Source organism: Anastrepha ludens, chromosome 3, assembly GCF_028408465.1.
Source record: "Anastrepha ludens isolate Willacy chromosome 3, idAnaLude1.1, whole genome shotgun sequence".
Taxonomy (NCBI): Eukaryota; Metazoa; Arthropoda; class Insecta; order Diptera; family Tephritidae; genus Anastrepha; species Anastrepha ludens.
In genome coordinates, this window is record NC_071499.1 from 123,682,519 (window position 1) to 123,826,697 (window position 144,179).

General features: G+C 36.7%; 1 protein-coding gene across 4 annotated transcripts; it reads left to right on the plus strand.

Annotated features, from left to right (window-relative positions):
* The first annotated feature begins 19,032 nt into the window (after positions 1–19,032).
* LOC128858997 (optomotor-blind protein-like) lies at positions 19,033–82,236 on the plus strand. 4 transcript variants are annotated; one of them, XM_054095642.1, is made up of 3 exons: positions 19,033–19,474; positions 27,209–27,616; positions 79,953–82,236. In XM_054095642.1, the coding sequence occupies exon 3, from the start codon at positions 80,887–80,889 to the stop codon at positions 82,051–82,053; it is 1,167 nt and encodes a 388-aa protein (XP_053951617.1). In that variant the 5' UTR covers positions 19,033–19,474; positions 27,209–27,616; positions 79,953–80,886; the 3' UTR covers positions 82,054–82,236. The 4 variants fall into 4 exon arrangements, with proteins under 4 accessions (XP_053951617.1, XP_053951618.1, XP_053951616.1 ...); XM_054095643.1 differs by lacking the exon at positions 19,033–19,474 and having other exon boundaries at positions 27,156–27,616; XM_054095641.1 differs by lacking the exons at positions 19,033–19,474; positions 27,209–27,616 and adding an exon at positions 79,475–79,731.
* The last annotated feature ends 61,943 nt before the right edge of the window (positions 82,237–144,179 follow it).

The window sequence follows — 144,179 nt, forward strand, 5'->3', positions numbered from 1 at the left end:
GAAATTGAAGATATCTTTCATGAATTTGATAAATGTTTCGTCATTTTTCACGTTTGTGTAAATGTAACTTGACCTATTCCATTGCAATTCCATTTACCTCCTCCTCTATATCCATACAAAATATCTATCAAACAAATAAAATTATTGTAAAATTTTGTTTTGAAAATTGCAACCATTCCATCAATATTTTCTTATGACGTTGTCACGTTAAACTATCGTCAGTAAACCGACTTTACAGACAACCTCTTTTTTTCATTTTGTACTTGCTTTCGCTATTTCAGAAGCCATCAAATTTTGAATAAACCAAAAATGTAAAATAATATGTAAAAATATAATATATGAAATTTTTGTTTTTAATATGAGAAATTTTAAAAAGTTGGAGAACAAAAATAAAGTTTTTTGTTTTTCTAATAATCAGTTTAACTTTTTCGTTTCTGATGTCCTGAAGAGCCAAAATCCTGTTGACAAGCCACCTATCCTTTTTTTAAGGGGACAGATACCTGTGAAATTTAAAAAAAAAAACCTTTTTTTCATAAAATGTTAATATAATCCTTTAAGAATGTGTCACAAAATTTTTAGAACGTAAATTAACGACTCTATTCTTTGCGTTCGAGCGCTAGGAGAGGTATAGTTATGTATTCACACTTTAGACGCGTTTTTCTCAAAACTATATTTTTCGAATTGGCGTACACGATAACTTGAAAAGTTATTAATCGATCTCCCAGAAATTTTGCACACATCTTTTTTATGATATTACTTTCTATGTGAATTTACAAGTTTTCGAAAATTTTTCGAAAAAATAGTTTTTTCGAAGCAAAAATAGTAGGAAAATTCGCCCCAAAATTCATTTTTTTTAAGCATTTTATTCCGGGATTTTTTTTTTATTATAGTTTAATTCATACAGAAATTATGACATTAGTAAACAAAAAATTTATGGTTTTTTGTATTCAGGTCACTGACGCCGATGCTACAATGCCCGCCGATCGAGAAGCCCCTCTGCGACCTTCCTGAAAGAATTGAGTGTACATCCGCCATTTTAAATGATTAAAAAAAAAAATTATATTATTTTAATGTATAAATAAGCTGTATGCCAATTTTGAAAAAAATATATTGACTCCTTCATCTTAAATAATTTTAATGAAAATCAGGACAAATATGGTCGTTTACAGATATCTGTCCCCTTGAGACGCTTACTTTGGTGCCACACTACTACAGGGCCCGCCATCTATCGTTACGGATTTGAACTAGGTATTATTTGAAGAATGGTAACACTTAGCTGTCATCTGATTTAACAGAAAATTAGTTTTATTCTTCCGCTGAACGAAAATGGTTGTGTATACGCTCAAAGAACGCTGGGAAATATTGCGACATTACTTTGAAAATCATGGTAATGTTGCAGAATGTGTACGAAAATTACGTACGGCAATGGGAAGAAGAAAAGCACCGAATGAAGCTGATATCGTTTGGCCGCCTCGGAGCTGCGATTTGACGCCGTTGGATTATTATCTTTGGGGTGCCGTCAAAGACCAGTGTTATGCCAACAAACCAGCAGCAATTGATGCACTGAAGACCAACATACCGATGTCATAGCTGAAATACAGCCGCATACAATCGAAAATGTGTTGAAAAATTGGACCGATCGTATGGGATGGTGCATGGCTAGCCGAGGCAGCCATATGAATGAAGTTGTGTTCCATCATTAACCGGAAGGAAGTACTTCAAAATAAAAAAAACAGTTTGGAAAAATATTGAGTAGTTTCCTTTGTATAGCATTTTTAATTCCGTAAAGTTATATGGCGGACCCTTTACAAAAGATATTGTTTTTTTATACTATTTGATGTCAATAATAACATACTATAAAATCAAAACGATCGCATTTTATTTTCTTTAAATAAAACAATATTTTCTTTAAAATAATAAAATATCTATAAAAAATGAGGATTTAACCCGACTACTACCTTAAATTTGTGCTGTATTTCGCTACTTTGAAATAATCCAAAATGTTCATAAACCAAAATTTTATACAAAACTAGCGAAAACCCGCCCGTTCCGCTGGTCGTCTTTAAAAAAATCTAGATTAATTAATTAAATTAAGCCGAAAAATACTGTGTGTTTTTTATAAAAATTCTCGCGCAATGAAAGAAGTTTTAAATAGTAGTAGCAATTAAAAAACGTTTGATGTGATTTACTTTATTACTTTTTTATTGTAATGCTCTTTGGTATACAATATTCTTCGTTTTTCCATGCGTTGTTGAATAAATGAACAATACCGATGACTTACCAACTCTTGAGCATGAAACATAAAGTTGGCCATGAGAAAAACATAGGTATTCTAAATCAATACCACAAATTGAGAAAGTTTGGCCTTGTGACTTATTAATAGTAATCGCGAATGCAAGGCGAACAGGAAATTGTAGACGTTTGAATTCAAACGACATATCCGATGGTATCATTGGTATTCGCGGTATTAAAACGTCTTCACCAGAGTATTTTCCATTCAAAATTGTTGCTTCAATGACGTTATTCATCAATCTCTTAACTGTTAATCGAGTGCCATTACATAGTCGTGGTTGATTTATGTTTCTCAACATAATAATCGGTGCTCCTATTTTCAAGTTTAGCATGTGTGGCGGTAATCCAGGTAAATCAAGGGAATTCAAAAATTCAGTGGGAGAATTTACAAAATCATCTTGATTTGTAACAGTGTCAACGGATCCATATGTTTGTTCTGAATTTGGTATGTTAGCCAAAATAGCCGCATTCATTTCATTCACATCTTTATTTTTGCCAGCCAAGATGGCTCGTTCACAAAGCCAATCATGATTTTTGTAATTTTGAAGCAAATTTGGGAAAATACTATGAATTAACTGTTCTTTCGTTTGACTTATTTGACAAAAGTTTGGTTGTAAAGTTATTAAGCCATTTAAATTATCGACAGGAACTTTGCCATTTCCAATATCCAATAATTGCTGTGAAAATTCAGCAGCTGATGGATCATTTTGCATTAGAACACGTACATTTGTAGTTAGTTTGAGTGTTTGAACATGTCTCCACAAATATTAAATGATTTCAAACATGCAGCCAATTCATCTGCTACAGTTGCTCGAGGAATAAGAGGCAGTGTTTGTCTAAAATCACCTGCCAGCAGCACTAAGGCACGACCAAACAATTCATTTTTACTACGTAAATCTCGTAATGTCCTATCAGGCGCTTCCAGTGACTTTTTATGTGCCATCGTGCACTCATCCCATACAATTACGTGTGCGAAAAAGCGGAGAAGGAGAAGAGAGCTGTTCTATTCCCCCCCGCCCCGCTTGTGTTCAGGTGCAAATTACTTTTTTGCGTGAAGTCTGATATAAAATAAGTTCTATTTACTCTTCTTAAATTTATATAAACTTTTCCAGGCGAAGTAAAAAAACTGGCATATATTTGCTTCAACCGTATATTTGTGAGTACACAGGTAGTATGTAAATATATGAATGATATAGGTAATATCTCATATTAGCATAACCTTTCTGCAAAAAATTAAGGAAACGATCACCAATCACGCCGGAAATGATACAATGAATTTTTCACTATAACTTACTTCAGATTAACGTTTATATAATAAGCGTATATGTAACATTTTAAAATTTTTTTAGAATTTTTTTTTTTCATTTTTAATAATAAGTGGTCTTCCTTTTTCTCTTCCTCTTCCTGTAGCTATTCCTTTTCCTCTTCCATCTCCAGCTCCATCTCCTTTCTTTATCCCGGAAACGGGCAGTAAAAATTACTTCACTTAAAAGCTTTCATCAACAGCTTCCATCTGATACCCATATTGTACAAACACATCCAAGGGTACCTTGGTCCACCTTTTCGGCTATATCTCGAGACCCTGGTCACTCAGAGATCTAAAAAATACTCTGTATTAAAGCACTCATCAGTAGCTTTGATTTGATACCCACAATGTAAAAACACATCCTTACCGGGTTACCCGGGACCTCATTTTGGCCTTCGGCAGCGCCACCAGGTGGCGAGTGGAATCAATAAGCATATTATACTAACCTTCACCGTGGAAAAATATATATATATACCAAATTTCATAATAATCGGCCCAGACACACACGACCAAAATGTATTAAATTCTCATGATGATATGTGCGGTACAAAAAATACGTGTGGCAAATAGCAAAAACACACTCACTTAACCGACGCACCGCACACACACGCGCTATCGGATTTCAACCAAACTTCACAGAAACCTTTGCCAAAGCAACACCAACAATGTGTGAAACTTTCATTGTTTTCCTTACACGCGTTGCTGAGATTACCCCGGACAAATGCACACTTTTTTCGGCTTAATTTTTGTATATATAGATAAAATTTATAAATATATAAAAAGTATTTTATAATTTTAAAACTTTTTTTCTAAGTTAGAAGAAAAATCTAAACTAAAAGTAAAACTTTAACTTTAATTTTATGCTTCCCCTCACCATTTTGGGATAAACCTAATATGTGATAACCCAGTTTTAATATTTCAATCATATTTATTCCTTTTGTATTAAGAAAAATATTCAAAACGAATTGAAAGCCCAAACCATATTTAGTCATATCTTTTCTTTCTTCCTTCTTTCAAGCCGTTTATTTCGCTTTCTCAGCCAAAAAGAATTTTTTATTTCAGACTGCATATAAAAGCAAAATTTTAATTGCTTTTCTTAATAAAAAGAAATATACTGACAATAAATTGAAATATCAATTGTCAATTCTATTTCACTAAATTGGCTTGCAAGTAATGCAAAAGTTGGTTTTTACTATTGGAAAATTTCAAAATTTTTCCTTATAAATTCTAGTTTATGTATTTTCAAAATTGTTTAAAAGAAAGTAAACGATATTAGTTTGGGGAAATATATTTCCATTATTTTCTCGGTAGATGGCTGTAGTGATCGATGTCTTGTAAAGTGTCGATCAAACAATTTAAAATTTATGCTCGTTGTCAAGGTGACATTTCACACTAAACAAATTAGTTTCCTGTTTTTTGTTTGTTCCATTCAGTAATAACTTACTTGTAGAGTTGTAAAATGATATAAAGCTCTTGTGTGTGAAATTTGGTACTAGTTTTGGACTAGTCATAAGGGAAGGCAGAATGTGATTGGAGAACTTCACATTGCAGCTGATGATTTTCTATTGAAAAGAGAATATACGAGCACTGGTTATTGTTCTACATTCACTAGAAGCGCCTTAGTTTAGCGCCAGCGCATTTTCCTACAGGGTACTTAGGTGCATCTGTGTAAATTGTATATATGCTGTGATTGTATTTTTGTATTAATGTGACAGAAATTATGTTCCACTTTTAATTTACTTTGCAAAACTTACGATTTTTTTGCGAATTTTCATTTAAATAAATTTTTTACCAATGGAATGTTGCAATGAAGAATGTTTGAAAGCGTTTTTTATGTGGCATAGTGAATTAAAATTCGAAGAGAAATTGGCACAAAACAAGAGCAGCGTAAAAAACTGAAATTCATAAATGCAGGAACTGATGTGGTTCGTCATCGCCAACGACAGTTTGATGTATGCCGTTGAATACTCAACGGGGCGATTTGAGAAAATTTTCTTAAGAGTTAACAGTTTTCAACTAAGCGAAACACAGATTTTCAAGATAGTGGAAAATAGCAAAAGTAAAAGACGGGGCTATATTAGGGCACAGTTTCTCTGAAAAAGCTCCTCATAAAAAACCATCTGCTGGTCGAAAGTGGCATCAAACGGCAGGTACATCCACCAATTGTGAAAATAAAAACAATCAAGATGAACAAGAGGACAATGATTGATATACCTGCGGATACCTCGAGAAATGTTGAATCTGACACTGTATTAAAAAATTTGTTTTATGCTTAAGAAGGCTGCTTTAAAATTTTTGCGCAAATTGGTTCGCTAAGTCAGAAAATCTACTGAATCTGTATTTAATGTAGTTTTCGAGGTATCAAATTAACAGTTAACGGCTTCTGATAGCATTTTAACAAATTCAATAAATGGACTTTGTATCAATTTCATCAATGAATAAAAACAATTTATAAGTAAAGGGTCTTGCAAAAGACGCGCCTGTTTTACTATAAACCATATAAAAATTTAGATTATTTCAGGTTTAACTATTTTTATTCAAAATACGGCTCTACGGTTCATTTAAATGTCCAACATCTCAGCAAGGGCTCGCATAGAGTTCATCAATCTCAATCAGAAGTTGTGTTTCAGCACTGGAAACATTGTTGGCTTATTCACATGCAGTGGCGTAGCTAGGGTATGGCAAGCAGGGCGCGTGTCATGGGCGCCACTCTAGGGGGGCGCAAAGTGATACCTCAACTTTGTATATTGAATGTATATTCAATCGCTATTTTGAACTTCAGTTTAAAATAAAGATACAAGAAGTCAGGATAGTCGACTCTGTAATCTGTATACTCGCCAGCGAGAAAAACTGTAACGTATACTGTCCGCGCCCCTCTACGATGTTTTAAGTCAAAGCCGACTTAGCTGATGACTGCCGGTGACTCGAAAAACTTTGAACAGCGTGGAGAAGCTCGAGCGCGACGGAGAAATATGTGCGATCGAGAGAAAACAGCGAGGTGAGAGGCGAAGGACCGGCCCCCTTCTGGATATTTTACGTCTTTGCATGCAACTAACTTGCTACGTCACGGCACTTCTGGTGTAAACATAACCTTCGCTCAGTGTTTTTCATCCTCTTTTTCTCAATACAGTGAAATATTGTTTAATATTTTGATTCTTTGTCACATAAAAATAAAGATTGTGTAAGGAGCCCCCATTTCGGTAAGTATTAATTTTTATCGAAGAATATATTTTTATTTGTTATGTGATATCCATGACCACTAATTTTGGAAATTCATTATCGAAATTGCATTGCTATACATATCAGATCGATCATTGAAATTTTAATGGACCGCGTTCCAAAGGGGCTGCAAGATCCCACGATAAATTTTCACGATGCTGCTGAAGATTTGAAGGCTCTTCAAAATTATTTCGAAAATGAAAGAGAGGCCATCGTTGATAGTACACTCGAGGAAGAGATAATTTTATGTCAAAAATGGGATGTTGCAAGACGCCGAAGAAAAATAAAAAATGTGGATGCTAAGATTTCGATTGATGCAGGTTTGAGTGCCATCGAAGAAATGAAAAGGGTCTTGGAAGAAACAGTTGATCGACTATTTCAAGAAATAAACGGAAGATTCGTACGGTTGAATGAAATCGATGAAAAATTTGAATTCCTTTTCGATGTCAAAGGTGTTATTTATCAAGAAAAAGAATACGATCTCAAAAAAATTGCAACGTGTTTGGTAAATTTTACATTATATTGATGGAAATGAACTTGACTGCAGGATGTTGCTCACGAGCCGAAAAAACATCATTTCAAGTTCAGAAACATTCCCCGAATTCATTGTTCAGTTCGGAGATGAAAGCGTGTTCCCGAATCTTCACGTCGCAATTCAAATTCTACTGACAATACCAGTTTCCATTGCAAGGTGCGAGAGATCTTTCAGCAAGTTAAAACTTATACCGTCTTATTTAAGAGCTACAATGAGTGAAGAAAGATTATGCGATTTGGCGTTATTAAGTGTAGAAAGGGATGAAACTGAACAGTTTTTCGATGCATGGGCGCTACGTCCTCCAAGTACGCCTCTGTTCACATAATCTTTACTTTACAAAAAACCACTCAAAAAGTAGTTTGGTGGAGTTGACCACCTAAAGTTTATGTCACCATTATATGAAATTCATCGACCAGGCTACTGAGATACGCAATAATGCAATGATTTCCTGTGTGGTGTGACTTGTGGCTCCAACCTGTTGAAAATAAAACATGGTCTAAGTCTATTTCTTCAAGCGCAGGGGACAAAAAGTATTCAATCAGTTGTTTATAGCGAAGTTCATTGATATTAACAACTCTTTCATTTTCATCATCGAAGAAAAACGGGTCAATTATTCCATCAGCTCAAAAATCACATCAAACAGTGTTTACCGAAACTAATCGAGGATTTTCTGCTCCTCAGTTGCGGCAATTTCGTTTGTTTTGTTTGTCATATTCACGTACGTTCTGTGACTTCAATTCTTGTGTTTATTTCTAAATAGGCAAATGCAAAGCCTTAAGTAAAATCCGTCAAACAGTTGCCGTCGATTCATGAATGCATTGTTTCATTATTGCGAACGTCAAGCTATCGATGTTGATGGTTGTTCAGCAACACTTTGCGCTGCATCAGCAATATTTTCAGCAGAACGCCCACTTTTTGGTCTGCCAGTCCTTTTTCTATACTCGACAGAATCAGCATCTGGAAATTTTTTCATCATTTGAATTGGCATATTTTTCGAACGATTATTTTCACCAAAAAAAAAAAATAAGAAAAATTTTAAAATTTTGGGGATTAAAATGGGATTTTAAAATATTGTCACCAATTCATAGATGCAGTAGATGGCATAAACCATAATTGAAAGAGATCGACTAATAAATGTAAAAGATTTTAAACCTCAAATAAATAAATAAATTTAAAATATGTAGAAATTAAGGCACTCCGGTTTTTTTTTAATTATAAAGTGTCACTATCATCGTAAGATCGTTTTTCTTGTGATATGCCCCAAAAAATCTATCAAATTTCAAACTTAGTATCTCGAAACAAAAGAAAATATTACTTATTTTTAACCCAGCTTTCCAAGCGTTCCAAAGTCTATTAAAAAGTACACTTCCACTTAGTGCGCAAAATTACTGTAAACTATTTTTACTATTGAGCCTGAACCAGCTGGCTGTCGACAGGAAAATAGTGATGAAAATATTTTGTAAAAAAGTTGCTGAACAAACTCCAGAAGCGGATAATAGAGCCAAAGTATGTGAACTTGAAAAGTGAAAATCAAATAATGACGAGAATTCATTCACAAAATGTAGAGCAGTTGGACGGCAGCACGGAGCTGCTTGGAGAAGCTGAAAAACAGAGTTCAAAGGGAGGAAATGCGAGTACGCGTCACAACATTTTTAAAGTAAATAAGAAAACGGCAGAAAGGAGTGAAGAGGAAAAGTGCATGAAGGAAGATGAAATTTAGGGGGTGAAATAAATGGAAGAACGAAAATAAGAAGAAAAAATACGAGGTGAGAATTGATGAAAATGAGAAATAAATATACAAATTTATGCAGTAAAATAACAACGCATAAAAGGATATAAGAAAACCCAAGTAAAATAAGCAAAAGAAAGCATGCAATACATACATACATGTGCACATGCAAATGCCCAACGTAAGTCTATCCACCGTAGATGGCAGCCATTTAAGAGCTAAACCAGCTGCCAACTTCAATAGAGGGGAAAAAAGGAGCAAAGCAGTGCGTAAGAGGAGTCTGAAGTAATTCGTGAATAATAAAAATAATAAGTGCGTAGTAATATTTCTATTTATGTGCATATGTAAATAAGAGCATGCATAACAATTAAATAAATAAATAAAAAAGCAATAAAAGTAATTTTGCATCTAGAAAATTTCAACTAAATAAATTCAGCTGCTCAATTGCGCTACTCACAAGGCGATGATGATCCTTATTACAGCACACCAACATTGCACTGTTAATGAGAATGCTTGCATATGTTACATACATCTGCATGTACATTAGTAATATGCTTACATAGTATGTAGATAGTGGTATGTGCATGAGTATATATAAACGCACACTGCCCTGCGCTGTGTTCTGCAACGAAAACCAGTTTTGTGCAACATGCAAGCGTGTTGGCAGCCATTGTGTCACATCCACACGCACAAGCAGATTTCAAAGGCAGAGTGCAGGCAGAAAAGAAGCAAAGCAGAAAAAACAACAGCAATCATTGAGCTGCAGAACAAATTTTGCGCTCTATGCAGTATACAGTAAATGGCAGGAGAAATAGCAGAGAGCTATTCAACAGTGGGGAATTCAACAGTGGCGCAGAGCAGAGCAGCAAGAAGTTGGAGTTATCAGAGAACCTTTATGTAATGGAAATGAAATTTCTCTGCAAATATCGAAACTAGAAATTTTATAACCACGACTTTTTGAGTTTTTCTCGCTTCTGATCTGTTTAATTTTGATTTTTAAATTTTGGGTTTTATATTCGTTTGTGTTTTCAATTACATATGTGTGTGTTTAAACTTTTCTATTCTTCAACGCATAGATTTTCAAAGCCCCTAGTTTTAAGGCAATTTAGTAATTAAAATTTTCTGGATAAGTTAGTAGAAACTCAAATTTTTTAGTGGGCTTTTATAAATAACTGAATTCAAATCTTGAATTTCTACTCATTTTAAGCCTACTTTTTGATGTATGCGATTAAATTTTCGAACATTCAATTATGGTACTTGAATTTTTGTACCATAATAATTTGAAAATTTTAAACTTTTTACTCAGAGTCCTTAGATAAAATTCGGGTGCACAGTTTTATAGCCCATTGAATTTTAGTATAAGAAAGTGCAAGCCTCTGGTGGCTCTAAGATCTCGTTGATTTTCGAAACAAAACCCTCCAAAATCAATGCGAAACTTGCGCTTTATTATATGAAAATTCAAACGATTGCAAAACTGAATGCTCAACAATTTGCCAGGAATTATAACTAAAAAGTATACAATTTTTATAATAACTTGCAGAATTTTTATACATTTTGTACAAAGTTTGAAACTTTTTATTATATAGTTTTTGTTGTAGTACAGCTCAAATTTTTATAAAAAAAAATAATAGACATGTGACGTACGCTTTCTTTTGACGCTTACTGTATGTAAGTAGACATTTGTTTAAAAGCTTAACCACATTTTTCAAGTTTCTGTAGCTCTAGAACACTGAACACTGGAACACATAGAACACTGGAACTGTTAATATAATTTACGAATCAATTTCAAAATTTTCTGATTTTGTAGTTTATTAGTTTTTAGTTTCTGCGGCCTAAGTTATTTGCATTATACAAAAAGCATGAATTTGTGTAATTCTAAAAACTAATTTTTACATTTTAAAATTTTTGAAATTTTTCTTCTTCACATTTTCAATTCTAAATTTAAGCACAAGGTCTGAAATTTCTTAGATTCGAAAGCTTTAATTTTTCAAACGTGCTTTTAATTCCTACTTAAGTATATTTTTTTTAATTTTTCGACTAATATTTTTAAATTTTTGTGATTTTTAGTGTAAAAAGATTTTAGAATAAAAAGAATACATTTTTAGTTCCTGAGGCCAAATTTATTTTCAGAATAAAAAATTTAGAATTACATAACTTAAAATTCATTTTCATAATTTCAAATTTTTTAAATTTTTCTTCTTCACATTTTCAATACTAAATTAAGGCACAAGAGCTTAGATTTAGTTTCGAAATCTTTAATTTTGCAAATATCCACCAAAGTATTTTTTTTTCACAAATATTTTTAAATTTTATAATTTTCCTGATTTTTAGTGTAAAAAGTTTTTAAAATAAAAATCAATAAATTTTTCGATTCTGAGGCCCAAATTATTTTCAGAATAACAAATCTATAATTTATGTAATTCTTAAAATCAATTTTCTCATTTTAAAGTTTTTAAAATATTTCTTTCTTCACATTCTCAATTCTAAATGTAAACATAAGGGATGAAATTTCTTAGTTTCGAAAGCTTTAATTTTTCAAACGTCCTTTTAATTCCTACTTAAGTATTTTCTTTTTAATTTTTCGATTTTTAATTTTTCTTGCTGAGCATGAACGTTTTAGTACTAGGTTCTACTATAAACTGATTTTCTACAAAGTTGAAACGAATTTATAATTCTAAGACTTATGCAAGGTGGCGCAAAATTAATCATCCCATAGGGAAATTTATAATCTTCGCACGTCAATCATATTTTACACTCCTGAACTCGACAGCTGCAGTCCAATAGTGGACAAGCAATGAAGCGCGAAAAGGTCAAAATAAATATTTCAATTACTCGAAATCATTTTTTTTTATTGAGCAAAAAAGTTATTTAAAAATAATATTGGATGATTAATTTTGTGCAAACTTGTAAATATTTGACCGACGTGATAGCCATTAAATTTTAAAGTATTGTCATACCTCAAATTCTTAGTTCATTTTTTGCATCCTTCAAATTGTCAGTTTATTTTGTTTATTTGTTAACCTTAAAAATTCTGCTTTTTTCAAATAGGAAATATTTTTAATTTTAAAAAATTTTGAATAAAATATAAACATGTTTATAATTTTAAATCATTTTTCAAATTTAAAACATTTTATTCTTTATTTCATTCCCACCTTGCAAATATCCGATTGATATTTCAGCAATTAAAAATAAAACTTTTAATTTTTAAAGCTTTATTAATTTTTTATTTCAGGATTTTTAGTTTTCAAATATTTAATTCTTTATTTCATTAACTTATTCGAGGATTTGAAGTTTTGAAATCTCTGACTCTGCACATGCAACGTGTTAAATATATTTGTTTTTTTTTTTTGGATAATTTTGAGTATTTTTTTGGATAATTTCCGAATACTTCCAAAAATAGATTATTTTTTGAGCTTAAAACCAAAAACCAAATTATTTCATAGAAAATTTAACTTATTTCAACGAATGCATTTGAAAACAATATTTTTGGAATTACTTGTTATGTATATGTATATATACATATATAATTGGCGCGTACACCCTTTTTGAGTGTTTGTCCGAGCTCCTCCTCCTATTTGTGGTATGCGTCTTGATATTGTTCCATAAATGGATTACTTGTTAATTCTATTTAAATTTATTTTTATAAAAAAAAAAATATTGAAAAATTTAATTAAATAAAATTTATTTAATCTCTATTTTGAAGTTTAAATACCATTTTATTTCTCTCAAAATTTATAGTTCTTTTAATCTCTCCCTTTTTTTTGCATTTTAAATTTAAAAATTTTCTAATTCAATTCATTAATAACATTTCTCGCGTTAACGAAGATCAACATTTCAACAGCTAATTTGTTGCAGCAACATGCCGCGACAGCTCGAATTGAAATGTTGCCTGCATCTATGTTTCTCTCTCTGCTCATTATGAAGTAGTGAAATACCCCAACAGGCTGTTGAAATCACTCGCGCTCTCTCTTCTTCTCTCACACAGATATAACTCTCTTATGCAAACGCTACCAATGTTTTCCAAAACTGTTAAAATACTCGTACAAAAAAGTATTTGCAGCTATTTATTCCTTTCATATCTACAACGTGTATCTGCAACATGCCACACATAAATATGTATGCATGCATGGACGTTGTTGTTGCACAGCCATCGCGTTGCCTGCCACAATGGTACACTGATTTCTGCCACTGATAGCGCAACAACAGCGCACAAACTAGCAGCCACTAACTTTGACGCCGCGCGCCACATTTCGCTGCACGAATTGAAGACGCGCACATTGCCGTAAGCTAAGAGGTTACTTGCAACAATCCGTTCTTGTGCTTTATCTGTATGCGCATGCATACCTATATGCCACTTGGTGCTTGTTTTCTAAAGAATTTGCATTTCAAATTTGTTTAGGAATTGTGTAGATTCGGAAGAGGGAAACTTTTTAGTTCTTTTTCCATAAACAAACAGAAATCCGTTTAGGAAGCCTGTGGTATGGTTAGATCTATTCTGGGTGCCATTATAAAAGGTTTCTAAAGAGGTCGGTCAGCGCAGACGTTCCAAAAAATGGTGCCTCAAAAATAGTTCGAAACACTTACATTTCGGTCACGGCTACCCGCTTCCCATTCCTTACTCCTAAAGAGTTCGGTGTTCATCCCACCTGGTACTTTTGGGCGTATTTTTTTCAGATTAGATACCAGCTTAAAAATCAAATTGTGGAAGTTTAGTTTATTTCTTGTAAACTTTCTCCTATTTTGGATCTCTAGGTCACTCCTCCCAAAGTTTGAGAAGGATTAGATACCAGCTTAAAGATTGTTGAAGTTTAATTTATTTCTTGCAAACCCCTTGCCTTATGAATCGAGCGACGATTAAGTGCGCCACCTTATTTTTCTAGTGCGTAAAAAGAATCTCGTATTTGATACGAGGTTTACATTTTTAACCAGAAAAATCATATGTCTGATACGAGGTTCTCATTTTAGGCACGGAAGTAGGATCACGTCTCCCACACGTTGTTTTAAGGCAAAGGGTTAAAGATGCGTGTCCCGAAAAGTCGAAGGATATCTGTTCCGGAGGCCCATTCATTCACCAGAGCTTTCATTTACTTAAGAACAGGTGGTCGAATAGGAAGTCAAATAGTCTCCGTTCCGGAAGATCAACAATTACTTTATACTTAAATGAGTTTCTTTTTTCCCTTAATTCTACTTTTATGAGCTTCGAAGTCGCATGATCTCTGCTTTTATCGATAATCATTGGTTTCGTCTTATAGATTTTGTTTCGTTTCTTAGATCTTTTCTCAGAGGAAAAGATATTTGAAGCCAAATATGCAACTCATAATTATTACTTCCTTAACAGAAAAGTCTAAAAGCTCTTTTGATCAAATAGGGTAGGAATAGGTCGATAGTGGTATCTCTACTTCAGATCTTAGATTCAATTCATGACATTTCTTATCTTCTCAAACTGCAGGAGTTTTTATGTGGCGCCCGTTTAATAAACAGCGTGCAGCTCTCATTGCTGACAGTGGCTTGCTTTAACTCTTGGGCTTCTCTTCTACCGAAGACGGAACGTTCCCAAAGTTCTCTAAGTCCAACAAATACACGCAGAAGCTGATTCTTCGAAGGAGCGAAGGATCTTCTTAAGAGGAACTTAATTGAGGATAAGAAAAAATTGCCTAAAGTTTCTTAAAATTCGCCTAAACCTACTCACACAGTTTTCCACCTGGGTTACCATTCAAAGTTCTATTTCATTCAATATTCTACACCGGCCTGCGGGTAACATTAGAAATCCGCATCGCGCGAATGACAGCGGCAACCAACGGCGAGGACTGCTACTGCAGCTGCTGCGCTCGCAACGGTGGCTATGGTGGTGGCGTTGTCGATGTCGATGGCGATGGCGTTTGGCGGCGACAAACGTTGCGGCTGGCTGACAGCCAGCAGACGGTGTCAAAGTGCTTGTCCGCGGAAGCGGCGTCGGTGAACTATGTACAACTACCAATGACTTCTCATTGTTTTTGCTGGTGTAGTTGGTTGTCGCTCTTTGCCACTGCATCGTTAAATCTCTAAGCTTTTTTGTTTTTTACTTGGCGTTGAGGCGATACGAAAGCATATGACAACAACAATAAAAAGTTATGTGCTGTGAAGCAAATTTTTGATTTGTTTTGTTGGCGCGTGTGAAGAAGCCTTGGCGGAGTTTTGACGCTTGCTTTGTTTTTGCGTTTTCGTTTTTTTTTTTTGCTATGACTTTCTGGCATTAGTTTTATGTAGGTGGTGGTTTGTGAAAGAATATTTCTAAGTGATATTTCAAAAGACTAAACAAATTTTTTTTCACCTGTTAAAGGATAGTCAAATTTTTAAAATTAGAAGTGAGTCAAAGGTGATTAATACTTATTATTTTAGTATCGAGTTTTGGAATTGAGTTTTTTATTACATACCAGGTGGCACAAAATTAATCATCTAATAGCTTTTTACTAAATAAAAAAGAAAAGGATTTTGAGTGACGGAAATTTTTATTTTGTACTTTACGCACTCCATTGCTTGCTTGTTTGTATACTGCAGCTGTACGACGCCTTTTGCAAAAATTATAAGTCATTAGAAATGCATTTTTCTCTAATATGTGGGTCTTAAATTAACTTATACGAAATATGCACTGAAATTTAAGAAATTTATAAAGCCTTAAAATGGTTAAAGATAAACAGAATATCATCAACAGATATCTGCATTCTATCAGACAGCTAAGCTGCCGTACGGGCCCTGGATGCATTCCAAAAAACATCAAGGAGTGTCTTTCGTTGTCGCCAATCTCTTAATGAGATGGTCAAGCAATATCGTATAATCTTATGCCGGGTTCCAGGCCACAGAGATATAAATACCAGGGAACTGTAGGGCTGACCAACTCGCAAGAGAAGATACCTGTATGCCAAACATAAGTAATTTTATGGAGGTACCTCTCGCAACTTGTAAGCTTCTTGTTAAGGACGCAGTAATCAGTTCTGCAAATCAAAGATGGATTAGCGTTAATACTTGTGAAATTGCTAAGCAAACATGGTCAAGGCTAAATTTACGTCTATCCAAGAGTATTATAAAATTTAGTAGACTTCAAATTAGGACTTAGTAAGGCCCCTCACAAGACATTGACTTATAGGAAATCATGCAAGGAGATTAGGCGTTTACACGCATGATTTCTGTCGTAGCTGCAGAAATGAGGAGGAATTGGAAAAAATTCAACACGTTTTTTGCACATACCCGGCTCTAGCCAGAAACAGGAACCGCTATTCAAGATCCTACTTCTTAATGAATATAGATAATCTATACACTTTAGGTACCAACAACCTTTTACGCTTTGTGAAAAGCTAAGGATGGTTCAATATGGAAAGGGAAATGTGGGGGCTGGGCTCACAATGGACCTATTTCGTGGTCTAAGTGGCATCGTTGTTTCTATGTGCGATGTGGCTGTCAAACCTAACCTAACCTAAGCCTCGAGTATCTGGTGTCTAAATTATACGTAAATAAATGTCGAAATTAAATTTCTAGGCAATTTACATTTGTTAAAAAAATAATAATTTCAAAATTTTAATTATAGACTCTTTATTATGCAATTTTTTTAAGGAAAACAGCTTTTTCTCATTAGGAAATTTGTCGAATCGAAAGTTGAAATAATTAAAATTTTTCATATTTTTAATAAGTATTTAAATAAAAAATAAAAATTTTATTTCTTGCCTGAGTCTGTTAAATACAAATATTGTTTTCAAACCTATTAGAAAGTGTGTGATCTATCGGGTGTGAGGTATCGGGTTTCAAATTAAAATAAAACAGCGAAAATTCAAATTGATTGGGCAATCTTTACTATCTTCGTGTAGAACCATTCATTACATTTATTTTTTAAAAATAGTCACTTTGAAATGTTGGCCGCAACTGCGACGTAATTCGGTTATCTGTAAACTCAAATTTTCAATGACTCGCTGGAGGCTGGAGGTCTTCGGTCGGTATCTCGTGAACAATTTTAGTAATGTTGGCTTCAATGCCTCAATGGAAGCTGATTTATCCCCAAAGCATTTAGACTTTACATACACACCACAAATAAAAGCTCAAAGGTGTTATATCATACGATCTTGGTGGCCAATCCACTGGTCCAGGACGAAAGGTAAATTGCTCACCGAAACGACGACACAGTAAATCCATTGTTTCACGAGGTGTATGGCAAGTAACGCCGTTCAGTTGGATCCAAATTATGTGAAGATCACGAACTTCAATTTCCAACTTCAAAAAGTTGTTTATCGCCATTCACTGTTACATTGGCGCCAGCATCGTCTTTGAAGAAATATGTGCCGATGATTCCTTGATTCCGCCAGCCCATAGGCCGCTCCAAATGTTTGTTTTCAATGGCTGCTCTTGAAGGGGCTTTTGTTGCTCTTTAGCCCAAATACGGCAATTTTGCTTAGCGACTACATTAAGCCCAAAGTGGGCCTCTTTGCTGTTCACCATAACTTAGCCTGAGCGCGCGATGAACACTTTTCATAGGGCGTCGATTTTCGTAATACAATTGTCCGATTTGTAAGCGTTGTTGAGGCGTAAGTCTTTCTATGATGAAATGTTAATGAATACTGTAAAAAAATTAGGTATTTAGTTTGACAGTAGTCACGCGTGATCTATCAAAAAAACCCTTTCGGAGAAAGTAGCTCCAATCTGTTTAACTTTCATTGGTCTGATTTAAAAATTTTTTTAATTGGAAATTTTTTGAGTTATTATTTTTGCCTATTAAAATATTACTAATATTAATTTCAAAATTTGAATTTCCTTTTTTAATTTTTAAATTTTAAATTTTCATAACTCAATACTTGTTTTCTTTATATTTTAAATCCCAAAATTTTGCAATTTCTATTTGCCTTCACTTTCCGTGTTTTAATCTGATACTTCGTTTATTTCGCCGCCATTTTTCACTTCGCAAAAAATAATCTACCATTTTTTTCTGCTGGGCAACTCTGGCGCAGGGGTCACTACTACTGACCTCAACAACAATAGCCCTAACAACAGCAAAACAGCAGCGCCCAAAGTACACACACATTGACACTTTTTTCTGTTGTTCGCCAGTTTGCTTGGTCGCTTATGTAGTTGGTTGGCTGTTTGACTGCTTGATGCAGCAGAGATTCACCATAAGACTAGCGCAATATACCAACAACAACCTCAAAACAACCACACCAATGATAAAACCGACAACAATGCAAGTTGGAAAAGATCACCATAAAACAACGGCAACAACAATAGCAGCGGTAGCAGCATCGAGAAGGACGGCGACAGCGCAACAACGCCAACGACACTTTGGAGCGCACCTCTCCACTTGGCACAAAAACGCGACGAAGACGTTGACGAAGGTGGCGGCACCAAACGCCAACAAAACTGGCAACAGCAGCCAGCGCCACCGCCACCGTCGCTTTGTCGTGCAACAAGCTGTCTGTCACCGCCAAGCATAACCACAGCCAGTGAAGAAAATCTGCAGCCCACGAAGGCAGCAAAGCCCACACCACTACCAAAACAACCTTCCGACCGTCCAAATGTTGTGTTGAATCGTCCGATTAATACACCGACCGCGCAATCACGCCAACTTGACAACTGTGCGTCGTAGCCGCTTGCCGTGTATCGTCCGCCGTCGCTTGCCTTGTCACAACGTGCTGCAGCAAGCAGTGCGTGCAACGTGTTCCGTCCGCGCTCATCGTTACTCATTCGCTCGTTCGTTCGTCGACTCGTCTAGTTCGCCATTCGCCACATTCATTCAACTCGCTATTTGCGCCGCCAGCCAGCCGCTGCTCCGACGTGTGTTGTCGCTCATCAACCTCGTCGCCCGCGTTGCTACTGCGCTTCGGCTGTTTAGAGCGGTGTTGTATGCCTGCCTGGCGTTTTTGCGCGTTTGCCATTTTTGTGTCTTCTTCTTGGTCGTGTTCATCGCACACATCCAAGTTGCAAGTTGTCGTGCCGCCGACGTTTTTGGGTTTTTTGTTTGCATCGCCGTCTTTTGAAGACCTGAAAATTCGAAATATTTTCGCTTTCGTTGCGACGCGTCGGCTGAACGTCGCGAACGGTGTGTAGTGTATTTTAGCCGTCGCCAATTGGGAACTCCAACAAGGAGATTTTGAAAATTGCGAAAATTGCTAGAATTGTTTGAACGCAAATATGGAAAATTTCGTGTGAAATTAGTGCGAATTTGTAATGAGATTTTGTTTTTTCGAATGTTGTACACGCGTATGTATGCATAAATGCGAAAATGTGAAATTCGAAGTGAATTGAAAATTCCGTGAATTGATTTGCTTTGGATGCTTTGAATTCCGAGTGAATTTGCACTTACATTAAAGAGGTGGAAAAATGTTTGACAACAACGAGATTTTTAGTTTCTATTTTTGAATGGAATAATGTGTTTCGAGTAGGTAAATATTTATGTATGTATGTATGTATGTAAGTGAAAATTTTTAAAGTAATAAGACGCAAAGAACTAAAAATAATTGCAATAGTTAGTGATGAGAAAATGCAAAGCAAAAACTCAAATAACTAAATAAATACAGAAATGAACTTCTTGTCAGTTGGAAAACATTTTTTACATAGAAATATATAAAATATTTAAAACTCAAATAACTGTTCTTCAATTTGTGATAAGAAAACATGCATAGATAGATAATTTTGTAAACAAAATTTTTTTTTAATTTAGGGTTCCGAAATTAATGCAAATGAAACATAAAAAATAAATAAGAATAGCACATTAAAACTAATAAAAAAATAAATAAATAATTATATATGAAAAATAAAAACTAGAAGATAAAAATTTAAATAAAACTAAATAAATAAAAAATTAAATATGAAAACTAAATAAAAACAACACAATAAAAACTAAAAACCACACATAGCAAAAAAAAAAACATTAAAATTTTAAATAATATTTTCGAAAAAACATAATTGCAGCTACATACATATGCACATAGTTATAAATAAAACATTTTTGAATGGTATAAAAAATTATGTGCTTACGTTTAAAAAGTAGTAGTACTAAAAGGAAACTTTCACTTTAGCATCATAGGACTATTTAAAAAAAGTTTTGGTTTGACCCTGCAAACTAATAATTATTTATATATTTTGCTACCGAAATTTTAAATTTTAGCGTAATTTTTAGTGTAGTCAATTATTTAAAAAAAAAATTAAAAAATATTTGAACTACATTTTTAGTGGAATAAAACATTTAAGAAATAGTAAAAATAATTATTTGAATTCAATTCTTATTGGAATGAAGTATTTAAAATATTATTAGAAGAAAGTGCGGTACTTCGCATTACGTCAGTGTAGTACAAAATAGCTTTAAAATATGAAGCACTTTTTTATATAAAACTAAGCCTAAGAGATGTTAGCTGGCACCAAATTATGGCGCCACGCTAGACGAATTAAAATCAAAAGAAGTTTAGCAAACTCATAACCCTCCCTAAAGATAAACTGAGAATGCTCACTGCTATTCTCACAGGTCACTACAGATTGTGTAGTCATTCGCACAGGATTGGATATGGTCCACTGCCTCTTGTCGTTTCTGCGAGAAATCCCAGAGGACTTCCATGCAACTTCTCCTTAAATGGAGCACTGTACCGTGAATAAGATTGAGACATCTCGGACAATTGCAGCTAGAAAAAAGGCAAATACGCTCAGCTCAACCCAGCTATATCTTAAGTTAAAAAGAGAACTGGGGTTGGATGAGGTGCTATGATGAGTAAAGAGGGCACAAAATACCATGAGTTCGAACTGCAAACCTCAATTTTTTGTTTGTTTTTATTATACTTAGCGCGTACACCTTTTTATGGGCGTTTGGCCGAGCTTCTCCTCCTATTTCTGGCGTGCGTCTTGATGTTGTTCCACAAATGGAGGGTCCTACAGTTTCAAGCCGACTCCGAACGGCTGATATTTTTATCAGAAATACATTCGGAGGTTTGCCATTGCCTGCCGAAGGGCGACCGCTATTAGAAAAATGTTTTTCTTAGTTTTGGTGTTTCACCGAGATTCGAACCTAGGTTCTCTCTCTGAATTCCGGATGGTAATCACGCACCAACCCATTCGGCTACGGCGGCCGCCGAGAGAGATAGTTGGTTCGAATCTCGGTGAAACCAAAATTAATAAAAACATTTTTCTAATAGTGGTCGCCCCTCGGCAGGCAATGGCAAGCCTCCGAGTGTATTTCTGCCATGAAAAAGCTCCCTATAAAAATATCTGCCGTTCGGAGTCGGCTTGACACTGTAGGTCCCTCCATTTGTGGAACAACATCAAGACGCACACCACAAATTGGAGGAGGAGCTCAGCGAAAGACCCAAAAAGGGTGCACGCGCCAATTAATTAATTAATAGGGTACCTAAATAGCCTATATTTCGTTTTCGATTATCAAAACAAAAGTAAATCGAATTTTTCTTCTTCAATAAAGAAAATAAAATAAAATGCTAAAAAATTGTTGCTCTTTTTATTAATTTTCACTTTCCATCATTCCATTATTCCTGGAGACTTCGATTAAATTTTTTTCGTATTTTTGATAAAAGCAATACTAAATTAAAATTATTGAAAAATTATTTATAAACAAGTTTAAGCTTTTTTGCTCACTTAAATTATAACCTAAAAAAATGGCCTCCTTTAATGTTGCTAAAAATTCTTTAAATATATTATTGAAAACTAAATATTAACTTTTTAGTATATTTTTGAAAATATTATAACTTTTTTTGGTTCATTTTCAATTATCAAAATAGAAATAAATATAATACAAAAAAATAGGAAAATCGCATATTTTGTTTTCTATGACGCTAAGAATTTACTTAAATATATATTTTTCGAATTAATATAATTGAATTATTTTTGAACATTTTTAATCAATTTCGGTTACTAAAATATTAAAAAAACAAAAAATCATTTAAAAAAAAAACATATTTTTTTCGTATTTACATATTTATTTTCATAAATTTTTGACAATAACAAAAAAAATTCCCCTTTGAAAGTTTTATATAAATATTTAGAATATTTACAAAAATTGCATATTTTTTGCTCAGTTAAATTATAACTTTTTTACGTAAACGTTAAAGTAAACATTGCGAATCAGAATTTATGTATTCAAATTAAAATTTTAAGTTTTTTGCTGACTTAATCAATTTGAAGAATAAAAAAATGCCACAAATAATAAAAGGAACTCCAAAGCATTTTGTTCTTATAATTTTAAGACTATTTTTTAAAATTAAAAACAAACTTTGTTTTAAATATTTTCTTTTTTAAATTCATGTTTTTAATTAAATAAAATTTTCTTTGATTTTTTTTTTTTTTTTTTTGTTTTTTAACATAAGGAAAATTAGGTTAGAGCGACCGTCGTGGCCGAATGCGGGTTTGTGTGTGACTACCATTCGATAGAGCCTTCATTCGAAACCCATAGTGGGCATATGAAACCACAAATAAAAGATACGACTTCCTCTAATAACACTCACCCCTCAACAGGCAATATATATCTGGCCTGTATATCTCCATTTTCCATAAAAAAGCTTCTCATAAAAACTATTTGCCGTTCGGAGGCGGCATAAAACTGTAGGCCCCTCTCTTTGCGAAAAAACATCAAAACGCATCAAAAATAAGAAGAGGAGCCCGGCAAAGCATCCAACAAAGGATGTGCGGCCACGTACATATGTTAAAGTATATACATATATAAAATTAATTTAGTTGTATCAAAAAAAGTTATTTTATGTAGTGACTCAGTCAATTAGAAACACTAAAAATAAAAGCTTACATACTTAATAAATGTATGACAAAAAAATGGTTATATGTAGGTATGTAGAGTATAAATGCTTTGAAAATAATTGTGGGAAAATTATATAAAATTTACGTAAACTAATTTTTAAATTTTTGAAATTTTGAAATTTATTTAAAACTTGAGAAAATTTTCGATATTTCATTAGGAATTAGAGAAATTTTTAGAAGTTTGAAAATTTTTTTAAGGTTTGAAATTTGTTTAGAGATTTGAGAAAATTTTTTGAAGTTTTAAATTTTTTTAGAAACTTGAGAAAATTTTGGAACCTTGGAAATTTTTTTGAAGTTTGAAATTTTTTTTAAGGAATTTGAGGAATTATATAAAATTTAGGTAAACTTTTTTTAAATTAGAAATTTCTTTTGAAATTGAATGTTTTTTTAGAAATTTGAGAAAGATTTTGAAGTTTAGTTTTAAGTTTGAAACTTTTTTTAAATTTGAGAAATAATATAAAATTTAGGTAAACTTTTTTTAAATTCAAAAATTATTTTAGAAATTTGAAAAATTATAAAAAATTTAGATAAACTGTTTCTAAATTTAAAATGTTTTTAGAAATTTGACAAATTATATTAAATTTTGATAAACTTTTTTTGAATTAAATTTTTTTTAGAAATTTGAGAAATTATATAAAATTTAGGTAAACTGTTTTTTAATTTTGAAATTTTTATAGAGATTTGAAAATTTTTTAGAAGTTTGAATTTTTTTTTAGTAGTGTAAGAAGTTTTATGTTTTTTCGTGCTTGGCGACTTCAACGCCAGGGTGGGCAAGGAGGGAATTTTTGGTCCCCCAGTCGGAAAATTCAGCCTGCACAACGAAACATCCGGTAACGGACAGAGGCTGATCGACTTCGCCGGGGCCCGAAACATGGTAGTCTGCAGCACCAGATTCCAGCATAAAAAGATACACCAAGCTGTCTGGCTGTCTCCTGATCGGAAAACGCGAAACCAGATCGATCATGTTGTGATAGATGGAAGACACGCGTCTAGTGTATTAGATGTACGCACGATCCGAGGACCCAACATCGACTCGGATCATTACCTTGTTGCAGCCAAGCTGCGCACACGCCTCTGTGCAGCAAAAAACGTACATCTACCTGCGCAAAGAATGTTCGACATCGAAAAGCTGCAATCACAACAGACAGCCAGAAGATTCGCCACTCGACTCTCACTCCTGCTCTCGGAGAGCACTGCCCAACAAACCGGCATGCGCGAGCAATGGAGCAACATTTCTCGTTCCCTACGTACCGCCGCCGAAGAAGAAATCGGATTCCGGCGAGCCCGAAAAAACAATTGGTACGACGAGGAATGTCATGCTGCCGCAGAAAGAAAGGATGCCGCCTATAGAGCCACGCTGCGATCGGGCGCAACGCGAGCCATGTGGGATCGCTACAGAGAGCTGAAAAAGGAAGAGAGACGTATTATCCGACAGAAGAAACGAGAGGCCGAAATACGTGAGTGCGAGGAGCTTGAGATGCTGGCCAATAGGAACAACGCCCGAAAATTTTACCAGAAAGTTCGGCGGCTTACAGAAGGTTTTAAGACCGGGGCGTTGTCCTGTAAGAACAAAGACGGTGATCTGGTGACTGACGTACAGAGCAATCTTAAATTATGGAGGGAACACTTCTCGAACCTGTTAAACGGTGACAGCTGCGCATGTCATAGAGAATGTGAAGATCCCGATACCCTAATCGTTGACGACGGAATTGTCGTTCCGTTACCCGACCATGACGAGGTGAGAATAGCAATATCACGGCTAAAGAACAACAAAGCCGCGGGCGCCGACGGACTGCCGGCTGAGCTATTCAAACATGGCGGCGAGGAGCTGGGAAGGTGCATGCATCAGCTCCTATGCAAAATATGGTCGGATGAAAGCATGCCTGCCGATTGGAATTTAAGTGTGCTCTGCCCAATCCATAAGAAGGGCGATCCTGCAATTTGTGCCAATTACCGCGGGATTAGTCTTCTAAATATCGCCTATAAGGTTCTAGCGAGCGTATTGTGTGAAAGGCTGAAGCCCACCGTCAACCAACTGATTGGACCTTATCAGTGTGGCTTCAGACCTGGAAAGTCTACCATAGACCAAATATTCACAATACGCCAAATCTTGGAAAAGACCCATGAAAGGAGAATCGACACACACCATCTTTTCGTCGACTTCAAAGCTGCATTCGACAGTACGGAAAGGAGTTACCTGTATGCCGCGATGTCTGAATTTGGTATCCCCGCAAAACTAATACGGCTATGTAAGATGACGTTGCTCAACACCAGCAGCGCCGTCAGAATTGGGAAGGACCTCTCCGAGCCGTTTGATACCAAACGAGGTTTCAGATAGGGTGACTCGCTGTCGTGTGACTTCTTTAACCTGATGTTGGAGAGCATCGTACGAGCCGCAGAACTTAATCGCTCAGGCACAATTTTTTATAAGAGCGTACAATTGCTGGCGTACGCCGATGATATTGACATCATCGGCCTTAACAACCGCGCTGTTAGTTCTGCCTTCTCCAAACTGGATAAAGAGGCAAAGCGAATGGGTTTGGTGGTGAACGAGGACAAAACGAAGTACCTCCTGTCTTCAAACAAACAGTCGGCGCACTCGCGTATCGGCACCCACGTCACTGTTGACAGTTATAATTTTGAGGTTGTAAAAGACTTCGTGTATTTAGGAACCAGCATTAACACCGATAACAATGTCAGCCTTGAAATCCAACGTAGAATCTCTCTTGCCAACAAGTGCTACTTTGGACTAAGTAGGCAATTGAGCAGTAAAGTCCTCTCTCGTCGAACAAAACTAACACTCTACAAGACTCTCATCATGCCCGTCCTAACGTATGGCGCAGAAGCTTGGACGATGACAACATCCGATGAAGCGACGCTTGGAGTGTTCGAGAGAAAGATTCTGCGTAAGATTTTTGGACCTTTGCACGTTGGCAACGGCGAATATCGTAGACGATGGAACGATGAGCTGTATGAGCTTTACGACGACATAGACATAGCGCAGCGAATAAAGATCCAGCGGCTTCGTTGGCTGGGTCATGTCGTCCGAATGGATACAAACGCTCCGGCTTTGAAAGTATTCGATGCGGTACCAGCTGGTGGTAGCAGAGGAAGAGGGCGGCCTCCTCTGCGTTGGAAAGATCAGGTGGAGAGGGACTTGGCTTCACTTGGAGTGTCCAATTGGCGCCGGTTAGCACGAGAAAGAAACGACTGGCGCGCTTTGTTAATCTCGGCCAAAATCGCGTAAGCGGTTATCGCGCCAATTAAGAAGAAGAAGAAGTTTTATGAAACTTGAAAAAAGTTTTGAAGTTTTAAATGTTTTTAGAAATTCATGAAATTTGTAAATTTTGGTTTGATATTTAAAATTTTTTGAATTTAATGAAGTTTGAAAATTTTTTGAAATTTAAAATTTTTTGAATTTGATGAAATTTTTTGATATTTGAAACTTTTTGAAGTTTGATTTTTTTTAGAAATTTGATAAACTATTTTGAACTAATTTTTAAAGTATTTTTAGAAAAAAATATACATATATTTTTTAAATAAACCTGTAAACATTAAATGCATGCAAACTACTAATTCTATCAAATTATAAAAAAAAAAATGGTATTTACAACCTTCCATGTCTAAATTAGTTATCGAATTATTTTCAGGCAGGGCTGCTTGATAACGTTAGTTTTAATAAAAAAATTAAATTTTGTTTTAGCTGAAATAATTGATAATATAAATATTTAGTGTGCACTGATGTCAAAAAATAAAAAAAAAATGGAATTTTAATATCAATGAAACAAAATTCTTAAAGCTAATATTTTTTGATAATTATTGAAGCAAAATTATTTATATGGTTTGGTTTTGTATAATTGATAAAATTAAATCATTTATTTATTATTTTATTATTTTGGAACCATAGAAAATTATATATATAATGAGAGTTTCATAAATGTTAAAAAACAGCATTGATTCAAATTTTTTAAATAATTAAAAATATATATTGCAAAGAATAGAATTATAAAATAATACATAAATAAATAATGTAAATGTGTTTTTTTGAGAAAAAAGAATTCATCCACTTTCATGAGACGAAAAACAAACTTTTCTTGTGAGAAAATATAAACAAATAAAAATATGAAAAACATTAATCCGACTTATCACGGAATTCCACTGCTACTTTTTTTACATTCTTATAAACCATTTTAAAGACTGATCACTTCGCTTGCGCATAATTTTAAAACAGAATTTAGAGTTTCCCACAAAAATGCAAAACCATTGTGGAAAGACTGCAATTAATTTTAGGTTTTATGGAAGCGAATTATATACAAATTTAAATTTCCAAGTATTTATCACAAGAATAATTTCCACTTACAAGCTACCGAGAACAAAGAATCTGAAAATCCAAAATCTAAGAAAATTAACTTTAAATATTCCAAACTAATACAAAGGATTGCAAATGTGCAAGTAAAAATGTAAGTGCGAAAATAAACAGATATCACTTATTGTTACGCCTGCAGCAAGAAAAAATAAATAAATCACAGCTGAATAACGGGGCAAAGTGCTAACAAACAGATTAATTGTATTAATTAATGCTAAAAAACATAAAATCAACGTAAATGTCTAAAAAATGCAGAATAATCAAGTGCTTTAAAACATTTAGTGCACGCAAAAACAACAACATATGAAGTGACAAAAAAATAGAAAGAAAAATAAAAATAAATACAAAGCTAAACTTTTATAAAATGCCAATGCCAGTACCGATTTCATATTATCTAACAAAAAGGTTGGTTTGTCAATTCTGTCTTTAGTACAAGCAAATACTTGTTTTTAATAATTTTATATTGAAAAATGTTGTACTCTCACGGCTTAGCAACGCTGCGAATTGACGTTTTGAATTACAAACAAAATAAGATGTTTTTTTAAAAACTACGTCTTCGAAATGGCTTACTTTCATGCGCTCTATTTATGAATCTCTTGCAGAGGAATTCTTCAAAAAATTTTATTTGCTTATCTATATTTGACGCCAAATGCTCCAAATAGGATTTAAAGGATCGCATATACATATGTGTATACGAGTACATTTCGCGAAACGAGAAGAAGGGGCGTGAAATTAAGTAGGAGAAAATTTTTCCTCTTCGCTGTATTCCTCTATGGGCCTGAGGAGCGATGTCGTATAGTTCATAGGTACATATTGAAAGTCTAAATAGGGAGAAACAGCGACTTAACTTTTTCATTGTTAGTAAATTTTTTCCACAGAGCTGTTTTTTTTTCTGGAAATAATTAATAATATTTATAAAATCTGAAAATAATCTGAAGTGGACACTACTCGAAGCTTTGTTGCTTCGGAAGTGGTGCGCACCTTCTCCTTACTGATTTTTCGTTGATCTTAGGAACGCCAAGATACTCATGAAACTCAGGGATGATAGATTACCAGGTTGGCTATCCAAAGCAAATTTGCCTGTCATATCATAGGGTACTCGGTAGCAAGGATGATACATTACCAGGTTTGGCCTTCAGCTATGGTGCGAAACGCAATTAAGCGAGTAACACATTACTGGGGACTCGGCAGCAGAATTCTACCCACTCAAGGATGATAGATTACCAGCCAAGTTTGGCCTTCAGCTATGGTGAAAAACGAGGTTGAGCGACTAACTTCAGCTGCCACATCACTGGGGACTCGACAGCCGAACTCTGGCCGCTCATTTCCCACGTATTCACACACTCGTCCAATCAGTCGTTGCTTACACGACACGAAGTAATGGTTGCGTTGATTTTTTTCGTATATCACCAACACAATCTCAGTTTTTTCGTAAACAAAGCAACGTCACATCCCCTGTTACGTCATTCTTCTGACTGCCTGATTCCCTCATATTCGCTGAAAGCCGATTAACCGTCTGATGTTGGCCAAACATGCCGAATCCTTTTTATAGTGAATGAACAGTACTTTTTTTGTTTTTGGTATTTTCATTATTTTTTATATTTTCATTATTTGTTATATTTTCATTATTTTCTTTATTTTTTTATTATTTTTGATATTTTCTCTTGATATCTAAATCTATCAGAAAAATTAATTGCTATAACAAATTAAATTAAAGTGACCAATTCTATTTTTTGCCACATTCACTTCTTCTTCTTCTTCTTAGCGTCACAGTCCTTGGTGAACCATTGCTTCCTTCACAGCTTCTTGCTCTCGTTCTCGATTTACAGCCACTTCCCTCCAACATAGCTCGCACTAAGATCAGCTTCCACATCTTCTAGCCACCTTTTCCTCGGGCGTCCCTTTTTTCTTTCTCCAATTGGGCGAAGATCTAGTGCGTTTCTCGTTGATCACCCTCTTGGCATTCTAGCCACATGTCCCAGCCATCTCAGTCGTTGCGACTTAATAAATCTTATTATAGTTTCTTTCTTAACTATGTCTTCCAGTTCGGCATTGTGCCTAATGCGTTAAGTGGCATCTAGCAGTCGAAGCGAACCACATTCACTTATTCAGTTGAAAATCTGAAAAATACTTAATAATTTTTTATCATTCCTCCGGTATCAACGCAATGAGGCGGAATATACTTTTGGAACGACATTCAAAAAAGGTTAGTTTTATTGGTTTTTTCGTCTTTTTTTTGGCAATAACAACAAATCAGACTTCGCAATCCCCTACCTTATCTTCAAGTAAGATTTTACAGTACGTTTTCCATCGAGAGCCTAATCGAGGAATGAAAACGTCAGTAGTAGATTCGACATTGAACTGTGTAAACTGTGGAAGCCGGCCTCTATTCGGAGTCGCTCATTATATCCGAATCAATTCCACTTCTTGACTATGTCAGTGCGTTTTCTAGGCAAATTTATTAGCAATCAGGGAAGCCGGCAAATCACTAAAACACTACAAAAGAAATCGCTGCAAGTGTAGTCTTTCAAACAGTCAAGCAGCTATCAAGACCTTAAATTTCAATTCCATTTCATCCAAACTAGTTTTACACTGCAGAAAGGAACTAGAATTGCTTGGCCGTTGGCTTCAAATTTCTCTGATTTGGGCTCCCGGTCATAGATATAAAGAGGGTAATGAGACAGCAGATGAGCTAGGAAGAAAAGTTTCTGCACTAGACATAACAGAGGCGGTGACAGTTCCTACGCTATTCAACACAATAAAAACATCCATTGCTTCACACTACTATGTTTTAGCCGAAAAAATGTGGAAGCAGGTGGATACAGGTGGAAGTAGTTAACTACATGCACTACAACAAGAAATACACAACCATCGTACAACATCCAGAGGACGATTCACCTTTTAGGATGTTCTCGCCCAAGCAGCTCACTTATGTATCACTGCAACCCTTACAGATCACTGGAAGGTAGGTGATCATGCGGCCAGACTTAAGCTTCCTGCAATCCCATCTGTAGAAGCTGTCAGGAAACGGGGGTGAAAGAGAGACGTTTCCACCATTTATGCGAATGTGCAGGTCTAGCGAGAGCAAGACTTCGCTCTCTCGGTGAGCCTTTCTTATAGCAAATTAATGAAATCTCAGACCTAGAGTTAAAAAGTTTGGTGGTCACTTAAGAGTTTGAAGTTTGATCTCACGAAATGGATCTAACTCAAGAAAACAAAAAAAAAAAAAAACAAGAACAAGACATCGCATGAGAACAGTGGCAGCAAAAAGGCGCCAGTCGCTTATTAGGAGTATTTCAATAGAAACTCTCAAGCACAAGAACAACAACAACTGCTAAAAGATCTAGAATCGATAGCTTCACGAATTCCATCTTTGTGGCTTTGAATCGACCCTGGGCTGTTGGCGTAGACCTTCTCTTTCACGTGGCCTCAAAGAAAAAAGTCACAAGGTGTTAAATCACAAAATCTCGGTGGCTAATTGTGATCACCTTTTCGAGAGATAACACGATTCGGAAACTTTTCCCGTAAAAGATCAATGGTTTCGTTGCTTGTGTGCCACGTAGAGCCAAATAAACGTTGTCCAGATCAATACCATTCAATTCCGGCCATAAAAAATAGTTAATCATCTCTATTCTATTCAAAATAGCACCTGCTATTGGAGAACCCTTTATTTATAAAAATTTATAAAAATACAGCGCACAATTTTTTCTCACAAATAACAACTCGTCCCATTGCAATTTCCATAGAAATAAAATTGCACCGAAAAATTATATTGAAAAATGCCTTTGCATTCATTCAGCTATAAAGAATTTCGTTACTAAAGTGAAAAAAATAAATAAATAACAACAATAATCATGTGCCAATAGTTACAACTACTAATAATGTATCGGCAATTGATAATAATAGTACAATAGCAATAACAACAACAACACGAAAAGGAAAAACACCTGGCGCATGCTACAAAAGCCTGCAGTCAACGGTCAGCAAACAGCAAATCAACAACTTATCACTTGATTTATTTGATTTGACATGAAGGTATGTGCGTGCGTGCGTGCGCGCATTTATGCGGCGGTATGCGTGTATGTGTGTGTGTGTGACGTTATCAGGCAACCGACATCATCATTAGTCGCTGCCAGCCAACGACATAGCAGCTATTTCCAGCTGCTAACCAACTAGCCAACAAAAGGTGTAATAATAAAAATGGTTGTTGTTGCTGTAGCAGCTGCAATTGCAGCAACAAATTAAATCACATGCAATCACCACAACCCGGCAAACAATATTTTACTGCAAACACTGATTGTATTATTGTTGACTGAATGCTAAATGTTATTGTTATTGCAACTTTTCGCCTTTTTGCTGTAGTTGTTGTTGTTGCTGTTGCTGTATCGCACTTGTAGTGTTAAAAATGATGCCTACTACCGACCGTTGACTGACCACCAGCAGCAAACAATAATCGGCAACTGGCAATTTTCTAGCAACTGGCAAACATTGTTAGTTTTGTTGTTGTTATTATTGTAGTATATAAGCAGTTTGTTAGTGCTACTTTCCTTGCATGTAGGCATGCATTAGTTTTTGTGTCAATTTGCCGTAAATAATTTATCTAACATGTCAATTGGAAATTATTGATGCTGCCGCCAGAGTGAGTATTGGTGTTGTTGGTGTTGTTGTTCGGCAGCTGTGTGCACATACTGCCCACTTTCTGCACCCGCATTCTGCATTTGTTTTTGTTTGCATGCGATTGTTAGTTTAACAATTTTTCTGGCAACAATAATTATTTTTGTTGTTGTTGTTGTTGCTGCTGCCATCAATACTGTTAAAACTCCTCTCATTGCTGTTGCAACATTTCGCACACACACACATGTCCTTGTTAACCTTTTATTAGCCAGCTTCGTTGCATTTCGTCTTGCACTACGTCGGCGAATTTTCGTGCACAGTAGTGTTGTTGTTGCTGCATATTGTTGAATGTTGTAGTATTTTTGCTATTTTTTAAAATAGTGATTTACTTGCCCTGAAAATCGAGATATGGCGCAAGTTCAGTGCAATAGTGTAGCATATCCACAGGCGCTATCCACAAATTAGTAATGATAACTTTGTTATTGTTGCGAGTACGCGCGTGAAATTGAGAAGTGCATGCGACTTCGAATAGTGTTGAGACTTACTGGTGCTGCAGTGGCGAAAATTTTCAAAAAAAAATTTTTTTTTTATAAAATTATGTTCTGCTTTCTTACCCAGTTAGGCGTAGGACTCGATTATTTAGTAGAATTCAGACTTGAAATTTTCAAATCACGATTTTTAAATTAAAAATCAAGAGATATTCAGCCTACTTGCAAGGGTTATTATTATTATATTACTATTATGACATTCTTGTAATTTAAAGTTTAATATTATAAATTAGAACTTAGTCTATTCACAAATTCGATTTATATAAAATTTCCAATCTTCTTTGTTTTTGCTAGCTAACTTAATTGCTTTTAATGAATTTAAATTTTTTTTTTTGCTAGCTATCTTAAATGACTCATTGATTTATTAGTTTCGTCACGTTGTCTTCGCCCGTCCTCTTCTTTTTCGCTTGACTGTGGATTCCGTTCCAGCACTGCGTGTGGCGTTTTCTTAATGTATGACCTAGCCACCATACTTTCTCTTTCCGATTTCTGTCTTCACCGGCATTTCCGAAGTGGTAGGTGTGCGTAGTGGTAAGTGCGTAGCTTCCTGATGTTCGCCTTTCTGGTTGACCAGATCTCGCATCAGTACGCAAACTCGTTTTAACGCAGGCATTAAAAACCTGAATTTTTGTGGGCAAGAGTATTGAGTTTTATCGCCACAGTTTACCCCGTTATGCAAATATATTTTTGGCCTTTCTGAGACAAAGTTCAATATCAATTACAGTTCCTCATTCAAAGCCGGCATTGCTTCCTAGATATTCAAAGTTCTGTGTCTCTTCTAGAACATTGCCCTCTATGCACAGGCTGGTTTCATTGCTTGCATTTACCTAATTACTTTTGCATTCGCTCTATTAATGTTTAAGCTGACTTATCGTGATTCTGCATGCACTGAGTTTGTCGGAGGCGGTCTGCGTATCTGAATGCTTCTCAGCTAGAAGTGCAACATCGTCAGCGCATACTCAAGACGCCCCAACTTTTGATTGAGCTTCCAATTTATGCCGATTGAGGTCTCATCTAACACTGTGAGTATTGCATCTAGAACGATGATAAAGAGCAAAGGGGGAAAGCAAAGAAGAGCAGTTCCTTGGACTCAAAGCTATAGCTTAGCGCACCGCCATGCAATACATTGCATTTTATTCCGTCTTAACTTCTTTAAGGATGCTGAGTGTCCCCCATGTGCATACCCTCCCAGCCGTTATATATACAGGGTGAACGATATGAAGTGTTACCTATTCAAAACACCATAACTTTTTTGTGTGAAATTAGTTTTTATTGATTTCAAAGACAAACTTGTTCAAAAATGATTACAATTTTAACATATATTCACTTTAGCTCGATATGACAACCTTTTGCCTTGATTATAGCCTTCAAACGGTTAAAAAATGAGTTGCATGCTGCACGAATCTGATCTTGAAGTATTTTGGCCGATTCTCGTATAATCGCTTTTTTCAGCGCATCCATACTGGCATATTTTTTAGTCCTCACCTTGCTCTCCAAAATGGACCAGATGGAGTAGTCCATCGGACTTGCGTCTGGCGAATTCGAAAGCCATTGTGTGGACGAAATGAAGTGTTGATTATTACTAAGAAGCTAGCACGTTCGTGCAAGCGCAACAACTCCTTTGCTCTTTCGCACCGAATGCTGTCTTGAGATATTTTCAGTTCTTTGGCCATTTTTCTTCCACTTCGACGTGGATTTCGTTCAAGTGGAGCCTTCACTTTCCGAACCATTTCTGGCGTTGTTGCGTTTTATTTTTTGGTCCACCTCCATAGCGTTTTGCAATGCTACCAGTATCATTGTAACGTTTTATAGTGCGATACACAAACATTTTATTCACTTTGAGGTGACTGAGCTCACGAACAATGGCTGGTTGTGATTTTCCAGCCAAATATAATGCAATCACACTATTACGTTTGAATTCCATCACAGACAAAAAAATTCAAAGAAACTGAGACGCAAATGCGTTTGATGGCTTATAAACACTATATTGAACTGTCATTAGAACAATTTTGACGTTGATGTCATGAGCTTTTTTACAGATACAAGTAGTGTGAAGTTGGTAACACTTCATATCGTTCACCCTATACATAATATATATATTAGGCCGGGTCGATTTGTGGGGAGGCAAAAAATTGCCCTTTGCTCTGTGAAAATCACATTCTAGGGATCAAAATAAGAAACTTTGCCGAAGGAACCATACCTCTAAAACGAATTCTGATGTCCCCCAATTTGGGACGATTTTCACAGAGCAATGAGCGACCCGCCCTAATATATGTATATATAATTGGCGCGTACACTCGTTTTGGGAGTTTGCCCGAACTCCTCCTCCTTTTTGTGCTGTGCGTCTTGATATTCTTCCATAAATGAAGGGACCTACAGTTTCATGCCGACTCCGATCGGCAGATAGGTCCTCAAATCGCTGGCCGGCAGCACTTGGGGCAAAGACAAAGAACTGTTGCTTTCGACATTTAAGGCAATTGGCCGGCCGGTTCTAAACTATGCTGCGCCTGTCTGGTCGCCTGGAACTAGTGATTCGCAGTGGACAAAGCTTCAGACATGTCAAAATACCGCCATTCGGACAGCGACCGGGTGCCTCCTGATGTCACCCATCCAACATCTACACAACGAGGCACAAATGCTCCCAGTTGCGGAGCACAACAAATTGCTCAGCAATCAGTTCCTGCTGGTGTGTTACCGCAGGTTTCACCCCTGCAGACACCTGCTTGAGCCTGAGCCGCCTCCCAGGCACGTCAGGAGATACCTTCTTGACTTCGCTGACGAACTCCAGGACAAAACTGACCGAAACCTACTGGACCGGACAGTATTAAGACAGCCAATAAACGACATTCACCGGGAGACCGTTACCACCTTCATGAACTCCCGTCCTGTGAATGCCGTAATCGGAGTCCAACCACCACCTATCGCAGATGAAGAGCTCCAGCTTCCCCGTGAGACTCGTGTAACATTGGCACAATTACGTTCTGGATATTGTAGCAGGTTGAACTCCTATTTATCCAGAATTGACCCCGACATACCAAACACATGTCCGGCATGTGAAGGTACCCCGCACGACACTAGCCACCTCTTCACATGCCCCCTCAAACCGACTCATCTAACCCCCTTCTCCCTCTGGACCCAACCTGTCGAAACAGCATGTTTCCTGGGCCTACCCTTAGATGAGCTAGACGAAGACGACCGATGATATACTTACACTGACAGGGCTAACTATGCTGTTAAAACAACAACAACAACAGCTACGGCGGCCGCCAAGCCGTTACAAGCATTAAAATTGGTATAACCTCACCAATTTTTCGGCTGTAGTCATTTTGTATTATTGTTTGTAGGATGTGGTACTATGTATAAGACTTAGATTTGAATATTGTTTCGAAAGCAACATTTTTCGAAAAAATTTAATTTTGTAAATTTTTTTTTAGAATTGATTGTTTCAAATTTTACAGATTTTGGCGATAAAGTAAATATTTTTTAAATTTCGTAGCATCACATAGCAATCATTTAATCATACAAAAGGACAAACATAAAAAAGTTCCAAATTTACCAACTAAAAAATTGAAAAAAATTGTCTTAGCTTTCCACCTGCAGAATCGCCCGATAATCGTGGCCGACTTTAATGCTAAACGCACAGAATCTCTGCTAAGCCGAGATAAGCATAGTCAATAATAGGAAATAAGCATAGCCCATAGATTTCAGTCGTAACATGGTAGGCACGCCCCAAGGATGGGTGTGCAAACACATGACGTCTGTAGAAGAGAGAGTCTCGCACCTTCTGCGCCATTGTGCTGCTCTATCCAGGCATAGGTTTACTATTCTAGGTAGACAATTTTTTAATGAATTGGAAGATCTCAGTTCTGCAGAAATCAGGAATATTCCAACGATTTTTGAACAGCAAACACTAGTTTTAGCACGCAACAATTGTAAGCTCTTATGAAATATTGTGCCTGAACGATCAAGGTCTGCATCTCGTACAATGCCCTCCAACATCAGGTTAAAGAAGTCACACGACAGCGAGTCGTCCTGTCTGAAACCCCGCTTGGTATCAAACGGCTCGGAGAGGTCCTTCCCAATTCTGACGACGCTCCTGGTGTTGAGCAACGTCATCTTGCAAAACCGTATTAGTTTTATGGAGATACCAAATTCAGACCTCGTGGCATACAGATAACTCCTTTTCGTACTATCGAATACAGCTTTGAAGATGGTGTGTGCCGATTCTCTTTTTATGGGTCTTTTCCAAGATTTGGCGTATTGTCAATATTTGGTCCATGGTAGATTTTCCAGGTCAAAAGCCACACTGATAAGGTCTAATCAGTTGGTTGATGGTGGAACTCAGCCTTTCACACAATACGCTCGCTAGAACTCTATAGGCGATATTTAGAAGACTAATCCCGCGGTAATTGGCACTGATTGCAGGATCACCCTTCTTATGCATTGGGCAGAGCACACTTACATTTCAATCGGCAGGCATGCGTTGGTCTTATATAGAAAACAAAAAATTTAAATTCGCAAAATTTCCAAATCGCAAATTCACAAAATTCAAAGACTGCATTTGAAGTCTACCTATAGACGTTAAATGCCTTAAGGCCACTTAGCCATGAAATTTGTGAAGGACATCCATTTTTTTTTACTTGTAAATATTACAAAAAAATAAAAAATTAACAATTTTCAATTAAAATTAGCTCGATTTACTCTTTCGCTTCTACATAAACTTGAAATTGAGCAAATTAATGCATTAAGTGAATTTGAATTTCACGCAATTATATGGCACAAAGATTTCGCTGCTTCCAGACAAACAAAATCACATTGGTATGTGTGTAGACATATGAACGTAAGCAATTGTGCATGTATTTGTTGGCATTTCAACTTATTAAATTCGCTGCTGTAATTGATGCCATTGATTTTCGTGAGCGCCAATTCAGCGAAATGGGATTAAAACACCTACCCGAAAGGCGAAAAGCTATGCCGACACTACAGCAACACAAAAGAAGCAACAACAAAAACAATACCACTGACATATAATGCAATACGACAGCTAGCAGCTAAGAATTTAACAGAAAAAATTTTATAGCTACGTAAAAAAGCGTAAAGTAAGGAAACAAAAAGGAGGGAGGATAAAATTAAAAGTCAGCGCGCCACAAAAGGAAGCGTCTTCGAAAATCGCATCAACCACTTTGGTCTTTGGTAAAAGCACGCTGCTACCTCTCACCTTTTTCCACCCTGGAACCCGCAATAGCGGCGTAATAATAGTTGTAGCAACCCTGCTGCTGTGATGCTCCTTGGAGCGCCTTTCTTTCGCAACTGACATCCGTGAGCTTTTTCTTCCCCTACGTCTACCTACTTGTCTGGGTGTGTGTGTAGTCAGCTTCAGCAGCTGCAACAAACTTACGCTCATTGAATGTTAGCAATAAAAAGAAGAATGCTTCAATAAGGAAATAGGAAAGCAACAACAACAACAACAAAAACAAAAACTAGTAGTATTTGAGTACAATGTTGATCGAATGCGTTACGCAAAAGTAGCGCACATAAAATTGGAAAAAAATTCACCCTCACGCTCAGCCAGCTCTTTTTTGTATACTGATTGCTTATGATTTTCTCTTTAGAATCGGATTTTGGGTGCCAAAAAACTTTCGACTCATGATGGCTCTAAAAAATTTAGCTATGTAACTTCATATGATGTGCCTGTCTTTTGCAAACAACTAACCTGGTTTCATGAGTTCATGAGTTGAGTTTTATCAGGCACTTTAAATAAACTTCCGTCATCCGATTTAGGAGGGCCGGAAAAGCTGAGCCCAAAACTGCAGTAACTGTGCTGCACCGGGCAACAGCAGGCTGTGGCAGCGCAAGTCAGTTGTTGTAGAAGCTTAAACATTTGCCATACTTGTATGGAGAATGCTGGTGGAGGGACAGCCCTGCGGCGGATATAAATCCGTGCCGTTCCGATAGCGTGGCACCGACTGTCATGGGAACGGCATAATGGTTATGCTGCTACAACAACAGCATTTCCAACCAGTTCAATGGGATATAAATAATCACTTTTACTCTTCATTCATAACACATGGCCTGAAAAGTCCCCGGCCTAACAAAGGAAACACGTTTCTTGGTTTGTTCAAAATTAGCTTTATTCATCAACGTAATTTCTCTCAAGAACAATGCAATTCATCCAGCGCCGCTCTAACATTTCAATACCAGTTTTGTAGCACGATTTATGTTTTCAGTGATCACCTTTAAATTCGAGCGAAATTTCTTACCGGCGAGCATTTCTCTAGGTCCGCGAACAGCCAGTAGTCACGGGTAGCCAAATCTGGCGAATACAGGGGATGTGCAAGCAATTCGGAGTTCAATTCATGCAGTCTTGCCATTCTTTTGATTGACTTGTGACTGACTTGCTTTCGGTCAGCAGCCTCTACGACTGTGTGTTTCTGAGTCCCCATAACACTTTTCAAGTCGTTGCTTCGCTTGAACGGCAGTTTTTCCCATCGAGAAGCACTGTAAAATTAAAATACGAAATTCTTTTTGATCCATTGTTTTGAAAATACCGAAAGTAGCGTCACTCTTTGCACAATAACTCACGCACTAATAAATAGAACATCCTGAAATTGTAGCAACTGAATTTCTAAGGTTAGTACTAACTGGAAAAGAGGTGAATGCAATAAAAAATAGAGCCATCTATGTGCTCGGTCCGGACCTTTTCAGACCATATGTTGGCTCTTACGGCTCACGCAGAATCTTCGGGGAGCTATTGGTAACCTTTTAGCATATCTTCTCATTGGTAGTTATTGCTCTGTTAGATCCCCATTGGTTGTGGATATGCTCATACTTCTCTGAGAGTACTTACTTAGTGATCGTTTTCGATCCCATTCCGGTCACGCATGAAAATCCAATAAGTCGTACTTTGTTTCCATCTTTCACCAGCTTTTCTACAAATTGATTTAAAAGCAGTTTATAATTGGCATTTGACTCACAAATGAGTTTTTGTTTTACTGCGAATTCGTTGCACCTTGTATAACAAGTTCTTGTGTTAAGAAGTTTCCCTCTACATATGCAGCTTACGACCTGGAACCCGAGGAGATGTAGTCTGTTCCGTTTAGCTCTTTAGATTTTCACAAGAATGAGCCCAAAAACTTTGAATACAGGTGGGGTGTGATTAAACTTGAAAGCAAGTCCCTTTAGTGGTTCTGTGCTCAGTTGCTCTACTCCGCGTATAAACGCGGAAAGAGAGATATATTTAATAGAGCGGTGTTTTCTCAACTAACCTCCAATATTACAGCTCACTTTATCATGCCGATAAACACATTTTCTGGCTCTCAAAAGTTTATTAAAATATTGAACCGATACAATCTGAAGCTTTAAACTTTAAAGGTTAGTTTTGGTGTCCTTTAAAATTTGTAGTTAGGTTTAAAGTGTATTAATATTAATTAAGGGGATGCAAATAAGCAACAGCTGATTAACAAAAGTTAAGAATAAAGTGAATTTTTTTACGTCAGCTTTTCTATATTTCTCGAATTATTTTGGTCGAGTTGAGCGAAAGAGAAAACGAAAAAGGTTAAAGTGCACTTTAAAGTTAGAAGTAGTTTTTCTGTTTCTTTAGTTGAGCTCACTCTATTGGTTAAATGAAGAAACGTTTCTGGGACATTTTCCTACAGAACTCAACTGCTAGATAAGTCAACGTTAAGAAATCCAATGAAAAATAAATTGTGATTTATTGGATCTAGCAAAATTATCTTCGTCGGATAGTTGAGAAAACGAAAAGTGGTAAAGTGTACTTTAAAGTTAGATTTACTTTTTAAATTTGTTTAGTAGAGCTCAATTCATTGGTGAAATGAAGAAACGAACTATTTTCAACAGATCTTAGTTACTGGATAAGTCAATGTTGAGAAATCAAATAAAAAATAATTACGAAGAGCGAATTTATTTTCGTCGGATGAGTTGAGAAAACAAAAAGTGTTAAAGTGAACTTTAAAGTTAGAGGTAACTTTTGGGTTCGGTTAGTGAAGTCCACTTTGTTGATAGATTTTCTTTTACAGAGCTTAACTACTGGATAAGTGAACGTTAAGAAATCCAATGGTGTGATTAAATTATCTTTTCTAATACTGAATTGAATATTTGGCCAAAAACAAAGTAACTTTTATATGGAAATAAGATTTTCCTCACTTTACTTCACACACACACACACATACCCGCACACCTCATTCATTGCGCTTCATTTTGCTTATTTTGTTTTCTTATATACGAAATTATATATTCAATGATACAAGTGGAAGAAAGAATGATGGAAGAGATTTCAAGTGGGTGTTCAAGATGGCAACATACTCGTATACGCAGAGAAAACAGAATCAAATGCGAGATGAGAGAAAAGTGAAATTGCGGCTGTGGGGGAGAGTAGACGCACATTTAAGATGGATGAAGAGCAAAGTGAAGATGGATGGATAAATGTTTATGATAGCGCCAGCCAAGGAATGAGTGAAGACGTGCGTATGACTGAGCTGAAAAACAGGGAAGAGGATAACTGCGCTGGATGTGATGTACGTCACGCTGGCTGTGAAGATTGAATACTCGTACACTATGGAGATATGATTCTTAGGAAGAGATTGAAAGCGATGTGGCCGGAGGAGGAGAAGGAGCATGTAGAATATTTCGGGAGAGAGAATGCTGTGAAACCGTCAAGATGTGTATTACTCTGCATGAATGGCACGTGGTAGTGTAGGCTGAGGGTTTCATGCAAGCGTGTGGACCATTATACTCCTTACTTATACTTGTATATAATAAATGGGAAAGCTTTTCTTCACTGTGCAAGTACATACATACATGCATACCGCAAGCAAATGAAAATGCTCAACAAACAAAAAAAAGCAGCAACAAAAATTTAAGAAATAAAAAATAGAAATTTTTTTATAAGATGGTGCTGAAGAAGTGCGCGCAGGAGTAAGCTAAGAACGCCAAGTGCCGGATATACAAGCCGAGATCAGCAGACAAAGCATACAATGCCTAACAGTTATGGCTGAGGGTGTAAAAACGCTAGTAAAGGAAAAAGTAATGAAAAAAATTAAATTGAAAAAATAGAAAAACGTAATAAATAAAATTCAATTCAGCGATAAAAGCGTGTGTGCGTGAGTGCTTGTGTGCTTGTGCGCCGCCATGACTCAGCCACGGCGTCTATTGAGAATTTCACTAATTTCTATGCGTACGAATCGACAGTGGTGGCTCCACACTGATGATTGGAGGCGTACATACATACACATATACACCATACATACATATATATATGTATCAATGACGATAAGCGAAAAGCTGTAAAGTTGACTATTATTATAACGCGGCAAATGCTAAACACCCACAACACTCAGCGAAAATTGTGTGGCAGGCGCAAGCACCACGGCAAGTAAGTAAGTGCTACCGACAATGCGTATCATCCCTTTGAGCGTCAGCGACCCACTCACGCACACGAAACGGCGTTGAAATCACGCATTCGCTTAAACACCAAACCGCCAACAACCCCACTGCCTGTAGCAGGAAAAGGGGGAGTGGCAAGAGGAAGGAGAAGAATAAGAAGAAGCATAAAATATCGAACACTTAAATGTTGGCGATTTTAACAAGAAGCAAATAGCAATAACTCTGCTGACAACAATGTCAGCCGCAACAATATAAAATAAATATATGTGTGTATGGATGTCTCTAAGTATTGTAGAAACGCGCTTTTGTTGGACTCTGCGGCGACGTCTTTGTTTGGCGCACTCATTTCGCAAATGAAATCAATTTCAACAATGTCAATTGCCATGCTTTCCTTGCCCCCATTTCTTTGTAATGCGCGTGTGTATGTATGTAGATGTGTACATACATATGTACATATGTATAACCGCTGCTTGCCCCTTGGCACCGCTACTGCTTTCACACAGCGCTTCATTGCTTTTGCCGCCACCACCGCCACCGTCGTTGCCGCCGCTATCAGCGCGCTGTCTGTCAAAAAATCGATTGCCAATTGGGGGAGCGCAATCGTTGTGGCCGCTGTGCGGTGCCTTAAAGGTTGCGCGCAGAAATTCATCAGAATTGGTATTGGCATGCCGAAATTACACTTACCTGATTGCTTTTCTTCTAAATATGGTTTCAAGTAGTTGGCTGACAAAAATGCTTACTCTTTTTCTTTCTCGGTTGTCGGATTACTTACTCGATTGTTTATTCGACTACTTCGAGGCTTGTGAAGATAATTACTTACTCTTTTACACGGCGCTGATTTGATGTTCGAACCGTTAATTACTTGTCCAATGTTTTATTTTCCGCTTTCTTTATTATACTTTCTGATATTTCATTTATTGTACCCAAATCCAAGCTACTTTAGTGCTTTCTTGCTCGTACAAAGAAGCAATGGATTGAAACTTTGCAGAAAAAGAAATTATCAATACCCTTTATTGCTATTATTGGAGCAGCATAGATCCTGGAGCTAAAACAATGACTCGAATTATGTGCAAAACATTCATTCTTCCACTAAGAATCAGAAGGATTTCGACTTTCTGTTTCCACTTTTGTTGAATGTCCTTTTGCACTTACTTCCCATCGACCTTTCCGTTATTTCCATCGCAGCTCAAATAGCAATCAGGTTAAAGGAGATTGACCTCTGGAGGCAATCTCTCAAGGGACATGGTATCATTTTCGGGCAGTTAACACCATATTTCTCCGAACGTCGAACAGATCGCTCCATCCGCAAACTAGAGTTTGAGGGTCGTGCTAGGGCAATCTTTCCAAATAGGCATGAATGGAACGAGGAGAAAATCAGCACCGAAGCTGGTACCTCTGCCTTCACTGACGGCTCCAAGACGGAATCGAGGGTCGGAGCACCGGATTCCTCTAACTCAGCCAACTTCTCTATTTTCTTAAAATTGCCGAATACTGATAGTGTTTTGCAGGCAGAAGTCTTTGCGATCCTGCAGACATGCAAAATGTTTGGGGAACGTGGGAGCGAGGAGGATATTAACACTTTTTCAGATAGTTAAGCCGCGGTCAAAGCTCTGACGACGCCATGGTGCAGATTCAAACTAGGCAACTCCTGTAAGAAGGAGATCAAATCTCTTGGGTGTACAGGTAACATTCCTCTGATCTGGGTTCCAGCACTTAGGAATATTGAAGGAATTAAAATTGCTGATGAGCTTGGGGGAAATATAATTGTTGATGAGATGAATGGGACTGAATTGGTCTCAGAGGTCTCCTATACCATCATCGACACATCTCTGACTGTTCTTAAAGCGGGATAGCATAACTTTTTTCTCAGGACAGCGCAGAAAAGATGGAGCTCCATTTCCTCATGTGCTATTTCCAAAACAATTTGGTCTCAATACAATAGATGCAGGACGCAGAAAGTCCTGGAGACTCTACGCATTCAATTTCCAAAGTTGAAGCTGTGTTTGCCGGCCATTTGACGATCGGCGGAAACGCGGAAAAGCTAGGTTTAATTACCATTTCACCCGCATTGCAGAATCTGTGAGGACACTTCAGTGAAAGAGACTCTTGAGCACTTTCTCTATAAGTGTCCAGGTTTGGCGGCCTAGGACAGTGATTCAACCTAATTCCTATCCATCTTCTCTATAGCATCCACAGCTTCGGCTGGCTGTAGATGTTTTTCTTCCTCTAAGTTGTGACATTTTTCGCAGGTAATGGTCTACATTATGATATCAAAACGGCACTCTAGAGCTACTTGTAGTGTACCCGTGGTACTCTTGTCACTGAACTAACTTACAGGGCATGAAAGCCACATGAATTTTCATAGTTTAGTCCAGGGGCGGATCGTGACATTGTGGGGCCCTGGGCTAATGTTACTCGGGGGCCCTGTTTTCTATGGTGATGCAGTATATAGTTATCAGAAAAAAAATCATCTTATAAAAACATTTATTTTTCAAAAAAAATATGACAATAAAGAATATTAAATTACAAATCAATCTTTCTGCATTTTCGTGCAGCGAATTCCATTATTTGCTCATCAACTGCTAAATCCTTTGTTAGATCACAATTTATCGAAAAAAGAGATAAATGATTAAGTCGATCGTTCGACATTATTGTCCTATACTTATTTTCAATATATGACATCCTGGAGAAACAGCGCTCCGCTTCGCAGCTAGTGATTGGCAACGTCAAAAAAATTTTTAAGATGGTGTAACATTTAGGAAATACACCAACAAGTTCCCTTTCATAGATAAGCGTATAAATTTCACTGCGAGAGGTGTAGCAGTCTGATTTCGATTGTAGTAAATATGATTTTAATTGAATGCAAACTCTAAGGCGAGAGCCTCAAACAAAAACAAAAGTGAATAATGCATATTTCACATATTCACACGCACCAAGCCACACCCAAGGTAACAGTTGCCTTAACGCGCCTGATAGAGATATCAATATCAATACTCCCTGGAGTGCCCAGTGCGCATCACCATCAACTCCAATTCTCCCGCACATATCAAAAACATCAACCGGTACACCCTCCTCCACTTTGTTAACAATACCAAACCAACAGGTCGCTCTCTCCACTCTTCCTCCCACAATAACATCAACAACCAACACAACAACAACAGCAAACACAGCAGCTACAACATCAGTATGTTCCCTGGCACATCTGATTTCCTCTTCGGCAGTAACTTCAAAAACTTCCACAACATCGCAAGTACAAAATATTTACACCATTAGCCCCAAAGAACCAAATAAGCAAGAAAACCTAAAACGACATCGTGACGGACAGTCCCCAAACAACTCAAACGAACAGATGAACACTAATAAAAAACATAAAAACAAAACTCAAAACACTGCACAAAAGACACTCAAAGAGTACTGGCTGGACAAGCCTAATTCAAGCAACCGATTTGAGTTGCTAGCACAAGAAACTGAAACGAATGAACTACATACTGACAGTGGGACAGAACCGAAAACAAAACCACAAATCCAAACAGAACAACGCAAACTTAAACCACCACCCATCTATGTGCAAAACGTTGAAAATGTACATGCATTAACAACAGCCCTTAAATCACTAACTGATACAAAATACGAACTTAAAGCACTCTCAACAAATGAAATTAAAATCCAACCACAAGAAAGCATTCACTACACAAACATTCTGAAACTATTAAAAGATAAAGAAACAAAATTCTACACATTTAGACCTAAAGACCAACGAGGCTTCAAAGTAATACTTCGCAACGTTCATCATGCAACTGATAAAAACGAAATCATAATGGAACTAGCAGAGCTTGGTCATGAAGTGCTAAACATACACAACATTCAACGCAGTAACACAAAACAACCTCTCCCGCTTTTCGCTATAGAACTAAAGCAGCAAGACAATAACAAGGAAATCTACAAAATAGTAACCCTTCTACACTGCAGAGTCACGTTTGAGCCACCTCACCAAAAGCGGACAATCCCCCAATGCACAAACTGCCAAAAATATGGCCACACGAAGAATTATTGCACAAAAGACCCAGTATGTGTAAAATGTGCTGGTAAACATAACACCCTTAACTGCAAAATCCATCACTCCTCCAACAAAAATGAAATTAAATGTGCCCTATGCGGCGAAAATCACACCGCAAATTATAAAGGATGCATGGTCTACAAAGCCCTACAAATACAAAAATTCCCCTCCCTCCGTAAAAAAGAACTACCAGCAACGCCAACGCCACCCACAGATCAGTATCAGAACTCTGGCACAAATAAACAAATAATCCCAGAAATATCGTACGCAGAAGCACTTACCAAAAATATGCCTTCATCAGCGAGCCATAAACAGCATCCTCCCACAATTAACACTTACCCGACGCAACAACAAGACGACTTACAAGAATTGAAACAAATGATGAAACAACTAGTTGCTCAAATGACCAACATGATGAATATCATAACCTTGCTTGTAACTAAACTTGATAAACAATAAATTAATAATCGCTATCTGGAATGCTAACGGACTATACCGCCACTTACTAGAATTGAAAATATTTTTAACAGACAATGCAATTGATATCATGCTCATTTCCGAAACCCATGCCACTGAGAAGACCTATATAAACATACCAAACTTCGATATTTATTATACAAATCACCCTGACAACAAAGCTCATGGAGGCACAGCTATCATAATAAAAAGAGCAATAAAATGCGAAGAAATGGATGGCTACAAAGCAGAACATATACAGGCGACTACAGTCTGCATCAACACTTTGACTGGCCCAATAAATATATCAGCTGTTTATTGTCCACCCAAGTATAATAATACAACACACCAATACCTTGATTATCTTAAATCAGTTGGAAATCGATACCTAGCAGGGGGAGACTACAATGCTAAGCACGTAACATGGGGATCTAGGATAACCACCACGAAAGGAAGACACCTATATGAGGCCATTAAGGCAAATAACAACAGCATATTAAGCACAGGAGAACCGACGTATTGGCCAACTGACAATAAAAAACTTCCTGACTTAATCGACTTCTGTATTACGAAAAACCTAACTCACGAAAACATTGCAATAAAATCATGCCTTGACTTATCATCAGACCACTCACCATTAATAATAACGCTCCAGGATAGACCTGTTAGAAAAACCATCACTTCGCTATATAACCATAAGACGAACTGGAATATATTTCGTGATGTCATAAAAGAAAACATGGAAACTCGAGTCTCTTTGAAATCCTCCTCCGAACTGGACAATGCAATCGTATACTTAAACGATAACATAATAAAAGCAGTAACACAATCGACACCAATATTAGACACCTTAATAACAAAGAAAATCCCTGCTTTTATTTTAGACAAAATCAAACAAAAACGCAAACTCAGGAAAGACTGGCAACGCTCCAAACACCCAGCCGATAAAGCTAAACTAAACAAATCATCAAACGAACTCAAAAAAATTCTCGAAGAACATAATGACAACCAACTGAAGAAGTACCTTAGCAGCCTCGAAACAACTACAGCTACCAACTATTCCCTATGAAAAGCAACTAAAAAACTCACTAAAACAATCATACACAAGCCTCCAATAAAAACAAACTCCAACACATGGGCTAGAACAAGCAAAGAAAAGGCTGAAACATTAGCTGACCACTTTAAAACAATATTTACAAATAGCATGGATAATAAAGACATTAATCTGCCGAACACAATTGAGAATGCAGACCACACAATACAAAACACGACAAAAGAAGAAATCAAATATTATATAAAGAAACTTAAAGACAAAAAGACACCGGGATATGACCAAATAAATGGGAAAATACTAAAGGAACTACCCGATACTATAATAAAATACATACGAGACCTCTTCAACGGAATAATTAGGTTACAATACTTCCCAAAAGCATGGAAAGTTGCACAAGTTATAGCGATCCCCAAGCCAAACAAGAACGCCACTGTTGCTAGCTCGTACAGACCAATTAGCTTGGTGCCCATCCTCTCTAAATTGTTTGAAAAAATACTGCTTGACAGAATTGCCCCGATTCTACAACAAAAAGACGTTATCCCCTCACACCAGTTCGGTTTCCGAAAACAACACTCAACTGTGCAACAGATTCACAGAGTAGTCAACAAAATTACAGACGACTTCGATAAGAAGAAATATTGCATTGCCGTGTATTTGGACATCGCGAAAGCTTTTGACAGAGTATGGCACAAAGGACTTCTATATAAACTAAAAACCATTTTACCACTTAACATATTTAATATCCTTAAAAGCTACATGTCTGATAGACACTTCTTCATAAAATATGACGATGAGTGCTCTGTTATCTTGACGGCGACTGCTGGAGTACCTCAAGGAAGCGTACTGGGCCCCATACTATACTTAGTATACACAGCAGATATACCAACGCCAACTACTCGAGGATCAATGATAGCTACATTTGCAGACGACACAGTTTTAATGTCAGCTAACCACAATGAAGAAGCAGCAACAAAAACACTGCAAGATACGCTATCAGCAACAACAAAATGGTTTGAAAAATGGGGCATTGAGGTCAATAAAGACAAAACACAACATGTAATATACGCGAAGAGAAAATCTGCAAGATATCCAATCCAAATTAACGGGGAAGACATAAAAATACACTCAAGTGCAAAATACTTAGGTATAACGATTGACTCAAAACTCACATGGAAAAAACACATACTAAACAAGAGAAACGAGATGAAAAACAAATTCCGACAACTCTACTGGCTACTAGGAAAACAATCAACCCTAAGCTTACTTAATAAACAAATGATATACAAATCAATAATCAGACCGACATGGACCTACGGACTAGAAATTTGGGGGACTGCCAGTAAATCAAACCTACAAATCATTCAGAGAAGTCAATCTAAGATGCTAAGGACCATCACAAACGCAAACTGGTATATAAAAAATGACGATATTCACCGCGACCTCGGCATAGACACTGTCACTGAAGCAGTAAAAAGAAGCAGCAGTAAGCACATCTTGCGACTATTAGAGCACAAAAACCATGAGATGAGACTGATACCGGAAATGGAACTTAAACCAAGAAGACTAAAGCGCAAAACACCCACAGATCTTGCTCGTACTGTAATATAAAATAAAATATAATAATATAAAATTATAGAAAACTATGTATTAGTAAAATTGTAACTAAATACCACCAAAGACAATAATGTTCTCTTTCAAAGGGAAGGGACAGTTTAATTCCAAACCCTAACACCAATTACTTATTGTTAATATTAACAGATCGTAATTTATAATGGAAATAAAAAAAAAAAATTGAATGCATTCATTTACTAAATTTTCATCTACGTCATCTGAATAATATTTTACAATATTGCGTACACTTTCCAGATCCACGCTTTCCTGGTTTTTATTCTGCAAATCCATTAAAAAATTTAATTTTTTGCTGGTTGTCTCATTGACTTGACCTCTTTCATTTAAATCCATAATCAGCTTATCCAATGCAACGTTTAGCGTGTCTCTTTTAAATTTTTCTGCGCTGCACACTGAGACTTTAGCAGTAGACTTATCGGCAAATTTTGAAGTAATTTGTCTCTTCTCCAAAATTTCTTCGCAAAATGTGATCAAAATTGCAAATGAGAGTTTCGCCAGTTTATTAAATAAACTTCGTGCCTCTTTTCTGAAATCAGCTTTCTCGTCCTCATTTACGCTAAAAGTTTTTAAAATTTTCATAATTTCGGAATAATGATTTTTTAAAGCTTTGACATCCTCATAATGACAAGACCATCTGGTTTGGCTTAAACTTTTTAACGTAAATTTTAGTTGCATTTCACGATGTAACAATTCCCACCTGTGGGTTGAAGATGAAAAGAAAACATACATTTTTTGCACCACTCCAAAAAAAATTTACAATTACGGTTGCAACTTTAACACATTCTTCATCAACTAGGTTAAGGGAATGTGCAGCACTTTTATTTTTTTGTTTAATTAATGCTTGGACACCTTTATACTGACCCGACATATTGGCTGCGTTGTCATAAGACTGTCCCCTACAGTTATCCAGTACCAGCCCATTTTTTTCTAAAAAGTCTAGTAGAATATTAAATAAGTGTAAACCAGTACGACTACTAATTTTGATGAATGAGACACATCTCTCGCACACATTTCCCTGAAAACAGTATCGTAATACAATAGCAAGTTGGTCATTGTGAGACAGATCTGGAGTTGAATCCATCACAATTGAATAATACTTTGTGTCGTCGTTATTTATTTGATTTATAATTTGTTTCACTATCTGTTTGCCCATAATATCAATAACTTCCTCATACACTGTTTTTGATAAGTACGATATTGTTGGTTTCGGTCGCAGCTCTCGTTGTTCAATATGTTCCCGAATGAATGGGTCAAACTCTGCCAATAGATCCAGAGCTCCCATGAAATTACCATTATGTGGTGCACCAAATACTTCTTCGGAACCTCTAAATACTAATCCTCTTATACTCAAAAATTTTATCACTGCAATAACCCGTTTCATGACATTACGATAGTACTCTGTTTCTTTCTTTGATTGATCCTGGAGCTGCTTATCTACAACAGACTTATTTTCTTTTCGTGACAGCCAAGCTAACATAGAAAGTTTATGTTCATTAGAATTTTCGTGATTTTCTAAAGACGTTCCTATGTGTTTCCAATCAGAAAATCCCGTTGTGTATTGAGAATGATCTATTTTGATCTTTTTATTTTTTTGTTGAAGCTGGATATTTATTTTCTGGATCTTTATTTTGAAGAACTGTTATTTCATGAGAGAGGATGTGATTAATGAAGTAATTATTTAGTGACATTGGCCACGATCCCACGTCAAGATATTTCCCAAACTCAAAGTTAATGTTTTCTGAATTTCGTTCAGTCTCAATATAAGCTTCCTTATGTTGAGCATTAATATCGTTTTCAGTTGGATCAGAGGGTTGTTGGTAGTCAGATAATTGTTCATTTGCATCACTAATATTTTTTTTTGGTGTTGGGGTTCCTTACTCTCTGTTCTCTTTGGATAAGGTTCCTTCCTTTTCGCTTGATAATAGATTTTTAGATCTTTCATCGTCATTCTTATGTTCTATTTTAAAAAAAGTATGTAGTTTTGCACATTTACTTTTTTCTTTTTCTCGGCTTAACTGTAATTTTCGTTTTTCGGCTCCACTTTTATATTTTCTTGTAGACATTGATATGATTTTGGTATTCTAAAAATAATCAAAGAACAGAATGAACCTATAATCGTTGAGATAATCTAATAGGTACTAATATTTTGTACAAGTAACGCAATTTATTAATATAGAAAAAACATGCAAATAAATTTTTGAGTGGATGAACCCGACCGCTGGATGAGGAATAATTTTCTTAACAACTCCTGTCGATTTGTTTGGTTGAAGCCACCGGTAAACTTAATTTGTTGAAACCGATTGGCGCTACCGATTATTTCACAAATCATAAATCGCTAGCCTCTACAGATTTTTGGTTCCATGTAGAGCTGGCCATAATTCGAATTCCCATCCACCCTTACACAAATTACAGAGAACACTTATAACTAGATTTACTTGCGAAGTTGATGCAATTTCCTTTGCTTTGTTCTGAATATTCCATAGAGCTTTACTGTCTCTTTTCAAAATTCGAGACGTATTATCGCACCAACACTTTTTTATGCACTACACTTTTTTAAGTTATATACAATAGTAACTTTATTAGCAGCACACAGGCAGTTTTTGTTCATTTTTGCACTTCGAAGCTTCTTGATCTACGGGGATAAAAAAAATATTAAATACACCGTCTATAGACAAGCGAAGTGGCAGGTGAATTACCTATTCGTTTCATGGGCGCGCACACGAGTTGATCGATTTTAGATGCCAAACTTACGGTTTTTTTTTCGTTGCAAGTAACGTTCGCACACGTGTGCAAACAAAAGAACATATATAAAGTCAAGTATCAATGTTTATGTCAGCTCAGGATCAGCACTGTCAAAAAGTGTAAGTACTTAATTAGTTGGCACTTAACCGTTTAAACGGTTCTGGCCGTCTAGTGTTTTTAGTAGAAAACTAATATGAGTGTGGTAGTAAAATATTAGTGCGCCTTGTAGGGCATTCGTATTTTATTTTTATTGGTGGCTGGGGGCCCTTTGCAACCATGGGGCCCTGGGCTGAAGCCCAAAAAGTCATTAGGTAGATCCGCCACTGGTTTAGTCTGATTCCACGTGGGAAATAAAGTGTGAAGATTAAAAGCTGGGCTCAACTCCGAGAAAATATCGCTCATTGAGCAGCTAATTTTTTTCATTACTTCTTTTAATCGTTTTCCCCCAGCGGCAACGGGCAGGCCCGCCTCCTTATGCGGTTTTTAGAAATTAATCGAAGTTCAATGGCTTCGCGGTCAACTTTACGCTCACAACTTTCACAAAGTCTTTTTTACCTACACTTCCATCTCCTTAAGACCCTAGAAGAGAGATTTTCATAGTGTTGTGGGAAGTATGAGCTGATCAGTTCTAAATGCTCTACTTCTTATCAGCTCTCATTTCTCTACGCTGATTAATTAATCTCAAAATTTAGCTGCTTAAATTCAGAGGCTTCTTCAATTAAGCTTTCCACGTCCTCAAGTACCGACCATACCTTCGAAATTCTGCACCCCAGAATCATAGTCCAATTTCTTTTGAAACTGAAGGATACATTCTGAATTTGTGAAGTGGCCTTATGAATACCTACGCATCACGCGCTTGTCGCACGCTCAATACCCACTTGACAATGACTCAAGGCGGAGAAAAATATATTCACCAAATCAGCTGAGTCATTTGTAAAGATGTATGCCACACCAAATGATAGTAGTGGTGGTGTGGAGAAGCGAATGGCGGTGCTCAAGAAAATAAAGAGCGAGACACAAAAGGCGAACTTCAGAAAAATAATGACCCAAAGGCAGCGATGCATCTAAATGACACCGACAGAAAAACAGAAAAACAACAAACTCAAGAAAGGCCAGCTACAAAGCAAACAAGTCAAATAGACCAGTGGAGTACGGAGGAGTATGGTTGAGTTGGCGAAATGTACAGAATGTTGGTCAGATGGACGGTTGGTTGGTTGGTCGGACGATCGGCCGGCTACGCAAGTGCCGGATGCGGATATGATGCGGTGGCCATCATTCATCATCATCAACAACAATAGCAACAAATACGTATAGCATCTCATACCAGAAAAGTACCAAAGCAGTGCGCGAACGAGTCGAAAAGGCGTTAGGTGGTAGGTGGCGCAATTGGTAATGGCGAGATGTGGTGTGGTGTGGTGTGGTGTGGTGTGGCTGCGGAGGTGGCTGAGTTGGCGCGACGAGCGAAAAACACTTTCCGTTGCCAATGAAAGGAACGCTCTTCACAAGCAATTAAGCACACAAAAGTCGCTGCAATGCCAACGGCTAAAGCGTCAAGCGCACAATAACAGCAACAGCAACAACAACAAGTACAAGAACTATGCACAACAACAGAAATAATGGTAACAATGATAAGTAACCACTACAACAATGGGTGAAGAACAAAAGACCATAAGAACGATACATAGACATGCCGGCCGACCGACCGACGGACGGACCCACCGTACATTTGACTGCATGCCTGTTGCCGTTAGAGACAAGAGAAATGAGTTGTGTGAGTTGCTGGGCGCTATTGTTGGCTGACTAGATGACTGAAAAACAAAAGACCTAAAATTTAGCATTGCAAACTCCATCTCACAACTGCAACGTTGGCACGCCGAAGAACGCTCAGAACATTGGTCAAAATACAAGCAAACATAAACCTCCTCCGTTCGCACTCGAGAGGTGCTACATCCACACACACACACACATGCATACCTACATATGAGTTAAATCTGTGGCACAGTGTTAGTGCTGGTCAGTTGAGTACATAAACGCGTGTAGGTGGGGGGTGTAGGGCGTGGGTTATGTCGAAAAATGTGGATGCTGTAAGTTAGCTGTAGTCGGGTAAATGGTTTGTGAAAATCGCTGAAGAAGCAAAGAAGGAATGTTGCGTATTATGAAGCTTGAAAGTATTTATGTAGATACTGTCAGAAACTGGACTCTCTTTTGCTTGGCCAAAACGGCAGACTGTTATGGAAACTGTTACGGAAAGATGCTGTTGCTTTATGAAGAATTTATTCTTAGGAAAGCAGCAGCTGAAAAGGAAAGAATGAATAAATTATTTTCGAATTTGATAGTTGCAGCAACAGCAGAGGGCAAAAATTCTTATAAATTTTTAAGGCCTTGCTATTCCTCTGATTATAAAGGCTAAGAGCTGTTTAGCTCCGGCATAAGATAAGCGAGGTTCGAATGTGCAAAGGAGTTTTTTGTTTTTTTTTTTTACGAGAAGGAAACATCGAGTCCGTCAGTTTGGGCCTTTAACCCGAACTAAACCTCCTACCGTCAAAGTATCGATCCGCTGGTCCTAGCGTAAGGTATCTCATCGGAAGAGGTGCAAAGGGGTGAAATATTAAATATGTCATTGTCTTTAATTTTTTATGTATTCCCCTTTATCCCTTAGAAACTACTTAAATCTGCGTAAAATTTATTTTTATCAACAAAAACAGAAAAATAAGATTTGTCTAACCGTACTAAGTAGATAAAAATAGCCCAGTTGAATTTTTCACTACCAGTATTTTTTCTACAAATTTTTTTTAAGCTTTTGCAAATAAAACAGAGTCAGGCATTCGAAGTGTAACCAACTTCTACCCGTCGCGCAGATGATGCACGGGTATCAGCTGTCTATTAGTTGGCTAAATGACAGTCCATAGTATTGTTTATAAGCGCGCGGAAGCATTTTGGCGAGAGTAAACGCGAAAAAAGAAAATCATTAAAGAATTTCAAACGTAATAGTGTGATTGTATTCTATTTGGCTAGAAAATCACAACCACCGATTGTTCGTGAGGTCGAGCATCTTAAAGCTAATAAAGTTTTTGTTTATCGCACCATTACTCGTTACAATGATAGTACTGGTAGCATCGCGAGACATCAAAAGAGTGCAACGTTACTTGAAATGGTTCAAAAAGTGAAAAGGCGACTTGAGCGAAGTCCCCGACGATGAGCCAATATCTGACCGCAGCATCCGCTGCAAAAAAAAAAAGAGTAATCAATTGGTCACCAGGAGGCAGCACCTACCACAGGTAATGGTTTGGGCCGCTGTAACCGCAGATAGGCGTTCTTCAATTGTTTTCATCAAGGCTGGCGTCAAGGTAAATGTGAAGTATTATCGAGAAAGTATTCTGGACGTTGCTTTGAAGCCGTAGGCAGACAAACATTTCGGTGGCAGACATGGACTTTCAACAGGAGCTCGAGTGAACCAAGAATGGCTAAAAAACAACGTTCCCAGCTTCATAACGTCTACACAATGGCTTCCAAATTCACCAGACGCGAATCCAATGGATTATTCTCTTTGTGCCATTTTGGAGAGCAAAGATTCACCAAAGATTCGGCGCTGCAAGTCTCATTCGAGCTGCTTGCGATTCGTTTCTGGACAGTCTCACGGCCTTAGTCAAGGCAAAAGGTGCTCATATCGAGCAAAAGTAAAGTGTTTCTAATTTTTTTATTATTTTCACACTTTTTTACTTTGAATAGAATAAAAGTAATTTTCCAAACTAAATGTATAGCCTTTTTAATTTGTTACACTTCGAGTGCCGAACCCTGTATTATCTTGGGGCAGAAGATATCCATTATTTTTGTATAGAATTTTAAAACTGTTTTGTGGTCGATCTTTAGTTTCTAAGGGATGTTACGACCCAAATGCCGGTCAACTTCAATTATTTCTATGATTTTATCGACATTTTCGACAGTTTTCCATTTTATTCAATTTTCTTTAACATCAAAAAGGCCTGCACAGAATCGACGAAACCAAAATTGCACTCAATTACCTTTTTCCAGTATCGGCAGCATAAACTCCATCACAATTTCAGCTCCCTGGCTTACATTTTCGCATTTATCAAAGGAAAACTGTAACATGCATCGAATTTTGTCTCTGTTGACTTCCATTGTTGACACCCTGCAACTCACAACTGAATGGAATGAATCAAAAATACCAAACGATTTTTTTAGTGTGAAATGTCACTAGCATAAACTTCAAATTGTTTGATCGATACTTCACGAGTTGACGATCACTACAGCTATCTACCGAGAAAATAATGGATTTATTTTTCGCCAAACTAATCTCTACAGGGTATGGGCAATGAGAGAACAGTCCTAGTGTTCTTTTCTAAAAATAAATACAAGACAACAGCCACATTAAGCAGTGTGATTTCATTCGCTAACTTATAATACGTTCACATATGCATTAATCATCTATAAATCCACCAAATTAATCTACCCGTTCACATATGGCAGATTACCTGCAAAATCACCTGTCAATACTGCTCCATAGAAATTATTTTGGTGAGGTATTCGGTGTTTTTGGTTTGTTTAATTATTATTATGAATTATTATATGAAGAAAATACAAGGAGAAGGAACAGCTAATTTAATTGCGCAATCGGCTGCTGCAATGCGCATGGGATATTCAATATTACATTTTATAATAAGTAATAAGAGGACAAAACGTTTATGGACAAACGCTTTTTTCTGTAAAATGAATCCATAATTAATAATATTTAACAAAAATTGTATTAGAATTATGTTTAAATACCTATTTTCTTTGCCGGCATCCATTTCATTTAGTTTTTATTTTGATGTTTCTCCTTACATTCGTAATAATAATTATCGCTACCACAGAAAACACAGGGTTGTCTGTCAAAACGTATCGTTATTATCTAAGATTATTTTATAATCTCAGATTTTGGGAGAGACATTTTGTATGGGAAATCGCGTTTTTTAATTGCGGGTTTTGAATTAAGCGCGAAAAAGTAGATCATCTACTTATATGTGAACATATTATTGTTCCTCAAATTTTCATCGGGGTTATGCTTAAAAATCATGCTTTGAGAAAGGCTTATCAAAGTATCGTAGCAGCCGAAGTGTCGGCCATTGGGCAGACTACAGATACTAAAATTATTCACAGATAGTAAAATCTCATCTCCAAGCTATGCGTCGTAGACTATATAGTTTACAGCGAAGTGACTTTGGTAACCTGCGTGATGACTGTAGGAGGTTCTTTTTTTATACTCACTGAGGAGTCCAGCTGCTTCTTGGCAGCGAAAACTCTGAAGGCAGCGAGATTAAATAAAAAAATATCCACAAACTTTAGCAAAAGTAAAATATATTAACTCCGCTTATATCTTACTTATATACATATGTGAATATACATACATACTCGTATATGTATGTATCTCAGTTCATCTATAACGAACATTACAATTTCAACGTTGCTTAACACGGACGCTGACGACTGAACTAAAAGAATTCTAATGAAGTGAAAAATAAAAATGGCAGATAGAAAGTAATAAAACAAAGAACATTCCAAGATATCCGACTTGGGATAAAAGGACATGCCAAGCAGCAGCAAATATTTGAAAAATGCGTCCCAGGCCAGACCACCATCACTCCGACAATTGTGTATGGCTTGAATGTATGTACTGGTATGCCCAGCATGCAGCTAAGGCGCAGAAATTTAAGGAGTGGTGCAAATGCTGCATATGGCCGATAGAGGTGCCAACTCAAGCCAAATGCTCCGCGCATGTTTGTACTTATACGAGTATACATATGTACATGTAAGTATTTACACAAGCGATTGGCTGAGGGACACCAATCCGCGTGCGCGCAGCCAAACACCAACGTAGAGGATGTGTATAACTAAGAAATAGCGGACATGTGTGAAGCAGTTGGACTTGCAGAGAAATTCCTTGATGCTATATATGCATATACATATGTGTGTGTGAATGTATGTATGTATGGCTGCATTTGTATATGTGCAGAAATGTGTGTGTGTGTGGATGAGTTGGAATGTGTGTGCGCGAGTTTGTTTGTTTGTTCTGTGCGCTTGGCTGAGAGACAAATACCGAAAAGGAGTGGCTTAAAGTACACAAAATTCACACCACTTGCAACACTTCAGCGTCATGGTGTGGCAATGCCAACATACAGCACAATAAATCCAGCAACAACAACAACACCGGCTACAACACGAGCAAACACACCTACATCTGAAGGTATGTAAGTGCTACAATAATAACAATAATAGTCGGCATTAAGCACCATGCCGAGGTGCTGCGAGTGACTTTGAGTGCCAAGTGCTGTGCTGCGGCAGCAATGGCTGGCTGGCTGGCTGGCTATTTGATAGCAGAAAGAGCAAATAGCAGCGGGGGAAGAGTAGAAGCAGCAGGGGCAGTAGAGAGCAAGAACTGGTTTGTTTGGGCAGCAGCTACAACTATATGTGGCAGCCGTGTGGCATTCAACGACCCTACAACAGTCGCCACAGCGCCAATGCTTCATGCACCTTCTCCTCTCTAAGGCAGAAGATTTTGTGGATAACTTAGGTAGGTGCATGGCAGAGTGCTTGGTTTTGGGTGGTGCTGCAACACCATTGCTAGCCGCTGTATCGCCGTTTTGGCATTGCGCCACACGCACACCATTGCCATGCATCGGGCGAGACCACACCATCTCTTCAACAGCCATGTGTTAGTTGGGTGTGAAGTGGAAGTGGAACTGGAGTGTCGGGTTGGTGTCCAAGTGCCAAGTTGTGTAGAGAGAATCTATTCAAAAGCCTGGCGTATATGTCAGCAGACAGTGGGTGGCCACCTTGCGCGCACAAATGGCAGTGTGTAGCTGGGAAGGAAGTGCTTGTGCCAGCAGCGGTGACAACAATAAAGTCGTCAAGTTGAAATGCTGAGGGAGCTTTTTGGAGGGGTTTTCCCAGCAGAGAGCAAATCGGCAGGGAAGCAATAAATGGAGAGTTCTAAAATGATAAAAAACAAAAAAACTTAAATGAAATGTGACGACGTTGACACTCCATGAGATTGTATATGGTGCGCCTGGAACACGATATAAGAAAAACAACGAAAGCGACATCTGCTGTGTATTTTTCAAAAACAAGAAATACGTCGTATGTAGATATCAACATATTTATGTAAACAAAAAACAATACGCGCACGCTGCGACCAACAGGAAATAGTGGAAAAACGAAACTGTCAAGCTGTCAACGAGGCAAGTAAATGACATACGAGATATGAAAAAAGTATAAAAAGTATGAAAAAGTTGAAGGCGCGCAAATAAGAGGGGACTAAAAAGATAGCAAAGTAGAGCGGTAAAATTGTGTGAAATTGAATGAAAGTTAAAAAGTTGTGCAAAATGTTCTTAACAATTGCACAAAAAAATTATTCTGCCTTTTTCGGAGTTTTAAGTTTGTGCAAAATGTTCTTAACAATTACACAAAATTATTTCGAATTTTTCGGAGTTGAAAAAAATGTAAAAAACTAGAATTTTTGCCATCAAAAAGCTCGTCATCTCTTCTAAAACTCGCGAAATTTAGTCTCCGAATTTTTCGGAGTAAAGTGAATTTTCTAAATTTTGTACAACCACGAAAACCAGAGCTCGTTAAACGTAAAAAATTGTTGAAAGAGTTTTCCGAGCTTTCAGAGTTGCAGGAACGTACGCCCGTTGGTTACAGTGGAACTCCTAACAAAAGCCGTTGACTTTTTTGACCTTTGACTTTTCGATTTTTAAAACGAATTTGTAAAGAAGTTTGTGCAAATATGCAAAATAAACTACCAACAATTTGAGAATAAGTTATTAACAACATGAAAAATGTTTTTTCAAAGCAAATATTAACTAATTTAAAAAATAAAAGATAGAAAAATTTTCGGAACTAAAAGAAACATTTTTTAGAGGAGATACAGCAGTTATGAAAACTTATGAGAGTCAAACTAATTCAAATAAATTGTAGGAAGCATAAGAGTTCAAAACTTTCTAGGAAATTTCGCTGGATAGAGAACTCCGAAAATTTAAGAGTTACCATAAACTACTTACAATTTCAGAAAAAGTTGTTAAAAGTTCGAGAAATCTTTGTTCCATGTAGATATTAAGAATTTTAGACAAATTTTCGGAGTTAGTAACATTAAATAAAAGAGTGTGGTAAAATAATTCAAATAAATTGTAGAAAGCACATAAGTGTAAAAATTTCTTGAAAGTTTGCTAGATTGAAAACTCCGAAAATTTCGGAGTTAAGATAAAGTACCAATAGTTTGAGACTGAGTTAGTAGTAGTACGTGAAATGTTTGCTCCAGCCAAATATTAACTAATTTTAAAAATGTATTACTGAACAATTTTCGGAGATAATAACATTACTTGACAGAACCACTTTTTAAGGCCAATACAGCATTTAAGAAAACTTATAGGAGTTAAAAGAGTTAAAATGAATTGTGGAAAGCACAAACATTTTTAAATTTCTATGAAATTTTGTTGGTTAGAGAACTCCGAAATTTTCGGAGTTAGGATGAAATATTAATAATTTGAGAATAAAAAAATTGAGAATAAATTATTAATAATTTGAAAATAAATTATGAATATCACGAGAAATATTTGTTCCATGCAGATATAAACTAATTTAAAATTTAAAAAATTTTCGGAGTCAATAAAATTCGAAAAAGTGCTTGCTATTCCTGGACTTTGCCATTTTTCGAACAAGCACTGATTGAAAAACTTTTTTTTAAACTAAAAAAAAAAATTGTAGTGTTTGAAATTCGAAGCCCATAGAAAGTCAAAAAAATCTCCGTGCCACCTACCAATGCCAATTTTCTACTTGCATCTGGTGAAAGCATTTCTTTTATTGAAAGAAAATATGAAGTTTCAAGTACTGCTCCATGCTTCAAATATATAGTAGTAGTAGTAACTATGTATTTATTTATAAATATTGCATCTTACATTTGAATAATTTATACAAAAATTCATTTAAATATATAAATACATAAAGAAAGAAATAATATATTAAATGTGTGGCAATAACAGTGTTGTCTGTCACAACTCAAAAATTAATCAAAAATTAAAATCTGCAATAAGAAAAACTCTATAGCGTAAGTATAAGAGTATAAAGTAAGTTAGTATTTTCCAATTGTGGCCATTAAGGATATCTATTCTGCTTCATTTAGCTTCGCTGCGTTTAGGTATCTTGTTCAGATTTCCTTCAGTACCGGACATCTTCCTAAGAAGTGCTGAATATCTTCTTCCTCGTTTAAATTGCAGAGGCTGCATATTTTTTGAGCATTTCCATACGTAGTTGCATTTAGCTTCAGTAAACCACATCTTGCTTTGAATATTGTCGTAATATCAGCTAGCCACAAATCTTCTTTAATATATGATTCCCCTTTTGAATAGTCTAAATGTTTATAAATTCGCGTCGCGTGACTGCGCTTTTTGCCTTGCTATGTTGAGATCTTTTATTTTCATTTTGGTAAGAAGTTGCACGCACCGATCTTGCTAGTCTATAGCGGTGATGTTTTCTTCAAACTTCAGACCCAACTCCATTCCCAGGTCGTTCAGATGCTTAAGCCAAAACACATTTTTACTTAAGATGCCTTGTGTTAGTTTGTATGAGAGTCTGTTGCAATTGTATTTATAAATGGTTTCCCTACCTACATACATACTTCATGTGTAGCTCTAAAGAATAAATGTCGCTATCTTCTAAATAAGCTTCGAGTGTTATTGCATAATTCGGAGTGAACTCGGGTAGCTTGAGGATTCTTTTAATGAAGTAACGTCGACGTTTATTTACTTCATCGAATAAGGCATACACCCAAATACACGCTGCTTAGGTTTGTATCGCTCTGCATACCGCTCGGAACAGCTTCCATTTTGATTTTAATGAAATCAATGGTTTCGCTAAAAAATCGTTCCATGTGCAATTAATTCTAGCTAATATAGTTTCAATAAAATTCTCCAAAATTTCCCTATTGTTTAGTGTTTTTATTAAAGCTTATGAGTCTTCCAGAATTTCTTCCGTAAAATTATTTGCGTACTTTCAGATTGTGTTTGAAGCTTCTAACTTCTGATATAATTTCTATGGCAGAATTTTACGTGAAATCGTCTCTATTTATACACCTCTAGTTTGCTTCTTTTTGTTTAGTTATTTAGTATGACACATTTCTGTGCTTACTATTAGAATTTTCCGTATTTGTGTCACTCATAAAATATTTAATCATTTAAAAATAGATACTCTAAATTTACATAGCAGGGAAATGTAAAAGTAAATTTGTTATTGAATATGTGAATTCTTATACTCGTATTTACCCATATACATCCACATATATATGCGCAATATGTACCTACATCGGCTATATCTACATACAAATGTCAATAAATAGACGCAACTATTTATATTAACTCGTATCTGTATTTGTACATACCATGTTTGCATGTATGTATGTATATGTACTCGTATAAGTATATGAGTTATAAATGAGCAGGGTTAGAGCGTCTCACATACCTAACTAGTAATCAAATGAAATAAAAGGCAACGAACTGGAAATGTCAAAGCAACACAATATTTCGGAAGCGATAAATGCGAATAGTTTCAAATATTTAGAAACAAATACATACATACATATATGTATACATAGACAGCTAGTGCTTAATGTAGTATGTGCGCATACAGCCATTTGCTTATATTGTGAACGCAAGTATGTAGCAAAGTTTATACTTTTATGCGTAATATTGGCTGGCGAGAAGCTAAAGAAAAAAATATATAAATAAATCAACATACATACATATTTAGCTGCCATCTCGAAAGTGTCTGCTTTGGCGTCGAGCGTAGTCAATAAATTTTTGGAAATCTGCCAATCTGTGCTTTTAGATACATGCAGATGTGTTTAAAAGTGAATTCTTCTCCCTATACATTTTGGTGTGCTGAAGTTATGAAAACTTTAAGGGAGCGATCATAATTAATAGTAGAAAGCATAAAAAAATAAGAAATACTCGCTGCTTGGCTAATTTCGGAAATAAAATAAATTCACTTTAAGTGTTCTGGTATACGCCAAAAAGTATCTAATTTAAAAAATTAATGTTATAAAAATTTCGAATTTTTCGGAGTTAAATTAATTCCGAAAAATTTGCTAGTTATGCTCAAATTTTGCAAATTGTAGAAATAAAGCAACCAGGGAAAGCAAAACTTTCAAAATATAATTATGTTAAAATTTAAATTCTTTCGGAGTGAAGAAATCCTGAGAAATTTTCTTGCTGCACTAAATGTTTGCAATTTACAGTGGAAATTAAAGTAGGAACAGCTGTACTGAGGCTATGAAAACTTTAAGAGAGTGAAAATAATTCAATCGTATAGCGGAAATCAAACAAAATGAAGAAATATACGCCGTTTAGTTAACTCCGAAAATTTCGGAATTGTAATAAATAATTTTTAAGTGTATTGGTATACGCAAAACAGCAACTTATTTAAAGCATATACAAATTAAAACTTTTTCGGAGTTAAACAAATTTCAAAAAATTGCTAGCTATGCTCAGATTTCGAAAATTATACTTTTTAAAATACGCAATCCAGGATTGAATATTGAGTTTAAACAATGTAAATATTTAATTTAAAGAATTTGATTTTTCATTTTTCGGAGTAATACAAACTGCGTGAAATTTATTTGCTATACTCAGTTTTTGCAATTTACATAGTAAAGCAACCAGACAGAGAAAAAATTGAAAAATTTAAATAAATTTTTTATAATTTCAAAATTAAAATTTTTTCGGAGTGAAAAAAATCTGAGAGACTTTCTTACTGTACTAAATTTTTGCAATTTTAGTTAGAAAAAGAAGGCGCCACATATATATCAGAAGAGTATATGTAGGTTAAGATGTGCTTTTATACAATTTCTGTTATCCAACATATAAAACTTATTTTTACACAATTTCTGTTGTTCAAAATTTAAGATTTGCTTGTAGACAATTTTGGTTATGCTAAATTTTTTTTAATTTTGCACTTTTGCACAAGTTTTTAATTTTCAATAATTTCATGATTTCGTCATACAAGTAAATTTTGCAACATCTTTGAATTTCATAGGAGATACAAACTTCTTTTATTTTCTACTTTTGTGTGATTAAAATGATCGAATATATATTTATAGATCTCCTCATCCACCTAAATTGCAAAATAAACCACTTTTTTAAGTTTTTCAGATCTTAAAATTTGGGATGTCATTTATTTATTATGTGAATTTATCTTCAAATGTCTTATATTCATTTAAATTACAGGATTTCTGAATAAATTTCGGAAGCAAATATTTTTCCGTATTTTTCGGAGTTGGGTTGGTTTAGGTTATAATGGCTGGTTGCCACGCAGACACCATTTTGGCCCATAGCGATACCAGATTAGAGCCCCTTCTTTCGGAGTTGGGTAATATTTATTTATTTCATTGAAATTATGAATTTTTAATTCATTTTTAAAAACAGAACATAAGCAGGAGTCGCATAAAATATTAACAGAGTAAATTACAATTCAGTTAAATATACTTTGAAATTTTGCTTAGAATTTATTTCTAAATGCCAATACATTTTGAAGCACACATGTTTTCCGAATTTTTTGGACTACTCAAAATTTTTGGATTCATAGCAATTATAGATTTTGAGTTAATATTCAAAAACAAAAAAAACAAAGTTCAATAAACTGTTTTTTCCAAGCTCTTCATAAGCCAATTACAAATTCATACAAATTATTGTTCAAGTTCTTTTATCGGTATCTTTATTCGTTAAGTTCAATTAAGGCACTAAATATTTACATATGTTAAAAAAAAATCAGTCTTAACAAACAAAGTATTTCCGAATTGAATGCTCGACGTGTATGTGAATTTTCGAATGGATTTATGCATACATTTTCAATCTTTGAATTTACACATAGAATATTGAATGCTAAGCTTCGCGTGTTGTTTATATTTTTTTGTATAAAAATTCCTTTCAATTTAAATTCTTCGCCGCTTTACGCTCAGTCAAATCTAATGTCTGGCGTTTGAAAGCACATCAATGCATGCCCATATATACGTACAATGCCCACATACACACAGTATTTACGTACATGTGTTTGGGTACGAAATTCCACCAACATCGATGTGTTGCCTTCGCCGCCGCCTAAGTAACACTTGAAAATTTGCAAATCCTTTCAGCACTTCAGCAGCCATTCGACAGCCATTTACACTTGCCTTTCACACAAATATGCGCACCTATGTATATAAATATTTATATAAGCATAAGCAACTGCATATATATGGGCATATTTGTATGTGTGAGTGCACTTTTTGTGTGTTTATATAACCCTAGGTGCTCATATTTACAAGTGAGTCGCACCATCGCACCATTAGGAAAGTGCAAAGTACTCTTCGTCGTATTGTAGTACTTCAGGTCGTATACGCAACATGCCACAGTGCCATGTGGTGCAGTCGTCAGTCCGTTAGTGTTCGTTTAAAGCAGCCTATTAGAGCTAGCACCGACGCCGAGACTTTATTTACACTTCGGTTCATAATAGTGCAGGCGTCTCGGGCATTTTTTTTTTTGTTTTGTGTGTTGTGTTGCTGTTTGGTATTTTTGTATATTTTTTACCAACAGATTTGTTTTCAAACTCAAATGATTGCTTTGTATGTGTGGCACCGCAAAAAAGCTTGCTCTGGCAGACGACTTGGTGGTTTGATGTATTGCAAGCGCATTTATGTTGCAACAAAAGTGCAGCAACACTGCCAAGCAAAGCAATAAATTCAAATAAATGCCTACAACAAGAACACGCAGTAGGTTGGTGAAAATTGGTTGTCGGCTGCATTTTCGGGCTGATGATGAAACCCCACTCCACCCAACCTCACGTCCCTGCTGCCCTTTCTTTCTCGTCTGCCTTTTCTGATCTTTCTTCGGTTACTTATGCTGCTGCGTAGATTTGTTTTACGCCATTTTATTGCCGCTTCTTGTTAACTTGCACAGTTTTATTCCTAATGTGAACGCTGCATTTGCACTGTTTATTTGTATGAAATTATACGTGCTCTCGTGTTAGTGTTTACAATCGCACCTCGAGTGTTGACCCGACACTCTAGTAGGCGCTTGCTGATGCGGTTGTCGGCGTTGGCACAGAATGTAATACTGATGAGCGTGATGATAATGATGATGCTAAGTATGGTTATGCAAGTACACAGAGTGCGATGATTCATCATTCCGCTTACATTGGTCGGAGTGATAGGTATATTTAGTTAATTTGGTTACTATGAACAAGTAGCTTCAAGTGTGCATGTACACTATAGGACTGTCGTTATTTTTCATAAGAGAGGAATGAGTTGCTATTTCTACGGTTCTATTGGATAGGATGAGTAGTTTAAGGTTTGCTAATAAAAAAAATATCTTCCAGAATTTATGTCCTACATACAAACATTTTGATTTTTATGATCGTAATAATTTTTTTGAACTCCGAAAAATTCGGAGTAGAGTAGCAAGAAGTAACTGAAGAGTTTTATGAGCATAGTTTTTTAATTTAATGAGTGTAATAATTTTTTATGAACTCCGAAAATTTCGGAGTAGTTTTTTTTATGAAAATCATAAATGTGGGGTCTTATTACTTCTTAATTGGTCACTACGGTTATAAATAAATTTGTCGCAGTGTTTTTTCTCCGAAAAATTCGGAGTTGATTCTTGAGAAATTAACTCAATTTTTTAATTAAGTATGTACTTATTAATAACTAAACAACATTTTAGTAATTTTTAACACTTTATTTACGCCGTAAATTTCCGAAATTTACTGCATAGTCGAAAAGTGGACAAAAATTAAATTATTTGCATAGGCATAATTAAATACTTATTTCATGCATCTATTTTCCTGTACAGCAGATTTCTTTTTATTTGTGCGTGAAATTTCCAAAGTTCAAAAATTTCAATTCTTGTTGAGAACTAATGCGCACTTATTTAAACGGCATTTTAACGGATGGCGAGATTATATTCGTTTGAAATTCATTCAAGTATCGTTTCAAATCCTGCGAAAATTTACTCCTAAATTATAAGCAAGCAGCTTTATTGCTTACAGTTTTAGTATTAAAAATAAAAAATATTTATTATTCCGGAATACTTCGAAGTATCTAAGTATATTTGCAAGTGAAGTGCAAAAATAAAAGATTTTTGGTAAAACTTAACTTGCATTTAAATATTTTTAACAATTGATTAACTCCGAAAACTTTCGGAGTCATAATTAACATTATATTGCGTTATTAATAATGTAGATTTAATGAGGCCATGTAAAATTATTTTGCAATATCTGTTGTATTTAAAAAATTACTCCGAAAACTTTCTCAGCTAATTTTGGCACCAGAAATGTCTTATGCATATTCGCATTTAGTTGAAATTTGTGGAAACATGCGCAATAAAAGTTATTTTGAGCTCCGAAATATTTCGGAGTAACAATTTTCCGAAAATTAAATGTAAAGTATTGTGCATTTTTGGCAAAGTTAAACTAACAGTTAAAAACATGTGTGTATATAGATATATTTTTTCCCCGTGGTTCCTAGGTGGCACATAGGGCCACAACAAACAGATTGATTTATTTGAAGCTAGAAATTTTATTTGTCTTCACGAATAGCCTGCTTTCTGCTCTTCTGCATCCACCTGCCACTTCCAGGTGTTGGTTATGCATACAAAATTCGAAAATTTTCGGAGTTACAACTAAAATCCCGTTTCGTTGACAGAGCTGCTTACATTACTAGTTTCTGTAAAAAGCTCTTCAGGAGCGTTCATGCTACATTTAGACTTTCTACTCCGAAAGAATGTTTAATTAGCTGATTTTTTCACCACCAAATTTTGCAGAAGAGTTAAGCTGCGTTTCGCTTGGTAAAACGCATTTATACCGGAAAGGAAATATAGGCAATTTTTTCCAAAATTATAAAATATTAGTAATTTGTACTAATGATAGCCTTTTATCAAAAAACAAAACTATTTTATCAACAGGTTACTTGACCACTCTCACCACATAAGTTTTCCACTGATTTTTTCAATGTGCTCCAACATTTTCTATGTGTATTTATTCCTTGCTTATATGCATAATTCTATATTTTGGTTGCCCACAGACGTAGTATATAGACTTGCATGCAAATAGTTTGAAGGTCAAATAAGGTTATTGGTAGCTCAAACATTTTTTCCTTCAATTGTCTGAGTGCGTGTGCTCGTGCTCGTATATGGTCTGGACTACCTGTCTGGCATGCTGTAAGCACTTTGTTGTTGTTATTATTGCACATATATCGAATATTTGTAAATCGACCACGTGAATGTTATGCGCCAATTTACGCACAAATATTGTAAAATACATAATGCAAGCAAAAACAACTACTAGTTGCCCTGACACTAGCAACAATGCGGCCCAGAGCCGACAGCAAAAGCAAGAGGAAGCTGTGGCAAAGTTTTACAAGTTGTTTGTTTGATTTTTGTGGAAAACTGTAGCATTTTCAACGCGCGAAAATATGAATTTTTCCCAATGTGAATTCCCATGAACCTTAAATGAATGAAATAAAATAAATATAGATTTTACTATACATAGACACACTCGTCCACATCTCAGTGCGTCCGTGAGATGTGAGGTATGTTGTGAGGGCAGGAAAGATTTTATTTTAATCCGATTTTTTCCCACTAAACATAATTAAAGCATGAACATAAAATCTCTTGATTGCCATTAAGCTTAAATACAGATGCAAAGCCTGTCAGCTGTATTCACCAGCAGGTGCCCTATTTCCTTAAATAAGTGTGCTTGAGAATGATATGCCGCACCTGTAGGTGTATCGGCGCGTGGAGTGAAATATTTGAGTGGGTGTTCATAGCCAGGTATCCAGCTGAAAAATCTACTAGTAAATACTTGCAGCGAAGTACTGCCTTTCTAGTGTAAGCGGAGTCTAGACTAGTTCGCACTCCATTCATGGCTTCACTGCTAATGTTTTCGATTTCTGCCAACGCTAATCTCATATTTTTTACTGGCCTTGAGTAGAAAGGCTGTTACACATTTTCGGATATTATTTTCGATATATTATTTCGTTGTTTGTATATTTAAAATTTCTTTTAATTTGAATTGGACCTAACTTAATACATAAATATTTTCCTTAATTTTTCCGAGTTGCTTAAATTTTGATAAATTATATTAACCCTTTGCGGTTGATGCCGTCTCAGTGGCGTCATTCGCAAGCCATCGTAAAAGCCAGTGCCGCCAGTCTGGCGCAAGATATTATTAACGCTCCATTGGGCACCCGTGTCTTGCCAAACTAGCTTTTTCGAATTTGGACGTCGAATTAACATATTTCTATTATAGCTAACCACTTGAGCTTCCAGGTAGCTTCCTAAAACTAAAATTTCTATCGATTTAAAAATGATCCTCGAACAGGGCGAGAAAAGACCGCATCCGGTTGACAAAGAGAAGGTTTTAAAAAGGTGTCCAACGGCAGGTTAAGAGGAAAGGAAAGATTTACGGAACACTTTTAACGAATTCTGTGTTTTCTAATTTCCATTTTTTTTCTTAAATCATTAAAAATAACTCCGAAAAGCTAAATTTGCGCCGACTAGCTGTTGCTTCCATCGCAAAGGGTTAATTATAAAACATGGAAAGGTATTTTAAACTATTCAGAGTGTGAAATATTATTTATAAATACCATCAAATATGAATTTCAGTAAATATTGCAAATTCGAAGTTCGTATGACAGCGAAATCTAGCGCCGAATTTTTCGAAGCTCGGGAAAATTCTATAGAATTGAATTGAATTTCTCTAAATAGTATTTATGAACATTATACAAGTATTTTTGCGAAAATTTAGAAAAATTGTGGTCGGAATTTTTCGGAATTTAAAAATATCAAAAAAATATGCTTGCAATTTACTAAAATCGAGTATACCTACTTATGTACCACAACCGTCGTAATTTGTGCATATTCCAAACAAAATTTAGAGCACAAATGCGTTTCCAAAATGTTTTGAAAGCTCGTAAAACTAAAGAAAATTTCAAGAACTCTGTCAAATATTTTGGAACAACTTAAACATCTTTATTACAAGCAGCTTCGAGCGTTCAAAAGAGTGCATATGAGTGTTTAAATCTCGTTAAGAAAAAAAATTGTTTCTAAGAATTTATGTCTTATGCACAAACATATTTTTTTGAACTCCGAAAAATGCAGAGTTGGTTTTTCGTGAAAAGAATAAATGTATAGTTTTATTAGCGTAACAGTTTTTAACTTCGAGTAAAAAGTGACTCCGAATTTTTCAGAGTTGGAAATTTTATCTAAAATTTGTTAAAACAAGTCGTATATGCAAATTGTACGTAAGCCGAGTATGTTTCGAAGCACATATATATGTGATTCCGAATTTTTCGGAGTATGAGTAAAGTTTGTCAAATATGTATGCAAGTTTAAAACATACATAAAGAATCAAGTCATTGCCAAACTGGTTTGCAATTGCGGAAACAGCAACAGTTCTGAACTAAAAATGAATTTCGCTAGTTCCAGTTTTCACTACAAACACTTGCACTAGTATTTACTACACATTGGTGCATACATACATGCTTACATATGGATACACAAATGTATGTGTGCATGTATCGGAACACTTTCCTATGAGTGCTGATGAAGAGAGCGCGTGCTAACTAACTTTAAATACATAGATTATTGTTGTTATTATTACTATCATAGTTTTTGTAATTATTGTTGACGTGTAAACATTTCCGTAGTCAATTCACCAGCCTCCCAACAGGTCCTCCGCCTAGCTTTCATATAAGCGAATTGGTCGAGATATTTAATAAGTCAGTAGTAGTAAATATGTATGTATTATAAATGAAGCAAAAACAACTGTGAAAAACACAGTATGTGCATGCATTTGCGGATACATAACCATATATATAGATGTACATATATACATAAGTATATACATACATAAACTCCTACAACTTTTATCTCTGCCTGCTTTCGTCTCCGGCCTCATCCCCGTCAGCTGTCGGCCCTGTCTGCATGCTGTTGCTGCTTTTGCGTCATTGCAATGAGTGTGAATGTCTGTTTATTTATCTGTCATACTGTTTGTTATTTACCAACCTCATTTGCTAAACCGCCGTCCACATTCACCGTCACTGCTTCGCATTGCATTGCGTTTGACGTTGCGCCTGCTTTAGTTTGTTGGTTGGCCGAGCTGTTTAAATCATCACACCATTTGTTGATGCAACTGACACGGCTGTAGTCGTAAAAGTGTGCATTACAGCTGCTAGCAAAATTAAGTTCGGCCGCTATGTTCAGTGGAAAATCACAGCAGAAAAATTCTTTTCTCTTGTAAGAACTGCTTCTTTTCAAAGGAGCAAAACCAGCTGAGATTTCATTTAGGCTTAGATTTTAGATTGTTCTCTTAACAGCAGGAGGTATGTAGATAAATATAAGATAAGAAATCTTAAATATAAATAATTTTTTATAAAACGATATTATAATGGCTATAGCTTTCATTTTTTATCATAATTCTTCATAGCATAACATGTTTTGTTATGTTTTATTATGCTATTTAATTTAATTTGATTAAATTAAATACAATTTTTTACACTGTTTTCTTTTTTTTTTTGTTTTTTTTTGTGTTAGTTTAGTTGAATTTATTTTTCTTAATTTAATTAAATTAATTCATCTTATTTTGCTTTATTGCATTTCAGTGAGTATCCGTTTCTTTCCTGTCCGTTTCTCTGCCTTCTCTAAAAACTCTAATCCTCGTACTCGTCGTATTCATCATTTACAAGCCGAAAACTATACTTAAGCTTGTTGTTGCTCCGCAATTACGTACCTACATATGTACATGCATACATGCCTGCATTTATAAGTTAAGTTTTTATGCGGCTCAGTTTGTCACAGTGCCTATCGCAAACTTTTACTAACCACACATACACACCGTCGCTCACTGCCTCCGCGAGTATAGCAAGCACCCACCTCTTTTTCACTTTCTGCCATGATTTCTCCTTATGCCGCTTCGCCTCTCTGCAACATCATTCTACTCAGAAACTGTGAAAAGCGCCGCCCTTCCTTGTGCACAGTGAACACAATCAAAAAAGAAAAAACTCGCGGCTGACCATCCGCAAAGCCAATACTTTATTAGTAGACGTCGTGCTGTAGACGTCGTCGTTGTCGTCGTCGTCGTCGTCGTCACTCGACAATCAGAGCCAACCATTTTTCACGCCGAGCTCTCAGATCAGCCTGATCAGCATAGCGGTGTGCTCGCCCTCACCTTCGCTAAAACACCACTTCAATTGCTCCTTCTTCATCGTCAAACACACTTGCGCGCTCTTTCTCACCATCACCTGCTGTGCGCCGCGTGTCTAACGCTTTGTCACTTTTACACCAACGCGCACGGCGTGGCGATGAGTATGAGAGCGTGTGTATTTGCTCGGGGTGGATGAGTGTGTGCGATGCGCTTTAATGCGTCCGCCCATAAGCAAACAATACACGCCATCATTCAGGTTCGTTTTCAATACGTTTGGATGTGTGTGTGCAACGTTGCTGTCAAATGTCTTTTGGTGTTAGTTGTTTGTATTTGTGGTTAAAGTTGTCACACGGCGCTCGCTCATTGACGGCAGTGGCTGCGATGTTGTGCGCTCTGCTTGCGTCGACCGCAATGTTTTCAGTTTGATTGGAATTAGAAACGCTTACTCGTTATTTTATGCCTGAACTCGCTCCTTTATTTACGTTGTTCTCTCGCATAGCGGACTAGTTTGGTGTGAAGTGCATGTGGTGCATTGGTGGTCGTCATGTTTGCCGCGCGCATTAAGCTTGCTTGGGCGGCCGACGGCGATGCAGATTACTGAGCGCCAACAAAAACTTGTTTTTCTCCTCTTTTTGTTGCATTGTTGTGTATAGCGTGTTTTTGTTTTATTTCAAGTGCCCTTTAACTTCTAGTAAAAAATCCTTACTTTTTTTCAAGCTCATTTTCTCTTTATTTTGGGTTTCCATAATTATTTTTCTAATTTTAGCTTTCTTTCACTACTTTTCTTTGTTCCATTTCTTCTAATTGGTTTAGAGATTTGCTGTAAGCCAGCTTTAGCACTTTTTTTCTCGCGCCACTGCTGCTTACTTCGCTTTGAGCGTCTCCCTGTTGTTACACACAGATTACACTCAACCAAATAGCAACATTCAGTAAGACCAACAACACCATCAAAAACAAACAGCACTAACAATCTGTCACCTTAGCACATCTTCTACTTATTCTTTTCCGCTTATAGCTGGGAGATTGTACAGTGTGAAGCTTTGGCCTTGCCTCGCTCGCACGTACGCTTCCTCTCTATCAAGCTCTCTCAGTCACGCGTTCCAGCAAGTTCTCCAGGCTGACCTCTCAACTACACTTTGGTGTTTCTTTGGAAATTAAAACCACAACGCTGGTGCTATCTACAATCATTGTTGTTGTTTTCATATTCACTTTGGTGACAAATTGTTTCCCGTGTGTGTGTGTGTGTGTTGAAGCTTTGTCAAACTAACCAGGTCTATTGCTTTTGTTGCTTCTGCCATATTGTCAAACTTACTTCCATTGTTGTTGTTTTCGTCCATCTTCAGCACGCCTGTATGTTTGTGTACATGTGTGCGCGCTTTGTCGTCGGAAACGGTGCCGCCTTCGTCGCATTCATTCGCACTCTCAGCCGCGCAGACGCGTCTCAAACACCTCAAATTGGGTATGTGTGTCCATTTGTGTATGTGTGAGCCCCTTTGCTGGTGTTAATGTCACCAACACGCTGGCGACAGCACGAGTGACAACAAATGAAAACAATAAAAGCAATAACAACACCAACCTACACAAAGTTGGGAGCACTCAGCGCTTGGTGCTTGGCGTTTGGCGCTCTTCGGTCAACTGTTTTCTGTTGTTGTTAATGTTCTCTGGCTCTTGTGGGTGTGCTTGGTATGGTGGTTTTATATCATTTAAATGGCGTTGTTGTTGGTGTCTAATGGATAATCTGTTTGCTTGTCACTTGGCTTTGCGACAACAACAGCATGTAACAATCAACACTGCGCATCTTCGTCGCTCAAATTGGTTGGTACCAATGCCTCAGCTCATCTTGCTCTGCCTGCTGCAGCTGCGGCTACCTTTCCTATTTTTTTGTTGTTGCTGCCTTTGCTTTGTTAGAGAATTTGTCACCTTCGTTTGTTTGCTCACTCCACGCTGCCTCTCACCCGCCTATTAAACTATTTACTTAGTCACTCTTGTCATCTCTTTCTCATGCGCCTATTTTCACGCCTTAACCGCAGCACATTGATGCCAACCAAAAAAGTGTCGTCATCTTCTTCTTCTCGCTTACGCTGCTTGTTCTTATTTTTTCTCACTTGCGCTTAGCATTTGTCGCTATTGCCTACAATGTCTACAAAATTCTTTGCTGCTGCTGCCTCTTTACCGTGTTCACATAGCATGAGCTGCGACTCTCTCCTGCTTCATAATACTTTCTCTGCCGCTAACTCATTGCCGTTTCGTACTCATTGTGTCTTCACTCGCTGCTTGTGCTGAGCTGTGCCGTCGTTTGTCAACTTCAACGTGTGAGAATTTGTCACCCGATTTGGCGTTGCGTTGTCTTGTTTATTTGTTCTTCTATGTATGTCCTCTCCCGAGGACGCCTGATATTCTCCTCCTCTTTTTCAGTGTCGCCGTTAAACCGCTTAAGTAGCCCCAGCAAATGTGTTTGAGCGACGGAAATATCACAAATTCGTATAATTCAAGCGCTGATCTGGCCCAATGGTTGTGACTTTGTAAGTTTTTCAAAGAATTTGTGTGAAATTTTCTGTATCTCTAACTTGGAGGAAACTAAATGCAAATGGAATATTCAATTCAAATAAATACATATTTAAGATTACTGAGACACATTTTTAATCGAAACGAAGGAACATGACATATTGCCCTTCGAATGCTTTTTGCTCTATTCACTTCTCAAAAACTTGTTGAAAAACTTTCCCGTTTTCATTCACATCTTCAAAATGGAAAATACGAAATAATAATAGTGGAATCCAAACGTAAAAGCAGATTTTATTTGCAAAACATAAAATTTGGATTTTTTTCAAAATTGACTTTTGGCTCATCACTTTTTTAGATGGGTTGAAATGTATTCGATAGATGAGTTATTACCGTAAAATATAGATTTGGAATTAAGTTTATAATTTTTGATTGGATCAATAATCCTTTCAGGTGCTAATCGGCACCAGCTGGAACGCAAGTGAAGCCAAGTTCTGCTCCACTGGAGCTTTCCTAAGCAAAGGAGGTCTTTCTTTTCCTATGCAAATAAAATTGGCTTGTTATTAAGCTAAATTATAAAAAATGAGAAAGTGAAAAAAGTCTAAATAAAGGTAACACTACCTAATTTTTGGAGCTTTCATGTAAATACGCAAAAAAAAATTTAATTGTTTTATTGAATTTCATTTTAATTTCGTTTCATATTATTTTTTTTTTTATTTTAGGTTTTTTTTTAAATTTTTTTATTTTATAAAAGCTTGCATAGCAATCAAATGGCTTTATAAACTAAAATTAACGCAGCATTAGCTTCTGAGGCTTTCCGCTGAGGGAATATCGTAAAAATATTACTTTCCATCATTTCAAGTTATTATATTTCCTTCTAATTAATTCCATTTATTTTAGCTTCATTTTATTTAATTTCATCTCCTTTCACTTCTTTTTATTTATTGTTTTAAGCCATTCTGTTTCCATCCACTTCATTTATTTCATCTCATTTCATTGCGTTTCATGCCACTGCATTCATTTTATTCCGTTCCATTTCATTTCGCCAAATCGAATTCCCACGTAATCAGTACTTCACACAGGCTTAAATTCATGACATTAACTTTAAAAATATTCATCATTAACACCGCACACACTTTTCGCTAACTCATCAGCTGCTTGCTTGACTTCATTATCATCACCTTATTATTGTATTTAATTTATTTTATCTCTGCAACACATCGCGGACACTCACTCACCCGACGCCATCGTCCATCTTCCCAAGTCCAGTCAGAACAATACACACGTACACGTATGTGCATGTGTATGTGTGCACATTCATTCATACTCATGCAAGTATTTAGGTGCCTGTGAAAGCAAACACCACCTCCTCGTTGTCACTTCCACACCCCTTTTCAAAAACATCCTTTGACCAACCGACCAGCCCTTCTGCTTGCTTTTGCTACTTCGACTGCATGCCTGCTCTTTTTCAACGCCATCACCATTCTTGCTAGCAAAAACAGCCACGGAAACATCTTCGTTCTCTGATTTTTTTCCTTTTGGCCAGCAGCAGGTTTCGTTGTGTTTGCTTGTTATCTGCTGTCATTGGCGTTGGTGTTGTTGTTATTTGCATTGTTGTTGCTATTGTATTTTATTTTTGTCACCTGCACTTAACACCATAGTGTTGTCTCTTTTTTTCACACTCCATCACACGCCATCTTTACGCGACGGCGCTGAATTTGAACTCTTAACACGGCCCCAATGTCGTTCTGGATGTGTTGTGGTCGTCGCAGTCGTAGCCGTCGTCGTCGTCATCGTCGTCGTCATCGTCGTGGCAGTCAACACTTTCACACACGCGGCTAGAGATAAGTTGCCTTGGTCGCTTACCACTTAAGTGGATATGTGTTTGTTTCATTTGCTTTGGTGTCTTCCACTACATGCCAGTGAACAGTGTGGCATTTTGCATACGAAATTTTCAATAAATTAATTTAAGGAAAAAAATTAAAGAAAAATGTTGAAGTTACAAAAAAACCTTAATTTTAATTTTTGCAAGCACGCAATGCCGCTTAAATGTATGGACAATATTTTAAGCCCTTCCATAAATCTCGAATTTTTATGAAAAGAGTCTTGAAAGAAAATCCTACATGGAAAACTAAATGCTGCAGAAAGGGATGCCGAAAATGAAGATTTTTCGACATCACATAACGCATTGAAGCAAAATATTAGACAAAAGTGGTTATCGCTGAAGCAACTCACAGGTTAATTTAAAAATCTACTCTGTGCTGGTAATAAAATTCCGTGTAGTAAGAAAATTCCTCAAGATTTGTGTATATCGCAGTAACATGATTTTTACCTTTCTTTATCTTGAAAGATGTTTTTTTTAATGTAACCTCGGCTAGAGTATTACAATATATGTATGCATTATTATGAATGCAGAACGAACTTAGAAAAAGGAATGAACTGGTGCTAAAAAATCATCAAGTAGGAATTAAATAATTTACTTTGTTTTACAGGTCTTATGGAATCGCGATAACTTGTCATTTTTGTCAGGCACGAAGCACTGGAAAATTAACGAAATAGGGCGGCTAAGAAAAAAATATTAGTTATCAAGGGAATGAAATTACATACATAAATACATTGTGTAAGAGTTATCGCAATTTTAAATTTATCAAGCTTTCGAACTATAGCGAATTATTAAATGGAAGAGATTTTACTAATAATTCCAGAGTTAATCAATCAAAATCCAGAGCTTCTTATTTTCAAGATATCTGTATAGACAAATTCTTGCTCCCTGAGACATAAGCGCAAGTATTAGTTCAAAGGAATATTCAGGCCCAAAAAGTTCTCTAAATATGCACAGTGTGCTCTCTCTTTAGCGGACACCTAAGGGACTGAAAAATTTGTCTGCTTTTGAGAAAAGTGCAAAAAAGTTAGAAATGTAGTTTCTCGGGAGATTGCTGCAGTGATCGATATACATATCGTAAAGTATCGATCAAATACTTTCACACTAAAAAAATTCTTTTGGTGTTTTGTTTGTTCCATTCAGTTGTGAGTTACAGGGTGTTCACAAAGGAAAGCAACAAAGAGAAAATTCGGCACATTTTCCACTTTTTCTTTGATAAATGCAAAAATGCCAAGTGTTGTGAATGGTGTTTATGGTGTTTATGGTGCCGATACTGCAACAGTTAATTACGTGCAATTTGGTTTCGTCTATTGCGTTCAGGCATTTTTGATGGTAAAGAAAATGTCGATAACGTCGAAAATGTCGATTAAAATCACAGAAATATATGAAGTTAACCGACATGTTAGTAGTCGTAACATAGCCTAGGAGCTTAAGATCGACCATAAAATAGTTTAAACTATTTACGCCAAATGTTATGCAAAAATAATGGACTTCTTTTAAATTTAAAATTTGTTTAGAAAATAACATATGTCTGTTCAGAAGAAGCCTAAATCTGTCATCTACTTGTCATGTATTACAGAGCAAGAATGCAGTACTGGCTAACTGTTCGCAATATAAATGAATAGACTATCGCATATGAAGGTACATCCTCGAAATGTGTGTAGACTCAGCTTCTCTGCAATTTTTGGTTAACGTTTTGCTGCGGTCCAGTAAACGTCAGGGCCTTAATGTTGTGTCACTTTTGAATGGTAGATGAATTTTCAAGCGAAGCGGAGGTTTTCTCGTAAAGGTCGAGTGGTATTACCTCGCACAAAACACTTTTTGATGTCTAATATCCCAGCACCCGCTGCAGATATTTAATGCAGAAACAGACCCGCCAATAAATGGCGGTCGGCTGCACAACATAAAATGCTTTGGAAAATTTGTAATCAAATGTGTTTTGTGTTATAAATGTTTCCCCATTTTCTTTTTTATGTAATATTTTTTGTTTAATTGTATTTTTCTGCTGCTCAAGAGTGCTTTATTTTTGTATTAAATTTTTATAAACAATTTTTTTTTCACCCAAAATATAACCCAAAGCCTCACAGTTACTAACTTATCATTACGTACAACAGGCATGCACACATACACACATTCCTACGCACAGCCAACACGAAGGCAGCGTTTGCGAATGCGACAAAACCAGCACCTACACTAACCCAACAACAAACGGCTCAGCAAAGCTCAGCACCACCTACCTTAGCCATCGTCGCACCGCACCAGCCATAATCTACTCTTCATTGTTCATGTGCGCTGTGTGCAAAGCTTCCTCGGCCGTTGAACGACTTGGGCAACCAACTAAACTGAATACACACATGCACCTATACATACTTAAACACATACGCACACAAAACCCAAAGTAGAAAAAATATGCGACGTTGTCCCCACAAAGTGCGAAATTCATTCTGTACTGCTATTGCCCCTGCCACCACTTCTTACACAATTGTATTTTTTGTATTCCTCTGCCGATTTGTTGTGTTTGTTTTTGTTTTGGCATTGCCTCTTCTTTGCTTGGCGCTGGTGTCACCAGCCTTGTTAGCCCTAACGCTTTTTTACTGCATTAGTGACGGCGACGGTGACGACGACGACGACGTCTGGGCTTTGCCTGACCGCTGTCTCTTAGTGGAATTGGCGAGTGAGACCAATGCACGCACACAAATGCCATACACATATGCAAGGCAGCCTTACCGGTTTCTGATTTTCATTTCATGCTAGCCGTTTGCTCTCCAACAACGTCTTCTTCGTTTTATTCGTACCTTTAAACAGCGCACAGCTTACGACGCAGTCGGCGCTCTGCGCCTGTGTAGTTCAATTCGCTGTCAAAGCAGCTTTTTTTCTGAGTCGTACGCTGGTTGCCTATTGCATGCTCGCAAGCAATTCGCTCGCTACTCGTTACTATCTTTCGCTCAGCTGTGCGCGCGTGCTTGAGTGTGTGCGTGAACTGCGCTGCCAATTCGGTTGTTCGGTTGCTCGCTAGCGGACGAGTAATGCGCTCTACTCTCCTTGCCGCTGTTGTTCCGCTACTTGCCTTGTGAGACTGGTTTTTGGGGGGTTGCGTCGCTTCGGCGAGTATGTGTATTATGAGTATTATGTGTATTTTCCAGTTTGCAAGCGACCGGCGTGTAGTGCGTATCTCGGCTGCTAGTGTGTATATTGAATGTTTGTATTGTTTTTTTTTTTTGTATGCCAGCACTCGCCTTCAAAATTCTTACTCGATTTATCGTGTGCAGCAGCTCGCTTTTGTCGTCGTCGTCGTGGTCGTTCATATGAATTTTATTGGTTAGCCGCCGCTAAAACGCTTTTAAAATATAGTTTTCACAAAAAAATAGGCTTTCGTCCGCAGTGCTAACAAAGATTTAGTAAAGCAGAAAGTAGGTGAGGTATTCAAGTGTAAAAGCTTTCGGGGTAAAAGTGAAAGAAATTTGTATTTCCTTTGAGATCGCCTAAGTAGCCAACAGCGTAAAACCGTAAAGCCGGCGGTGATATGAGGAAACGTCAATTCGCTCACAGCCGCAAACCGCTAAGAGTACAAAATAAAAGTGCTGACATTTGTTTTTCTAATGGAATTTAATTGTATTTTAACTTTGACTTTGTAGCAAAATCAATGCAGCCGCCGCGGAAACACACTGGGAATCTACTGTAGCGCTGAAAAGCTTGTGAAAAGTAAAATAAAATTAAAAATATCACTGAAAGTGTAAACAAAAAATTAAACTAACTGGAAAAATATGTTAAAAGTGATGAAATTTTCTTGGGGAATTCTTTAAAAATATGTAAATTTGTGAATAATCTAAAATCCTAGTGAAAAAGTGCAATTTTAACAATAAAATCGTCGTGGAAAGTGGCGAAAAGCAAGAAAACTGAAAAATGTAAACCAATAAAGCAAAAAAATGAATTTCAACCCAACAAAAGTCTATTAAAACAATAAAAAAGTCATTACAGCCAACATTAAAAGCGTAAGCGCCACAAGAAAAAATTAAGGCAGTTATAGTCAAGTGCAACAATAACAAAGATTTGTTGAAAACCCAAAAAGTGTAAATAAAAAACAAAAATATTGGCTAGAAATGAAAATTCAACGCAATTTGGCTGCACAAAACTCGCAACAAGAACGCCAATAAGCCGCTGCGTTACGGGTCATCATTAAAAACAAAAACAAGTTGCTGCAAAGCGTGAAGACACGAGCATAAAGCTGCAGCTTCAAATCAAGCGCGCGCCATAAGCCGGAAGAAACCGTGATAAGACGTCTAAGCAGTGGGGAAAAGTGATGGGAAAAAGGCCAAGTCTGCTAAGCAACAGACACGGCTGACTTAGAGGCTCCAAACTGACAAGGCAACACCTATAAGTGACGAAAGAAAAATTGTTTTTTTTTTTTGTATTTGCTACGCGTGTTCCCAAAATCGTAGAAATTTTCTATTTAAACGTCAACAAACTGCTGCCGTCTATTTTCTAAGCATCGCTGCATTGTTGTTTTAGTGTTGGCGTGTTATTGCTTGAGCGCCTTTTGCATCCGCTGTTGCTGGAAAGTGTAATGTAATGAGATACGACGTTCAAGAGTTGCTTCATCAGTCTGCTGAGGATCCATTCGCCAGGTTCGCAAATGGGATGGCATATCATCCATTTCTGCAGCTCTCCCGACCCACTGACTTCAGCGTGTCGTCGCTGTTGACGGCGGGCACACAAGCACAGGCTAGCACAGCTACTGCCGCCGCCGCCGCCGCCGCAGCAGCAGCCGCCGCGGCAGCCGGTGATTTGGGCACAGGCGGCGGTAATACCGTATTGAGTGCGGCCACCTCACCCGTACAGCCACATCAAGCGCATCAGCATCAGCACCAGCACCAACATCAGCACCAGCAACAACAACCTCCAACAACACCTACAAGCGCTGCGGTGTTATTGCAACACCAACAGCAATTGCAATTGCAACAGCATCACCAGCAACAGCACCAGTTGCTTTGTGGCGCTGGTCAGGCATCGCCTGTGGGTGGTCAACAGCCTCCTTTGCTATCACCTGGTAGCAATAATAATAATAATAACAATAACAATACCAGTAGTAGCAATAACGGCAGTAAGTCGAGCAGTAATAGCAGCAACAACAATAACAACAATAACCGCAACACACCCACCACAAATAACAACAACGATCCTCAAAGTAGCAATAATAATTTGTCAGCGCAAGCAACGTCTCACGCGCAACAACAGCCACTAGCTCATCCAACGGCACATTTGTCGTCGCCACATTTGTCGCCGCACCAACAGCCGCCGCCGCCGCATCCGCACGTACCGCACGCGCAACCGCCACCTCCAGTGCCCCAGCATCCGCATCACTCGCCGGTGACGGGCCATCACGCGTTGGGACCACACCTGCCACAACAGCCGTACTTTCCAGCAGCCGCGCTAGCTGCGCTCGCCGGCAGTCCGGCTGGTCCACATCCGGGCCTATATCCAGCTGGTTTGCGCTTCCCGCCACATCACCCGCACGCTCATCATCCATTGGGCACACCCTACACCACCGCCGAGGACGTGGTGCTCGCATCTGCAGTGGCGCATCAGCTTCATCCGGCGATGAGACCTTTGCGCGCGCTACAACCCGAGGACGACGGCGTTGTCGACGATCCGAAAGTAACGCTGGAGGGCAAGGATCTGTGGGAAAAGTTTCACAAGCTGGGCACGGAGATGGTGATCACTAAGAGTGGGCGGTAAGTGGACATTTTTTTTAATTATTATTAAAATTTTAAGACGCAATGAAAGCCCAATAAAATGAAAATTTAAGGGAAGCAGTAAACCGCCAATGGGCTCACCCTAGTGTTGGCATGTGAAAAAGTAGTGCTTTTAGCACCACTAACGTTAAGCGTGCACTGCAAATTCTTTTGTCACCTCTTTAAGCGCTCTTAGTGCCCTCTCAAAATCACACTTCATTTACCGTCGGTAAATGGCGTTCCTCGAAAAGTTAGAAGCCTTTCAGAGGCTAGCTTTGAGATGGCGTGAATTATGCTAACTGCATATGTATGTAGGGAGCATTGTATGTTTGTGTGTATTTGTATTTTTTTTCGTACTTCTTAATACCCACCATCAACAACAACCCCGTCGTCTGTGCGTCAGCACAAATGACAGCCGGAATGCGGCAATATGGTGGAGGGATGATTATCAACAACAATGCATTTTATAGGCGCATTTACACACAAGGAAAATGGTTCATCATCAGTGCAGTTTAATTTGAAAAATATAAATATTCACGCACACACACATGCATGTTCTCATATGTGTATGTGCTGCGGAGAATAAGAAAAGTAATTGTTTCGATGGTTTTGCTAAAGAATGCTGACCTGTCTGAACCAGCAGCGAACCAGTTTAAGAATATCAAAGGATCTGTTTTAGTTCTTCGAAATTAAAAAAAAAAAAATCGGTACAGTGATGAGTAGTGGATGCCATTTTGCTAAATCCGTATGTAGTGCATTTGCTTTTATTTCAAAGTTGGGCAATGCAAAGTGCTGTGACAGTCTTTGGCCGGATATAAATCCGGTTCGTTCTGATAGCGTAGAACCGTCGACCGAGGGCACGTAAAAGCATTCGGTCTTAGGGTTTAATTAGGCCAAGTCATCGATAACTGCCTCTTGTACCCTTTACTAAGTATTTGGCCGCGCTTATCCTCTCATTTCTGGCGTGCGTGTTTATGGAGTTCCACAAATGGAGGGGTCTAATATTCTATGCAACACCCGAATGGCAGAAGTTTTTTAATTAATATATTAATTTTTTTTATCAGTTTCGCTTTTTCGGAATATTATTTGCCTTCATTTTCTTGATGGATGTTGAAGAAATTTTTACTTAATAAACTCTTCATATCGGAATTACCAGCGAATTCTGATGAAAAATTGAAATAAAGGGTATCTTAAAAAAAGCGCCTTTTGTTTTTTTCTGATTTTGATGTTTGATGATTCTTTTAATAAAACACGTAAAAATTTCGATTCTTTCGGATTTCATTATTTTTTATTCAAAACACAGCTATTAACAATTATATGTAAAAATTACATCATTTAAGTGCACAGGCGCCTACAGCCCGTCATACTAGTGTTAAAATTTCCAGGACACGCTCACACGCTATCGCATTGAGCTCAGCAATCTCTATCCGAATGTTGTGTTTCAGCTCACAAAGACTTTATTTTTCAAAAAAACCGCAGTCTTGTCTGCCAGCCCGTTTCTCAACCGCGAGCGAACCAGTTTCTTGAAATTTTTTTACCAACCTTTGAGTTGTCGACTCATTCCAGCGATAATTTTCCACCAAAAAATCACGAATTTTGCGATATGTTGTTCTTAAAGATCCGCCAGTTTCGTAATAAAAAATAAAAAAAATGAATAAATAATTGGCGCAGGTGCTGGCGTTAGGTACTGGGCCGAGCTCCTGCTCATATTTGAGGTGTGCGTCCTTATGTTGTTCCACAAATGGAGGGACCTACAGTTTTAAGCCGACTATGAACGGCAGATATTTTTTTAATTTTTATGAGAAGCTTTCTCATGGCAGAAACACACTCGGAGGTTTGCCATTGCCTGCCCAAAAGCGACCGCTATTAGAAAAAACTTTCTCTATCATTTGATGTCCGGGGATTAGGGCCTATGCACTTCCGAATGCATACAGCCTTGGCCAAAACCCCATTGGTACCCCATTAATTACTGAATTTTTTGATTTAAAAAGGGAAGTAATGATATTTTATTAATAAATTGGTACAAATAAAACGAATTAGTGATAAGAACAATAATATTTAGTAGGTCCACCCACAGCAGCAATCCTCTCTGTGCCATGCCGCGTACAAGCTTTGCACAATCGGCTGTACTTATGGCGCTCCACTCGTGAATTAAAGCAGTTTTCAGGGCTGTTTGCGATGTTATGCCCACACATGCCATATGGGGCTTAGATCTGGAAACTGTGCTGCCCAGTCTAACAAAACAATGTTACTGTCTCTAACCCAACGAATCCTATTCGCTTAAGTGTGACAAGGGGCATTTTCTTGTTGGAATTAGGCTCCATATAAATTAGTGTCGCTGAAAATTCGCGTTTACGAAGCCAAAAAAAAAGTTTCTAATACATTTATGTACTTTTGACTATCCGTGCGACCTTCGCAAATGAACATTTGCCGACACCATCAGCACCCACGCAGTCCCAGATCATAATGCTGCTTTCCCCAAGCTTAAAAGCGGTCGCTATGCAATCTGGACGGTATACCTCGCCAACCCGTCGCCTCACGAACGGCACACCGGGTATTCCATATACCTTTAGGAGAGAAAAAAAAAAACGTTTTGTAAAATTTGTGTTATATCCTCGAATCTGGACTACAGTAAGAATCTATGGTTGCTGATATTTTAAAATACTGTAAACTAAGCCTCCCTCGAGGTTCGATTCATCAGTCCATCAGTAAAATCCGATTCGTCAGTTCATCAGTAAAATGTTGGTATCGGAGAGCCCATTCTAAACGATTTTTCCGATTTTTTCTGGGAGCCACGGCTTCTTTCGTGCTTTGCATCCATTTAAACCTGCTTCCAGAAGCCTTCTTTTAGCTGTTCGAGCACTAATGAATATTCCAATTTCTTCCGACAGGGCAACTGCAAAGACAGAAGATGATTTTTTACGATCCTTCAGAGACTCGGTTATAAGTTTTCGGTATTCCCGTTCACTAGTGAGGCATATTTGTCTATTTTTTTAATATGGTGAGATTTTATATCCGGAAATTGCTTAATAGCCCATTGGATTGGGCACCGCGAACATCCCCTCAAATTGGCAATCTCAGTCTGAGACTTCTCTTTCTCCTCTTAAAACTCGGATTCTCACGCTTTAGTCGTAACAAAATTCACTTTTTAGGCATTTCGATAAAAAGAAATTATTTGTATCTGCTTGATAATTTTGCACTAAAGATTATTCAAGACTAACAAAACTTAAAATGCCAAACTATTCTAAGTATATTAGACTATACGCACCAAGTGTGCCATGATTTTTCGCATATAAAATTTATTGTTGTAAGCAAAGATTAAACCCACTAGCGTCACATTTGCAGACAGCAGTGGTCACTAGGGTAGCCACATTTGGAATTACTTGTATTTTAGTGGGGTGCCTAATACTTTTGGCCACGGCTGTACGTATACTATTTTCCATAGATTGTTGCTTACACCAATGCTGGCGTATTGTCACAGATGTAGTTGTATGGAATGCACCTCAGCCTGAATAAAAGTAGTCTTACTTTATGCAGGTAAATGGTGCATTCTCGAACCCTGCTCCGGAGCCTTTTCCCGGTCTTGAAGCCATCGGCTGCGCAATTATGTCATATTATGACTGCGATTCCGGGTTTGGAGCATTTCTTATTCCTGTATCTATTGGTGAATAAGCACTTAAAATATGTGTTTTTCCTCTGGCTTCATTGCTTCCTAATATGAAGTCTTACCTCTGGCTTCATTGCATTGAAGATTGAAAGAGTTGTGCTGGCTTCTCAGCATTTCTCCTCACTTGAGTCTGGACATCACTTTACTCCTCTTAATTCACTTTGAGCATCACAAGAAGATTTCCGAAAATATTTCTTTTAATCTACAATTTTTCATTATGATGGTAAACAAATTTATTTTACAAATTCTCATTAAGAATTTTTACCTGTTTGCTTTTTTCACTTATATCTTCAAACCTCATTCTTTAATAATTTTTGAAGTTGTTTGCCTTCAAAGATGGATTAGTGTCAATACCTGTGAAATTGCTGGGCAAATATGGCCAAGGCTAAATGTACGTCTGTTCAAGAATATTATAAAATTGAGTAGACGCCAAATTAGGACCTTAGTAGGGGCCCTCACAGGACATTGTCTCATAGGAAATCATGCAAGGAGATTAGGCGTTTACATGCATGATTTCTGTCGTAGCTGTACAAATGAGGAAGAGTTGGAAACAATTCAACACCTCCTTTAGCCAGAAGCAGGAACTGATATTTAAGATCCTACTTCTTAATGAATATAGATAATCTATACACTTTAGGTACCAACAACCTTTTACGCTTTGTGAAAAGCTAAGGATGGTTCCATATGGAAAGGGAAATGTAGCCCAGCCCCTGCCGGCTCACAGCGGACCCATTTCGTGGTCTAAGTGGCATCGCTGTCGCTAGGTGCGATGCGGCTGCCAAACCTAACCTGACCTAACTGGCCTTCTTTTGGTTGGAGTACTGACGGGACACTGTCTCACCTCACATCAAGCAGCTAAAATGGGATTTGTCCGGCGCGATGCTCGTAACATACGCGACCAGCGAGTGCTAGGGGTACTTTGGAACTTTGCCATTGTCCTGCTCTTTGTTGGACGGGCAAATGTGCCTGGGACCAACATATTTTTCATTCTTGTAGGATATTGCCTACAAAAGGCTGAACGGCTTCTTAAAACGCACGCAGATGTGCATGAAGAATTACATAAAATAACATCTTCGACTCCAAATATATGGCACTGGTAAAACAATACAGCCTAGAGGTCTAAGTGCGTTTTTTTTACAGATCAGCCAGCACCTAATCTAACCTTGCTTTGTTTTGAGAGCGAAATGCTGCTGCCTTAGTTAATATTTTAGTTTTGGAATAATATTGTGAAATAGTCTGTGTGAACAGCAGACCATTTTTGCGTACATTTCGCATCTCACATCTGTAATATTTGCAATATTTTCCGATTTTTCCGCTGGTTGTTTTAATTTTTTTTAGAGAAACAATGAAAACTAAAGTGGCAAAATAAGCCTTCAACTAATTTGGAACTGAAGTCGAGTAATTTTTTATATATTTTCTGATTTTACTATTATGTTTCTGCGGGTTGCTTTAATTTTTTTTAGAGTGAGAAAAACGTCCTGCTTAGCTTTTTTTTTAAATACATAGAAAATTAAAGTGGCAAAACAGGCCTTCAACTAATTTCGAACTGAAGTCTAATAATTTTCATTAAAAAAAACATTCATAAATAAAAGTTGAGATGCTTACTTCTAATCTAATCTAAAAGCAAATGAAAACCGGAGAGAACCACTTCCAAGCAATCAAGCATATCTTTACTTTGGCGGCTTGTAAAACAAAAAAAATCTGCACAGTTCATGGCCATCTGTTGGCTGCGCTTATCTGCGACATAATTTTCATTGCCAGATAAACGCAGAAAGACAATTAAGGACTCTAAGTAAACCAAAAAAACAGAACATAAAACAACAAACGCTGACCTCTGCAAAATTTGTTTAACCCTAATGTTTACTCCGTACGTACCATATTTGGGTACATAATTAATTTCGCTGATGACTTTTAGCTTGCACTTGCAAAATCTTATGCCAAATTCTTATACTTGCGCACTTTTAACCGTTAAGATGATATCACTTTCGCTTTTTAAGCAGCTACGTTGCAGCTGTTGAGCTAATATTTAAATATTTGCTAATGTACTTTAATTTATAAAGCTTTCAGCGAGTTTTCTTAGTATTCTTCTTGTTTTTGCTTGCTTAAGAATGTCATTTTTGCAAGTGATTGCCCACTTGAATTACAATATTTGTTGTGGGCAAACAGAAAATCAGATTTTTATCTTAATTTGCGCGTATTTTTCATTTAGTTTCTTTTCGTATTTTGTTAAACAGTGTGGAAAGACAGATTGTCGCCAGGAGTAAGAGCAAAAAAAACGAAATAAAAAATAAAATAAAAAATTATGTGAAAATGAAAAGAGAGTAAATTATTTATCAGGAAAGCAAATAGATAACTTTGTGCAAAAAGTCAAGATAAGTGAGATAAAAAATATTTTTTTTAATCTGGCGCTGTTAGAAGTGAGATAAGTGTTTAGAAAGACGTGGCAAATATGTGAAAAAAATAAATGAAAAAAGTTTAAGGCTGGTTAAAAGTAGTTTTTAATGCAGAATTAAAGGATGTTTGAGCGAGGTATTTATATTCTGCCAAAAAAGTACCGGGAATTGTTCAATAAAACGCCAAATTATTGCTTAATCTTCAAAATTTATTTTGTCGTCTTCCAAATAGGCGCCACTCGAAGCAATACGTAGATATAGGGTTTTCCAATAACATGTGTTGTTGGTGAATGGATTGCGCAATCGAGAGATGATTAACGAATTTTTATGACCAGATTTGGATGGTATTGATCTGGAAAACGTTTATTTTCAACAAGGTGGCGCTACGTGCCACACAAGTAACGATACCATTGATCTTTTACGGGAAAAGTTTCCGGACCGTGTTATTTCCCGAAGAGGTGATCACAATTGGCCATCGCATTCTTGCGATTTAACACTTTGTGACTTTTTTCTTTGGGGCCACGTGAAAGGGAAGGTCTACGCCAATAGCCCAGGGTCGATTCAAGACCACAAAGATGGAATTCGTGAGGCTATCGTAGATATAGGGCAGCCACTTTGCAATTCGGTTATGGAAAATTTCATAAAAAGGAAAGCTTGGTCGTGGTGGCCATTTGCCTGATGTTATTTTCCACTATTAACGATATACCTTCCTCTTTATAATGAAATAAACATCCGATTATCTATATATATAAAAAGAAGTTACATTTCCTTGGTAATCTTATAACTCAAGAACCGCCGAACCGATTGACACGAAAATTTTAGAGTTCTTTTCTATCTTTGAGGAGGTGGTTTGTGTGAAGTTTGATTGAAATCGGTGCAGCCGTTCCTAAGTTATGACATTTTATGTGATCACAGAGTGAAGAAGATCGTGTTCGACGAAATTAAGTGGAAACACAACGACACAGACGGAGAAATCAGTCGGTTAATAGTGAAACACCAAGAAACCGTCGTGGGCGTACGTCCGTTTATGATATACGTCAAATGGACCGCGCGTCTTTCAATTACGATACCACCATTGATTACAGCATGCATGCCTACATTGGCCAAATGAATATAGAATGTATACATTGCAAAGCAATTAAATTCAGAAACTAAACGCCTGGTATGTGCTGTGCTGGTGGGAAAGTCAAATTGCCGGTGCTAGAACTTCCGCCATCAGAACCATCAATTTTTGCAAATATATTTTATTGATGATGAGAATCGTGAATTAGATCAGCACTGTGCAATTTCGACGAATACGAGAAGATCAATCGTGAATGAATTGCAAAGAATGTTCCATCAACACAATGAATTGGTGAAATTGTTCAAAGTGGCACTCGATCTGATGCCCACCGATGACCACAAAATAATAATAAAAGCCGATAAAACACCAATTGGGGAGCACGCCAGACGATTCAATATAAAAAACATTTTATGTATGGTGGTGCGAAGCCCACTGGGGAATGCTAGTTTATATTAAAAAATAGAATTGTTCTTTGAATATCAAAATAACACCTCTTATTGGAAAAGCCCATATATATGCCAACGATTAGTCCAGCCACCAAAGCACCTTTTAAACGCGTTTGAAGAGATCTTCTTCAGCTCCTTCAGCGAATTCTACTTAATGGCCTCTATCGACTCAAAGTAGCGTGCGCGGAGTGGCAATTTAAGTTTTGGGGGAAAAGAAAAACGTCACAGCGGGCTCAATCCGAAGAATACCGTGGTTGTTCGATGATATTAGTCAAAAAAGTTTTCACGAGTGTTCGCCTTGTCAGACGGTGCGTTTTCCTGGTGCAAGATCCATGAGTTTTTTCTTTTCTCAAATTGGGCACATTCTCGCTCAAACGTCGCATAACTTCCAAATAATATTCTTTATTTACCCTAGAACCATTTGGAATGAATTCCGAGTGCACAACTCGATGATAATCAAGGAAAATGGGTAGCATGACTTACGCTTCTGACCGACTTTGACGTGCTTTTTTGGGTTGGGGCTCATGTGGATAGCGCCATTCAGCCGCCTGTTGACTGGCTTGCATGTCAAACTCATATAATCACGTCTCATATCCTGTTATGGTGCGCTGGATAAACGTTGGATGCGAATTCACTTGCTCAAGCATGTCTTCAGCCACCTTCTTCCGATGAATTTTTTGAAAGAAATTCAACTCTTGGAACGAGTCAAGCAGCCACGTGTCTCAGGCGCAATTGATAGTGTAAAATGTTGATTCGTGAGACACGCTAAGATCACGAGCTACCTCCCTCAAACTTAAATGATGGTTTTCCAGCACCATTTCCTTGACTTTGTCGATGTTTTCATCCGTTGCGGACGTTGATGGGCGACCAGATCGGGGCGAATCTTCCACGGCTTCGCGGCCCTCTGCAAAAGCCTTATACCACTCGTGGACCCGTGTTTTTGGTAAAGCATACTCGTCATATGGGCTTTCTGCAACATTTTCAACGACTCGGCACACGAAATCCTGTTCAAAACACAAAATTGAAGGCAAATTTTTGTTCGATATTTTTATAATATACTAGTGAAAATCACCTGCGGTTGACTGATATACAATAATTAAATGCCAAAAACAAGCTAAATGGCAGATCACGCTCAAACTCTGCGACACTATGTATAGAGGACAGTTGTGCCAACATTCCAGCAAAAAAAATTTAGGCATATGTGTAACGCGCGCTCTTTAATTGAACAATTCCCGAAATTTTTTTGACAGAATTTACTTCTAATATTTTAAAGAAAGTATTTCTTAATATAATATTTCTTTTAAATTAATAATTTTTCTCTTAATATCTGTGCTTTGAAATGTGTGCGCAAAATATCAATTTGATCTAGAGTAATTTTTAATTTATCAAATAAAGGGTGCTGCACCAAAAAATGCAATTTTAGTTTTTTAAAAATAATACTTTTGCTATCTGTCTTTTCTATTGCAAAGGAAAAATATAAATTGGATTTAGAGTCATTTTATTTATTTTTTTATTTATTTATTTATTTAGTATTGGGACACAAGTTTTCTACAGCCCATTTAAAACGAATAGCAGAGTAGCTATCGACTAAGATTTAAATAACTAAAAAAATAATAGGACTATGAATAAGTTCGTGCGGTTTTTTCGAAATTTGAAACTTTATTGACGTAAAATGGTTACAAATTTAATATTCAAAATATTGTCCATCGCTTACTACTACTTTTTCCCATCTTTCTGGCAATTCACGGATTCCCTTTGTGAAAAATTCGGTCGGTTTTGCCGCAATCCACGAATCGATCCATTTTTTGACTTCATCGTAATTACGGAAGTGCTGGTCAGCCAGGCCATGTTGCATCGATCGGAAGAGATAGTAATCGGATGGCGCAAGGTCTGGACTATACGGCGGGTGGGGTAGGACATCCCATTTGAGCGTTTCTAAGTATGTTTTGACCACTTGTGCAACATGTGGCCGAGCATTGTCATGTTGCAAAATAACTTTGTCGTGTCTATCGGCGTATTGCGGCCGTTTTTCTCGCAGTGCTCGGCTCAAACGCATCAATTGTCGTCGGTAGACATCCCCCGTAATCGTTTCATTCGGTTTCAGTAGCTCATAATACACAACACCCAGCTGGTCCCACCAGATACACAGCATAACCTTCAGGCCATGAATATTCTGCGCCGACGTCGATGTTGAAGCATGGCCAGGGTATCCATACGTTGCCCGACGTTTTGGATTGTCGTAATGGACCCACTTTTCATCGCCAGTCACAATTCGATGCAAAAAACCCTTTCTTTTGTGCCGTTGAAGCAGTTGTTCGCATGCCATAAAACGGCGTTCAACGTCTCTTGGCTTCAATTCATACGGCACCCAATGGCCTACCTTTCGGATCATTCCCATGGCTTTTAAACGTTTGGAAATGGTTGATTGATCAACTCCCAAAGTTTTTGCAACCTCTTCTTGCGTTTGAGCCGGATCTTGATCGAGCAATTCCTCCAATTCGGTATCCATGAACTTTGGCGGCGCACCCTCGCGTTCTTCGTCTTCCAAGCCAAAATCACCACTTTTAAAGCGTGCAAACCACTTCTGGCACGTTCGCTCAGATAGAGCATGCTCACCATAAACTTCCACCAAGATACGATGACTTTCGGCTGCTTTTTTCTTCATATTAAAATAATGAAGAAGAATTCCCCGCAAAAACACATTATTTGGCACGAAATTCGACATTTTCAAGTGTGGTAAAAATATTGTTGTTTACGCTTCAAATAAAAAACTTATACTGACGTTTGTGCCTTACGACAGTAGCTCTCCAATGAATGTTTGGAAATGTGGATCGATGGAATAATAATCAAGTTACGCCATCTGTTGTAAAACCGCACGAACTTATTCATAGTCCTATTAGAAGACAAAATAATTGAAAAATACAATATAAAATTAATGAAAACACACTTTTTGGAGCTGAAAAATATATGATAGCTGGCTAAAGTTCGAGATCAAATAAATATTTCAAATAAACAAAAAAAGTTCTTTTACATTATGAAAATATTACAAAATTTATACAAATAGAAAATACAAACTATTTGAAAATTCAAACATCTAAAATGTCAACATCATTATTATTTTCCCTGATTTTCATTAAAATTATTTAAAATGAAGAAGTCAATCTATTTTTTCAAAATTGGCATACAGTTATTTATACATTAAGATAATATAAACATTTTTTTTTTTATTTTAATCATGTACACTCAATTCTTCCAAGAAGGTCGAAGCGGGGTTTCTCAGTCGACGGGCATTGTGGCATCGGCGTCAGTGACCTGAATACAAAACACAAAAATTTTTTTGTTTATTAATGTCATAATTTCTATATGAATTAAACAAAAATGGAAAAAATTGAAAAATTGTCGCATACTGGAAAATTCACATAGAAAGTAGTATCATAAAAAAGATGTGTGCAAAATTTCAAGGAGATCGGTCAATAACTTTTCGAGTTATCGTGTACGCCAATTCGAAAAATATAGTTTGGAGAAAAACACGTCTAAAGTCCGGAACGTAACTATACCTCTCCCAGCGCTCGAAAGGAAAGACTTTACGTTCTAAAATTTTTTTGACTTATTCTTAAAAAATTATATTAACATTTTATGAAAATTTTTTTTTTTCGAAATTTTACAGGTATATGTCTCCTTAAAGAAACAAATCTTTGTTTCTTATTGTTTTTTGATATTTAATGTCTCACTAAAAAAATTACTAAATTTTATTTACAAAAATTTTTAATTCCCAAAACTTATCAATTTGTAATTATTAAAATAATTAAAACACTGCTTCTAGTTTTTAAAGAAATTAAAATTTCAGTTGAAGAAACAAATCTTAGTTCCTTATTGTTTTCTGATTTTTAAGACCTCGCTTGCTCTATTAAAATTTCCGCTGACGTGCGCTTTTCCAAAGCTTGTCGGGCTGCCGCTAAAGCTTACCGCTAAGTGCGCCGACTGTCTATGCCACTGGCTATCTGCTTGTCTATTAACTAGACGCCCGCCATATTACTTTCCCGCAGCCTCTCAAGCAAGGCTACCCATCTATAGCCTCCCCGTACGTCACTTCACATGTCACCACCTGTCCACTTGTCTAACAATTTGTTCGTCTATCCATCAATCGTTTGTTATAAAAGTATGTGTGTGTGTATGTGTGTTTTCGTATGTACATAAGTACATATGTATTCATGTATTAGCGGCTGCTTGTTATTTGCAACAATTATTGCCTACAGCTGGCTGGCAAAAGTGTTGGCTGGTTGGCGATTGTTAGCGTTCGAGGTGGCAACAGCAGTCGCAGCAGCCTGAAGAGTAGCGTTAGCAATTGCAATACAAAAAGCAACAATTGCAATTGCTTACTTGTTGTATTTGCAGTTGATTTTATTAAAACAATAATTGTAGTTGTGGCTGCTGGTGGCGCGCGCAAATGACTTTCAAGTGCATGGCAGCAGCAACAAAATTAACAACAATAATAAATTTATACAACTTATACAACAACTTTAATAAAAGTGTGGCGCGGCGATTATTTTTTTCGCAACTTTTCATGAACTCAGCGCGTTTTACGCTGCTCTTGCGCTTTTATGATTTTATTGCAGCCGTTGTGTAGTTGTTGCTGCACTCGCAGCTGAGCGCATTTTAATTACGCGCATTTCGGCATGCAGATTCTCGCGCTGTATACTTTGTTGCAAAGTCGGGATAACAACAATAACAAACAAATAGACCAAACAACTACAGACAAATGCAGTCAACAGTTGCAAGAGCTACAACAACACCACCGCTACCGCCACCACGACTACCATCAATGCCACGTGTAATTGTATTTTCCACAAATTTTCAAAATTTAAAATTTTTTGTGTTGCTCTTAGAACAATGCAGCCAATGCGCATTTGCAATAAAAAATAAAGCGCAAAAAAAAAACTAAAACTGCAAAAATTCACATAAATTTACAACTTTGCTATTTTAATTATAACGCTGGTGCAGCTATTGTTGCTTGTGGCATTACTCGCATGTGTTGCACGTACTCACACACACACACACACGCGCGTTTCAATATGTTTATGGATGGTATGCGCGGCAATGGAAGCACCGAATGCAGCTGTCGATTTTTTCGCGCTGGGCAATGGGGTTTTCCGCGCGCGCACAATTATTCATGCAACAATGTCGAATTAATTGTTGTTGTTTTATGTAGCACTTACCTGAAGCGCACCAGATCGCATTTTAACGATTTGATTTTATTTAATTGGTTGTGTTTTTACATTTTTTCGTTATATTCAATTTTTATTAAAATTATTTTTTTGTTTATTTTGCTGCCCGTTATGTTCTTGTTGCTATTGCTTTTTGCACAGCATTTATTTTATTACTATTGACATTAATTAGTATTAATGTGCGGTCAACGACAAAGGTGTCGGCGCAATTCCGCCCCAAAGCAGCTGCCGCACACACAGCGCTCGCTCGCTCAGTGCCAGCGCATTTTACTCCAATCCGACTGAATTCCGCGCTCAACTGGTTTCCACGCTTATCGATTGCCATGCCGTTGTTGTTGCTGTTGCTGTTGTTGTTTATTTTCAATGCGAATCTCCAACAATGCAAAACAAGTATTTATGTATCGATGCGATTCCCAGTTATGTTTCGTTGTTGTTTATATTTTCGCGCTCAGCTGCAAGATTTTCTATGCTTTTAATTTTATGGTGTCAACGGTGGCAAGGCTATTAATTTGAGTGTTTCTATTATTTTTATGCACTGTTGAGAAATCTTATTAAATTGATAGCAGCAAGCATGTTTTATAGAAAAAAAACAATTGTGTTGATCAAAAATAAGGTAAAGTGGAATAAACTGTAATAAATTGGAAAAAAGTGAAAAAAAATTTATTAAAAAAGTAAAAAAATTAAATTAAAAATAAGTTAAAAAGTACAATAAAAATTAAATAAAAAGAAAAATAAGGAAAAAAATAGTAAAAATAAATACAAAACTAAAAATAAAAAAATTAATAAAAAGAAAAATATGTGAAAAATAATAAGGCAAAAAAAATAAATAAATAAAAAAACAAATATTCAAAAAAAATCACAACAAAAAATAATAAAATGTGCAAATAGTCCAAAAAAGAAAATGAAAATTTAAAAACATTAAATAAAAAAAAGGCAGCTAACAGTAATTATTATCGAGGAACACAAAAACAAACAAAAAACTGAATACCATTTCGCTAGCAATTTTGGCTATATTTCAGAAAAAAAACTGGCATTAAAACATTTTTTTTCACTGGATTTTGTTCATGGTTGAAAAAGATAGTCTGTTCAACTGTTGTTGTTATTGTGATAGCATAAAATATTCTCTAAAAAATTTTAGGGCTTGCTGTTGAATTGATTGTTCTTGGTCGGACTTAAATCCGGCTTGTTACGGTAATGATGCATCGGCTGTGGGAGGAGCTCAACAACTGCTCTCGAGGCTTGCTGTTGTTTTTGTTTTCTTTTTTTAAACTTATGACTTTCAAGGTGAAATTCTCGTGCTCCCCTGATACTATTAGGGGTGCAACTAAGTTCTCACTGTTTTTTTATTTCATGAAAATACAACTTTATTCTGTAAAAACGGTTGCTTGTGAATCATTGAAAATATTGCCCATCGCTGGCTACAACTTTTTCCCATCTTTCTGGTAGATTTCGTATACCATCGCAGTAAAACTGCGGATCAAGCCATTCTTTGATGTCTTCATATGAATGGAACTGCTGGTCAGCTAGACCATGTGCCATCGATCGGAACAGGTGATAATCGGACGGCGCAATATCTGGATAGGGTTTCCCATTTTAGTTTTTCCAGGTAGGTTTTAACGGGCTTGGCAACATGAGACCGAGCGTTGTCATGCTGTAGAATCACTTTTTAATGCCTCTCCGTGTAATGCGGCCGCTTCTCGCGCAGTGCTCGGCTCAATCGCATCAATTGAAGTCCATACCGATGCCCAGTGATGGTTTCGCTTGGTTTTAACAGTTCATAATAAATAACACCAACTTGGTCCCACCAAATACATAGCATAACCTTCGCAGCGTGAATATTCGGCCGAGGCGACGACGTAGAAGCATGTCCGGTCAGTCCCCATGATTTTCTTTTCTTTGGATTGCTGTAATAAATCCATTTTTCATCACACGTCACGAGGCGATGAAGAAAAGCCTTCCTTTTTTGCCGCTGGAGGAGTTGTTCACAGACGAAAAAACGACGTTCAACATCCCTTGGTTTGAACTCATCAGCAACCCAAGTCCCCTGTTTCTGAATCATTCCCAAATCATGCAATCGCTTGGAAATGGATTGGAGGGTAACTTCTAATACTGAAGCAAGGTCTTCTTGCGATTGACTCGGATCCTCATTGAGCAATGCCTCCAATTCAGCGTCTTCGAAAGTTTTTAGCCTTCCTTCACGCGGACGGTCGTCAACATTAAAATCACCACCTTTGAAGCGACGGAACCAATCTCGGCACGTTGTTTCACTTAAAGCAGCATCTCCATACATTTTTTTTTGTTCTCGATGCGCTTCAGCCGCCGTTTTTTTCGAATGAAAGAGGAAAATCAACACTTCCCGCAAATGACGATTATTCGGCAAAAATCAGACATTTTCACAAAACCAAAATTATATGATACCAAAACAAAATCACTAATGTGTCGAAGCAGTTTGCTTACCATATGTCTAAGCTTGGTTTATGACGTTTAGGTTATGTTAGAATCGACTAGCATACACTGCTGGCGGCATCTATTGACAAACAGCGGGAACTTAGATGCGTTTATCTTTTTAATTTAATTTGTGTATTTGTGGCCGCTGTGGTTGAAAGGGTTGGTGTGCTCGAAATCCACGGGCCCGAAACACCAAATGCAAGAAAAACTATTTTCTAATAGCGGTCACTCCTCGGCGGATCATAGCAAACATTCGATTGCAGCTCTGCTATGAAAAGGACGCCTCATAAGAAATCATCTACTGTTCGGAGGCTTTTCCATTTGTGAGATATATTTTTTATAATTTGCAACACGCATTGCGGTGAAAAATTAGTTGCAATACCGAAAAAAAATTCTGCGTTCAAGCACAAGTAAATTTTTTCTTGCAGAAGTGTGCAAAATATGAACAAGAACCAAAAAATATATTTTATCAATCGACTACATAAAATTTTGAAATCATCAATCATCCCCGTTGATTTTGCGATTTTGTGCCTTGATTGTCAAAGTTGCTTGAAGCCTCTTTGTTGCTGCTTTGTTTATTTTCTCATGGAAATTTTGGCATTAACACTAATTTTTACAAAAACAAAATACATGTAAATGTGGTTGTTGCTCAAGCGCTGTCACCTCTAACAGACTCGCCTTGGTTTTGTTGAAAATGCCATAAAACAACTGGCCTGTATGGCCGAAACTTACCAAACTTTCTAAACTTTTATTCTAATTGACTTAAAACTCTGCCATTTAGTGAGGCAATAAAAAAAATCTATCAAACTCATGTCAAGGGGTTAACTTACAGCTTGACGACAGGCTTTACACCTGCAATCACATAGGCTGTCACAGTTGAAACTTTCAAATGAACTGTATGTCAACTGTCTCATTATCGTCAATAATACTCGTACGCAACTGGCAACTTGGTTTTTGCAAGGCAGCTTCTCAGCTCACAGTGCAGTTCAGTAGGTTCTGGCTAGTTTTGCACACTTAAAAATATGGGATGCAAAAAATTAAAAAAAAAAAATGGAAAAATAATAATGCGCGTCATTAGTGATGCGCATAATTTTGTGATTTTTGCACTGCCGTGTTTTGTTTCGCAGTTTTTTTCCACCTCTTCACCTATTCCATTTACTTAATAACTCACTTACAAGTCAGTAGTTTTCCAATTGTTCAATTTTTCAATTGTTGTACAGCTAGCGCCGTTTGCACCCAGACATTTCACCTTTTCCCATTACTCAGTATATTCACAGCGCGTGAAAGTTGTTAAATTTTTATCCGTTTTTAATAACGGGTGCACTTAGTTACATACATTTCTTTCTACTAAGTTCACAACTAAAGTGGCTGCATTTAGTGCGGAGTGTTCATTGAGCTTTGTTTGTCATAAATGAGAAGGCTGCTGACTTGTTTTAACAATTATTTTAACATTTGTGGCGTAACTTATTTACAATTTTCAATAAAAAGTTTCTTGAACTGTGCCTGAAATTGCTTGAACTCTGATAAATTAATTCTGAGCTGTAGTGTTAAAAAATAAATGGAAAATTTTTAATATGCACTAATAGGAGGGTTGCTTTAGCTTGACGTGGACTAGCAAAAAATCCTAATAAAGCTTTCAGTGCTAATGGCTTTTTTAACAGTTTAAATCACATGCAGTGATTAAGAGGCTTGTGAGATATTTTATAGAAATGTTAGATAGATAAATATAATATATGTATATGCATATGGATAGGCAGAAATTTGAGTGTAGTGGAAAAAAGAAACATTTTAGAAACTATTTATTAATTTACTTATGACTAAATTCTAGTTGTAAAGGGTCTTCCTAGATGATATATATATATATATATAATTGGCGCGTACACCCTTTTTGGGTGTTTGGCCAAACTCCTCCTACAGTTTCAAGCCGACTCCGAACGGCAGATATTTTTATGAGGAGCTTTTTCATGGCAGAAATACACTCGGAGGTTTGCCATTGCCTGCCGAGGAGCGACCGTTATTAGAAAAATGTTTATATTAATTTTGGTTTCACCGAGATTCGAACCAACGTTCTCTCTGTGAATTCCGAATGGATGATGTTGTACAATAAAAAAAGTAGATCTTTCAGGTTTCACAACAACTCTTAACAATTATACATGAAAAATTGCATCATTTGAACGTCCACCGTGCCATGCGCTCGTCTACAGGTAAAATCCGTCGAACAGTCGATTCATGAATGCTGAGAATTACCTCATTGTTGAGAGCGTCGAGATAAAACCGAGTTATTAAAATTTGGTACACTTACAGAAATTCCCAATACTTGTCTTATTGTGAAAAGTGGTAGGCATAGGAAAATAGGGTGTGGAACTTCCGATATGTTTCAGTTCTGCTCTACGCCTGTGAAACATGGTGTCTGGCGGAAGTTGTACATAAGCTTTAAGTGTTCGTGAACCGATGCTTGAGATGCATTCTACGTATCAGGTGACCAGACAACTGGATATCAACATCGAATTGCATCGATGATGTCATCAAAAACCAATTGCAATTGATATAAGAAAACGTAAATAGAGATGGCTTGGCCATACACTACAGAAAGGTGGCACTGAAATCAGCAGATAAGCGCTAGATTAGGAACCCCCCAAGGACAGCGCAGAAGAGGCAGACCTAGGGGCTATTGGCGACGCTGCATCGAAGTGGTATACAAAGCCGTGGACAAAACAATGACCTTGCAGTAAGTGAAAAATAATATCCGGGAATCACACGCAATGGAAAAATTTTACTTTGGCCCTATACTCCGCAACGGAATGATGATGATGTTGAACCTCCCATATAAACTGAAGCCTTCATATAGCTTTTTCTGAAATCGTTTATGCTAACGTATTGAAATTTCATACAGGTACATAAATTATGAATACCCGACTTAGGTTGAAAGCATTTCTTATTGGAAAACGTGGCGTCATACCTCCCATAAAAACGTAAATCTCATTTCTTGTGTATAAAATAAAAGAATCAAGGGGAATTTCAAAATCTCCCAACAATTTTTATGGAGCGCTACCATGGTTTGAAAAAAAAATTTACATACATATCACAGAAAAATTAGAAAAATGCGGCTTAGTAATCCTAGACAAGCTCTCTCTAACATAGAGTTTCTTGGTCTTTGTTAAGATAATTTTTAAATCTTGAATATTGTTATAAAGGGTTTTCCAACAAGAGGTGTTTTTCCCGTAAAAGATCAATGGTTGCGTTATTTGTGTGGCACGTAGCGCCGTCTTGTTGAAAATAAACGTTGTCCAGATCAATACCACCCAATTCGGCCATAAAAAATCGTTAATCATCTCTCGATAGCGCAATTCATTTCCCGTAACTGTTGCTCCAGCTTCATTTCCGAAAAAGTAAGGTCCAGTGACTCCGCCGGAACATAAACCGCACCAAACAGTCACAGGTTGAAAATAGAGAGGCTTTCCAACAATAACTCTTGGATTTTCTGAGCCCCAGATCCCACAATTTTGCTTGTTGACGAAGCCACCGAGGTGGAAATGGGCCTCATCACTCAGGCATTTCCACGACCCAATCAGCAAAGACACGACGTTGTTGATGATCGTCCGGCTTAAGTTCTTGGGTTAACTGGACTTTATAAGCCTTAAGACCCAAATCTTTTTGCAAAAAACGGTGTAATGACGTTTGTGGAGTGCCTAATGGACAAACTTGGGTTTTCTTCAGCACTTACGACTACAACAACAATATTTTTGGCTGTTATTGAGCGACGTGCACGGGTTTTATTCTTCACATAACTAACTTGTCCGAACAGTTCGAGTTTTTCACCAATTTCTGCTCCAAAAATGTTAAAGTTTTACGAACCGTCTCTGCCAAATTTTCACCATGTTTATAGTGAATTTTAAGCATGTACCGTTCCATTTTTATTAATGGCGTAGTTTCTACTTGTCAAATATCAAAAAATGACAGCTTTAAAGCGCCATATACCGAAATAGCAACCTATTCAAAATAACACCTGTTATTGGAAAACCCTTTATTATAGTTCAATTGAAATGGGGTAAATCCTACTTATTACCGTGACAATTTTTATTGGCCAAATTTTCTACCAGCGATGATACCAACTAAAATAAATGCCTTCTAATAAGAATAGAGATTCCATAGCACACCGTATTATTTCGAAAATGCTATTAAACGAAGGACTAAAACACAACGAACGTAGAGCATAACTCAAATAAACTTTTCGGATTCATTAAGAGTATAAATTTTTTTTAGACAGTAAGGCTTCCATATAAAGACTGCGTATTCGAATATATGGTAGCTCACAAGTGAGGCAAAGAATAATTTTAGAGTATATGGATCTATAAAATCCAAGCTTAATCGGCGATTGAGAGCGAGCATTGAATATACAACAGATATAACAAGAAAAAGAAGAAATGAGAATCTCGCGTCAAATATCACACCCAGATTAAAAATTTCACCAATACTTGTTTATCTAGAAGCACCTATGTATATGATAGGAAGTAGGGAGAGTTTATTTGAGAGTTGAAAATACTTCTTTATATTGACGTTTAGTGAGGAAACCCCTACTGCCTAATTTGGAAATTAAGACTGGATGACCTTTGAAAAACGAGTTAAGTTATTGTATTAAAATTAGATATAGAGTATTCAGAAAATACTGCGAGATTTGTGACGATTTACTACCAGTCATGAATCCCTACGCCTATACAAGCATTGAAGTTTCTTAATTCCTAGATATTTAAACAAAAATGTGCTCAGACTTCTGATCATCGTCTAAAATGACTTACACGGTTCCGGTCCGTAGGCTAATTGGCCAATTTGAGCAGGAGAAAGTGATTTCCTTTTTACTGGACGTATAACCAAATAGAATCGTCTGTCTAAGACATATTCTCATTCCTCAGTAGACACTCTGCTCTGGACTTAGCCACTTTTAACTAGACAGCTGAAAGATGACAGAAGTTCCTATTACCTGTTCAGCAGCTACCTTAGTGCCTTTGACTCCGCTAGAGTTAGGCATCCGACTTAGCAAACCTTTTTATTTTGTTGTTAGAAGCCTTATGATGTCATAGACCTTGGTTGTAATTTACTAGTAGAGAATAGAAATTTGGTAGCCACTTAAAAATATGCAGAACTATAATAGTTTGTTTCAGAATTTTTTGTTTAATCCGAACGGCAGATGGATTTTTACGAAGAGCTTTTTCATAGCAGAATTACACGTGAAGGTTTGCCATTGTCTGTCGAGAGGGACCGCTATTGGAAAAACTTACTGCTACAGTCTCACCTATGGGCTAATGTAAATACATATCTGAAATACGGCTGTGGGAACCCCTTTGTCCAAATTTCAACTATAGTTTTAAGTCTGAACTTTCTGTCGAAACTGATTTCGTTAAAACCAGATTTCTTGCATCTTAGTAACTTATCGATCTTACGTAGTAAACTTTTAAAAACTCTCATAAAATAATCATAGTTGCTTCGATAAAAATATAAAGAGGAATCTGTACCAGTTTTGATTGACTTTATGAACGACAAACGGGTAAATTATTTAGCTGTAGGTGGTTTTTTCCAAACTATGGAAGCAAGTCAATCGAATTTTTTGTTTGATATGAATAGAATTTACACTTTTTGTCAAGGTTTGTTTGTGGATAGTTGGTTCTTCCACCCAGAGATGACAAAGTTTTGAACTTGTTCGCATTCAATGATTCCCCATTTGTGGGACTTTAGAAGGAGGTCACAACAACTAATTTTCCTAGAGATACATACTTTCGTAGTTAACTCTTTAAGCCTTAGCCAGTGTATATGATGCGTGCAGTTTTGTTCTTCTTTTCAAGCTCAATCTTATGTCCGTTATGTAGCGACATCAGCCGAAGTTAAGTTTTCTAGAGTTGGTGTTTCCTATGCAAGGCTTGCTGCTTAAGATGTTCTAACTTTCACAACTATTTAAGAGACTTTGAAAGACAAATAAATGAGTGTGAGTTGGTTTTTTCCTTAGTGGGAAAACAGAAGTTAAGTATAGTCACGAAATTAAGCTAGGTGTCCTCGATTTTCCAATGCAGAGGAGGCTTAAGATCTGTTTGTCCTCTACCAACAACGCGTTTAGAGTAATTTTAAAGAAAGTTAACCATCTACTAAATCTTTATATTGAACCATTTGGAATTTTGGAACGCAAAAACAAAAAAAAACAAACTTGGGGCTGGTATAGATAAATTTTTGTGCTTCAGGTTCTTGATCTTGCAAATTATCTAATGATATGAAAAGTTTCTCATATTTTTCTGTCGCAATTGAGTTTTCCCTCAAGCGATTTACTCTCATCGAAGATTAGTTCGCATTATTTAGGAATCTTGTGCATGAAAATTCTTTTCTAGTAGTTTTTAATGAAATTTGTAGGCGATGCAGGGAATCTACACTCTTTGAAGAATGTTTCACCATTTTCGAATACGATCTCGCTCCGGTACATCAATCTTGATTGTGGTTTCGAACAATGAAACTCGGAGAGCCTCCGCCCGAACCCAACCCCACTGCAGTAGCAACAACTGAACGAACTAACAAAAAACTCGCAACGTCAATAAAAACAAAAACAACAATAAGAGCGAATGCAGTGCATACAAAATAATAAAAGCAAGAACAACAACAACAACAACACAAATAAAGACAGCACAATCAACTACAGTAATTAGCATTTTATTTATGAAAATCAAATCAAATTCAATTTAAGTGCAATGAGCAACAGCAACAACAACACAAACGATAACGACAACAAAAGCGACAACCTACTGCACTTTGTAATGTTAGCAAAAGCCTTTCAAAAATCACAACAACGACAGCAACCAAACTGAATAGAAGACGTGAAAAAAATAATATAAAAACAACAACAAAGCGGCCACCACTTGCTGGTGGGAAAATGATTTAACGAGGCACGTCCGGATTTTCCATACCAAATTTGCGATTTTTGCATTGTTGCTGTTATTGTTGTTGTTCCTAGCGCAATTCATGTGTTTGTCTGACTGTCAAGCGTACGTGCGAGCTAGTGTGAGCGCATGGGGGCGCGAAATTTGCCGCTTGCAACACAGCATGGCGGCGGCAGCAATGAGAAAGCTAGCGGTACAGCGTTGCCGTTTGCAACGTGTCAAAATGTGTCGTCAATGCGCCATAGCGTAAAATTAAAATCATATTTGTACTTTACTACAACAAAAAAACAACAAAATATAAAAAATACAACAAATCACTGTTGTTGGTGGAGCAGCAACAAATAAAACGCGCACAAGTGATTGTTGCAAGTCGCTAGGGGCACGGCTGGTTTCGCACAAAATTGTCGACCAGCATTTCGTTTTTGTTTTTGTTATTTTGCTGTCTTTTTATGCATTTGGCAAATTGTCATTGTCAGCCGTCATTAATTGTGTGTGACTGTTGCAACATGCCACATTCGAATGTGGACAGAAAAAAACAATTCGATTTTCTTTTTATGTGTTTCACTTTAATTGATTGTGATTGTGTTGCTGACTGCCACTGAAGGTTGCATATGCATATTGTTTTTTTTTTGTGTGTTTTTTTTGGTATTGCCGCGCAAAGATTTATTTGCCTTCAAACAGATCAAAGCTAGTCGGTTTGGAAGTAATACGCGCGCGAATTAACAGGAGCAACTCTTCGCACATGCAACATGCGTGAAGTTTTGCGGATTTCATTTAGAAATATTTCAAAGAAAGAAAGAAAGAAAGAAATGCGCCAGCCGTGTTGCAAGTTTGAACAAAAAAAGTGCACTCTGTGTTGTTAGAATGCAAGAAAAGTCATTTTTTTGTATGTTGCAAAGTGAAAAAATCAATGAAAGTTTTAAATTTAGGTCTTCGCATAGTTTAAGCTGCCTAAAAATCGCGAGCACAATAGCAAATAATATTATTAGTGAAAAGTACGCAGCATTTGTACATGTAGCAAGCAACAATGCATTTGTTGCAAGTTGCCAGTTGGCTGCACAATGCCAAATAGCGCGCTGAAATGCACGAAAAATTGTTTCAACTACATAAGTTTCAAAGTTTGCAACAAGCGGGCATGTTGCAACATTTCCAGAAACTCATTTTATTTACCGCTAATGAATTATTTTACTTAAAATATTAGTTAAATCGCATAAAAACACTACTTTACTATATGTGGCAAGTTGCAGCGAACACATTAAAATGCATTGTAAACTCGCGGTGCACTTAGCCGAGCGCATTGTGCACTTTTGCTGTTCGCATTAATATTGCACTTAAACCAACTTGCCACAATAAAATTTCCAGCATAGTGCTTTAAATCGCGCTATTGTTACAACATTAGTGACTCAATTAAGTTTAATTTGTATTGCAAAGTTTGCTGCCAATGAAGTGTATGGCACATATTTAAAAGCAACCAGTAATGCGTGCGTAATGTTAATGTGGCAGCTATATCGCAGACTACAATAACGAAAAGTAAAACAACAAAAACTTGCTTGTGGCAAGTCAAAGTGGCACGCACGGAAAAATGTTGTGGCAGTGCAAATAAGTAATAAGTTGATTACGGTATGCAAACAGAAACTTCCAGTAAAATCCAACAATGCGCCTTTGCAACAGCATTGCCGCGAATTTGTTGCATAGGCAAAAGTAAATGAAAAATTTTGCGCATTTAATTTTTCGCGCAATATTTTTCCACGCAGCACTTAATAATTTTTTTGTTTTTATACGGTCTTTTTTACTTTTTACTGCCACTGCGTTGCAAGTAGCGCTTACTTACCACAAGTTGTTGCAAGTTGTGCAAATTGTAAATTTGTTTTAACGCCATAGCACGCAAGCACAGCTCCGAACGTACACAAACTTGCATATGCGTCATCGAAATAAACTGGGTGGCAGCGCAGTGGTGCAACATGCCACACACCTTCGCATGTACTGCGTTGCATTAAGGGCGCCGCAGCGCTTAATTTTTACTGGTATTGTTGCATTTTTCTGGACCATCTAAAGTAAACAGCGTAGCGCATTTCGCCGCAACTATGTTGTTGTTGCTGCACGAGAGGCGGTAATTGTTTTCACCGCTACTTTTTCGCCGTATGCTTTTTTGTTTTATTTATGCTCTGAAACTGTTGTTACTGCGATTTTCATTATATCAAGTAACAACATTTTGTGGCATGTTGCATGTGGCAAGTAGCACACACATACACAACGGTCATACGCAATTTACTGTGCATGTTGTTGTTGTCAGGCATTTTCACTACTGTTTTCGCGCGTTTGGGGAATTCTCCCGGCTGCCAGGAGGCAAGCAATTCACAACAACAGCACATGCAGGCGCTTGCTGGCTCGTCTGTTGCACTTCAAAACTTTTCGCAAACTCAACTTCAATTTTGCAAAATTTTTTCAATGTTTGTATTTTTTAATTTGCTTTTTATTTTTACTTTTTTTTTACATTCCTGTTTAACTTTATGATTTTCGCATAGTTGTTGCAATTGTTGTAGTTACTGTTTGTGTTGTTTTCATTATTTGTTGGCGGAAAGTGAATTTTCGCCGCCGCGAGACGCCTGCGAGACGATTGAAATAATGGTGGAAGCCTGCGGGGAGCCAGAGATGGGCGCGAATGAAGGGGCACAAAACGGGCACGGGGTTGCATATGCTGTGAAGTTAGAGTGTTCTGGTTTTGGCTGTAGGAGTCCATGCGGCGCCCGAGTAGTACCACATGGCGGCAGTTCGACTAGGATTGCAAGTTTCCACGCCGCCGGCAAAACTATTCCACAAATATTTGCGCTTCAAACTACAAAAAATTAAACATTTCAAGTGAAAATGGCGGCCGACTGGCTAGTCGCGCCACAAAAGGCACACAAACAAGTATTGAAAAGCACAAAAAGCCAAGAAAAACTGTTTTCAAAGTAAATGCTGAAAGTGAAAGGCGGCTGGAAAGTCAGCAAGCTGCCGCATGAGTGCTAAGAGGAAGAATTAAAAAATTTGCAGTAGTTAAAAAATTAAGTATTTAACTGCTTTTAACATTCAAATTATACTAAATTTAACCTTCAAATTTTTGAACTTACATTTCGCACTCTCTCCCTTAGCGCAAAATTGCAAGTCCTTCCCGCATTCTCAAAATAGCCATAATCTATGCGTTCAAGCGCTCTTTGAGTGCACAATGTGTTTGTGTGTGTGTGTATGTGTGCGAACGAAGTGTTTCACAAGTTCAGCAGTACGATGAGTGCCAGTTGAGCAAGTGAGTGCGCAAGAGAGCACACTTAAGTAGCGAATTATGTAGAGATGCGTAGATATTGCGTAGATAATGAATGCGTGGCGACTTGGTGACTCTGTGCGTAGGTGTGAAGCTTTTAAGGCATTTTCACACTTCATACAAAAGAGGTGGGTAAAAAAGTAGAAAATTAGAAAGAGAGGACATTTTTAATTTAAGGTGGACAAAAAAAGTGAAAAGAAGAATACCAGAGGAGACTGAAGTTGAAGAGTGGAGATGGTAGTTGCAAAGTTAGTAGACTGCCTTATACCATAACCTCAAATTAGCTCAATTTTTTCTTGAGAAAAACACTTTTCTAGTGTATGGAGGATTTTTTAAAGCCTTAAACTAGAGAAAAGTTTACCAAGCGCTATATTTTCTTCACTTGCCTGCTAATGAGTTCATGGCCTTATTACCGTGACACTGAGCTGGGTGCATTTACCCATATTTCGTGGCTTCAATTACTCATGCGGCAGTGCGACAAATATAGGAGGTAAAAATAAAACAAAAACCCAAAAACAAAAAAAAAAATAATAATAATAATAAGAAGCTTCCTGCATAAGAAAAATAGAAAGAAAATTTTTAGCGGAGCGTTAAAAAAAGAAAATAAATAAATATTTGCATCAAAAACATCGGTCTTATTCTGATTTTTTCTTGGCTTTCGAAGACACTGCCGCCGTAGTGTCATAAAATTTGCCATCATCTAGTCACATACAATGCGCGCAACGCACACGTGCTCAAGTGCATTTCCAAGGCAAATAGAAGGGCAAGAAAGCGAGAAGATGCTGACGCTGAAAATTTGAATGAAAATTGTTGCAGGAACAACGCATCAACGCAATATGTTGCATGCGTCAGAATAGTATACATAAATAAATAAAAATATAAAAAAAACATGTGAAAGATTTGGGGTCAGTGGGCCTTATTTTGCTTGGATGCCGGGTGGCAGGCTGCCATGTTGAACTGCAGTATGGAATGCCCAAGTGATTAGCTAGCAAAGGCCATAGTCGCATTTTTAATAGGAAATGGAAGCGGTTAACTGTAAATAAAGAACGAAACGAGACTTTAATAAAAATACTTACAATGCCTATATTTGTATATATGCGTATATGCGAAATAAAAATTCATATACGTGAAAAAGTGCGAGATGTGTGAAAATCCTTGCCTCTTAGGAGACATTAGAGGCTGTAAGCAACATTTGCCCAATAGGAAATACTAATTTGTGTATAATAGAGAGAATCTTAACTGACTTAAAAAAAACATGAAAATCTGGATTTCTTTAGAGAGAGATTGAAGCTGGAAGCAGGTTTGTCCAGCACGAAACTAAGCTCATTTTCAACTCAAGTAAAAGAATACAAAAAAAAAAATACCAAAAAAAAACAAAATACAAAATAAGAAAAAAAAAAACGAAAAGAAAAAAGAAAAGAAAATAGAGAAAAGCAAAGCAGAAAAAAGGAGAAAAAAAGACGAACAAGAGAAAAAAAGAAAAGGAAAAAGAAGAGAGGAAAAAATAAAAAAAATTCAAAAAATAAAAATAGAATTCAAAAAATACTCCCCATACATATACTGCTGATGTGACAGTCCTTGGCGGGATGTTTTGGCGAGTTTTAATAAGCAGTTCAAACTTTTGTCTGCCAAATTCTTCAGGGACGAAAATTATATCGATCCCAGGCAGTTACAACGAGCTTTCCTTACACCAGGACAGTGGCAAAGGAGGTGTTCTATGGTACTTATTTCTTCTTTGCATAAGTTACACGCGTCGTTCTGAATAGCTTTCCATTTAAACTGCCTGATATGAAGTGAGACAATGTGCCGTCAGTACGCCAACCAATATTTCGTATTCCTTCCTTGGAAGTGATAAAATAAAGCTAGTTGTTTTTGTGTTGCGAGTTCGTAGCATTATTTTGGTAATTCTGTCGAGGAGGTCGAGGCTTCTCATATAGACTGTGCTTCCAGAGATAGTTCCTCGTCTATTTCCGTCCACAAAATTAACGGTCGCCACGCTGCTCACGCTTTGTAGGTCCGAGTGTGATTCGGCCGCGGCTACTCTTGAACTGACTACTTTGATTGTTTTGCAGTAGCATTTCGAGTTCTGGGACCTGCAACTACCTTAGCAGATGTGTGACCGCTGGCAACACGTAGAGGAGAATCAAGTTGCCGCCTCTACTCCCACCGCCGTTTGAACTGATATCCCGGCTTGAATTTCTTCTTTCCTCGACCATGGGGTGGGTTTTATTTTTGGGGGACTCCTCCCATAGCGTTTTATGCCCGCCTGCAAGGCACCTCTTGACTATGACTGTGACAAAGTTCTGCATCTTTGTGCCCACCCCGAGAGTGCTGGAGGGAGACATACAGATTTTGTATTGTACAGCCTTTGCTAGACATCTTGTCGCCTTGCACCTCGCATCCTCGTACCCTTTCTAATATCAAATTTCGAAAATTCGAAGGAGAACGAGAGAGAGTGGAGCGAGGATGTCGAGATTCATTGCCCAGGCGGCACCGTCGCGGAGGGTGCAGTCAGGAGGTTTTTACCACCTCAGCTAGTGATTGACTTCGTTACTAGAATCTCCACTATAAAAGTTCTCTCATAAACATCGTTGGCATATACGAAGTCAGTAATACTAGGGATCGCCGATTTCGCAGAAAAAAATTTAATTTGAAATCCATTCTTGTTTTTAACTTAAGCAGCACCTATTTTCCTAAATCTTGGTAGCTGAGTCGACTTATAATTAATTTTGCAAACAATAAAGACAGACCTTTTATTCCACTTCTAAATTCTTTAATATAAATAATTCTGTAAATTAAGCTTACCAAAATTTGCCAGCCCTGCCAAATTGTCAGCCTGACTAAAATATAGATGTAGTTGCTTTACACTTCTCTCCCTGCAAATTTGTTTCAAAGTTGCAGATTTTAGGTGTATAAGAAAACTTGAGCTCGTCTCATCATACCAAAAGTTTCAAATTGCCGCGTTTCAAATTACTGCGTTTATTTCTCTACCGACCTTTAAATGAGAAACTTTGTCACGTGCAATGAATGCATTTTAACCCCAACGTTTTTACGGTGCCAAAAACGTAAGTTGTCTCCTTTTATGCTTATACACTTCGTCCAACGCTGTTCTAGTTTGTTGATCCCTTCTGAATAATAGGATTTGTCCAAGTCTCAAAAATAGCCATTCGTTTCTGCAATCACCGCCTCTTGCGAATAAAAACTTTTTCCCGTCAGCCATTTCTTCAAATTGGGGAGCAAATAATAGCCCACGGGATCCGTCGGAGTCGAGCCTGTAGAATAGGCGGGGTATGAAACGAATTGGAGCCCTATTTTCATTAATTTTGCGACCACAACTGCTGAGACGTGAGCTGATGGAAAAGGAAAATCACTGGACCTCCTCGATTTAAACTAATGCCAAACTCAAAGAAATATACCGATCTGGCTGAAACTTGGTGTGTGTTCCTCCAAGAGATGCTACTAAGTATACATAATCTCAATACGCGAGGGTAGCGACATCTCTATGACTTTGGACAGAGTTTTCATTTACGACTCTCTTAAATAAAAAATGGGTAAAAATTAATTTTGAAATTTCAATTAAATTACATTTTAAAATTTGTTTCAAAATTAACCAAATTGGGAGATGAGGGTAGATACTGTTGTGTTGTAAGTATCGTGAGCTATAGTAAATTGCTTGCAGAGTGTTTTATTCATTTAGGCAGTTTTTAAGTTTACTGCCATTTGCATTTAAGAATTTCAATTACTAATAATATTAAAAGCTCAAAAAATAATCTCAATAAACTATTCAGTTCAAATGCACTAATTGCCGCGCACTCAATCATCAAATTATACAAATCAGTGTTTTTACACCGTCGGCTATTAATTGAATTTTTTTGTTTTTCTCTTTTTTTTCGCTTGAATTCAAACAAGTTTTACTAGCGAACTTCGAGCGCCAAGCAAATATACTAATAGGCACTCATTATAGCTTAAATGATTCATACCTCGATATGATTGCAGTATAAATAAGGTTCACCGCAACTCCTAACTACTCACAGTTGATGACAGCTTATAAAAGTGGCTGCATAACACCAATCAAGCGCTGATTATTTTCGCATTAATGAAGAAAAATACAGCTATCGAATGTGGTATTAAATAATCGATAATTAAATGCTGGGGTTGTTAAAAGAAAATAAATAAATGAAAATTAGAAATCGTATGCATTAACTGTGGCCGTACAGGGCTCAAGTAGGTGATATTTAGAGAATGAGTTTTTCCGGAGAAAAGTCAAACCTCTAGCCAAAGAATGAAAGGGTGGATTGTTGCCGTCATATGGCAGTAGGCCTCTACTGTTAGCTGTGAGCTGTTAAAAAATTTAGCGCGCGCTTAATTTTTCGCCGATTTTCCCGTAATTTGCGTAAATACGCCGCAACAGAAATAGCAAAATGGCGGGGGCCATCCCCCCACCTATGTGCCCCCACGTGTGTGGCTCGAGTTAGCATGGAAAAAGTTTTCCAACTTCAATGAAAATCTATTAATGTTAAAATAATTTATATTTAATAGCTGCAACTTGCAACATGCCACATACTTGTATTATATGCATACATGTATGTGTGTGTATGTATGTATGTATGTGTACACTTGCTTTCTAACGCTTGTTGTGCCCGTTTTTGTAGTTGTAGTTGTTGTTGTTGCTATCACCATTGTTGTTGCTATTGCCATTGTTGTTGTATTGTAATAACGCCACATGCCAATGCAATTATTGTGTAAATACTTAATGTGTCCCAACTGTATGGTCAATTGTTGGTCGACCAGCCAGCCAAATGTGGTCAAATGTAGTGGAACTGGTTGCGTTGTATGTCCTGCATTTGCAACATTTTATTGTCGACCATTTACGTATGGCAATTTTGGTAAGTTAGTTTTTTTGTACTCACCACTCTCTCTCTCGCTTGCTCTCTCTGTATCTCACTCACCCCCTCTCTAGTTCACAACTTATCACATTCATAATTTTAACACAATTACAAAACGCCCTCCAAGCGGGTCAACTGGGGACATAAGAAAATTTGTTCGCCATTGGTGGCAAGTACATTTGGTTTTTACCCCCCACCCCGCATGCGTCATTTAAAAACTTTTCCAACGTAAGGCAAAGCAAAACTTTCTAATGATTTCCACAATTTCACTTAATAATAGCAACAAAATCGTTTAAAGTTGTCAAGTTTGAGTAATTTCGACTGCTAAGCCATGCACCTTTGGTGTCCCCTGCTCCTCGATGCTCATACGATATGTGCCCTATTTACCGGGTCATTATAGTTAAAGCTTGTCACATGCGTTCGCTAAACCAATCTAGCGCTGAACAATTAATTAGTTACTTGTTGTTGTTGTTATTTCCGAACTCTGAACTTCGAACCCCCAACAGTTGTGGGAATTTCCACATTCATATGGGTGAGCTCCCTGGGGATTCAGTTGGTGGAAACACTGCGCTTAATGCAATAACACTTTTTTGTTTTTGTAAAAGAGAGCTAATGTCTAGTAATTATTGCGGAGTGCAAAGTAAGGGGAGAACAAGGTTTTGTGTATATAAATTCAATGATAAATTAGTTAGAAGGGAGGTTTTGTTACGGCACGTAATGGATATTTTTTGCCCTTGTGGGTTGTAACAGTATAAAAGGTCTTTACGGGTCTTTGGGTAATGATACTGAAGTGGCATTTGGTGCTTTTAACTTCAAGGCATCACTGAAGCCGGTAAACCAAGTTTAAGATCAGCTTCTTCCAGTTTTGTTCTAGTTTAGCCTACCTGGCAGCTGCTCGTTTTACAGCAAGGTTTTCAAGGCCTTTGAAGGATTCTTTCTAGGCTATCTCGTCAAATAAATTTAGCACCAGCTTCTTTCAGCTTAATTATAGTCCAGGCTACCAGGCTCGTCTTACATCACGTTTTTCGAAGCCTTTTAGGGTCTTATTTTAGGCTATCTAACGAATTTATGTTAGCATCAGCTTCTTCTAGTTGAGCCTACCAGGCAGCTGTTCGTCTTATATCAAGCCATGCAAGGCCTTGAAGAGACTCGTTCTAGGCTATCTGGCGAATTGAGTTTAGCATCAGCTTCTTCTACATAGTTAAATCTATCCGTCAGTTGCTCGTTTTACAGCCAGGCGTTCAAGACCTTTGAGATAAACTTTCTAGGCTATTTCGCAAATTCAATTTAGCACCAGCTTCTTCCAGCTTAATTCTAGTTGAGCTTATCAAGCTACTGCTCGTCTTACACCATGTCTTTCGAGCCCCTTTATAGACCCTGTTTAGGCTACCTCGCGTATTCAATTTAGCCTCAGCGACTTCCAGCTTAATTTTGGTTGATCTTTCCAGACAGCTACTCGTCTTACACCATATATTTCCTGGCCTTTTACGATTAAAATTGTTCAGCTTAACTTTAGAGTCGCGGTCGCTTATGTTCAGTGTTTAGCCATTTTTTTATCAGACACCTTTTAAGGGCATAGGCGCGCTGAATTTCACATTTCACGCTTTCTTTCGTGACATTTCTACATTTTTCACGTAATAAATTGTGGCTACTCGCTTTCACTTTTCCAATAGAATCCATCAAAAAAAAAAAAAACATCTCCAAAGCCATCTTTCAAAAAGCCAAAATTTTCAATTGACTTTGAGCCTTGGAGTTGTTAGTTTCAAGATGGTTTTTAATTAAAGCCCTTTTTTATTCCACTTCTTCTGATTCCACTTTTGTCGTTGCATAAAAACCCGTGCCTTTTTATACTTGTAATATTTATCCGAATTCTGCCTCCGCTTAATTATTCTCCAAATTTTCTTTTAATATATTTCAACCTAGTCGTGTTTTTTCATTCCTCTTCTCGGTTAAGGATTTAAGCCTCAAAAATGTATTTCTATTAATCTCTATTAACCTTTGTGCAAGAAATTTGGAAATCCTCCTTATGGCTTGACTCTATGCACATAAAAATAGTTGTTTATTACTTAATCCACTTCTACTATGTTAGCTTGAGGACTTAGATCATAAAAAATCCACACAAAAACCATCACTAAAAATAAGTATAAGAAACTGTATAGTTTTTAACTCTGGGTGCAGTTCACTTAAAAATCTTGCATCCAACCATTTTGTTTGCTTCTATGATGCGCAGGATAATCACTTATGAATACTTAGTAGTAATCCCATGGCTGGAGAGTTTTCTGCAACCGTGGGTGGCTCTTGCTTTATTCTCGTATTTAACTCGGGCTATGGTAACTTTGGCTTTGAAGTGGTTCCACCTCGCACCTGCTTCTTTAAGGAAACATTCTCTAATAATGAATTCATTGGGAAAGAATAAGTACGTTCGTCTGCCTACTAGTCGCCAGTTGTGTTACTATGATCCGGGACCAAATGAAAAGATAACTAGTCCAACTTCAAGCTAATATCCATTTTGAAGTAATTTAAGCAAAAATTAAACTCATCGCTGGAGCATCGAAACTATAGTTGTAGGGTGGAAAGATATATTCTATTCTACTATAGTAGGAAACAAGTACCTTCGAAAATGCGCTATCAAAAAAGGAACGACATTTATGCGTAAATATGTATGTTCATACATATATATGATGTTATGTTCATAAAACGCGCCTCCTGATAACGTCCAATTTATTAAGCATAAAGCAGATAAACCGAAAAGTAAAAAAATAAAAGTATTCAGAAATACAACCGAAAGTTGCTAAAGTGCCATAAACCTATGGGGATATACAGCCATAAAAAAGAAGAAGAGAATCATAGCAGACGCACATATTAGCGCATATATATAAAAGGATGCTCTTTGTAGCGCATGAAGATTAGGGGAGTTCTATGAAAGCAACGGGGTTGGGGCATAAAACTTAAAAGACATTGGCAAAAGAAACGGCGGCGGTGGAAGAGCAGCGTCTCTTTGGCGCCAGGCTCCACACATTGGACTGCCATAAAAAAAAACTGTTACGTACACAAACATATGAGTGCACGTGTGTGTGTGTGTGCTTGCGCAGAAATATCAAAGATTCGTTTTTTCGATTGTCCGACAAACCAAAAAAAAAAAAACACAAATACAAAGGGCGATTTAGCAACAAGAACCAACAACTGTCTCTTCAACGACTGCAAAATGGTCAGAACAATGAGTTTTCGAACAGCGAAAAAACGGACAAACGGACAAATGTGAAAATAACTGCAAAAAAAAGAAGCGGGGAAATCTGCCAAACTGACCGCTAAAACAGGCACGATTTATTAAAGAATACCAACAAGACCAGCAAGCGATGCAACAACAACGACGGCGCTTGTAGACGAGCAGCGCAAATTTGTTGGTCTTTAAATGTGACAAACAAACGAAAATTGAAGTGGTTCAGAAGTAGAATGGCTAAATATTGGCAAAAATACGTATGGATGTGTATGTACGTATGTATATGAGTTTGGGTACATATGAAAGGTAACAGCTAAAGTAAGGTCCTGCTCGAAAAGTGTCATGCTAACAAAATGCTCAGCAACCGCAATTTTTGAGAAGCTTAAGTGGAGAAAACTGAAATAAAAAAAAAACGTAAATAAAATTAAATAGAATAAAATGAAATGAGATAAATGAAAAAGAAATAATATGAAATACAATGATATGAAATAACCGAAAATGAAATAAAATAAAATAAATTATTATAAAATAAACTAGAAAAAAATAAAATAACATAAAAAAATAAAATAAAATTAAATTAAATAAATGCAAAAAGAAAAAAAAACTGAAAAAACATGAATAAAATAAAAAACTAATTTAAAATAAAATAAATTGAATTAAAAAATGAATGAAAAAAATGATTTAAAAAAGTCAATATAAAATAAAGTAGTCGAAAAAAATAAATAAAAAAAATTAAAATAAAAAAAATTAAAATAAAAAAAATTATATTAAAAATTAAATAAAGTGGAAAAAATTAAATTAATTAAAATAAAATAATTATACAAAATGAAATAAAATAAAATAAATTGAATAAAAATATTAAATAAAAAATGAATAAAATAAATTAAAATAAAAAAAATTAATTTATTTGAATAATTAAATAAGATAAACTGAAATTAATAAATAAAATAAAATAAAATAGAAAAATAATATAAAATAAAATAAGATAGAAAAATAATGATAAAATAATGTAATAAATGAGATAAAAAAATAACCCTCCATTCATTTACCTTAATGCGAGTACGAATATATTTTTCTCTTTATTAACTCACTTCTTTTTCGCGCTCTACCAATAAACTCGAAATAATGAACGCTGCCCAGTCGAAAAGCAAATGATGAAGAATCCACTTTTCGCAAAAAAATTGCCATCAAAACTCAAAAATCGATGACAGGAAATGCGCAACAAATCAATACGCGCACGCGGCAAACTGGCGACGTCTTTTATCAGCGCCAAACCGGCAATGGCTTATCTAGTGGGCAAAGCCTTCGTTATGTGACTTAATAAAAATGAATTGAAATGAAAGTGAAAAACGATAGTGAAGTTCGCCCAAATGCGCTTCGGTTTTGCGTTGCGGCTGCGCGCTACGAGCTGCGAGCTGAGTTGTGCTGTACCCCATTAGTGCACGCACCAGCAGCATCTCTTTGATCTGTCAGCGCGTATCTAGGAAATGTTTGTCACATTCATTGAACCGCTAATTTATCGAATTTGACATTTTCATATGCTGCTACACATACGAACATACATATATACCCACATATATGCGTAACAAGCCAAACAAAGTGAAGCGCAGGCAAAAAGATGTTAATATAGAAAAAGTGGATACGAGGCAACGGCTACATCGCCAGAAGAGCAACTGAAAAAAAGTGGCTGCTTGGCTTGGTGGTTACTTTCAACTCTTTTTGTGCTTTACATTTGTCGTGCAGATTTTTTGCGCCCCCTTAGCATTTACTGTTCGATTTGTTGGCGCCCTTTGGCGCTTATCGCCGTCACCAAAAACAAAAACGCTGCTATGCTGCTGCTACTAACCAGCAAAGTTCTGTGTTTTTTTTGGGTTTCAATTCGGTGCTTGCGCATTCGATAAATGCTGTGCTTCTTTTTGCAGTGCTGCAAATTGTTATTCTTGTTTTGGCGCTTTCTGTTTGTTGGTGTTTTTATCGCTGACGTTGCGCCCCAAAAACAAAAATGAAAACGTCGTATTTTGCCCATGCCCTTGGCGGCGCCACTGGAGCTAAGAAACGTGCTCAACATAAACTGCACCCAAGAAATGCTGTGCAACAACTTGTTTCGGTTGAAGAATGCTGCCACAAGACAATGTTGTACATTGTGGTAACAATACGTCAGCACGTTATTGGCGTCATAATGATTATTGTTGTCCATCATGTGCTATCACACGGCGCTAAAGAAGATTCTTCGAAGGAGACGAGTAATGCTGCCACTTCTCAAACTAGAAGGATTTAATGTGTCATATGAACATGCGCAGATTTTTATTTAACACAAAATGTCGAATATTTTTGTTCCTTCCATCTCTTTCCACTTGGAAAGCCTTGGAGCAGACAGAACTCGATTTAGTTGGCCAAGAGTGGTATCCATTTTTTAATTTTTTATTTTTCTTATATACATTTTTATTTTGAAATGTAATAAAAATTTAAAAGATTTGTAAAAATTAGTGCTTTGTTTGAAGGAAAAACCAATTTCACGGAAGTTGCTTAAATTGCTTTAGTTGGTTAAGGTTAGAACGGCTCAAAAGGAAATCCAATATCTGATGCCCGATTTTGTTTTTTTCCTTAATATTATTGAAAAAAAAAAAAATAATAATAAATTATCTTGCAGTCTCTTTCTCTGAAAACTAACAAAAAAAGCACGAATTTCAAAAATTTATTATTTCTTAAATTTGACTACCAGATTTAGAAATGCTCAACATAATTGCCAAAAAAGCTGGTTAGGAAGGGCACTGAAAGACAATCCAATATTTGATGTATAATTTTTTCTTTGAATTTTTAATATCAGATATTCTCTTGCTCCATTTTTCTCTCAAAACTAATAAAAAAATTTAATTTGAGCCAAATAACAGAGCTACATAATTCGGTTTGGTTGGTTTAGGTTAGGAGTGGGAGTGGAGGGGAATCGAATATTTGAAGGCTGATTTTTACTATTTATATCATTAATATCAAGAAAATTCTCTTGCTGAAATTTTTCTCTCATGACAGGAGCTACAAAATTTGTTTTGGTTGGTGTAAATTACGAAGGCTCTTAAGTTGTATTCTATGTGATTAATTAACATAATACGAGGTGTGGCTATTATATAACAGGACTGAAGTTGAAGAATGTGTTTTTTTATTTTATATAGATGTACTTATGATTGCGATAAATATAAGTCACTTCTCTGTACTACTAATGCGAGGTAGGACTATTAAGTAACTTGACTGACACTGAAAGACATGTTCTTTTCATTCTATACATATTTACTTGTATTGACCGTAAATATACGCCACTTCTCTGTACTTGTAATACGAGGTAGGGCTATCATGTAACTTTACTGACGCTAGAAAACATGTTATTTTAATAGTATCTTCGACGAACTCAACTTCTGTAACCTGTAATACGAGGTGTGGCTAATATGTAACTTGACTGACATTGTATTGTAGAATATGCTATTTTTATTTTTTATAGATTTACTTATAATTGCGGTAGGTTAGGTTAGGCTAGCCTGGTTGGCAAAAAGCCACGCATAGACCTTTTGGTCCCTAGCGATGCCCGATGGAGTCCGACCTCTATGAATACCTAAAGTAGACATCATGTAGGATGTCAGCGCTTTTGGCGAATCTAAGCAGCGCTGGGAGATCCGCTTTTGAGACGTCCTCCAGGCCCTCAAACAATGGGGCTCCCAGGCACTTTAAACGCGTTTTTGATAATGCCGGACAAACGCACAGAAGGTGTTCTAAAGTTTCCTCAACATCCTCTCTGCATTTCCTGCATTTGTCCGTGTTAGCAATACCTATCTTGTACGCATGTACAGCCAATAGATTATGACCTGTTAGCATACCTATGATAGTTCTGCAGTCCTTTCGCGAGAACGTAAGTACGAATTGAGTCAGTTTTTTGTCTTTAGTTCTACACATGACTTTTGCTGTTTTGCATGTGGTTAGATTAGTCCACCTAATTGCGGTAAATATAAGTCATTTCTCTGTAGTACTAATGCGAGGTAGGGCTATTAAGTAACTTGACTGACACTGACAAACATGTTATTGTAATTTTATTCATATTTATTTATTATCACCTTCAATATGAAGAACTTTTCTATCCCCGTGATACGAGGCGTGGCTATTATGTAACTTGAATGACACTGTAAAACATGACATTTTAATATTAAACATATTTACTTATGATTACTGTAAATAAATGTTCCTTCTCTGTACTCATAATACGAGGTAGGGCTACTATGGCTCTGAAAAATATGTTATTTCAAATTGAAAAATATTTACTTATTATCATCTTTAATATACAACGCTTTTTTATCTCTATAATACAAGGTGTGGCTATTATGTAACGTGACTGACTCTGAAAAACATGTTTTTCTCAATTTCAAAAATATTTAGTCATTATCACCTTTAATATACACAATTTCTCTAACTTTATAACACTTCATGTGCGCGTATCTTCCATGGTTTAAAACAGTGCTGGTAGTCTTCTGTCTCAATTATTTCAAGACTAGTGCCTTTTTCGCTTTCACTCAGATTTGGGTTCGTTTAAAGCAGATTCTATCTTAGCGAGTATTCATATATGATATTTGTTCTAAGCAAATTCTAGTTAAAAGTCCCGCGGCCAAGTGAAGGCGCCAGCTCGAGCCAGTTTACCTATTTTTTCCATGTTAATATCTGCTTTTCACATGGCTTGATTGATTTCAACGTCTTTTCGGTCATCCTGCTAAGCACATAAAATTTAATAGATTATAAGTTCCCGTAGCTGTTTTTCTTAGTTTTTTCTAAACTTTCTGCTAAGCGCTTTTAGCAGTTAAATACTAGCATTTAGTCTGGAACAGGTAAAATAAATTATTTAATCTCAGTAACATACCCTCACATTTTTATTTTAGTTCTTCGCAAACCGAACGCTCCCAGTGTAGAAATATCTCATATTTTGAGCTCGAAATGTATTTTTTTTCAAAATAGCTGCATACCTCAGAGCTGCATACCTCCACAATAGCTGCATACCTGTACGCTAAAGGGTTTTCACCAATGCTGCTCACAACTGCTCTTATAACAAATATTCTTTATATGCAAATAAATTTCATATCTGAAAAAAAAAAATTATAAAATATGAGCTACCCAATATGTTTTATATCCTTTTGCGCATTTTTACTAAACATAAAATTGTTAGATGCACAGCAAGTGGTCATTTGGACATTTAAATTAATTAATTAAAATTATTATACTATGAAATTTCGTGGGCGCGCACTAAATCAACGCCTAATTAAGAGCGCAACCAACAAAAGAGCCATTAAAATAATCAGCTTACATACTTACATACCCACACAAAGGTAGCTGTCATCAGCTAAGCAGCAGTTGATCTAAGCACTCATCATCCCATCAACCCTGTCTCTGTCTGAATGTCTGACTGGCTAATCTTATCTCGCCGATTTTCCTGCCTACCGACAACTGAGTTCCCGCTTTCACGATACACCTGCGCTTGCGCACATTTCATTCGTTTTAATTTTATTAGATACATTTGAAATGTTTGTTTTTCGTTTTGCTTTGGTATGAAATGAATTTTTTATATTTTTTTGATAGCCGGAAGTTGCGTTTAAACGCTGCTAATTGCCTGCTAAATATGGTGAGAAATTAAATGAGCAAAACGCATACAGAATTATAGTGAATAATAATAAAAATAACAATAACCTTAATAGTAGCGGCGCGTTCAAATTAAAATTGAAAAGTGACTGTAGAAAAAAGTCGAAAAAGCCTAGCAACTGCCACTTGCTTTAGAGTGTATGGAGTTGCATACACACATACATACATATGTAACCAGTCGAAGCGGGAAACTGAAATTGTTTAGAAAACCCTAAATGGTTTGGCAAAGCGTAAATGCCGCCAACGCCAACGTCAACCACCACCACCACTGCCACTAGTAACACTTTATTTGCCCTCTACAGGCTGCCATCAATGCTGGCAACGCCATTTGAGTTAACCGAATTCCGTTAATATTAGGCATGGGAGGCTCGAAAACGTTGTGAAGCGCGTCAAAAAGGCTTGCAATGAAATAAAACTCGAAATCAACATCAAAAACAAAAATAAGTAAAAAGAGGGGAAAAATTAAGTAAAATGAAACATTAAAACAATTTTGCTATGCCACCGCTGCTGTTACATACAACATTGCTGGCATAGCTTTGATGGCTGGCTGACGTTGATTTAATGGCGTTGTTAACAAAATTGTTGCTACAAATAAAATATCATAGAAAATTTTCACAAATTAACATCTCAAAAGCCACTGAGCCATGCCTGTGTGCCTGTGTGCTTGTGCTTGGCTTTTGCTCCGCCTATGTGAGCGCGCGTTGATGATAAGTGATGCACGATAAGCGCTTCTGCCGGTGTTTAAGTCGTTGATACGGTTAGTGTTTCGTTTGTTTTGCAGCGCTAACTGAAGCGTTAAGTCATTGAGTGTTGTAATTTTTCACAGTTTTCACAGTTTTGTAGTAAATGCAAAACAAGTGGAAGTACAATGAAATTTAGAATGACAGCAGGTGGGAAATATGTTTTGAAAATGGGCAAGTTTGGACAGTAATGTGAATTTTATTAGAAAAAAATGAAAAAAGATAAATTAAAAAAATTTTTTTTTTAATTAAAAAAAATTAAAAAACAAAATGGTTTAAAAAAAAAATTAAAAAAAGAATTTAAAAAGCAATAAGAAAAAATTTAGAAAAAAAAGTTAAAAAAAATTATAGTAATAATAATACAATATGCATAGGTTATTGTTGTTGTTGTAATACCAAACTGCTCCTCTCCATTCATCTGGTTGCTTCAGCCTGAATCCTAAGCCCGGTGTATTTACTATCAATCGTCTTGGTATGGCAGACAGCTGCTGCCTAGGCGTTATATAAGAAGTTAGTTGTTGTCTTTTGGTCAACCTCTGCATGCCGGCGACATACCACCTTGCTCAAAAAGTTCCTGGAATATATTCAGAAAACTCAAAAAAAAAAATGTATTCCTTAAAAATTACATTACCACCTTCAAAGTACTCGGCATCAACGGCATCACACGTTGGCCAGCATTTGATCCAGCTCCCGAAATATTTTTGGAGCTCTTTCTGCGATACAGTCATCAGAGCCGTCTTCGATTATTTCATTACTTCCTTTCGTCCGTTGAAAGGCTTTAATTGGGACCAACTTTGCAGCAACAAACTGATGCTAACAGCTTCTTGACCGCTTTCTGTACAGGAACTCGTTTCGGAGCCGAAGAACCAGGTTCATACCACTCTTTAGCCTCTTGTTTTGATTTAGGATCACTGTGATATACCCAAGTCTCATCCGTAGTGATGAATCGACGCACAAAATATACTTTTTCCCTTTCGAAATCGCTCTAAAGAGTAAGGCGAGCCCACTCTTCTGATAGGGTGATTCATTTTGCGCCACTTTGTACTATATTCAAATACACTTGTATTTAGCCGGTGTTATTTTTTTTACCCATAAGGCATAATTTTCCAACCTTTTTTATGCAAATTTTTGTAAATGGACACTCATATTGAGGTTATGATTGATTATTATTTTACTAATCTCGGTAGAAACCCATAATTAAGTGTTTAACAGTTAGAGGGTGTTAAGTAAACTTAAGTTGTTTTGCCAGAAGTCTCTAGAAATAATAAATATCAGCGGAGTAAGTGTTATACCCTAAGTTCAGGTACTTTTTCCTTTTACTCTTTCACATAGGAAAGTTTCTTACATTTTCACCTCTGCTTTGAGCGCCTAAAAGAATTTATATAAAAGTGTCGTTAAATTGGGACGAAAGTAATTTTCCACCACATTTAAGTTTCCTTGACGTTCAATACTCACCAATCCTGTTTAATGTACCGCTCCTTTTTCGTTTTTCGTTTTAGTTCTTTTTTTTTCCTTCATTCGATTGTTGTCCAATCGCCAACTACGCGTACCTAAAATGAGTTAGAAATAGAAGTAAAACTAAAAAAGCGCCGATTAAGAAATTTTTTCCCCCTAAACTATAATCGCACTCAGCTCAGCCGTCAAGGCATTGAAAATCTCAATATCTCATAGAGTCTACATCTACTATCGTTCAATGAAATCTATTCAAGTTTAGCTTTTGCTCATCTTCGTTTGCTGCTGTGCGATTTAATTTACCTGTTCATTGTTCATCTTCTTCTCCAAAGCCATACGGCGCTCAAATTTCTTAGAACGTGCCTTAGAAGCTTAGGCGACCGCATATCCATTAGCAGTAATCCGAAAAAAATTTATATAAAAAAGTCGCATATACAAACGAAGTGACATCGATTAGCAAATGAAGCGTACAGCATAGATCGGCACAAGTGGCGCAGCCGATTGCGGATCAATGCGCGTCTGAAGCGCGAATTTGCCACGAGTCAATGCTGCCAAAAAGGTAGAGAGCAAAAGGCGCCGCCAAATAAAAATGCTAAAATCTGCTTCAATTCACTTGAACAATCTCTGTTTCATTTCAGTTTTCATTTCAATGAATTCGTGTTGATTTGGCTTCGCAAAAGCGATCGATTTGTTCAGTATTTAGGAGTCTAGTACCAGGAATTAACGCTACCTAGATATGGTTAAGAGAAAAAAAAATTAAGAACGACTATGTGCCACACAGCAAGTTTCGTAGTAAGTCTTAAATGAAGTTAAAAGAGGAGCTAGAAGGAGTTTAAAGTATAGTTTCCGTGGCAAGAGATTCCGAAGTTAGATCAATAAACCGCCGATACTTGGAATAGACGGATGATATGTCAAATAAAATTATCTTGACAAGAGATCTCGATGAGGGATCCAAAAGTCTCTGGTAGTTAGGACTGATGACTCTGCCATTCCAAATCCAAGATTTTGCTCTTCGCGCAGCATCTTTCAGGAGAGCTAGCTTTTCAAATAAAATTAACACGAAAAGAGATTGCGATGGTGGATCCATAAATCCCTGGCAGTTATAACTGAAGACACTGTCGTCCCATATCCAACATTTTGCTCGCCACCCAGCATCTTTCAAGACAAGTAACCTTTCACAATTATTTCCAAAAGAGATCGCGAAGGTCGATCAATGAGCTTCGTTAATGACATCCCTGACTGATGGCGTTGTTACATCGAATCCAATTTGCTTATCAAGAAGCGCATTCCGGATGAACTAACCTGTCAAATATAATTCCTTTGGAAAGAAACTGCAAGGGTGACTAAATTAGCCCTTCAAAATTAAAGCTGCCGGTACGAACCAGCACATTTGGCGGGAGAAAAAGGACTCTGGCATTGAAACAATACGTCGACGCACAAGTATCGGCAAAATTACATCACCTATTTTAAGAATTTTTCGCTCATCCCGCATCCTCTCCAAACTTAGCGCCCTGCGACTATTTCTGGTGTTGAAATATGAAAGAATGGCTCTGCGCTAAGAGATTTGGTTCAAGTGAAGAGTTTAGCGTTGAAACAGATGCTAAGTTTGAGTGCTTTGAGCAAATTTAGTATTTGGAGATCATAAAAAATTAAATTTTCAGAAATTAATTGACCCACCCTCGTAAATAACCGTGCAATGCAGGGCTCGAAATAAAGAAAACAGAACAGAACAGAAAGTGAACTCCTTGTATAAATTCTCAGAAATTTATTGACTCACCCTCGTAAATAGCGAGCGAAAAAATGACTTATTTAAATTTTTAGTGATATTTGATCCTCCCTCGTAAATAAAAGTGCTAAATAGGCAGTGAAAAAATTGAAAAATGTTAATCATTTAAATTTCCAGTGGCTTTTGATCCTCCCTCGTAAAGCAAAGTGCAAAGTAGCAAGCAAAAAAATTGAAAAATGTTCTTCATTTAAATTTCTAGGTACTTTTGAACGTCCCTTACGGTCTATGTGAGATCTATTCAGATCAGCCAGATATACCCAACTTAACCTTTGATCCTCCCTCGTAATTAAAAATGCAAAATAGGCAGTGAAAAAATTTAAAATATTGTAGTTCCACATTTAAATTTCCGGCGTTTTTTGATTTTTAAGTTTTCAGAAATTTTTTTACTCACCCTCGGAAATAAAAGTGTAATTTCAGAAAGTTTTTAACCCACCCGCGTAAACCAAAATATAAGCCACAGAGCGTTACTATATAACTTTTGTTTGAACGAAACATTTAGCGGCGGCTTTGCTTTATGCAGCGCAGTGTTAGCTTCAGCTTCAGTTTCAGCTTCGAGTGCTGTGCATTTTTTGGACTCACTTTTTGCAAATTTGAGTATACAGTGTAACCTCTTCTAACGGACAGCTCTATTAGCCGGACAACTCCCTTGAGCCGACTTCTTCTACATCAAATCTTATGTATCGGAAGAAGTTACCCTCTTTTGCGTGGACACTTCTCTTGGACGGACAAAAGCTGACTGACGGTGAGTGTCCGCCCAAGAGAGGTTCCACTGTAAACGCTTTTACAGGCCACATTTAAGTTGTCCACTTATTCTGCACTTCCGTTCGTGTTTTTCCTAAGCGCGTATTTCCGTTTCCTAGCTTAGTTTACCTTGCCTATGTTTTTCAATTTCCTTCATCAAGTCCCAAAGTGCTACTCTTCTTCTCCTCATTGCCTCTTTCTTCCTTCAACTACATACATTCCTTCGTGAACTATTCGCTAATCTGCCCTCCATTCCTGCTCGCCACATTCGCCTATCCATCAACATTCTCGTACCTACATAAACTCATCCCGCCCATTCATTTGTTGGCCTCACGCATTTGATTTGCATTAACGCACAATAAACGCGCCTTTGATGCTTTTGCGACGCTGCTAATTTATTGTTATTATTATTCTACGTCTATACTTGTAATTATTTTTTATGCTTTTATTGGCATTTGCGTTGTACGGTTTCTACTTGGTTATTGTGCGTGGTCAGCTTTGTGTTTTGAATGCAGGCACTTCTAGTTGCTCGACCAATCAATCGGCCAGGAGCGCCAGCCACACTGAGCTTGGAGAGGCGCGCAACCGAACCGCCAACTATCAAAATGTTAAACGTGTGACCGACCGCGTTTGCCGCCACCACTACCACCAAGACAACCTTGCGCTCCCACCACACTAAACGGCCGCGGCGTTTGTGGCTTGCTTTTTTTATTTTTTAACTTTTTTTTATTGATGGCTCAGCAATTACGTTAAATTGGCAGCGATGCGTAGCATATACCGGCTGCATTAATGAGCGCACAAATACATGAAAATCAAAAGCAAAAAGTAAACGACAGCCACAAACGCGCCACAAAGCAGGCGAGTCGACTTGCTGGCTGGCTGAAAGCGCATTGAAATTGAAATTGTAAATGAAATTTTTTCGCTTGCTGTGAAAAAATGTGCGCACGCCAAACGTGATCGTAATGAAATGTCGAACTTGCGGGCGCGTCCAAATCAGTGCAGTAGCTTGAATGGGAGTGTATGGGTGTGTGTGTGTGCATTGGTATTTCAAATTTATTAAATGTGTTAAACAAATGCGAAATATAGCATATTTATAGAAAAATGGCCGGCAGACGTTGCGCCGCCAATGCAAAGTAATGTCGGACGGGAGACGAATGAGAAAAAAAAAAACAAAAATCGCGCGTTATTAAAGCTTTAAATGAGCTCATACTAGTGCTATTACTGGCGGCATAGACTTTGCAATAGCTTTTTGCTATACGGTGCTGTGGTGGAACATTATTTTGAATTTGAATTTGAATTTTTTTAATTTTTATTTGATTTTAATTTCGCTGATTTTGAAATTTTATTTTTTTTATTTGATTTCAATTTCGCTGATTTTGCATTTTTATTTGTTTATTTGATTTCAATTTCGCTGATTTTGAATTTTTTTATTTTCTATTTTTTTTAATTTCGCTGATTATGAATTTTTATTTTTTTATTTGATTTTAATTTCACTGATTTTGAATTTAAATTATTTTTATTTCATTTTAATTTCGCTGATTTTGAACTTTTACTTTTTTTAGTTGATTTTAATTTTGCTAGTTTTGAATTTTGCTGTTTTTTCGCAACATTTTAGCTCTGTTAGTCTTATCATAATTTCAGTTTGATTTTACTTCTTACCCTTTCGCTATTACTCACTCCCGGTGACACAGCAAATTAAGTTTCAAAGCAACATATACAAATTATTAACTGCTGCGAAGTGGCCTTCCGCTTTGGTCCAAATTTATATTTTATATCACTGATTAATTTATACCATTGCTTTTTGCTGCATGTAAGACATGTGCTCTATCTCTTTCTGGCATACCATGTCGGATTTTGACAAGTGCAATAGAATACAGAGATTGTGCCCATTAGCTGTAGGCTCCTCCATTCTAAAATGATTTTAGTATATTAATTTTTTCATATTTTACACTTTTTTTCTTTTTTAAATTCTATGCACTACTGCCATCTGGTAAATTTCATTAATAGCTTGATGCGATTAACGCAGTTGTGATTAGCTGCCACGGTTTGTTCATCGCTCTCCTCTAATCCAAAGCCGCCTCTCCCGTTTTCTTCTCTGTTCTGTGCCTCGCCCTCTATTTTCCTCTGTATGATATCACGAATTTAATTCTTTGTCCACGTGGGCTCTTCTTGAGCAGCCATTTAACCGAACTGTAATTTGTTTCGTCGAATCAACTGTGATTTACTCTGATTCAAAATTCTATTTCAGATTTCTCCACAATTTTTTCTTCTTCTTGTCAAGAAAATGCCATTTTCTTCGACAGTTTTTGTAGTTGTTGCTGTAGCAGCATAAGCATTCCGCTTACATGCATGGAATTGCTGCTAGCGCAAACGTTCTTGGGCGGATATAGGTAAATTCGGGTCGTTACGGTCACCGGTCACCTGTTCTGGTTAAACAAATTTTTTCTGATTCTTTCACTTCTCTCAATTTTTTTTCTTGGCATTTTCTTCAGTGAATCAAATGTTGTTGTTGTATCAGGTTACTAAACTCAGTGCAATGCAGTTACTGGTCGTCTTTGAACGGTAGGCCCAAGAAACTTGCATTTCATTTCATTTCATTTATTGCCCAAAATCATTTTAACATAGGAGTTTACAAAGTTATGATAAAATTATATTGCTTAGCATTATCCTAACATACTTGCATTTTCGACATGTTGGGTCCAGAGAGTAAGGGGTGTTAGATGAGTAGGGTTGATGGGGCATGTGAAAATGTTGTTAGTATCGCGCGGAGTACCTTCATATGCTGGATGTGCCCTGTCTAGTGCTTGGCGCGTAAACTAATGTTCATGGCAAAAATACACTCGAAGGTTCGCCATTGCCTGCCGAGGGACGAGTGCTGTTAGAAAAACTTTTTCATTTTGCTGTTTCGTGCATGGAGATTCGAACCTACGCACTTTTGAATAGTAGTCACGCACGTCATCTGCTCTAGCTAAAAATTTATTTGGGATTTTTTTCAATTTTTGTTTTTTAATTCCTTATTGCCGTTTTCTTCAGCGTTTCAACTTTCATCTGCTCTGGTTAAACAATTATTTATGATATTTTCTCATCTTTAAGATTTTCCTTTTTATTTCCTGTGTTGTCATTTTCGTTGGTTAATCAACTCTCATCTATTCTGGTTAAAGATTTTACTTCTGATTCTTTTGCTTCTTTCATATTTTTATTTTTATTTTTTTATGAATTTTGCCATTTTCTTAGCTCGTCTTATATCTCCTCAGCTTTAAAGTTCTATTACTGATTCCCCTTCATCTTTCAAAGTTTTTTTATTTCTCCTTTCTTGCCATTTTATTCAATTTTTTCTTTTAATTTTTTTATGAATTTTGTCATTTTTCCTGCGCGTCTTATATCTCTTCAGCTTCAAAGTTCTACTACTGATTCCCCTACATCTTTCAAATTTTTTCTTTTTATTTCCTTAATTTCGTCTATTGCCATTTTCTTCGATTAATCAACTGTTATTTGCTATTTTGTTAAAAATTTAATTTTTGATTTTTTCACTCCTCTAAATTTTTTCTTAGGTATATTTCTTTCATAAATTTTGCCATTTTCTCAACGCGTCTTTTTATCTGCTCAACTTCAAAATCGTATTACCAAGTTTTCTACATCTTTAAAATTTTTTCTTTTTATTTTATTCTCTTCATTTTTTTTAAATTGCTTTTATTACGATTTTCTCCATTCAATTAGCTCTCGTTGTTCCACGAAGTAGCTCTGAAATGTTACCAAAAATTTAATGCCGAATACTAATAATTAAAAAGCAAATACAAACATACACACCTTGCAATTTACACCAATTTCTTGAATGACCCAATTCTTGTTTGCTTCTGTTACAAAGAAAATTTTTATTATTGCTTCCACAAAACACTTTCAACTACAATTTTCTTCACAACAAATTATGGCTTTTCCAATGAATTTCAGATATGAAATGCGACCAAAAAAGTCCTCATCACTTTGCGCGCCTACGAGCCAACCAGCCAACCGACCAACCAACCAGGTAGCATAGTAGGTGCCACAGTTATGTTTAATATGCAACCTGTAACATGTCACATTTATGGACATTTCTTCAGCTCCAGCCCGCACGCTGCTGGTTGGTATTTTCGACGCTTTAATTTAATAAACCATAAAATTGACGCGACAAATGTGCGCGACGTGCGTCTGCAGCGCAATGTTTTTTAAACGTGATTGCTTCAATGCCTGGTGCAGCCCAAGTGTTTTATTTGCTATAAGTATTTCAAATTTTTTTTAAATTTGTCTTTTAATTCAGTGATACCTAATTTCCGAGAAATCCGCTTAAATGTCGCTATGAGTTTGCCTTAATAGTTTCGAATATTGAATTTTAATTTTCGTTTCGAGCGGCGTTCGCGTCTATTGAAAGTAATTTCTTTCGCACTTCGAACGCTAACGAATGCATGCAGGCACTAAGCTGGACTTCGTTTTTTCATTTTTTAGAGCAAAAAAAAAAATTAAATAAAAAATAAAATCACTAGCATTTTGCAGCGCGCACTATCAGTAAAGCGGATCACGAATATTTGATTTGAAAATCAAATTTTTACAAAATATTCAGCAAAAGTCAATCAAACAAAAACTGAAAAAAGAAGAAAGAAAAGGCTCAGCGCGCGGTGCACAAATTGCAGCTTAGCTCTGTATTTTCGCTTTTCATGAAATATTCACAAACAGGCGAGCGCAAGATTTGTTGTGAATGAATGTTTTTTTAGTAAATCTTATTTTTCAGCCTTGCTGGGCGTTGCGTACTCTGTGTGTTGTCTGCTTTTCTGCATACATTTTCAATGTTGGTGTTACCATTTTTGTAAGCACTTTTTTTGCGCGCGCTTCGTTTTAATTTCAATGCGCGTCGGCAATGACAAACGCCAGTGATTTGCTTTTGGTTTGATTGCCTTAGTAGATATGCATGTGTGTGTGTGTGTGAGTGTTTGTTGTTCATTGTTGTATTTATTAAATTATACAATTAAATATTCATAAAGCGTTTTGAGTTTACAAAAAGTAAGCAAGCAGAAAAACAAAAACAAAAAAGCACGAAAAGAAAGAAAAGAAATATTAATGCAGCGACAAAAAAGTGTCCAGGTTGAAGTCGCCATACACTGTGTGTCGTTGCGAACCAGCCATTGAAGTTATATTTGTTGTATGATACATACATACATTCAAACATACACACATACATACATGCATTCATACGTACAAACAAACATAGAAACATTCATGCATATAAAATTGTTGCCTTTGTCTGCTTGCCTGATGAGACATCATAAACTTGTCACCTTGCCTTTGTTGGCGTGTAAATATTGAGAAAATTAAAAAGAGTGAAATAAACAAAAACGAAATTATTCATAGTCAGCAGGTGGCAAGGCTAGTCAGCCACCGACCGCCGTTGGCAAAGTTTGTATGATGATGGACATGCGGAGTGTATTGTGTATTTTATGCGATTTTGAGAAATGCTGTAATATTTACAATATTCCTCTTCTTCTTATTGATTTAAAGTGTATGGGCGTGGCCATAGCCTTGGAATAAGAAATTGTTAAATCTTTTTTGGGATGTGATGGAAAAATAAAAAAAATATTATTGATTGACTTAGGGAGAGAGGTAGGGAGGAGAGAGAAAGATAGGAGAGAGAAAGAGAGAGAAAGGCAAAGAAAGAGAAAAAGAAAAAGGGAGAAAGAGAAAAAGAAAAAGAAAAAGGGAGAAAGAGAAGAGAAAAAGAGAGAGATAGAATGATATAGAAAAAGAAAGACGTATAAATAGAATACCTTGCGCTACGAAAATTTTTATAAAGGGTCTTTCGAAAGCGCTTAGATGATGTTTTTCAATGAAACTTGTAAAAATCGGCTTCAAAGCCTTCAATCTACACATTTTCGTCTAATGAGATGCTGTTAATAAGTAAAAATATTTATAAAGGGTCTTTCAAAAGATGCGCTTAGATGATGTTTTTCAATAAAATTTGTAATAATAAACGGCTTCAAAGCTTTCAACGTACACATTTTCGTTTGATGATATGCTGCTAATAGGTAAAAATATTTATAAAGGGTCTTTCAAAAGATGCGCTTAGATGATGTTTTTCAATAAAACTTGTAATAATCGGTTTCAAAGCTTTCAACCTGCTCATTTTCGTCCAATGAGGTGCTGTTAATAGATGTAGATATGATTTTTTTACCCAGCATAAAAGAAGAGCTGGTGGTTGTTTCTGCAAACTTATATCAACATTGCTTTTTTTTTGAGTTTACGACTTTCTTCGCGTAACTCACTTGACATTGAACTGGTTTTTCTCTTTATTTCGTTTTATTCCTAGGCTAATCTTGTTGTTGCCGCTCTTCCTCTAATTACTCAAGCTTGCTGAGTTAATTGTTTATGTACATATATGTGAAGCAATAGCAATAAATTATAAATGCTAAATTGAGCACTGCGACGTAAGTTTCCATCTTTTGTAGCTAGTCCCATGGTGAAAACATTCTTGAAGGTGTGCTACGTAGCAGACCGTTACTCGGCTTTGAGCGAATACGACAGAATCAGCTGATGGGCTGAAGTCACTTGGGATGAGTTTACAAAGAAACTGAGATTGTGTCGGTGAGATACGAGAAAAATTAACCAATGACACTTCGTTGCCGACTGAACAACGACTGAGCGGGCGAGTGTGTTAAAATGTGTGAAATTTTTTCTGTAAATTTCGGTTGGAGAGAATATTGTAATAATGATATACGAAAATAAATCAACACAGTCTTCGCTTATGTTGCTTCGTTACTAACTGATTCGACGAGTGTGAATCTATCATCCTTGACTAGCCCGTATTTGAATACTACGGCGCTCGTTCTCTGCGCTTATTTTGAGCAGCATATTTTTCATTTTTGCATCACTCTGCCTACAAAAGAGAGCCTTTTCTGTATAAACCGATTACAGAATACAGGGTGGTTTATCTAGTATATATGTATATAATTGGCGCGTACACCCTTTTTTGGGTGTTTGGCCGAGCTCCTCCTCCTATTTGTGGTGTGCGTCTTGATGTTGTTCCACAAATGGAGGGACCTACAGTTTCAAGCCGACTCCGAACGGCAGATATTTTTATGAGGAGCTTTTTTCATGGCAGAAATACACTCGGAGGTTTGCCATTGCCTGCCAAGGGGCGACCGCTATTAGAAAAATGCTTTTCTTAATTTTGGTGTTTCACCGAGATTCGAACCTACGTTGTCTCTGTGAATTCCGAATGTTAGTCACGCACCAACCCATTCGGCTACGGCGGCCGCCTTGGACTTAAATTTAATTAGGCTATAAATAAAAACCGCAGGAACATGAATTTAATTTAATGAAATATTTTTGTGAAGCAAAGGAATAAGAAAACCTTTTTATTAAACATGAAACAGTATTTCATTCAAATAAATTGAACGGCTCGCTTTATGGTAGTCCACTCTGTTAACTCAATTTTTGCAGTACATTTTTTGCGAGTTTTGACACTTATCTCACCAAAGGCAACTTCGATTTGACATTTCTACCATTAAATCGGGCTCGGATGTTGGCTTTGCATTTATCATAAACACGCGCCACTAAAAATAGTCCAATGTAGTCAATTTGCAGCCCCCATTGATGTCAACGTTTCGGCTGATTTTTAAACTTTCGGAGGTTTTTGAATGTTTTTAATGCTTTTGAACTTTGTGCGACCGAAGAGCGACCCATTTTGTAAATATCTAAACATGAAGTAAATCTCTGACAAAACAGGGATGTTTTTTTAGCATTCAAGTGGACTATTTGCACCACTGTTCGCGCTGACTTTTCAATTTCAGAAGATTTTCGAACATTTTTTTAACCGAAAGCCGACCCATTTTGTCAATTTTTAACCATTAATTAAATTTCTGACACACCAGGAATGTTATTTTAGCTATTTAAGTGGACTATTTGGACCACTGTTTGGGCTTGGATTTCTTAATTTCCAAAGATTTTCGTGTTTCATACTTTCGAAGTTCTTTTAACCGAAATGCGATGCATTTTGTAAATATTTAATCATAAACTAAAGCGGGCAGTTTATATCATTGTTTGGGCTGCTTTTTAAATTTTCCATGTTTGTAATACTTTTGTGCTTTGTTGGACCAAAAACCGACCGAATTTCTAAATTTTTAACGACTAACTCAATTTCTAACAAATCAGGAATGTTATTTTAGCTATTGTATTTAGGGGGCTAATTTACTTCAACGTTTGGACTAACTTTTCAATTTTAATATTTTCCCAGAGAAAATCGTCCCATTTTGTAAATCTTTATTCATAAACTAAATTTCTTTTATATCAGGTATGTTGTTTAAAGGGCAAATTTGCATCACCTTTTGGGCAGATTCTTCAATTTCAAATCAAATCAAGATTTTCGAATGTTTTTAATTTTTTTGCACTTTTTTCAACCAAAAAGCGACTCATTTTGTAAATATCTAATCATAAATTAAATTTTATTGGGCACCCAGCATGAGAGTTCAGCCAACTTACCGTATGCGGTGAAGTTGGTCAATCATCTTAAGGTACAATAAATTACATTCTCAAGTGCACCTCATTTCCTATAAATACATTTTCAAGGTACGTTTTTTCCTTTCATTTAATAAATTTTCAAATTAAATTTCCTCTAAAGTTTATTGCGCTCTGCTAACTTGAATAGAATAAATTAAATAGCTGAAGTAACACTTATCGCACAACTTGCCAATTTTGAAATGGCATAGCGCCATCATTACACCCATCAACTCATGTTGCACGCACATTTTCAATATGCCAATACTGACTGAATCCACTTGGATGTGCGCCAAATATTTGAAAATTTCCCAAACCCATGCAACACCTTTGCATAATACCAATAATAATAATAACGACAACAACAATACCAACAACAGCAACAATTAAGTGCAAGTATCTGCATGCCGTACCACATAAAAATTACCATATAAATTACTTTTCAATATCCACCCACCTAATGGGCGACGCGCACAAGTATGTGGGAAGATGTGTATATGTATGCATGCATGTATGTAATTGAGTGCGCACAACAGCTATTTAACGCAGTGCTTAGCAACTAAATTACCACTTGCGTGTGTGTGTGTATATGTGCGTATGCCTGCATTCTAGCTAAATAGGCATGTATGGATGTGTGTCCATACACAGCGACGTGTGAAAATTTGCACGTCAAAATGCACGATAACGATTCGCACCCAATGCAACGCAAAGTAGCGCCTTGTAGCACGTTATGTGGTTGCCATAAAGCTCACTTACGCGCCTCACTCAACAGTATTTAATAGTTGTTGCTTCGTCGAATTCGCACTCTTCACGGTCATCATCAGGTGTATAAGTGGGTGGGTATGTGCGGGTGGGTGCATTGATGCATGCGTGTGTGTGTCGCACATTCGTATCATCATCAACACGAAACATCATTAACATCATTATTGGCATAGTCAAAGTTTATGCAAATTTAGTTGCAACAACACGCGCTTCAGGGCAAATGCGCATTACTTTGCTGCTTACTAAATACATAAGCACGTACCTATGTATGTGTGTATGTATTGCTCCACGCATAAGCTCACAAACTGCTGCGCGCGCAAGCAATCGCACGTATCTAAGTAGAAAAATATTTGACATGGGTATTTGCATTCAACTAACTGTATATTCGCCAAATTGGCGTTGACCGAAAAAGCACCCGCTTTGTGCAGGCACAGAGCAGTGAGGTGGATGTGCAAAGAAAAAACCACAAACGAAACGAAATCAATTTTCACGTCGAAAAATACAAAGGCCGCATGAAAATCGCCGCAACAAATTTTACATGACTGTGCGCTCGCTTTGAAGTCGACATACATTTCGATCGACTGTATGGCCTCTAGACATCATCATCACCATCAACACCACCCTCAAAAACAAACCTCCGAGAGTGCTGCTTACTAAAAGTTTTGCAGGCTAGAAAAATTCTAAGTCTTGCAGCTATGCAAAGCACGGTGTTGCAAGCGGGATTCCGTTTGTTGATGGTACCTCTAATGAAAATCACGTAGTTATTAATATTTGAATAATGAAATATCAACTATCGCCTACATTACAACGATGTATGTCTAGCTGAGCTATACGACTTCCAAATCGTCGACTACATCAAGCTTCAGCATCTTAAGTGCGCTGGACATGTTCTGAGGACAGATCCGAACGAAATTGCAAAGAAGATCTACAATAGTAAGCTGAATGCGACGCCAAGGGCTTTGGACTGAAAAACTGGAGAAAGTCTGGATTTCGATCGAGATGCCTGGTCGAAGATATTGAGGGAGGCCAAGTTTAAACTCGGACCGTCAAGCCAACAATGATGATGAATAATAAAATGCTGAGGAGCTTAGGTCGAAATGATTTCTATCGGAAGCTTTTTTCGTCAAAAAATACTTGCGAGGCTAGACAAATTTTAGACTGGTCCGTTCTTTGAGGATTATTGGGGTTTATGGGATCACGTTGTTTGTGGTACGCCTATTAAATACTGAAATGGCGGAACTTATGCATCCGCATGGCCTTTGAAGCAAGAAAATTCCAGTTGTATCACTCATGTGAAACAGGGTGTATCCAAGGGAATCCAGCTGGTGAATCGAAGAGGTTTTCAATGAACAAAATTCTGTTGGAATCTGGACGAAATGGTTTCTAATATAAGGAGCTTTTGTTGCCAAGAAATTTTTATGGACAATACAATTTCCTCTTTTATCACTGACGGGGAATGAAAAAAATCTGTTGGGATCTGGACGAAAGGGTTTCTATAAGAAGCTTTTGTCACCAAGAAATTTTTATAAACAGACAGTACAAATTCCTCTTTTATCACTTGCGTGAAGCTTGTTACAGCTAGCGGGATTCCTAGTAGAATATCTCATCTTTGAAAAACTTTCAAAATGGTTTCTCCCCAATTTAAAAACATTACATAGTGGAAACTTGTAGATCATCTCAGCACCTTCTCCTTAGCGCTCCTGCTTTCGCGCTGCTAAGACTTAGGCGTAATTTTTGTTTTTAACCTCTTCCCTTTAGACTTCTAAGTCCCGTAAAAACTATCATCAACACTCGGGATCAGCTACTCCGCCAACTCTTTCACTGACCACCGTCTAAGTCGATTAGCCTCGTCGGCGTCTATAAGAAGCAGAAAAAAGAAACCATAAGGACCGGCAGCGGGGGGCTGAGTATAGAAAACCGAAGTAAAAACACACATCAAAAATTGTGGCAAACAACAGCAGCAGCAGCAGTAATAATCCCATTGAAGTTAACAACCGGCAAACGCCGCCAACAACGGGGCATGCAATAATACATCAACGCGGCGTGTTGCAGCAGGGAAAGGGAAGCCAACACACAATGTGGTACAACTTATTTACGAAACTGAAAATTAGAACTAAAATTGGTGAACTGATGTGGGAGTTGGAGTTAGCTAAGTTTTTGGATTGGGGCTTAGATTTTGACAGAATTTAAAATACTAAAGCGCGCACGATTTTTGGTTGATTTGAAATCAGTTTTATTGTTGGAAAATTTTTCAGCAGGCATGACTTGAGTATTCTGTTTCATATAAGGGAATTTCGCGTTGCTTGAAAATCTTGCCTCATTCCCAACGCGTAAATACCACCCAACTTTTTGTAGGGTATCATGTAGCCAAGTGTTGCTGTACTTATAGTTAACACCAGCATTTTGATGGCGTCTTAGCACCTGCTGGATTTGCATTTGCTTACGCTGTAGAAATTCGGAAATAATATTAAGCCGAATAAATATTTTAAAATGTGTTTGGAAGTTTAAAGTACATTGTGTGGTTACTCAGATAAGCTGCTATAACAGAATAACATCAAAGGTTGGTGGGTTTCTTGTTGGTCTCTGGTATGAAATATCGATTGGTTTAAGCTGGTTACTTGAATTTGTACGTAGATATCTGCTTAGGATATATATTATAATATTAATAATTTTGTTTGGGTAGTAGATTTTACTACTAAGATCTGTTCTCGAGATTATCTTCCTGCATATAAACTCAAACGGTCATTGCTGGAATGTTTTGCCGGATGCTCAGTCTATCTTCAAGTCATAACACTTTAATACCGCTGCTCGGCCAAATACCAAGCAGAAGTGCATATGCCAACTATTTACTCCTTTTATTAATCTGAGGGTCGGGGTTTAGAGCCTGTTTGTCAAAGCAAGGGTAGACAGTATCGCAAATGTTGACGTCCAAATGTGCCTGATTGGTCCAGAGTTTTTTGTTTTAGGACATCCAGGACTCAGTTTATTGCCCTCTGGCGCAACTCAGAGGTGAAAAAGCAATCCAAACGTGTCGTAAGTCCCTTCCAAAAATCAGTCTTTGAGCAACTCTACCGATTAAGCCCAAGAAGCTCTGTAAGCTCTCCACAAAAAAGAGTGTTTTGAATACACGAAGATTTTCACACAAGTAAACTTCTTCAAATTCTAGACACACACATTTTTCACCGTGTATTAGCTCTCACTCTTACTTGGCAAAAACATACTACAACAAAGTGAAAACATGAAAATACAACAACAATTGAAAAGCTCATTCACTCTAGTACTCAGCAATGTGTAATTCATTCACACCTTTTCTTTGCGTACAATTTACTTACAATACAATGGACTTACTAAGTGACTGACTGCTGGCTGACTAACTGACTGACACTTGCTGCTAACAACCAATGCCAACAACAATTAGCTTGTCATAACAACAAGAAGAAATGTTGCAGAAAAGTAAAAAAAACACGAAGCTGAAAAAAGAAGCGTTAAAACAACAATGGGAAACAATACGAATTACTTGGTCTACGAGTAGTTAAGGCGAGAAGTGGAGAGGCGGAGAGGGTATACATGTACACATGATGTGCAACTTGCAGGGCAGTGCTGTTTATAACCGACCCATGGGTGACTTTATGATAGAATTACGTAGGTGTGTGTGTGTGTGTTGGAAGTTGGCTGCGGTTGTGGAATTTACACAATGTAAATGCAAATTTTTTTCCGTTTGAAGTAGCTAGAAATTGGCTGGAAAGTGGAGTGGTAATGGAAAGGTGCGGTAGAGATAAGAGCGCTGGAAGGGTTCAGGCTCATAGGAGTATTTGGTTGCGGTGTACTTGAAAATAGCTTGAATATTAAAATAATACATTTTGGATAAGATTGTTTTAAAGAAGTGACCAGGAAAAAATTTGGTAGAAATCGGCAAATAAAATTTTTAATTTAAAGGAAAGAAGATCTGATTATTTGAGATCTGAGAATGGTTTCATAACGAATTGGGATGAGTTTGAAAATTTATTAGAAAGTATTAAATAAATGTGTAAATCGAAGAAGATTCTATAAATCGGAAAATCGAATATAGAGCACGAGCAAAATGGAGGCAGAATATGGGACAAAGAAGAGAAAGGTAGAAAAGGAAAAGGTCGAAAGGAAATAGTAGAGGATTAAGATAAGGAAGAGGATATATTGAAAGTGGCACAAGTCAAGGAAGATTGAGGAATGTAGGACTACGAAGAAAATAAGTGAAATAAATAAAAGGTCAATAGGAAAAAGTTACACAGAGTTAAACAAAGAGGCTAATAAAAAAGCGAAACATCGAAAACGAAAAATGGACAAAAAATATAGAGGAAAAAAAATACAAATTGAGGAAGTGAAGTAAAATTACACTTAAAAAACGTAAAAGTCATAAGAAAAATGTGAAAAAGCAATTAATAAAATTATTCGAAGTAATTAGAAGAGAAACGGAGAATAAATTAAAATAAGATAAGGAAAAGAATAGTAAAAGAAACACAAATCAATTAAGATAGAAGAAGAAGAAAAATGTAGAACCAAGAAGTCAAAGAAAAATAGAATAGTAGAATATAGAACGAGAAAGAAAAAATTAGAAAAATAAAAGATCAAAAGGAATAAGTAGAAGAAAAAGTAAATGGGAAAACAAGAGAGTAATAAAAGAGGCAAAAATCAAAAAATTTAAAATTTAAGAACAAAAATTTTTTGAAAGTAGAACTACGAAGAAAACAAGTCAAATAAATAAAAGGCCGAAAAGAATGAGCAAAACAGAATAAAACCAAGTGAGAATTCGAAGACCAGAAGTAAAGGGTGATTTTTTAGCTATTATCTTTTTAAAGAGTTGGTTTAAACAGCTGACGCACGTTTCGTGTTTTGTTTCACTGTCAAACATCTTCAGTTTGGTCTATAATTTAACCATGAATCGTCTTACAAATGAACAACGCTAGCAAATCATTGCATTGCATTATAAAAATGCGTGTTCTGTTAAGAAAGTTTATCGCGCGCTTCTTCTATTTTATGGTCAGTTTAATCGACCCTCTGAAGCGGCTGCTCGAGATATTGTGACTAAATTTAGAACCAAATTTACATTACTGGACATCAAACCACCAACACGCTTACGTAGGGTGCGAACTGAAGAAAATATCGCCGCTGTATCGGCCAGTGTTAATGATGACCATCAATTATCGATTCCTCGCTGTTCGCAGCAATTGGGTCTCTGTTACTCAACAACGTGGAAAATTTTGCGAAAGGATTTAGCTGGTGCAAGAATTGAAGCAGAACGACCTACCGCAACGCAGAATTTTTGTTGAATGGGCTCTTGGAAAGTTTTTATCGAAAAACTGTGTTCAGCGACGAAGCTCAGTTTTGGATCAATAGGTACGTAAATAAGCAGAATTGTCGATTTTAGATTGAAGATCAGCCAGAAGAATTGCAAGAGCTACCAATGTATCCAGAAAAGGTCACAGTTTGGTGCGGTTTATGGGCTGAAGGTATCATTGGACCGTACTTCTTCAAAGATGCTGCGAATCGTAACGTAACTGTGAATGGTGAGCCAACCGTGAAATGATATCCAACTTTTTTTTGCCCGAAATGCAAGAGTTTGACTTGCATGACATGTGGTTTCAGAAAGACGGTGCCACATGCCACACAGCACGCGTAACAATGGACTTGTTGAGAGGTGAGTTCGGTGAACATTTATTTCACGTTCGGGACCTGTCAATTGGCCAACCAGATCGTGCGATATAACGCTTTAGATTATTTTTATGGCGCTATGTTAAAGCTCATGTCTATTCAGACAAGCCTGCTTGAATTAACGCATTGGAAGACAACATTAAAGCATTTATATGTGAGTTACCGGCCGAAACATTGGAAACAGTATGCCAAAATTGGACTAAGCGGATGGACCATTTGAAGCGCAGTCGCGGTCAACATTTGCATGAAATAATCTTCAAACATTAAATTATATGGACTGTACTATCGATTTAAATAAAAATTTCATGCATTTTTCTGAATTTTACGTGTGTTTTTTTGAAAAACTTTTCTATAGCTCTTAAAAAATCACCCTTTAGATGGAAGGGAATGTAGAAAAAAAAAAATTATGGAAGCAAAAAGTAAAAAAAAAAATGTGAAAAGAATAAAAAAAAGAAAAAATTGTTAATAAAATTATTCAATGTAATTAGAAGAAACAAGGAAAATAAATTAAAGTAAACGACGAAGATGGAAAATAAGTACAGGAAGGAGAAAGTGAAAGGAGAAAGCAAAGCAATAACCGCAAGAAGAAAAAACGAATAAGTGGAAGCATGACGCTTCCGAAGACATTAGAAAAGAGAGGGAAGAAAAAGAGAAGAAAAAAATATAACATAAAAAGCAAGAACTAGGGTAAAAAGTGAAAAAGAGAAAACAACAAGACAAGAAGAAGATAATAAGAATCGCAAATTTTAAGTGAGAGAAGAAAAAAAAGTACCGTAAAAATAAAAAAAGTAAGTGCAAGCTAGATATGTTGAAATCATTAGAAAAGAGAGAGAAGAAGAGCAAGAGAAAAAATATCAGATAAAAAGGAAGAAGAAGAAAAAGGTGAAGAAGAGCAAATAAAATGTAAATTGTAAAAAAAAGATAATACGAGTAAGAAACGCAAATTTTAAGAAATTTTAAGTGAAAGAAGAGAAAAATAGTAGAAAAAAATTAAAATTGACGGAAGTCAAAGAAATAACCGCAAAAATCATAAAATAATAAACGGAATCATCAAAGCGTTGAATACATAAGGAAAACGAGAGAAAAGAAGAAGAGAGAGTAAAAGCAAAGGAGAGAAAAACATGACAGATAAAAAGAAAGAACTAGAGAAAAAGGTGAAGACGACCAAATGAAATGTAAAATGACAGAAAGAAGGTATTAAGAAATGCAAATTTTAAATGAAAAAAGAGAAAAATTAGCAGAAAAGAATTAAAATTTATGAAGGTCAAGAGGACGTAAAGGTCGTGGAAAAGGAAAGTGAATGAAAGAAATTAAAAAGAAAAAATTTAAAAAGAGAAAAATAAAAGGAGTTGTGAAAAAGACTCAGCGCAAAAGATAGGAAGATGAAATAACAATGAAAATGAAAAGAAAATTAGAATAAAAGGGGCTAAAATAAGAATAATAAAAAATTAAAAATAAGATAAACTAAGAAAATAAAAAGAAAACGGAAGGTGAAAAAATAGCAAACTGAAATATATCAATAAATATAAAGATCAACGAAGAACTTAAAAAATAAGAATGAGAAGAAAATAGACATAGCGCAGGAAAAGGGAGAAAATGAAAAAAATAAAAACAAAACCAAAAAGAAGAAAAGAACTTAACGAAATGAAAATTCCAAAGGGTTTCAGTCCCTGAGAAAAGCAGCGCTCTTTCTGGTATCAGTGGGTAAATGGAAAATGATCTAGCGGAAAGTCTCCACGTCGTTCAATACACTGGGAGAGATATTTTACCATTTCACAACCACGAGAGGCTTCGAAGGATTTACGCTCTCTTGCACGAATATGTATTTGCTACCCACTTCCAAATGTGCAATATTGTTGTTGCTGCATAGAGCTTATAGTTCATAATATGCGCAGCTTTAACGAAAATTCACATTCCAACTTAGTTGCATACATGCATGCAGAGGTATGTATGTGCATGAGTATGTGAAGAGGCATGCAAATATATTTACATGAATCCACTTGGTTGCATGTTTGTGCTACTGCCTGCCACATATGTGGCTTAATGAAGCCGTTCGAGTGTTTTCCTGCTTATACTCAAGCACACCACTGGCACTCACACACACACAGCCACACAAACGAGAGTAAACATTTTGGTGGTTTATTGTTTGGTCGGCCTTGTTGTATTTTGCCGTCATTCTTGTTGCTATTATTTCATTCATTGCATAACGCGCACTGCCATATCGACTATATTTACTCTAGAGTGCTTGGCAAGTACTCAAAAATATGGATAAAAAAAAGGAAACATAATAATTTAAGCCGGCGGTGGTTAGAAAAGAAGAGCTTGTAAAAATGATAAAACAATTTGAGTAAAAATTATAACAAAAAAAAATTTGAAAAGAAAGTTCACATTTCACACATTTTTTATTTCTTGAATTTAATTTCTTAAATTTTTTAAAATTTTTTCTACAAACTTACTAGTAAATTTTCATCATAGTTTAAGCCCCGTGTATTCAACGAAATATATTGTGAATTTGATCACTATACTGCTTAATTTGCCCCAGTTATAAGTCTTTGATAGAAAACGGCCCCTTCGGATAGGCTTTGTTTTTCGCTTAATTACGATCGCCCAATACTCATTTTGGCTCTTGCTATGCAATAAATGTGTTGGGTTGCTCAACCGCATATTGCTGTTGCTGGAACAACAACAACACTAGCTTATACATACTTACAAATTACAATATTTTTCTGCAAGCAAAACAATTACACAAAAGAAAAAGAACTGCCAACCCATTTTAGTTACTACCACTTTTTAGTTGCCATTTAGGCTCAACACTTTGCTCTACTTTTTTTAAATTTTTTTAATTGAATTGTTGTTGCTTTTGCTGCTTGCCACTGCTGGTTTTGTATTTTTCTTGTTTGGTTGTAGCGTGGAAATGTTGCCTTTGTTGCTTTTATTATTGTTGTCAACGCGTCATCGCCCCGTTAATAGTGTGCTGTCATTTCATATGTTACAACTCGATTACACAGTGAATGCTGGCGGGCATGGAAGCGCGTGCGCGCCCCTCAACCTTACCCGATCATTCCATGGGCTGCTGCTCTGCGCTCTTCCTCTTCTTCCTAACAATGAATTATTAATAAATTTATGTGTCCATACAAGTACTTACAACTCTAACTGGTGCGGTTACAAGAAGCAGCACCAACAACAACAACAACAACAACAAACAAAACGGGCAATAACT

Excerpts from the sequence above, each read along its gene's own strand:
- LOC128858997 (XM_054095642.1), top strand. The coding sequence starts at position 80,887 with ATGAGATACGACGTTCAAGAGTTGCTTCATCAGTCTGCTGAGGATCCA.